Here is a 144,179-nt window from a genome sequence, read left to right as displayed (position 1 = left end):
ATGGAGAGCACATTGCGCTACATACAGATGTTCCCATGCTGGTTTTGGCTTGGACTTTCTGTGCGCGCAATGCGTTTGGCGCGTTGTGCATGCATAGTGGCATGTGCGTGCATATTTTCCCACCCATGTTATATGGGTTCTGCATCTTGTGGACAAATAAGAAAGGATAAGAAATTGAATCGATATGAAAGATGTGTTTAACCCTTTGAGTGCGAACGTTGCTGTGAGCGATACTCAAAATATCCATTAAAAATGCCAGCGCCACTCACAGCGACTGATCTTTTTTTGGGTGCAATATTTTACTAAACTTCAATTACTTGACTCGGCTGCATCTGTATTTATTTATACTAAAAGAACAGTCGCTGTGAGTGGTCGCTGTGAGTGGCGCAGTGAGTGGTCGCTGTGAGTGGCGCTATCTGGCATTTTTAACGGATATTTCGAGGATCTCTCACAGCAACGCTGGCACCCAAACAGTTAACCACGTCTTTCATATAGATACATTTTCTTATCCTTTCTTATTTCTCCACATGATGCGAGCTTCTCCAAATATGCAGGATATGTGCGCCCCTACAGTATGTCAGTTGAAAGCTACATATTTATACTATGTATTCTAATTCAATTTCTAAAAACATTGGCATTAATACTGTGGCATTTCAAACAGTGATCCTATCCCCCTAAGGTGTATAGGGCCAGATTCTCTAAGCTTCAAAAGTGATAAAATGGAGAGTGATAAACAGCCAGCCAATCAGCTCCTACCTGCCATGTAACAGACTGTGTTTGAAAAATGTCAGACAGGAGCTGATTGGCTGGCTGGTTATCACTCTCCATTTTATCACTTTTGAAGCTTAAAGAATCTGGCCCATAGTCCTGTGCTGACTGGTCCACATATATCACATTTTCAAAAAACCCCTCCAGGGATCCACACTGCTGCTAGGAGAACATTCCCCTCAGAGGGGTGGAGGGTCTTTGTTGGCTTTGCAGCTGATTTCCACATCGCTCCTTCATAAACATGGTATTACTCCTGTGTAAACATAACAGTTTGTATTTTTTCAATGATAGAAAATCAAGGTGACTTGAGATTCAGACTGTGTTTTGCCAGCGGGTTTCAGCTTAGCAAATTGTTTGAAATTCAGAACCGCCTACTGGATGCACAAATCCTTGCATTTTGGTAAACTTGTCCCCTAGTAAATGTCTCTAGTATCTCAGACAGACTACCTGGGGGAAATTTACTAAGATGGGAGTTCTATTACAGATGGGATGTTGCTCTGGGCAACCAGTCAGATCATGTCTATTATCTTCTAGAAGGTGCTAAATAAATACTGTACGAAGTAGATTCTGACCAGATCATTGTTGGTCCTTCTACTCACTATAGAATCCTTATATTAAAAATGGTAACTTTTATTTTATATTTCTAAATTCTACCATTATGTGTCTGTGTTAAGGATCTAGGTTTGATTTTCTATCATGGTTCCTATGCTGTGGAACTTTTTATTGTTGTTTGACCCTGTGGGACCACTTACCTCCTGTAGCCAGACTGGGTCATGCAGGACACACTGGGCGGGTGTGGCCATTCTCCAGATGGGGTTTGGCCAACCACCACCTAGGATTGGCTAACCATTAGACAGTGCATTGTCTGGGCCTTTTAATAGATATAGAGAATACTATTAGCCCATACACAATAATATAGTAGATTAATACACCATAATCCATATTATGTACCATATATAAAGTATAATTCCAGTGTATAGTTTAAAACCTGATCCCTAAAGGAGGGGGTGGGCCCTCAGAGAGTGGGGCCCACCGCAGGTTTCCCTAAAAGCACTGTGAAAGAGTATGACCCTTACAATGGGACATATCCTTCTCTAGAACCATATCTTTGGCAGCTGTGCATCTCCCTCCCACTATGAGAAAGCATACTGTGCAACCAGGGCCAGAGTAATACAGGAGTTACAGGCAGATATCCCAGGGCCCCCACACATTAGGGGCCCATATGCACTGCTGTTTCAACGGGGTAGATCTATGAAGCAGTGATAAGGGAAGAGAAGTGATAAAGTGCCTGGTACTTTATCACCGGCCAATCAGCTTCTGACTGTTACGTTACAGGCTGGGTTTAAAAAGGGACAGTCAGAAGCTGATTGGCTGGTGATAAAGTACCAGGAACTTTATCACTTATCCTCCCTTATCACTGCTGCATACATCTACCGCAATATCCTACAACAGCTTAGCTGCCACTGAGGAACAACTCTGTCCACATTTATTCACGGAGCAGCAAGCGACTGAGAGTCAGTGTCATGCAGGGTTTCACTTCACTAGACTGCGAGATACTGACCCTGCGCTGCCCACACCCAGAAAAGTGTGTGGCTCCCACGACATGGTTGCCCCTGGGCCCCCACCACCCTAATCCGGCAGTCATGTGTTTACTGGAAATAATGAACGTGTCATGTGGCAAATATAATCATGCTGAAAATTAACAGCAACATCTAGTTACTGCATTTTTCAATGTGTGCTATCAATAACTGTTAATGAGGGTAATTGATGTTACATAATATAATTTTATGGAATTAAGAAACAATACAGTGCAAGTTGCTACAGTGATTATCTTGGCTAATTAATGCAGAGTATTTTAATTTCAATATAAATTACTCATACATCTAATGGAGCTCATACTGAGTTGGAAGAATACATTATTGGTCCGATAAGTAAGCTTAAAAAGCTGTATGTAAAAATTGCATAAATGAAACATCAGTGTTTTCTAAGAAATGCCTTGCCACAGTTTTAACACTCCTTTATAGCAAAACTGTGGCAAGGCATGATGGGATTTGTAGTTTGACAACATCTGGAGAGCCAAAGGTTGGCCAGACCTGGTCTAGAGGATCATAGGTGCCGATTCTGTGGGTGCTTGAGGGCCCGAGCACCCACGGAAATTGATGAGCACCCACCCACTCAGCAGCGGCCCACCCGCCTGTATCCCACTGCACTCGCCCTCCCTCGTCGCTGGCACAGGTACTGTGTGGGCATTTATGTATTTGGCACTGAGGGGGCATTTATGTATTTGGCACTGTGGGGGGGGGGGGGGGATTTTTGTACCTGCACTGTGTGGGCATTTATGTATTTGGCACTGTTGCCATAATTTGAATATCGGAGACAACTGTGCGCCGTAATGTAAATCAGTATTATTTTGTGGCCACGCCCCTTTCCCATGAAGCCACTCCCCTATATTTTTGGCTTGAGCACCCACCACCAAAAACATAAATCGGCACCTATGTAGAGGATTGAGTTTGAGAACTACTTCTCTTACAAGACAAAATAGGCTGCTAGGGCTCTATACATGTTGCTTGCAGTGCTGAAAGTGTTCATAATCACTATATATTACATCAAATATACTGTCTTAAGGCCTGCCCGATGGATGGTTCTTGTTCCACCTACCCTACCCATCCACAGCAGGGCAGTAGCTGCTTCAGCAGCCAGAGCAAGTCTCCAACTATCCACCTACCCTTCCTTTCACAGCAGGGCAGCAGCTGCTTCAGCAGCCAGAGCAAGTCTCCAACTATCCACCTACTCTTCCCAACCACAGCAGGTTGGGAAGGGTAGGTGGACCCTTATAGGCCTTTAAGAGCCCCTGAAGTGGAGACGGGCAGGTAAGCACCCTGTCCCCACTCCCTGCCGCGCAGATGAGTGGGACGCGCAAGTGAGTGAGATGCTCAAGCGTCCCCACCGTCCGCCAGTTCAGCCAGAAACATTGCCATGGTGAGCTGGCGGGATGGCTGAGAGGGGCTCCATCTGTATGAATATGAATAAGGGTGCAGGGTTGGACTGGCTCACAGGGGTAACATCCGGTGGTCCCCACCGCTTTAGGCCCACCTCCTACTCTAGGGATCAGGTTCCCGACTCTCTAATGGGTAGACAAGCCTCTGGATACTGACCACACTACAAAATTGTGGGCCCATACCACTGCATTATTTCAGTGCATCCTTTATGCCCCAGTCCAACATTGTGAGGGTGAGATCTTGATATGGCTTTAAAACACCAGCTACTCGGCTCGGAGCCCAGCAAGCAGGTAGCCGCCGAATGGCTGATTACACCTCCCCCCCCCCTCCCCGCGTCCCAGCATATAGGGAAGCTATTGCAAAAGCATGTTGCACTTTGCACCATAAACCACAAGAGTAGTCAACTGAGGTTTGTTTTGAGCAAATGAGGGGGGGGGGGGGGGGGGCAGCAGGTCACTAGTGCTTTAAAAAAAAAAATGGAAGGAAGAGCGATTGCACTGTGAGAATATAGGTCAGCATGCCCTATTTCACCTGGGTACGGGTGTCCGTGTGAATACTAAAAATGTACATGATGACATACAGTAAGCTGTGCTTCCCAAACGTCAGCTGTAGTGGCAAGGGTATAGCTACCATAGGTGCAAGGGGTGCAGCTGCTATTGGGCCCAGAGCTGAAGGGGGCCCATCTTTACTGACTAAGTAATATGTTTGACATATATTTATCACCATCAGTTGTTAAATAGGGGGCCTTTACAAACTTTTGCTATGGGGCCTACGAATATATAGTTACGCCCCTGTGTAGTGGGGTGAAGGATCGCCATGTTAGAGGGGGTCCAAAATACCTGAAATCCTTGCGTCCTGGCCTTGATAATGAAATAAAGAGATTTCTATAAGTACAATGAGAACATTACGGGTGAGATTTAATAGAATGAGAGATTCAGAAAGTGAGAGATTTGGGAAGAAATCTCCAGTTTTTTTTAAAGCGGCAATCACTTATATTTCAAAATCAAACTGGTATTGCAGTGTAAATGATTGCCGCTTTAAAAAACTGGAGATTTCTTCCCAAATCTCTCTTTCTGAATCTCTCATCCTATTAAATCTCACCCTAATACTTTGATTCAAGGTCAGACCCATTTACACATCTCTCCCTTACAATTGGCAGGTGATGTGTATATACTGTATACAAATAAGACGTATAAATGATGGCGGGATTGCCTGTAATCCTCTTACACTCATCCCTGGTACCAGAGCTGTATTTATTGTTGATGATAACTTCAATAATAGGAAGCAATATGCAACAATCTCCAAGTCAGTAAAATGCAGCCCACGTACAGTACTTTGTAACCCTCAATTATTTCTATTGTGAAAGATCTGTGTTTGGGAAAGTAGTAAATAATAAGAGGAAAAAAATGTATAAATACATAAAAAAGAATGACATACTGTATACATAAATATATCACTAAAGAATAAAAGTACAAACAAATACAGGAAAGAAAGCTAATGAAATGTACGTATAATTTGCCTCTTTTACTTTGTGTCTGGCCTGTAAAACCAAAGCTCTGTGCATGTGCTTACTTCTCACGTACTGTAAATGCAGCACTGCATCTTGTCCCTAACGAGTAATGTGTCACCAATATTCGGTGTAAAATTTGCCTGGTACAATTCTCCAAGATCTGGAGGGATATATATTCCCAAATACCTCATTGCCCCTTTAACCAGGTGCAATTGTGGAAACATTGGTATAATTTGAAAATCAGAAGGAAAACCGTTATGGGCATATATTCTGATTTTGCCTCCATAATTCTCATCACTTCTGGTGCTGAGGACTCAGGTTTGGACATAAAGAGCAGCGTATCGTCTGCAAATAGTGCGACTTTTAGCTCTTTCTCTCCGACCCTGATTCCCTTAAATTCTTTTGATTGTCTTAGTGCAATTGCAAGTGGCTCCAGGGCTATTGCAAACAAAAGTGGGGATAACGGGCATCCCTGTCTAGTTCCTTTATATACTTGAAACGGTTCTAAGATATGTCCATTACAGACAATCTTTGATTGGGAATGAGAGTAAAGAGTAGTTAATAAGTTTATAAATTTCTATGAAAAACCGAAATACTTCAAAGTAGAAAATAAGTGATCCCATATAACTAAATCAAAACTTTTTCAGTATCAAATGAAAGAATCGTGTTTAAATCGTTTGGGGAGGTTTTCCTTACTGCTAGTAATGGCGCCAAAACTATACAGATATTTACCCCGGAGTGTCTTCCCCTTATAAACCCTGTTTGGTCTTCATGTATAACGGTTGGTAGAATCAATTTAACCCATTCTGCCAAGATTTTCACGCTCACATTTGTTATATAAATTCAAATAAAAATGTTGTGTAAAAAAAAAAATATTTCCTATATAAGGTAAACATTACAGGTCATTATGATGAATAGAAATGTTTGCTTGGCAATTTCCACACCTATTTTGAAAAATTCACTTGGCACTGATAGGTTAAAGAGTGAAAACATACCCACTAATTCCTGGTGGCCAGTAATTTAGGATCACAAACTTCATTAATTTTATTTTTAATATTTTTCGCTTGAAACTACACATTCTAGCATCATTTATAGAATGAATAAATCATGAGTAGGACAGTTATATAGCCATGATTTTAGCAGAATTATCCAGGTTTGTTGCCCATTATGTTCTTGGGAGAGTTATTTGTGGGGACTTGGGCAGGTCGGGTGAGACCATCAATTATTTGGAGATATTACATGTGTCACTATTTTGAAAATGAATGACTTATTACTTTAGGCAAAAATTTACCTGCCAATTAGATTTTTTACATAAAAATAAGTCTGCAAGGGGCAATAAAAGTGCCAATAAATATGGTATAATGAAGCTATTATGTAGTGAGATAATATTGCCACATTTTAATGTGCAGCATAAAGCAGCAGGCAGTAACTGCACTGTCATTTCAACCGTTAAGCTGCATTCGACCGTAGCTTTAATAAGGGCCGTAATCTATATACAGTATAAAATCATTATGTCATCATGTCTAGCATGGAGTCTATCAGTGTCAGGTATGGTGCAGGAGGGATGCAGCATCAGTCTTCCACAGGAAATCACTCAACTTATGTTTGCTGATGGTGGTGAAAAGTTCTATGTTTGGTACAGACTATGGTGCCTATGCACTACCCCTTGGAGAGAGATAAAGAATATGCAGATAAAGTCAAGCCAACCAGCTCATAACAGTACATTTTTAAATGTGTCGATGTAAGAACTGGCATTATGGGGAGCAGTGGGATCAGTGCCATTATATCATAGTTGCCTACTTTCTGGCTGGTGGGCAGCCAGTTCTGTGAAACGGGGAGGCGGGGCCGCCGCCGGAACAGGAAAGAGATGGGATGGGGGAGGAGCTACATAGGAACGTCCTGTTTGTGGGCATGGCCAACACAATCTCATCTTCGGGGTCATGCTCCCCACCATGCAATGCCCATATTTTAGGCATCTCACAGTGGGGATGGGGCTACAATGATGCAATTCATATAATTTGCTCCTCTGCAGGGGGGGGGGGGGGGGGGGCGGAAGACTGCCAGCATTCCAGGAGACTTGCCTTCCTTTCCAGAGGCTGTCAGTTCTGGACTGCACATGAGATCTCACAATAATAATAGGATCTTGCGCATGCCCAGTGGAGCTGGCTGGTACAGTGCATCAGCGCCCTCTAGCGGGGATCGCCAGAGGGGGTAGTTTCCCCCGCTTTGGCAGACAAGATGTTAATACATTTCCACATTCACTTACCTTAGATCAACTGTAAAGGATTTCAGCTGACACATATTTGCAAAGAAGTACTGGCGTGTAGCAGCCTCAAGAGAAACTTCTAGAACTGATGTGTTGGCCTATTATTTTTGCTATGTAAAGTCTGGAGCTTTCATGTGCAAAATAGCAATAAGTATTCAAAGTACAAAGGGGGCAAATAACTTGTGATCACAGAAGCTGCAGATGAGGCTTTGGTGCCTGTCTATGGCCCACCAGTGGCTACAGTATGTCAGCCTGGAGTGTCCTGTATAATCATTACGTCTCAGCAGTATTCCTAAAGCATGGTACGGAAACGCTATCAGCTAATACTAATTATTATTACATCCTTCTCTCAGCACCTAAAAAAAAAAAGCTGTCATTGTATTTCATCTACTAGATCTTAGACCCGTGATGTTTCTAATCTAACCTAGGAGATGACAGAATAACTAGAAGTAATTGTAAACTTTAAGCTCATTAGTTTTCTGTTCCTTTATTGATATCTGGGGGTTGTTTTAACAAGAGTTGGGTTGTAAAACCTGTCATTTCAGGCTGTGTTTCTTCCTGTCATTTCAGGCTGTGTTTCTTTCTACCTGACATTTAAAACAAGGTTGCTGACTTTCTGGCTGCCCTCTCCGGGAGACCAGCTCAGTATGGCAGGGGGGTGGGTCCAAAACCGGGAGCAAAAAGGTGCGGTGCTGGGGTGGAGCTACGGCTGGGCTGAAGTGTTTGGGGAGTGGCTAGTGTGATTGTGTCATTTTAGCCACTCCCCCCCGTTATTTTATGCATTGCGCTGTGGGGGTGGGGCTAAAATGACGCAATCACGTAATTTGACCCACGGAAGCCCCCCGCCAAGGAGTGGTCCGCTGGAGACGCAGGACAATGCTGGAGGGTTGCCCTCCTTTCCGGGGGCTGGGAGGGGGACCCGATTTCCGTGAGCCTCCCGTAGGAAACCCTGATTTAGAAGGGCAATGCCTCTGCCAGCCATGTCTGCCCTTTTAAATATTGTCTACAAACACTAACCGAAATGACATGTTTTACTTCCTGACATTTGAATAACCCCCCTCTTGTTATTAGGATTAATGGACTACGGGCCTAATTCAGTATGGGATGATAATCAGTGATTTTCTGCGCATGTGGTAAAGTACAATGGAATTTGCTAGGCTATATATGCTGGGCTATATATGCTGGGATATATAAGAAACTGTCAATAAATAAATGAGAAATACATCTATTAATTTGCTAATTTCTAAGAAATAAAGGGCCTGATTCTTGTTCACTCGCAACGGGGCGAATTGTATACTGGTTGATTTATGACATAGAATAAGAACATTACTTCATGATAGACCACTGTTAACCAGTCACCTGCACAATGATGGTGGTTTCGTATACTGTTAAAACAATCCTAAATTACTATTTATTCCTGGAACTCAACCAACATATCGGACAAAATCTCCCAATCCTGTGTTCTCTGGATACATTAACACAGGCTGTCTGCCTCCTCTGCATGGAAACAGTATGAATAAAAAAGCCACAAGCGGCATTAATCATGAGAGGAGATAGCAGAACAAATAACATGATGATTTGCTTTTATGCAGCGGAGGTACAAATCTAGACTATTCAGCTATGTACTGGGAATCGGCTGCGTTTTGTTACAGTACGCTCCTAAGCATGTTCATTGACATTTTACTGACCGCCTCAGATGTAATTAGCCAGAGATGGGCGAATTTACACTGGCCAAACACAGGATTAACTATTTCACTACTCAGGGTGATTATATCTGGCTATAAGTGTACAATGAGGGGATTATAAAAATGTAGTTTGGCAGATGTCAATTGCAGCCACAGAAAAATGAAAAACAATGAACAGTACATAAAGTATGCATGCTAAGAGGGTTAGTTCCCGCTTGGAATGGGTGCTGGATTACTGGCCGGCAGTCAATATAAAGACGTTGAAATCCCAACTGTTTGTCTGTTCCTGACCAACAGGCACTATTGTCTCTTGTGGTGGGTCCACGATCCTCATAGAGGGAGAATAGAATCAGTGTCAAGCACAGTAAGCCTGCAGCAGAGTGAGCGCAGCGAGCCCACAAGGGGCTTTGTTGCACCTGCTGCCCTTTTGGAGTAACGGCAGCCGGGATTCTGATGTCTGTATACCAGGGGCGTAGCGCCAATTTTTGCAAACCCCCACCGGATAATATCGGCACCCCCTCCCCTCCCTAAATTTAACGCTGCCTCCCTGCCCGATCTTACCTTGCCTCCCCCGCCGCGTCTGTATTTGGCTGGGAGTCGGGACCGCATATCTACTAATCTGGGACCCGGTGCCTGGCTCCTTATGAGTCAAATGTCCATCACAAAATGGCCACCTCCTTACAGCAGATCGTTTGTAAGGATGCTAGAGGAGGCCGCCGCTGCCTCCTCTAGCATCTTAAAAAACTGTCTGGTCTAACTAGGTGGCCATTTTGTGATGGATATTTGACTCATAAGGAGCCAGGCGCCGGGTCCCAGATTAGTAGATATGCGGTCCCGACTCCCGGCCGAATACAGACGCGGCGGGGGAGGCAGGGGCCGGGGCACAGCAAAGAGATGGGTGGAGGACAGTGGGCCGGTCCGGATGGTGTTGCGGGCCGCATCCGGCACGCGGGCAAGAGTTTGCCCACCCCTTGTGTAGTGTGACAGACTCAGAGATAATTGTCTGTCACACTCACTCAGTGTGCCGGCTGCCAGGCCAGTGCCGGAACTCGGTGCCCACGCAGCCCCCGCTCCCCCAAGCAGCAGCGGGGGCTGCCTGACACTATCTATGCCACTGCTGTATACTGACCATCAGAATCCCAACTGTCAGCCAATTATACCACACCCTTTGGAACAAATAGAGCCTATATTGTTTTATATATTGTGAATGGATTAGGAATAACCTGTCTGTACTGTACATTGGCAAACCCTGCATGCCATGTTGAATACAGCATGTTAGGCATTCGGTGGCAAGCAGTGGTCAGCCACTATGTTCAGTGGCATTTTACTTAATCTGGGTCTGATTCTGAGCCAGGCAAAAATGTCTGTTTAAATCAGGCCTGCTATGCATATAATAGATTTAATGCATTTGATGTTTGGATACAACAATTTAATTTCCCCAAAAAATGTTTAAACACTTTGGTGTAAATTCAATAAAGGGTCAAAAAAAAGAGAGATGATGTTGCCCATAGCAACCAATAAGTTTCTGTCCAGCATTTTCTGGGATGCATATAGATTATAGATTTCTACAGTATACTGTATACTGTATTTCTCAATAAAAAAATATAAGCCTTGGGGTGCTGTGAAAAATATTTGGACACTCTAGGGCACCATCATTTAAAAAAATGTTTGGCAACCACGGCATTAAGCACTGTCATTCATTTTTTTAAAAATGAGTGCTGTGTAGAACCAGCTTGATGCCAATCACTGCAACAATCTGAAAAACCCATTATTGCTATATAGTTAAAGAACTCCGGGGTAAAAAGAAACCTGTAAATGATAACAATGTAACACAGTCAGGCTGAGAAAATGTCCTGTCACATGTTGTATTGGTAATTATCTATAAAATTTGATTTGGCAAAGAATTAGTAAGACTCAAGGTACTTGCAAGTAGGAGACTGCAGTGAATTACCAAGTAATGGTAATCCACTGCAGATACAGTATGTTTAGTGTGTTCTTGTGTAACAATTCCAATTGGTGATGTTACAAGAATCCAATCGGAACATATTTATTACCACTTATTTATATAGCACACAAATATTTCGCAGCGCTCTTACAGAGAACATTTGAACATTCAGTCCGGCATTCGAACATCAGTCCGTGCCCCAGTGGCGCTTACAATCTATATTCCCTACCACATGTACACGCACACAGACATTCTAGGGTTAATTTTGTTGGGAGCCAAATAACCCACCAGTAAATTTTGGGATTGTGGGAGGAAACTGGAATAAACCCACGCAAGTACGGGGAGAATATACAAACTCCGCACAGTTAGAGCCATGGTGGGGATCAAACCCATGACCTCAGTGCTGTGAGGCAGTAATGCTAACCAATACACCATCCTTGCAGCCCCGTATAATCACAATAGTACAATATAAGATAAAGGCTAACTAGCTGAGTACTCAGACAAGCTGGTGCAACCACAAAAGCAGGAATATAGATAATCTTGAATAACTGTATTGCTATGGTCAGTATAAATCCACATATGTTACTACTTCAGATATACTGTACCTATGGAATCCTGTAGCTGATTGTTCTTCTTCTACAGTATATTATAGTAAATGTTGGCGGTCTCGAGCATTTCTTGTTGGTCAGCGGGACTGTAACAGGAAAGAATTTTCCTACTGGATTTACAGAATGGTAAATATGTATGTGTAAGTACTTTTTACAAGAAAAATGCAGTTTATACTGTAGATGTATTTCTCTATACTGTCATTGGGTAATGGCACATGTATTTGTATGCCTAATAAAAGCCTAACATGGGAATATTTCTGTGTCTTGTGTTGGACCTACCTTGATAAATTTGCAGAGCAATATACACATGTTCTTACAGTATCTACAGAATGTTTATTCTCTCCTTGGGGGAGAAAAATGAGTCAAACTGTAACTAAAACCCAGTGACACCATTAAAAAGTCAGCAGTCCGTTTATTCGGAAACAAATATACCTTAACGATACGCAGATGGAGCGTGGTATTGGAGGGGGGTACAGTACAAGCATGCTGGAGTTACTGTGAATTCGGCACTCATAGAATTATTTTCTGTTTTAGTTGGTAACAGATGTTTCTACATTCTGAAGGCCGAGGGTCTTAATGGGGGACATACTGGAACGTAATGGATTGGATAGCCGTGCAGCTGGTAAATATTATCACACATCTTGAAATATCCCTCCATGGGTAATGGGAACTATGCATGTGCCAGTGATTGATCCTGGTAATACTAACATTAATACTGAGAAATATATTCTAAGTTAAACCAGAAAACAGAGATGCTTCATTGATTTCTATCTGATAATTAGTTACCGTGACTTTTCCTTAGACTCCTTTATTCAAAGAATTTTATGCTCAGCTGAAGAAGTGGCAGTTTTTGCCTATGGGCTGCTGCCCCCTTAGAAACATAGAATTTGACGGCAGATAAGAACCACTTGGCCCATCTAGTCTGCCCCCTTTTTTAAACATGTTACCTCAAACCATATTTGATCCTTATTTTTTTGTAAGGATATCAATATGCCTATCCCAAGCATGTTTAAATTGTACTACTGTATTTGCCTCTACCACCTCTGATGGGAGGCTATTCCACTTATCTACTACTCTTTCTGTGAAGTAATTCTTCCTCAAATTTCCCCTGAATCTTCCTCCCTCTAGTTTCAGTGCATGTCCTCCAGGTAAAATCCGCCACTGTCTCTGCCTAAAGTGAAGCCAGATGCACTCTGTGAGACTGCTCTGCCTTCAATGTGACTGGCAGTGACTTCCGATTGGACGGAAGGCAGTCCCATTGGGACCTCCCTCCGAGATGCCTCTCTGTGCGCAAATGCCCGGAAGCCCCCAAAACAGGCGCATGCGCAGTATGTATAAAGTTACTGCGCATGCGCTGGCCCAGTGCATGGGAACGTGCGGGGAGAGTGGCGGAGGCAGCTGCAGCGGTAATGGAGGGGGCGCATTGCGGGAGCCACCCTCCTCCAAAAGGGTAAAAGCCACCACTGCAGTCAGACATAGTTTGTAGGTGCAAACTGTTTTCTAAGAATCAAGGGTCTTACTAGGAAATTACATTTAAGTGTATGATTTATATGTCCAGCTGTCCAGCATCCCTTTCAATAGACAATGAGAATGATATAAAATACATATGACTGATTTAAGTCAGAGATTGATGATCACAGGCAGTGCAATAGTGGACCAAGGGTGGTATAGAGGTAACTAAGACCTTAAATGTGAAAACAGCTTTGGGAAATCGGAAAAAATAAAAAAAATTGTGTACAGTATTTTCCAATAGAGCCGGATTAAGCCTTCGGGGGCCCGCACGACTTAAGACAGGTGACCTAGCATGCCCTTCTCTGGCCCTCTCCATCTTGTCAGCTTCATCCCTATTCAATGGTGGCACAGTGGATATTGGGGTCTCATTGGGCTTCCACACTTGCAACGCTAATCAGTTGCATGTCTGAATATCACAGATTATTGATCCTGCGCTAGAAAAAAGCAGCTCTTATTAATTTGGGCAATTTGGGGAATATAAAAAAGCACTAGGGGGATTTCAAGAGGTAATAAATGTTAAAATAGAGAGAGTGGTACCTGTAAAGAAAGTGGTGGTGAGAAATAACATTTACACTCTTTTGGGAGTTTTGGGGGAATTTTATAAGAATTGATTGAAGATGCCGATGCTCATTTCCCTAACACACCCTAAGTTTCTCCGTTTGCGGAAGGCTGGGATGATACAGATGTGAGTACAGCCTGGGTTAGGTCTGTTACTCTGGTGGTAACACACACTTATTCACAAACACGTTCACACTTACTTACACACACTACCACACACACTCACATACCCACCACTGCTGCAGGGGACCGCGACTCTAGCACTGGAGAAGACCCCTCGGGACTTTGCCTTTTTCTTCTAGTCTTGTTTTCATTATTTTGTCTTATGTACTTTGCGACACCTTATAAAGGATAATAACAATAACAAAGAGCTCTGGTGGTTATCTAGTCTTCCGGAATGTCTGCGTTCGGCTCTCTTGATCTTCATTTTTAATCATTAACAACTTGCAATAATAACAGTATTATCAGTAGAGATGTTGCACAAATGAAAGGTAATTACTTAGATTTGAGGTGCATAAGCTGTTCCCTTTACAACAAAGGTGTTATGTGCAAGATTTATAAATGTGGAGATATAAATCTAAATCCCACGACTCATCTTTACAGAAGACGGAGAAGAAACACAGCTTAGCAAGTTACATGGTGATAAAAGGGCAGTGACACAAATCTTATGATGAATGATCTGCCAGATCAATGAACCCAAGCGAGAACTTGCATCATGGCAATTAATTAACTTTGAGTTGATCAGATATATCTTCGGAAGTGTCATTATTATGTCACCATGTCCTTTATCATACAGTTCACGCAGGCGGCATAGGAACTGTACAATAACATTTTCATGAAGAGAACTTTTTGTGGCATGCTGGTTTTAAAACATGGTAGATGATTTTGAATAAAATCTCAACAAAATGTTTTGGACACAAAGTGGTTTTGGACACTAAGATGGGAGGTTATTGAAGAAGGGAATGTTGCCCATAGCAACCAATCAGATTCAATTATCTTCTAAAAGGTGCTAAATAGAGAAGAACTATCTCCAGGTCAGTTGGCAGTGAAGCATCTTCACCTAAGCATTATAAGCTCAGTACTATCGTTACACTAATGTTACAGTTCTATTCAGTTCTATTCACTACCATCATCGGCCGCATTAAAGATGGGAATGAATTGGTCTACAGACGAAGAGTGGACTGGTTGGCCCGGTGGTGCAACAACAACAACCTATAGCTCAACCCACTCAAAACTGTTGAGATGGTAGTGGACTTTAGGAAGAAGTCGGTTGCTGTTCATCCACTATTGATTGCTGACAGTGTGGTGTCATTAGTGGACTCCTTCACGTTCCTGGGGACCATAATAACCCAAGTCCGGGGGCCCAACCCTGATGCTGTTGACCATAAAGCGTAGCAGAGGCTATTCTTCCTTAGACAATTGCGGAAATTCAACATCCCATAGAAGCTTCTGCTCCTCTTCTACTCCGCGGCTGTGGAGTCTGTACTGTACTCATTGATTCTTGTGCAGGCTCCAAAAAGTGGTTAGAACTGCAGAGGTCCCCTCTGTCCAAGATCTGTACCTGTCCAGAGCTAAAAAGCATGCAACCAAAATAGTAAAGGACCTGCTACAGTACATCCAGATAAAAGGCATGTTAAATTTGCTTCTATCAGATACACACTACAAGGCTGTTCCCGTCAGGTCTACCAAAGACCTAAAAAGATTATTTCACCAGGCGGTCCACTGCTGACTCTTGAACTCCTGAAAATCTAACTGACTAGTCGTTCTGTGACCCACTGCATATATATATATATATATATATATAGAATCCAAATGAATCCGGCACTCCAATAAAGAGCAATAGTAATCCTTGCTGGGGTGCCTTCCTTCAGGATTGGGTAATCCAGTAGAATAGGGTATAGATGAGGCGGCACTCGACAGACTTTGTTTGCAGATAAAAGGATTTATTCCAACAGTTTCGGGGTTTCCCCCCTTCGGCAGGGACAGCAGTACACAAAATGGCAATAGTCGCCCTACAAACTTCACACGTCCATATAGACGCAGAGCCCCCAGGGCCAGATTTGGCGACACCGAAGCATCTAGTACCTCGGCTAGTGACGTGGAGTCCGGTAATAGACGGCCTCAGCTCCCTTTAGGAACCAAGACCCGTGCCATGTTGGCCAAACCCCTGCAAGGCGAACCAGGAGGGCCGGACAAAACTGCCGGCAAAAAAGCAAAGAAAGGCGGGAGGAACTAGAAGAGCTTGTCTTCAATTTATCCACCACTCCATTGACTTTACCAGAGGTGCAGGTCCTCTCCAAGGGCCTGTCCTATGTTCCCACAGCTGCAATGGATCCATTTAGGTGGAAAGTGGATACATATAAGTTTGGCAGGTCCATACGTTTAAAAGATCACTTTGGACATTTCTCACAGGGCCGGGATCCTACCAAAGGGTGTGATATTCCACCACAGTTAAAGAAAATTTCTGCTCGTTCTAACTTTGACCCCCCTTCTGCAAATCCTTCTATAAAGACCTTTATCCGTCTGATGGACCAACTTGGTGAATCCCCACAACCTGCTCCACGTATTCAGCATAACCTGACTAAAGAACAGCGATCGGCCCTTAAAGATCTATCGTCACGTAAGGACATAGTGATTAGGGGGCCGACAAAGGCGGGGCAGTGGTGGTACAGGACTTGGGGGATTATCAGAAGGAATGCTCTAGACAATTAAATGATGATTCTGTTTATAAATTACTACCAGCAGATCCTACAAAGGGGTTTGAGTTAGAACTAGACAAAATTTTAGACACCGCAGTATTAGATGGTGTTATGTCTGCAGATTTGTGTAAAGCATTAACTGTTACTTATCCTGTGGTACCTTTGTTCTACACACTACCCAAGATACACAAGGGGCTGGTGGACCCCCCGGGTAGACCTATTATTTCTGCCCGGGGGTCACTCTACCAGCCCATCTCGGTGTATCTTGACAGGATCCTGAATCCCTGTATACAGTTATTGCCTTCTTATTTAAAAGATACTTCATCCCTCTTGTTAACCCTCAGAGACTTGGGTGCACAGAGGGATTTGCTCTCCGTGAAATACCTTTGCACGGCGGATGTGACAAGCCTCTACACCTGCATCCCACATGATGCAGGTGCGGAGGCTGTCCGTTCTATTATCTCTAATAATCCAGCTTATGTGGGTCCACCTATTGAACTATTCCTTTTGTTATTACGTTTGGTATTAACTCGAAACTACTTTTTATACAATGGCAAATTTTTGCTACAAGTCTCTGGCTGTGCTATGGGATCTGCGGTGGCTCCGGCGTATGCCAACACATTCATGTACCATGCCGAGTGTCAACTATTCTATGATGAAGATAAAGTGAGGCTCAGATCTGAGATCTGCCTATATCGTCGTTATATCGACGATCTGTTGATACTCTGGATGGATACAAAGGAGGCACTGCAGACCCTACTAGATGTACATAATACCTCTGATAGTGCTATTAAATTCACTTATAATATCCATGAAAATTCTGTCCAATTTTTAGATGTGAATATTTCACTACATGAAGGCATGATCAGCACAGCCTTATTCACCAAAAGCACTGACCGCAATACCATCTTGCGTAACGACAGCTTCCACCCACTGGCTTTACGTAGGGGTCTGCCCTATTCCCAACTACTTAGGGCCAGAAGGATCACTTCTGATGTATCTGATACTGAAGCCACCCTGGACAAAGTAGTTCAGAAATTTACACATAGAGGGTACAAAAAGGCTGAGCTGGTTAAATCCAAACAGCTTGCATTGTCCATGTCTAGAGACTCCCTTTTGGTGACTCGCCCTGCTTCAGCTACGTTAGATCAAAAGCCAAAAATCCCATGGGTACACAAGTACTCAACATCCGACCGATATGTCACTAAACAAATCAAACAATGGTGGCCTATGCTATCAACTGATAAATATCTACCTTTGTTGACCAATACCGATGTTTTACCTAGTGTCACAAGGAATAAGAACATTAAGGATTCTGTAGTAAAGCTAGACATAACGGGATGGGATAGGAAACAACCAGCCCAACATTTCCTCTCCCATAAACTAGGATGTTATAGGTGTCTAGGTTGTGTGACCTGTCGCAGTCTTGCGCCTTGCGACAGGTTCAGACATCCACACACGGGGAAAATATTTTAAAATCAATTTTGCATTGACTTGTACCTCTACTTATGTAGTATATCTTCTGACATGTCCCTGTGGCTTGTCCTATGTTGGGAAGACACAAACCCAATTCAAGGTGCGAATGGCCCAACATAGGACAGCCATACATCAGGCCCTACTCAAGGGCTCAAGTGATCAACCGTTCGCCAGACACTGTGTGGCGTTCAACCACAGTGTGGCGAGTATTAGATCAATTACAATAGATCACATCCCACCTACAGCCAGGGGTGGTAACCGAAATAAAGCTTTATTACAGCGGGAAAGCCGCTGGATCTTTGTCTTAAATACCTTGGCCCCTAAAGGGTTAAATGAGACACTTGGGTTACAGTGCTTTCTTTGATAATTTTTTCTGTCAATTAATGCCATTTTTCTAGTGTAGTTGTACAATTTTTTCATGTGTGTTTTTCAGGACTCAGCCTAAGCACAGGACCGGGACCTATCCCTTTGATCCGTGGGCAGTTCTTTGACAGCATTATTGATGAGCTATTATAATGTATTAGATTCTACTACAATGTATTTCATGACAGTATTTACAGCCTTTAGCATTATGCATGTATTGTATCTATTTATTATTGTTGTTGTTGCCTAGGCAACTATTCACAGTGCTCTGACTCCGGGCACAGGACTCTGACGTGCTTGGTCTGCCTCTTGGACGGTGTCTGATTGGCCGGCCTAATGTGCGTCTCAGCCCGACTGCCGGAGTTCCGGGCATCAGCTGATGATGTCATGACGCTTCCCCCGTTGCCTTGGTAGCGAGGTGTGCGGAAGTGGCGCCTGACGCTGAATCCCGGCTGTTTGGTGTCTGCATCCATGACAGACGTGCAGTTGTGCGCGCTCTGTGGCGGGAATGCTAGTCCCGAACAGGTGAGCGCTGTGATTGTCTTGATTGTGGGGGTGGTGGGAACCAATGGGATTGTGCGGTATTTGGTATATATTGTGGTGTATACATTGCCATTTTGTGTACTGCTGTCCCTGACGAAGGGACAGCAGTACACAAAATGGCAATGTATACACCACAATATATACATGAACAAAAACAAAGTGATACATATATAAACATGAACAAGGTGATGATAAGCTGCATGATATACAACGATAAAAGGACAATGAAAAATTGTGCAAGTGCATTAGAGTTGAGCCGTGTCGACATCAGGGTTTAAGTCTGAGATAGAAGATGGTTCACCCTGGTTAAGTTATAGGATTATGCAATGGAACACGGCCATTGTCAGTGCCATATGTGGCTATTATACATCTATACATCAAGAAACAGACTACTGGGTATCTTATTTAGCAGCATTAAACTTATACAAAACAGGTTAACCCAAGATTTTCATTTAAGCCTCTGGGTGCCAGTGTATCTAACATATATATCCAGCGTCTCTCTTTTTGTAAGAGGCGTAGTGATCTGTTGCCACCTCTAGACATGGGTGGTACTTGGTCTATGATCTTGTAACGCAAGGTGGCAATAGCGTGTTTGGCCTCAAAAAAGTGTTGTGCTACGGGCTGTTCACTTTTGCCCGTAGCTATGGCTGCTTTAATGGATGATCTATGTCCAGCTGCTCTCTCTTTGAATGTTCTATCGGTCTTGCCGAAGTAATGTCGACCACAGGGGCAATAAATGAGATATATAACATATCTAGATGTACAGCTCAACCGATATCTGATGTTATATTTCTTCCCCGTGTGGGGGTGATAGAAACAACCGACTGGGATGAGATGGCTGCATGTGATACATCCGCAACAACGGTAACAACCAAGCTTGGGTGTACCTAAAAACGTAGTGGGGTGAGGGATGGGGTAACGAATATCGTTGCGTACAAGGTGATCTTTGAGGTTTTGACCTCTTTTGTATGCACTCATCAATGTTTTTGATTTTAGTGCTGGCACGTTTTGGTCTGACTGTACGATCGGCCAATATTGTTTGGATATCCGATCTATGTCAAAGCTATTAGAGTGAAATTTTTTAACCCAGATGATTCTATTAGATTGGTCTTTTTTGGGTTTGGCTTCTAGGGATTTGGCCCTGGGCATTTTAGATATTTTATTTTTTGTCTGCGATATGAGATTTTGTAGATAACCCCGTTTAATGAATTTATCAGCCATAGATTCCAATGCAGGTGTGACCTCGGCTTCAGTACTGGTTATGCGTCGGACACGCAGCATTTGGGAATGTGGCAATCCCCTGATGAGGGGAGCAGGATGGTAACTCGTGGAGTGTAATAAATTGTTCCTATCAGTGGGCTTGGTGTAGATAGAAGTGCTGATAACTCCTCCCCTGATGGATATGTTTACATCTAAATAATGCATGGGGTCAATGCTATAGGTAAATTTAATAGGCGAAGTAGTACAATTATGTTTATCAATGAGTGACCTCAGGGCTGTTTCGGGGCCTGACCATATGACCAGCAGGTCATCTATGTAGCGAGTATAAAAACTCAGCTGGTCTGTGGCTTGAGGGTTATGAGTGAACAAGGCTCTCTCTATTTTAAACATAAATGTATTGGCGAACAATGGGGCCACTGAGGACCCCATCGCACACCCCCGTTGTTGTAGGTAGAACCTGCCATTAAACGTAAAGAAATTCCGCTTCAAAGTGAGTTCTAGAAGCTGTAAAAAGAATTTAATGTCCGGTCCTGTATATGCAGGATTGTTGGTAAGTAATGCATGTACTGCCTCTAGTCCCTCTTCATGCAGGATACAAGTGTATAAGTTTGTAACATCGATGATACTTAGTAGGCAGGTATCAGGCAAGTTGTCCAATGTAGATAATTTGGATAATAGGTCATTTGTATCCTTAAGATATGATGGTTCAGCTTGTACGCAAGGTTGCATAAAGAAATCCAAATAAACCAATATAGGTTGGTAAACTGAACCCCGGGCAGATATGATGGGTCTGCCCGGGGGGTCTATTAAGGATTTGTGGATTTTGGGTGTCAGATATAGCAGGGGCGTGATGGTATACTCCGTGCTAAGAGCTTCTCTGGTCGCGGCATCGATGATATGATCAGTTACTGCCTTGCTGAGGATGTTATCCAATTCGTGTTTATAGACGTCTGTGGGGTCTTTAGGCAGTAATTTGTAAGTAGTGACATCAGATAGTTGCCTGTCGGCTTCAGCCACATAATCGGAGAGATTAAGGATAACGATCCCTCCCCCTTTATCAGCCGGACGTATGCAAATGGTGGGATCTTTCTTGAGGCTGTCTACAGCTTGCCATTCATCCTTGCTGAAATTGGTGTGAGTGGTGGATTGAATGCCCAAGGATGTGATTTCTTGTTCCATCATCCTTGTGAATGTCTTAATAGAGGGGTTAAATGACATAGGTTCAAATTTGGATTTCTTCTGTAATTTCGCTGGAACATTGATGTTAGAAGTGGCAGTGTCATCGCTGGGTTTGTCTTGGAAGAACTCTCGCAATTTAAGCTTTCTCTGTAATTTGAATAATTATATATATATATATATTACACTGTACCTTTTGATATATCTACCTGTATAACTGCTTATGTTCCCCCACCTGTTTACTTGTAACCTACCTGGATGCTGCACAGCAAACTGAAAACAAATTTCTAGTATACGCAAGTATACCTGGCCAATAAATTCTGATTGGGATTCTGATGTCCCTGTACATGCTTGCTGCAATGGGGTATAATATAAATTTGTTGTTTAAAATATTGCTCTTCGTGAAATATTACTTTATATCTAATGACAGTTGCTTGCAGGGATGGCCATGGGCGGGTCCACCTATGAGTGTCCATCGAGTACACACCAACTATGGGATGGGAGACCATCGATGGTCATCTCTGTTATTTCAGTGAGAGGTCCTTGGCTGCAAAATGCATTTATAATACATTTGATAAAGCCAACTCTTATTTTAGGAAATAAGCATACTGTAGGCACTGAAACGTGATCCTCATTAATGAAGTCTCAGATGTGGTCAGTGATGTACAGTACTGTATGTATGACTGATGTAACATAGCACATGGATTTAGAGATGTTTACATATACTTTCCAACCTTTCTGGCATATCCAAGTCCTATATTACCTTAACTAATAAAACTGAAATACAGTTGTTCTCTATAAACTAATGGAGCAGATAACTGTATGTTACTTTTAAATAATGAAACCCTCTTTAGCCCTTGGACATGATTATATTTGAACTATACTGACCAAAAGCCTGATCCTCTAAGCCAGTGGTTCCCAACCTAGGGTACTTGTACCCCTGGTGGTACACTGCAGACTGGTTGGGGGTACTTGAAAATAATATTGGTAATGGTGGAAGAAGAGGAAGAAGGCTCCAGTTGCCATGGAGATGAACCACGTCACGTCACTTCCAGTTCCGTCTGCAGCGTCTCCTTGTGCTTTTGCCGGACAAGTAATCCACTAAGAGCTACCCGCACTGCCCTCAGCCATGAGCACCCATTTGCCCTGCGACAAGGGTGGAGGAAGCAGTGGCAATAATCCTACAGGCATAAGCGGAAACCCCCAGAGACAGTACAAAGGCATCAGCCAGACACAGAGGGATCCTGACCGCCCACTATTCCTCCGCTACTCCTCAATATATGGCAACACATAAGGATACGCATACCGCTTACTTACACTTTACTCGTAACTACTGTGGATATTTCAAATTCATCAAGGCAAAGGAGTGAGAAAAAGGTTGGGAACCTCTGCTCTAAGCTGACAGGAAAATGGATGAAGCTTCCTTCAAATCAGCCACCACTAAAGCAAACATACACTATGTAGACAAAAGTGATTGAACACCTACATGCAAGCGAAATGGTGTACTCCTGCAGCAGGCACATGTTTGGGAAGGTGAAAATGGTTAGAGGAGCACTGATAACATAATTTGCTAACTAAATTGCTTGCCGGAAGGAGCTAACTGAGTTTGAGGGGATTATCGTAGGCTGTCTTATTTGAGGTATGAGTGTGAGAAGCATTGCAGGTGTTAGGAAGGTTCCTAAGTCCACTGTGTATTTTGGAAGAAGACAGGGTCATTACAGGAATACACAGCACCCTGATAGACCAATAACCCCCCACCTCCACAAACCAGGGACCAAAGAGTGTTCCTAATGGCCACTAATATGCCGGTTTTGACAAGAACACTTTGTAGGGAGTCCCATGTACTTGAATAAACCTCTAATCACAAAGAGGAATGTAGCCCAGAACTTGCAATCGTGTAAAAAGTGGACAGTGGAACAATGGTGGTATGGCCGACTCAATCTTCAGGGTCACAGTTGGTAGTTGGTACTTTATCTCTCTCCAAACTTTGATAACTCTCTCCTTATATTTGATCTAATATAATAAATTGGGAAAAAATTAGATGACTTGCCTTAGATGTTGAGAAGACATTTGAGTAGATTAGCTGCCTATTTATATTTGGAACCTTTTGGTACTACAGACATTTTGTAAATACAGTATTAGCTTTGTATTGTAATCTCTGATCCAAAGTGCCAGCCAATAGACATTGTCACTTTTTTAATAATGTTTAATGACACTAGCCAATGATGCCCCTTTCTTCCCTAAATTTGCATTTTGGGGCCTAATTCAGAGTCATTTCTGTGCAGGGTTAATACTGGCTACTTTATTTTTACACTGCAATGTAGATTTCAGTTTGAACACACCCCACCCAAATGTAACTCTCTGTGCATATGTTCCATCTGCCCCACCTGCAGTGCATATGGTTACGTCTAGTTGAGAAAAATTCTGCTTTGTGAATAAGTCTGAATTAGGCCCGTAGTTATTCAGCCAGTTGCCAAAGATTAAACTTAAACAGAGGCAGGCTAGCCAACCTAGGCACCTGCCTAGGGCCCAGCAGGTCCCAAGGAGCCCCTTAAAGATAACCCAGCCATCCATAATGTGCCCAGAGGAGCATTACGTGACTATTGCGTGACCTCACATGGACCTGCCCACACTTCTAAAGTCCCTTAGATGTTCTTTGATGGGGGGAAACATTTGTAAAGTAATGCGGCATTCATTTTACTTTAAATGTAACACAGGTATTAAGCCTACTTCCAAAAGAACTAGAAGATGTCCTAAGCCTTGCAAAGTCATAAAATGGAGAGTGATAAACCACCAACCACTCAGCTCCTACCTGTCATTTTGCAAACACAGCCGTTGACATGTTAGTTAGCAGCTGATTGGCTGGCCCTTAGAGCCTGATTCAGATTTGCACACAATGCCAATGTTCACGCAGCTGAGCATTCATCAGTAGACTGTGCATACGCCAAGGTACTCTATCGATGCTGCCTTACATCAGCAATAAAAATATAGTGCTATTGATTGTTGAAGGGGACCCCAAACCAGTATCTTGCCTTAGCCCCAATGTGGTCTATATCTTCCCCTGGGCTTAAACATTTTCTCCACTAAAACTATTTTGATAACATTTTATATGTAATCCATGAATAATAATGTCAGTCCAATGTTTAGAAGAAATTAAAAATGAGTTGTAAACTAATAATTTGTCATAAAGTGATGGTACAAATTTGACTCATCATGGGATATTCCAATGTAAATTTTTTCTGAAATTCTTTGTAACATATTTATTTTCTCAAAGAATTATACACATTTTTTTTAAATATTTAAACGGAATACATTAAATTGTACGTTCTTTTGTAATTGCGGAACGATTTAATTTTTTTTCTTTTTCTGTTACTGTACGAGGCTGTCTGCTTCATATTCTCATCTCTTTGTAATAACGCAGTGAAATGAAACAGGTGCTCAGACGGAGAGGGCTCATGTTTCTATTAAACAAGATGAGGGACAGAGCGAGAGATGACGGCCATGGTGCAAGGTAAAGATACATTTCTTCACTCGCCGCCTTTGTATCTGAACAAATTGGCCTATTGTACCTCATTTACTGGCAATGTTAAGAGTCTACAAATCCACTTACAAGATAACGTACATGAATGTAGCTCAAGCCTTACGCGTCTTTGATCCTGAAACGTCCTATATGGTAAAGGACAAGTACATTCTGTATTGACATTCCCTGTACATGTTCCCTGAGGATTTTGAAAGGTGTAAACTCATTATAACAATAGGTCATTTACCCTTTTTTGACATGATTGCTTGCAAAATGCTGTTTGCTTTGTTGATGACGTCACCTAAATCTCTAATGGGAAATTTAACATGTGACTTGCCTTATAGGAGAAGGGGCTCTAGACTCGCACCCTAGCTGCTTGTAATGGAAGGTGCTACCTTGCTCAGATTTATACTACTACATATAGAAAATAGAAGCAGGTGCAGCATGCAAACAGTGGGGCAGATGTATTAAGCCTTAACAGGAGATAAATGCAAGGGTGATAAAGAGAGATAAACACCCAGCCAATCACCTGCTAACTGCCATGTTACAGGCTGTGTTTGAAAAAAGTCAGTAAGGAGCTGATTGGCTGGACATTTATTTCTCCTTATCACCCTTGCTTTTATCTCTTGTTAAGGCTTAATACATCTGCCCCATTGCTACCCAAAACTGAAGTAAATGTTATAATTAAATATCATCAAAGAGGTTGTTAGCAAAATTTTATATATGTGTTTATTTTTTGCACATTTTTTGACTCTTGTAACACTACTAATCATGGCTATCTTTCATTTGTGTAATACCGTGTGTGGGGTTTTGGTTGGGCTGGTTTGGGGGTGCCCTGAGCCCCAGGTGTGTGTACCCCTACAATGATAAGGACTTGCCCGACACGATGACCTGGACGTGGTGGGCTGGGACATAACTTTGCCAAATTTGCTGAATATTTAACTATAATATTTATTTCAATTTTGAGAAGTAATATTTGCATAGTGAATGTGATTTACTTAAATCTTTAAAATAAGAATATTTAACATCCTTCATCTCTAACATTGATCGCCTAAAATAACACTAGATAAATGAAATTTACTTTTATTAAGAGGTTTATAAATAAATACAAAAATAAATTACTTCGCTGCCGTAGCAATGCTCCGCGCTCAGTTTTTCCTCCCACACAATAAAAGTTTGATTATTTTATGTCTATGGAAGATATTTTGTTGTCCTCTGCAGACAGTATATTGCAACTGTATGGTCCTTGTTCTCTGTGAGGTGAGGCCTAGCCTAACTGAAAAAAAAAAACAAAAAAACAATAAAGGCTGATAAAAAATGATTAATTAAGGAGGTCATTCTGGTTGCTTCTCACCGTGAGCAATGTTTATGGGCTGCGCATATACGCTTATGCGCATGTGCAGCCCATCTGTGTGAGTGGACTGTTCGCAAAGATCCGTGATGGCAGGCAACGTGTGGCCGCAGACTGCAGTCGCGCTCAAGGGAACGTCCATCGTTTCATGGGTATCCCTATGAAAACACTGGGTGTTCCCATGGTAATGTGCCGATGACTTAGTTGCCGGGGTGGGCAGCTGATGTCACCGGCTGTCAGCTGCCCACCCTCTTTCCATACAAGGTAGCTGCAAATCTGAGATACCAGAAAGTGTCCTAGATTTGCAAGCACCTTGGAAATCATTCCATGGTTGGCGGCAATCAAATGATTTCGTCCCCTCACGCAAGCTGTGAATGGATGTTTATGCAAAACATACATTCACATGCGTGCCGGGACATTTGCGGTGCGTGCAGCGGGCGGTGTTTGGTTGACTCGCAAAGCTGTGAATTTCACTCCCGGATGCTAAGCACCTGCAATTGACCTGGTTCACGAAAATCCCGGGTTCTAACTCAGGAGGGAGATCGAAGGTAGTATGTCTGAAAGGGTATTAGACACGTAATTTGCCGAAAAATCGATATTAGGTGATTTTTGGTAATCTGCGCATGTGTACATGTACTAGCACGTATGCATGAGCCTTTATGTCGTGGTTACATTTAGAAAAATGTGAATTACAGTAGGGCCAGTTTGGGTGGCGAGACAGCGTTGTGTGTGCATTGACCCGCTATTGCAGCGGCATGGTCCGGACCATTTCAGGGGCAAACTGTGGAAGCTGTGTAATGTCACACGCAGATGATGTGACCCTGAAGCTAGACTTGCCCTGGGTTGAGGCCTCCTACATGCCTGCTCCATTAATAGTAATTCAGCAATTATTTGCAATGCTACAATCCTTACTTAATTAGGCCCATATATATATATATATATATATATATATATATATATATATCGACTTTAAATAAAGGTCACTTTAAAAAAAAAAAAAAAAATTACAAGGAAAGGAGGAAAGTGTATGGTGGCCAGTATGACCAGCTAATAATAAACAATCAGCCATAAACATTCCATTCACTGGTAAATAACCTCCTAAAAGTAACATCATACTCCACCAAACTGAAAAAGTTGACAGCTAAATTAAGATTTTTATTTTAAACCAAACTCACCTTCAAACACAACTGTTCTTGCCGACAATAACCAATACACCAAAACCAATCATAATCAATTGAAGCATCCTAGAATTCGAGGTAGGAAAAGCCTTCAGAACAGAGGGCTCACAGAAACTAATACCACCTTTTAAACAAGGCAAAAATCCTCCCATGCTAACCAACCAACCAAAATCAATCTAACAGTAACAATCACAATTTCTCCCAGCAATACTGTAGTTAACCCTCACATTCCCACTATCTAGATAAAAACACAACCATGTCCTTTCATAAGCCTGGATATGGGGTTTTCATTCCCTCAAGTTTATGTCAAACTTTCAGTTGTTCAATTTTGAGTTTTTACCAATAATGGAGCTATTATAAAATATTGATATGGAGGATCCCACAGATGTCTTGTTAAGCTGCAATTTACCAGTACATAACACAAAAAGGGCATGATTGTAATTTGTGTCTATTGATGGAAACTCAGGGGTCATTTAATGAAAATAGTTTCAGCATTAACCTTGTATACAGTAGATATTTGCATTTGAATGTGCAAATACAGAATCACCCACTTACTGCATGCTATAACAACCATCACTGGTTCTAGATGCACCACCATTGGAGCACAATCGAATCCACCATTCACTCTTTTACTATCCCGTGGCACCTGCAGTGTCTGATACTAGCATCTGTGGAGGTGGCCGTGCACCTGGGAACACAGCTGTTTTAACTAGCATGACTGGGACACACCAGTAACATAAGTATACTTCAGCTCACCCCTCGGTCACCGCCTATCACTTTTCTGTCACCTATTTGATACAGCCTGAGTTAAATGCATGGGGCTGCGGGGGTGTGTTTTTTTGAACAGTAGCAAACAATCACTGAACTGCATGAACATCAGCATTGCGTGCTGAGCCATAAATAAGTGTGTGCCATGCATACCTTGCCCACAGTGCATCTGCACTTTGGGTGCACCATCAGGCTCTGAAAATGTCATAACTCTCTCCCACTACCCCCCTAACACTCCTTTGCAGCAACCTAACCCTCTATTTAGCCTGACCCTAACCCTCCCCTCTTGTGTCTAACCCTAACCCCTGCACACCTCCGTCTAAACCATCCCCTCACCCACGTCCCAAAGTGTAACCTTAACTCCCCGTCTAAGTGCCTAAACTCTACCGGGTGCAATCTGTATAAGTGCTCTACCTGGTGCAATGTGTGGTGTAATGTGAATAACGGACACTATTGTGTGGTGTAATGTATATTGGTACTATTATGTGACCACACCACTTCCCCATGAAGCCACTACCCTACATTTTAAATGCACACCTGTGGTACGCACTGTACCTATTTAATTTTTTGGGGGGGACACAGGGCACCAAAATGTCTAGTTAGGCCACTGATTGCGTGTGGCATGTGTGTATCTGATTCAGGCCCTTACTGTTTTAAGCTCTGTTAGTGAGTGCAAGAAGCAATTTCTTAGTTCATTTCAAAGATCTACAAAACCTTTTTTTTAAATATCCCTTGGCAGATACATATTGATGTTTTGCAGAACAGTTGTCATTTTCATGAACAAAGTATAGCACCAAATTTGGATCCATTCTGGCCACTTCTTGAATGTCTGCAGTTCTCATGGTAACTCCTTGTCACTGATCCTAACTTTACCTATCTCTTAATAAAAGTATTGAATCTATGCGCGTTATCTACAAGCGCTATTGTTTATTATCTCGCCACTCCAGCGGAACATAAAGCGTATTCAAAATGATACTATTGTAGTGGGTTTTAAATTATTGAAGACAGCTAGATACACTTAGCAAATCTCAACTGAAAAGTATCATTAAGTGTTGACGGGCAAATCAATCAGAATCTAAATATCTGATTGACTCATTTGTGCTCAGTCATGTCTAGGAAAATGAATGGTACTTGGCAAGACTTGGATACAGGCGAAGGCTAAAACTATGGATCTGATTAAATACCTGTAAAACATATTTTGTTGCTATTTCAGGGATCATAAAAAGATACAATTATGCCACCTTTATTAATATAGTAAACACATTAAAAACCCATCAACAAATAACCTATTACACGTAATGAACCATACTGCAGTATAATTGAATAAACTCCAACATACTGTACAGAGATTATTTTTGTTCAGTAGATTGTTACAGACAGCTAACTGTAATTTCATCCAAGGTCACAAAAGCTAATAAACCCATCATTAAATAAATAGGCAATAATAAATAAACATTCAAAAGGCATTACGGTATATTTATTAGCTATGTACACACAAGCAAAGAGACTAAGAAGGGAATTCCATTATGCAAGGGTTTGCCATGGGTTTCATGCCTGGCGATATTCAATGAAACGGTATACCATAGGTTAAAGCATGCTAATCCATAGATTCTGCGCAGTGACTCTGGGACTTAAGAGGTCATTCTGGTTGAGTCACAAAGCTGCAAATTTCACAGCTTTGCGAGCCAACTAAATGCCGGATGTCGCCTGCACGAACGCCCACCCCCTGCTCGCGTGCCAATTTTCCCAGCAGGAATGCACATGGATGTTTTGCATAAACATCTATGAGCAGTCTTGCATGCGGCGCCCAAATCATTCCATGATTGCTGACCATCAAATGATTTCTAAAGCGCGTACCAATCTAAGTTACTCTCTGATGATGCCCTGCTACATGAACAGGGCGGGCAGCTGACATCCGGTGACCTCAGCTGCCTGCCTCCAACACCATGTCATGCCCTAATTACCATGGGAATGCCTAGTGTTTTCATGGGGATGAAAAGCTGTCCGTTCCCATGGGTGTAACCCGTGCCCATCATTCCATGCCCACCATCCACACTGCTCCATATGAATGGGCCGCATCCATTCGCAAAGAGAGCCTGCACGTGCGCATAAACAAAATATCGCTCTCCTGCACGAATGCGCGGGGGAACGGAGCGAACAGAATGACCTCCTTAGTGTGCAGTGTAAACCCCTTACCTAATTGAATCTCCCTTTTAATCTGGGATATGGAAATAATTTACTCATCAATACTAATGAACAGAATGCAGATTTAGTTGCATGGCAAACCCAGCAAAGGAGCTCCAGCTGTCCCTCATTACACCCATATTGGTTTGCATAGAAGCATTTGAGTTCTCTGGACTTCTGTAAGAGTCCAGAGAATGTATATATGCACATCTACGGGCAAACAATATAGCTCTCAATATCGGAATGGGATCATTGGATAAACATATATTAGGGCTCCAAGCTGAAGGTCGACATGACTGAAGGTCATGGGTTAGATCGAAAGGTCATTATGTCGACACAAGCATTAGGTCGACATGGGGAAGGTCGACAGTCATAAGCTCGACATGGGGTTTTTCACTTTTTTTGTCCCAAATGTACCACACCCTCTCATATGGCTCGCTGCGCTCTCCATGCTTCAGGCGCACTATTCTCCCACCTCGCCCTAGTGGATGGTAGAGCATGAAATACCGCCTGTAGGCACATGTCGGCTTCAAAATTGAAAAACCCCATGTCGACCTTTTGACTGTCGACCTTCCCCATGTTGACCTCATGATTGTGTCGACCTAATGATATGTTGACCTAACCCACGTCGAACTTCAGTCATGTCGACTTGGGTTCATTTTTATTTAATTCAAATGGTTTTAATATTTTAGGTACTTGTTTCCTAGAACGGCCACAATCGTGAGTGATCGTGGCTCTTAATTAAGGGACACGATCCTCACGATGTGGCCGATTTTTTACAATTTTTTCCCTTTGATTGACAGAAATCGGGTCAATCGGTCGGTCGCGACCAATTAAAATCGGCCGCGATGCGACCGACCGATTGACCCGATTTTTCCATAGACTTCAATGTTAAAAAATCTTTTAACATTGAAATCGGGAGGATCTTGTCGGTCTTGTGCCATTATAATGGCACAAGATGAGATGGACTTGATTAAGTCCATCTCACATAGGGAAAAATGATAAAAAAGGTGAAATGGGCCAATATGACCCATTTCACATTTTTTATGTGCCCGCCATGACCCCACGATAGACGTCAACCCGAAGCGTGGCGAGCGCAGCGAGCCCGCGAGGGGCGGCGGTGCGCGTCCTCCGACCTTTTCATTCCCCTACTATCCACTAGGGCGTGGAGTGAGAATAGAATAGTGTGGCGAGCGCAGCGAGCCACCGAGCCCGAAGCGTGGCGAGCGCAGCGAGCCCCGCGAGGGGACGCGTATACCTGTGAAGTTATACGCGTCCCCTCGCGGGGCTCGCTGCGCTCGCCACGCTTCGGGCTCGGTGGCTCGCTGCGCTCGCCACACTATTCTATTCTCACTCCACGCCCTAGTGGATAGTAGGGGAATGAAAAGGTCGGAGGACGCGCACCGCCGCCCCTCGCGGGCTCGCTGCGCTCGCCACGCTTCGGGTTGACGTCTATCGTGGGGTCTAGCCCACTTAGTAACATTTGGGGGGGCAATTAAAAATAATCAGGTGAAAAAAAAAAAAAAATCGGGTGAAAAATCGGTCGGTCGGATCGGTCGCATCGCATGCGACCAAATCGCATGCGATGCGATCGATCCGATTTTTTATCTTACGACCACAACGATCTAAATCGTTGTGGCCGTGCTAGGAAACAAGTACCATATTTTATTATTTACTGTGCTTATGGATTCATACAGTATATATAATATTTATTTCATTAAAGATGGTTGCAAGAATTTTTTGATCTCATAAACTTTTCCTATATGTGTATCTTTGTTCGGTTGTATTGTTGACAGTTTTAATACAGTAATTCTATTGGATAATGCTTTATGGATATTTAGCATTCCATTATGAATTTTAAATGTGTGATTTCACATTTGTATTTCTGGAATAGAGTAAGAACCTTGAAGTGTTTGATTTATCTTTTGCCATCTTTTGCCATTTTCCTAGAAATGACTGGATACATTTATCTGAACGCATGATTAGTCTACAATGTCTCCATACTTCCCCATCCTGAAGCTGTCATACCCAACAGGAGACTGGATGATCTGCCCATGGGACAACAGCATGAAGCACTGAGAGAGGAACCTGGACTCCTGCAGAGCATCTTGCATGTTGTTCTCAGTTTGTGGTCTAAATTTGAACTAGTGTTAGGAATGATTTTGCAGGCTTGCTTAGACAGAAGGCAATGAGCAAGAGAACTGAGCGCCAACACGTCAGAACTGTCTCTAAAACATTTGTCTAATAATAATAGCAGGACATACTGCCAGTACTGCTAGGCCATTAGACTGTAAATAACAAAGACTGCTGGTGAGTGGTGACATATGAGATGTCCCATATACTGGTGAAAGACCGAAACTCACAACTTATGAACTGCATGGCATTGTCAGTATATAGCCAGTGTGGTACGTCATGTGCAGGAAACGGCCTTTTCATTATGGGCCTGCTGAGCATAAAACCTTGAAAAGCAGCAATGCAGGTCAGTATGAGACAACTGTTGGCAATGGTCATCCCTATGTATGGTATCACAGAGCACATATATATATACGCCTAGATTAGAGTACAGATAACCCCATGACATCCAGCTCATCATCAGCATTATTGACATCTTGGTGCTGGAGGTGAGGAAAGAATAAGGCAACAATGACATTTAGATCCTTTGTACACCACATCCAGATAGTACCTCTGGAGCTTGAGCATGAAACTCTGAATTAGTGCTGTGGCGGTACAGTATTTTGGGGTTTGCAGAGAATGGTAATCAGGCTTTGCTGTCTGTCTCAACCAACATTGGATGCCCATGCTGCAGATGAATGTAATGTGACATCTACTCAGTATGGGTCCTGAAAGCAATCTGATTGGTTTGTTATGCTGTAGGCAGCCAGCACCCTACGTAAAGACATTAGCAGAGATCATAATAGGAACATAAATATAAAAAATGGAACACCACAATAGAAGTGAGCATTGCCATAAATAGCAGCAACATGGCAGTCTAACAACATTCAACATTGTTGTGCTATTGTGGGAGGAGCAGGGCTATGACCTCACTGTAGTGTGACAGGGAGTTGGTCATACTCAAAAAAATACTTCAGACTCAACTTATCTTTGAGGGTAGGCCTATGTTAGATAGTCTGTGTCTTGGCACCATATGGCATAGCACCCTCTGAAAGCCTATGAATGTAGGAGATGGCCAATATACAGGGCCGGTGCAAGGCATCTAGGCGCCCTAGGCAAACCTAAAGTATACCGCCCCTGTTTCCCCGGCTCTGCACCCCCACCCCCCCCCCCATCCAGCTTCTCACATACACAATTGACTGTTAACATTTTTATTAGCTATATTTTTAAATTAACAACATTCGTTTGTATGGGCTTTTTTTGTATGATTTGTATGATTGCCATTCCTTGTATTGGTGCTGAATACATAGATATAGCTTGTCATTTTATGAAGTAGTTACACACACATTTAAAAATGAATATATATATATATATATATATATATATATATATATAATGGCATTGATCAAATAAAGAGAAGGGGGGAGGTTTTGCTGATTTAAATTACACTGATCAGCTGGGGGGGGCAGCGGGCACCACCCGCAGGTTAACGCGCTCCACGGGGGTGGGTGCAGGTGCTACCCGCAGCCGCAGATTGGCTCTCTGCGGCTGACCACAGCGACCAGCAAGGGGGGGCAGAAAGCGCTTGCCGCAGTTGGATTGCTGCTGCCCAGCACGGGGGGCAGCGGGCGCCTGCCGCGGATAAGGTATGATTGACTTTGCCACTGACTAGCTGGGGGTTGGGATGCTCGGCGGCCACCACGCTTGCTGATCATAATCCACAGGCCGGGCGGTCTCCAAGGGGGGGGGGGTTGCGGGGGCTTCCCCCGCCGAAGATTACTACCAGCGGGTGGGGGGGGGGGGTGTAGGATGTACGACTCACCTCCTGCAGTGCTGGATGAATAGCTGGAGTCTCAGCTTTCTCCTGCTCTCCTCGGCGGAAGCTTTCCTCCAGCTACTGCTGCTGCTGCTCCTCGCATGATGAGCAGCACTGGCTGCAGCTCACTACCGCCCTCCAGTGCCAATATACAGGGACTCTGTGACTCTGAAATGTCAGCGTTTAACTGAATGTTGATTACACAAATTATTTGGAAGTCTTTGTAGCGCTTCATGTCGTGTTCTTCCACAGTGAAACCCAAGGCTGTCATCCATGATGATCACCAATGGATCCCGCTTCGGGCACGGTGCCTCGCTATGCTTGGCACACTATTTTATTCTCCCAATACGCCCTAGTGGATGGTAGGGCATGAAATACCGCCTGTCGGCACATGTCGGCTCAAAAGACAGTGAAAAACCCCATGTCCACCATTTTGACTCTCGACCTTGCCCATGTCGACCTAATGCTTCTGTCGAACTAATGACCTGTTGACCTAGACCTATGTTAACCTAGACACATGTCAACCTTGACCCATGTCGACCTTAACCCATGTTGACCTTGTTGCCTGTCGACCCAATGCTTGTTGACCTAGTTGCTGTAGACCTTATGGCCGTATCCCGAAAAGACATGTTTAGGTAAAATGTTTGCCGAATACCTGAGTCTTTGGTGTACATAAAAATGAAAAAAGTGCACGTAAACATGTTCAAAAACAAGTGCCCATAATAGTGCAAGTTGTAGGGTTTAACCAAACTGTGTACACAAGGCAACTGAATGCAATAAGATGCATTCGGCATTCTTATTGCAATGATGCACAAAAAAACAAAAACAGGTATTTCTTAGGACAAACTACGATATATCGTAAATACAGGGGAGTCTAGGTTTGGCAGCAGTGTAGTAGACATGTTGTCACAGCTAGAGGTGTTTGCCTCAATATACTCTGGGTTTAGTGGGGCACTGGTAGCAGTGCTGGAGGCATAGCTAGTGAAAGTGTTGGGGGCGTAGCTAGCACCAGCAGGGGCAGATCCAGGATAAAATGACAGGGGGGGGGGCACCATGATAAAAGAGGGTTTAGGTGGGGGAGGGGCGGTGTTAGTGGTGCCAGTGTATATGCTAAGAGAGCGGCAGAGAGAGGGTGGGAATGGGATTAAAAATAGGCCCTGGCATTTAAAGTGCGCACGCCCACCATGGCGACAAAAGTGAAGGATGTAGTTGTGCGCGCACCGAAGGCGCGCTCCAGAAAAGGGTGTGTGGCCACTCAACAGGGGGTGTGTCCTTGAGTGTAGTGTACAACACCATATACAACTTCTACATATTATGCTACAAAATACTAGATCCCATTATACTTGCCCCTTACACATGATGCCAAATGGAATGAGCCAAAATTCACTTAATGCCACACGGATTGAGCCAAAATTTACATAATAACACACGGATTGAGCCAAATTCATAAAATGCCAAATGGATTGAGACAAAATTCACATAATGCCACATGGATTGAGACAAAATTCACATAATGCCACACGGATTGAGCCAGAATTCACATAATGCCACACGGATTGAGCCAGAATTCACATAATGTCACACAGATTAAGCCAAAATTCACAATACGCTTCATAAACAGGGACATTGTCCACCAAAGGCGCGCATTAAACATTTACACTATAATGTCCATTACATGTTAAATTACACGCCATTATGTCCATTATGTATTATGCCAAACACCATAATGCCTATTAAAAATTATGCTACATAAGTCCTGCTTATCTACATGCTCATTGCCAAGGGTTCCATGCTCATTGCCAAGGGGGAATACATGTTCGCGGTAAATGGGGGACAGCTGCCGCCAGGCAGAAGTGATAGCCACTGACAGTGGCAGAGCCTGGCTGTATTCAGAGCACTTTGTGTAGAGAGAAAAAGGGACTGTTCTATGGGACGCACACTAATGCAAATTTAATAAAACTTAACTTTTAATGAAATTATTATCAAATTCCCTTTTATTATGTCGAGGGAAATAAATGGGGCAACCGAATTGCCACTTAAATGGTGCATCCGAATATCTGTATTCAGAGCACTGCAGGTCCCGGCTATTTGAAATAATACCCCTTTCACACCAGAAAATGCATTTCCAGGTTGGCCCTTTTTACACCAGCCTAGTCCCTGCATTTTCTGGTGTGAGGGGGAGAGAAAACCACCCCTCCCCCCTTTAACCAGTTATCTCATTTAACCAGCTATATCTTTGGAACCAACTGACTCATTTACATGAGACAAGTATCATATTGAAGAACTTTTGAGTGGGCTTTGAATGATTTTGGTCCAGTGAAACTGGAACGTTTGGTTCCAGAGTAATCTGCCCTCAAAGAATATGAACAGCCATGAAATTACATTTCAAAAATAAAAAAATCGGTTTACACGCAATATCTCTGGAACCGATTGACCGATATGGACCAGCCTGGTATCATTTTGAAGGCCCAGTGATTTGGAATTGAATGAGATCAAAAAGCTTCTGTGATGCCAGGGGGGAACTGGCAGCCGTCGGAACTGGGTGGGGGTCGAAATTGACGGATCCCATATTATCCTATGGGGAAAACGTTACAGCTTTGCCAGGTGATATCTCCGGTTCCCGGGGGGCTAGAGACACGGGGCTGGGCTCATTGGAAAGCCCTGGTTCTCAGCTACAAAATTACAGGGGGGGGGCATGTGTCCAGGTGCCCCCCCCTGAATCCGCCACTGAGCACCAGTGGTGGGGTGGTAGCTAGTTGCTGTGCTGGGGGTGTGGCTACTGGGTCCTCTATATTGTGGAGGCTCTTGGTGTGGCTGGTGTTCAGATGAAGTGCTAGGGGCAGATGGAGCTGGTCCTCTACTGAATTGGCCATATGCATACTCGTTGCAAATATCCGTTCCAAGAAGGCCAATTGTCTGTCCTGTCATGTCCTTTGATACAAGAAAGAGAGATGCAGCTGCCTTTCATTCGCTAAGAACTTCTCCACCTGAGCATCCTCCTTGGCCTGCATGTTGGAGTCCATTTCCCGCAGCTGTTCTATTACTATGGACGAGAAAGCTCTCGCTGCCTGTTCGGGACAGGTTTGTTTTTTTCTTCTTTGGCGGCACATTGTAAACTGCAAGTGGGGCAAACAAAAAACACTATAAAAACAAAATAGCAGAGGTGTTTGCAGACCTGTGCTTGCGGCCCTATCTCACCTGCACATTTGCGGCACTCTGCAACATATACCGTTGATTACTGGGAAAAATGTTTGTAACATTTTTTTTTTACTTACTATTTGACCACAGTTTTGGTGTTTGTCTTCGAGTCGGCTGCTTTGTTGTTGTCTCGGACCCCCCTCCACCATGGACTGTGCAGTCTCGGACAAGACAGACCTATCAAGTCCACTGCACTCTTCATCACCATCTTCAGAAATCAGGAGCGGAGAAGTTGGGCAGCACGGCGACATTGCCATGGTGGAATGTGTGTCAGGTGGCTCCTGGCTACTCTCCATCTGGCTGGCCAACGAGGATGACAGTGCCACAGAATTACTCAGAGCTGTGTTGCCAAATGCACTGCAGCATAGATCGTAATGGACCCACTCGACATGTGCGGCACCGCTTTTTTTCCTGTTCTGGTCAGAGAACTTGGTGAACTGCCTCTTCAGTGATTTTAATTTGTTAGGCACTTGCTGGTGAGAGCGATGTATCCCCATAGACTCCAGCATCTGGGCGATATGGGGACCCCTACGCTTTTTTGTCCCCCATATTTTTGGAACCAGATCTGGCTTAATGAGACAGGGCTGGTTATGCTCAGGAAGGGGGACCCCATGACATTTCATTTTTAATTTCATTTTACACAAAAACGCATATTACCATGTCTCCCAAATCACAAATGTGCTTAAATTTGCACATTTTCATGACTAAAATTTGCACATTTTCATGACAAAAAATCACACATTTTCATGACTAAAATTTGCACATTTTCATGACAAAAAATTGCACCATATCGCATTTCTTTGCCTCTCATTAAATAGTTGTATTCTTCCAAAAAAAAATGCGATTTTGAAAAATGCAATAAGGTGCGATTTTGGAACCTTACTAAAAATCGCATCCCATTAAATCTCACCCTACGTCTCTTCTAATGAAATCTAAACACCATTTATTTGTCTTTTGCCTCCTGTCTGGTTATTAAACATTTATGCTATAATAAAATCATCAATTTTCTACACAGGGAATGCAGGCACTTAACTGAGGTATGAGGTTCTAGGAGCAGCACAACAAATAATAGATCTTTACTAAAATGACACTTCCCAAGGTAAGATGAAGAATAATGTTAATTAAATGATAGCAGGAATATAAATGGGGGCATTTCAACTATTTACAGTGAAACACAACGCAAACAAATATAAATCACCTTTTAAAGCGCTATGTAAAAGATTAATAGTTTATATATTTTGATTTTATGGCTAATATAATATGATTTATATTGTGATTCATATTTTTATTTATGCTGGTTTTTTTCCCCAGCTTTAGGTAGTGCTATGCTGTAGACTCTAAAAATATATAATATTGGCATACAGGTCTCATCACCCACCTCAACATAGGAATAGGTGCTGATTATCTGTTAGCACAAGGTGAGTCTCAGGTGAAGCCTTCCTGGTGTTAGTAATAGGGGTCACCAGTGTGTAGGGCAGGGGTGGGGAACCTCAGGCCCATGGGTCGTATGCGGCCCCTGTAGCCGGTCTGAGTGGCCCGCCCACCCTCCTGGCGGCTTTGCCGGGAGTCAAGTTCAGGGGAATTCTCGTGAGAGGTCAGTAGTTCTCGCAAGACTCCTCTTAATCAACAGCAGCCGGAGACTGTCAGTCCTATTAAGCGGCAGCCGCCGGAGGGTGGGACGGCTGCAGCAGGACAATTTGTATTGGAAAATGTTTACATATGGCCCCCAAAGGACTTTTTTACCCATACAAATGGCCCTTGGCACAAAAAGGTTCCCCACCCCTGGTGTAGGGTATAAGGTGCCCAGGGACTAAGGTACAGTGGGGGGTTATTCAGACCTGATCGATGTTGTGTGAAAGCGCCAGAGAGTAATCCCCGTGCAAGTGTGCGATTGGCTTGTGAAATTTTCGCCGCTTGCCACACAGCTGCAAATCCATGCACAACTCACTAGTCATCAAATGATGTTTCGAGTGTGTGCGTAACCCTTTCCGGCAATCAGTTCAGACTGACTTTATTTTCTCAAGGGTAAAAAAAATCATTTGATGATCGGCGACTATCAAATGATTTCGTTCCCCTTCAGCTGCATGCGAGGGGTGTGTTCTCATACAGATCCCCTTGCATTCTAGTGAGGGAATGCGGGCAGAGTGGGTGGTAGACGTTCGGTGGGGAGACGAGTGGCGCTAACCTGTTCGCTAGGCTGCGAGTATATGCAGCCTAGCGATCAGGTCTGAATCAGGCACTGTGTGAGTGGCCCCCCACTATAGAATCCTTCAAAAATAGGCTCAAGACTTTCCTGTTCTTTCAATCTTTCAACATTACACTAACATCCACTGATAAGCCTGTTTTATTTTTGTACAAATGTACAGCACTTTGACTCCTATTAAAAGAAAAGTGCTATATAAATAACATATTATTATTATTATTATTATTATTATTATTATTATTATAACTTTATTACTGTCATACTTCTGTTAACTTTGGGACAGCTTTGAGACATCACAAATTCTTTTTTATGAATCCATGGTGGACACTGAGCGCCAACTCTTACTCCCCTGGCTGCTTGGGTTATTTCTTGTTTTGATCTCTGGTATCCTATGCCATGGTTATGTGTATGCCTTTTTGTTTTGTGTATGCCTGTCTTCTCTAATTTTGTGCCTTAATCCTTGAGCTTGTTAAGTTAAACTGGCCTTGGGTTGCTAGGTGGGGTATGGGGAAGTAAAAGCCAGTGCTGCTCTGCTCTACTCTTTTAATAGTTAACTACTTGGTGCCCGGCTCCTCCTGCACTACACTATACCCAAGGGTCCCAGCATCCAACATGGATTTGGAAAAAAGTATTCTACCACTAAGTTTCAAAATCCATTGTTTTCCTTATTATCTTAGCATTTCTCTGAAGTTTCAAAACAGATTGAATCAGTTAACCTGTTTTCCTGCCTTACTAAGATTTTTTTGATAACAGCTTTAATTTTGTTTGCGTATTATTTTAGAACCGTCCTTGTTTTTTTACATTTTATATGTCTAAATGAAGTGCACTTTATGTGAATGATCAAAGTATATTTTTGTCCTCACCATATTAACATGAATATGAAAATGCATTATAAATGAGCATTTTAGCTGTGCTTTTCTGTTACAAAACGATATTATTTGAGTCATAGCCACTTCTTTTCTGGACATGAAGTATTGACAAGAGTCATTGTTGGTTGGAGCTGTTGTGCGAAGCAGATATGAATAGAAACCTGGCCCTGGTGACTATTGGCAGCCAGCACACTTTATAAACGTCCCCACTGTCACATCTAGCAAAAAATGTGTCCTCATACATGGCCAGATGCACTAAGCTTCAAAAGTGTTAAATGGAGAGTGATAAACAGCCAGCAAATCAGCTCCTGCCTGCCATGTCACAGACTGTGTTTGAAAAATGTCAGACAGGAGCTGATTGGTTGGTTGTTTATCACTCTATATTTTATCACTTTTTGAAGCTTAGTGTATTTGGCCCACATTGAGGTCTGCTACTATAAATATGAGTTGTAGAGGAAGTGTGAAGCCTTACAGTTGATTTATAATATACCATTACTTATGTTAAGTTAAACCTCAGACAGGGTTTATGATGTGTGCCTTTTCAGGCAGTTGACAGACACATGTTAATGGTAATAAAAGCATTTATTGATACATAAGACAGGAGGCTAATACCTCTTTTCAACTTATTATTTCTTGTCGGTTTTATTGCACCCCTTCCTGCATGTATTTCATAATGAATAGTCACTGTGGTTAACTACAGAACAGTCCTGTCGCTGGGATGAAGACCAAGTGGGGCCATTTAGGAAACCGCACAATGTAAATATTATTTTTTCCCGTGCTATCTAACGCCTGCATTACCTATGGAATGAGTACATCAAAATGTTGCTATGTAATGTTGGTGGTCTCCTAAGGAACTATGAAATGTTTATTTATATTCTGTAAACATATTGGGATTAAAACGCCCGTCGTCTCTGAAACATAAACTCGTGATAACATATCATGCAAGGCTCAGACATATATCGTAACATTACCATACACAGATGTGAGACTGTTGTTACAAGCTGTGGCAAATGCTCTGCTCATTGGCTAAAAAAACTTCACAGGAAGTAAAAGCAACAGTGACCTACAAGAAGGCAGAGTACTCCAGAACATGAGTTTCATCACAAATACAGTCATTTATAAATATAAAAGGTCATCTAGACAAGAATTTTATTTGCTTCTTTGAGCAACAACTGCCTTCCTGTACCCGCTAGTATCTTCTCTTCATTCAATCCCACAAATTACACTGAAAGCACTATTAAATGTGCTGTTTAGGCAGACCAATATCAACCCTTTTTTTTTCAATCATCGTGTTCGGTATTAGAAAACTGTCAATCCTGGGCTTCCCGGGCCCGGCTTCCTGATGACGCACCACGCTATGAACTAGGGATGGCCATTAACCACCGACCATCGTTAATTAGAAATCATTGATGGTTTGTGGCTGAACTGTGGAATAGTTTTGCCATTGATAGGGGAGAACCAGATAGTTTCCCACCATCGATGTCAAGCTTTAACGAATAGTTTAGTTTTTGCTATTTCTACAAGGTGCCCCCGACACCTGCAAAGCCTCTCCTCAATATTTTGATTGGCCAATGGACTAATCAATCAAAGAAAATGGATGACCATCGATATATAAAAACATTGATGGTCATGCATTTAATAGTACTACACTATTGATGGGCAGTTGCACTTTTGCGATTGATGTCAACCTTCGATGGCAAAGACATGATGGCCATCCCTACTGTGAACTGCTTAGAAACAGTCCTTCAGCGGATGGGCACGGCGGAGGGGGTGGGCCAGTGCCTGGCTGCGCAGCGTGACCTCTAACGTCACTCTGTGCATAGACGAGTCACTGAGCTGAGTTTGAAGAGTCATGGAGAAGATGAAGAGGAGACTGATAATGGGGAATAAGAACATGATGAAGATGGTGGGATCGGATTGGGGTGATTCAGAGGAGGTGGGAGCTGAGGTTATAAAGACACAAAGGAGATGGGAGAAGACACAGGACTATATCACTTTGGCCATAAGTAATATGATTTGGTCTTAGACTACAAACACTAGGCACCCCCGCAAGATCCTTGCGACCCCAATGATGCTAAGGTACACAGTTTGGGAACCACTGAAATGGGGGTTAATCGCTGATGCTGGTGTACAATGGAGAGAGTACATAGCTCAGGTGAGAGATAGCAGGGCAATAACAGCAATACATAAAAAAAAATCTCATGTATATATATATATATATATATATATATATTATGAAAGTGAATATTAAATGTAAATAAAATATAAATATCCATTGAAAACATTACTGCATGTAATCAACGTGGGCATATAAAATAATGAGATTTCATGTTCCCAGCTATAGGTAATACACATAGAATAGGGTTCTAAAACCTGTAACACGTTGGTTTAGAGATGAGCAGTGTTTTGAGGATGATGAATGCGCTTGTAAAGGTCAAGCTGGAAAGATCACTGGTATTTAGAATAAAATTGCCTCATAAAATGTCACTCAAACAAAATTGACTAAAGTAACTGCAGTATACAAATTATATAGACCTATAAAAATAATCTGAAATACATTTTCTTACAGAAAAATGAAACAGTTTTTTACCATTTTACCAATTATTTTCTCCTGGATGGTTCAGGAGACTCTGGAATATCATGGGGAAAAGAGGGTCTTTCCTTAAGACACATGACAATCATCCAGCCTCCATAGGGAAGTGGGTAGTCTGGGTAATTGATAAAAAATTTCTGGCAAATCAAATCTTCCTGGTAATGCTTTAAATTATGAAATGATAAACTGGTGGTGGGAGTCACATATACCTGACACCCTGGGCCACAGCTCACATATGCTTGTCCAGTAGTACAGTACAGTACATCTCCTGTCATTTTAAACATCATCATCTGCAGATATGGGCTTCTCAGTAACAGCAAAAATCTTCTACACCCAAAAAAATCCATCTTATTCAGATGGATATAGCAACTAGGAGTGACAGAGCTGCATTGTTCACATCACAGACCACTGAGGCTGGAGACATCTTTGTGCTTGTCCAGTGTCTCTAGTATATTGTCAGCGGCTTTTCCCTGCATCTCCTCTTGTAGCCTAAAAGTCATGCCAAGCGTCTCACTCTGTATGACATAAGTACACTCAGTGTATGTGGGAACAGCAGAGGGACTAATTCAAATCACAGTTGTCTACCCTCCTGCATTCTGCAGGAGACTCCCTGAAATAGAAGCAATCTCCTTCTCTCCCTCATTAGTCTAGAAATTTCCCTCATGTCACCTAGCCCACATTACACTGTTACATTTTTGGTAAAAAAAAAAGAAAAGAAAGAGAGACAGATACATTTACATTGAATCATCAGCACCATTTCCCAGCACTTTACCAAGTATAGTAGCTCTTACTAACTGCTTTGATGCTCATCTACATTTGGATACAAGTCATTTTAAATTACACACCCACGCTTCTAGGTGCCACATTCACAATATATTTTCACAATCTCTCCATATATGGAACTAGTCACACCCTTTAGGGCGGAGCTTCACACGCCCCTTCAATGCCCCATTTGCAAAATTCTATTACCAACCATAATCTCCCTGAAACTAGTTTTCAAAAGTAGGCAAGTATGATTCAAATGTGGTTGGAGCCAAGGAATCAGCAGTGATAACACTGTATGGTTATGTAGCAACAACAAAGTGGGGTGTAGTGGTCCACACCTCCCAACAGTCCCGATTTTAGCGGGACAGTCCCGATTATCAGGGCCTGTCCCGCTGTCCCACCCACGGGCGGCAGTGTCCCGTGGTGTGGGGGGGGCTGTTGGGAGTCCCCCCTGTCAGCTGCTAAGCAGCGGGGAATAAACGCTGTGCGCATGCGCACAGCGTCTATTCCCGCAGCCAGGGGGCTGGGGGCATGGCTAGAGGCTCACAGAGCCTCTGGGTCATGCCCCCATAGCGGCAAAATGGGGGCGTGGCCTCGCGGGAGAGCCGCGAGTATAGGTCACGCCCCCAAATTAGGCCACGCCCCTAGAACTGCTGAACTGGCAAAGTTGGGAGGTATGGTGGTCAGTGTCATGTAGAGTGCATTTCTGGGCCCTGCACTATAGGACATCATAGAACTGGAAAAAGTCTAAAGAAGAGCAACAAAGTTTAAAAATGGGATGGAGAAATTAAGCTATGAAGAAAGATTAGACAGATTGGGATTATTTACTCTAGAAAAGAGATGTTTAAGGGGAGACATGATAAACATATACAAATATATCAGGGGTCAATATAATGAACTTCCAGGCACCATTTTTGCTTTGTGGGGGGAACCTAGGAGACGGCGGCATGTGTTTACACTAGAGGAAAGAAGATTTTGTACCCTTAGAAGAAATTAATTTTTTTACGGTCAGCGCAGACAAATTGTGGAACTCTCTTCCTGGAGAGGTGGTGTCGGCAGACACAAAAAATACATTTGAAATAAGGTTGGACAAACTTGTTGGGTAAAAACATCCAGGGATACAAATAACAATTATAATCTGTCTATAATTAAATCAGATTACACAATGTATATAATTGATCGCCGCTGCCCGCCCGCTGCAGGAGGTCGGACGTGATCGTACATGCTGCACGTCCGACCTCCTGATCCGGTCCGATGCGCACAGGACCGCGCATCGGATCAGATCAAATGTCAAACACATGCGATTTTGGTCCGATTTCATGCGATTTATCGGCCCAAGTGCCGAAATCGCGTGGAATCGGTCCAAAATCGCATGGTGTATGGGGACCATTAGAACTCATAATCAGTACTTTTGGAATGACATCGTAGATCCTCTGGGATCTGAATAACCTCCCAGTATGTATTAAACTAAATCAATTAATGAGTGTGAAGTGATTAGCATAAAGATAACATATTGGCATGATACCACAAGTTTCTCCCCATATTGAACTGCGGGAGATTTGCTTTTCTCTTTGTATGATAATTGTCTTCAGCAACACAATACGAATGTAAGAGTGAGGACGCAATACTTGGTAACAGCATCCAGTTCCATTCAGAAAGTCTAGCTGTCCACAGAATATGCTAATACAGTCTATCATAATGTAATATAATACAGGTTGAGTATCCCGTATCCAAAATGCTCGGGACCAGGAGAATTTTGGATAACGGATTATTCCGTATTTCGGAATATTTTAATATTTCAATTATGTATTTTGAAGTATCTTGCATGTATGCATAAACACATAAAATACACACAAATATATTTTATTACCACATAAAATACACACAAATATATTTTATTTGTTAAAAAAACAAGGTTTCGAAACATGAAACAAAATTTGTGTCCTATCTCAGATATTGAATTTGAATGCCAAGCAATAATTTTCTTGCACATATATAGTGCCAGTTACATGTCATGTCCTCAGTAATGCTGTTACAGATGTCCCCAGTGAGTTTTTAGCAAAAAAAAAAATTTTATTCACTTTCTGGAATGTATGGTTTTCGGAATAATTCGGATAACGGATACTCGGATACGGGATACTCAACCTGTAATATATTCTATTTAAATAGTATTAGTTGAGAAGAAAATGATAGCATTTGTCCTTTCATCAGTACCCTGTTGAAACAGAATGATAATGTACTGATATTACATCTCCAACACCAAGGCTGACAAGAACCTGCTGATTCGAATCCTTTTAAAGGTATTGAAAAAGTTGTAAACAAAATAATGATGAAAGAAATCCCATTGTATTCCTGTTTCTGTTTCTATCCTTTCGTGGAAGCAATGAGCTGTGTCCGGAACATATGTACTTGTCTAAGAGGCCAATACATCCGGAGAAAGTCAAATGAATGCATCTAATTTTGCAAAGCGAGTTATGTATCCCAGATCGATTGGTATCCTCGGGCTGTAGGTTCTAGCAAACCTCTCTTGCATTAAGTTCTCTTGGAGGGCTTTGGATCTGTCATTGTCTGTAAATTAAGGCAGTACTGCTGAAATCCAGGTTTGTCATCATCTCAGTTTTTGGAAGATGCTTTCATTTCTTAATTTATTTTTCAGTAACACTGTCTTGTGTTACTAAAATCAATGCATACAGAAATGTGCTTATGAATTCAAAGTTCGGCGGACAATGGTGTTCTAACAATGTCGTTTTCTGGATCACATGCATGTTTGCCTAGTTTCAGCCAGTGCAGTGAGGCGGGGGGAGGGGCCATCACTGGGAGTGAAAAGGGGTGGAGTGAGATAGGAGCCACTGGAGGCGCAACTTGTTTGGGGTGTGGCCAGAGTGATCACATACTTTTGGACACGCCCCATGCAGTGCAATGCGGGGCCAAATGTCGCTTTATGGGACTCTCCCGGCCATTCCGGGAGGGTATGCAACCCTGATCATATGTAATCTTATGATGGACACCAACTAGCCAGTTTTCATTAAGGATATGAGCAATATCCTTAACAATATCATTAATGATATTGGCAAGTGTGTATGTACTAAATCATTCACAATGTGTACTCCTGGATAGTAAACAGTAGCAGATAGTAAACAATGTGTTCCATTTGTTAATGCCAGCATCTGCAAATGTGTATGCACTTGATGATGAGGACACCCAGATCTGGTGCAAACCCTGTCAGCGCCCTAGGAGAAAAAATCCCGGAAGGGGGGGGCTGTATGCGGGCACCGTTTACCGCAATCCACGGGGGGGGGGGCACTGGGCAGCTATTCTCGACACCCCCCTTCTCCCCGCAGCGCTGCAGTGGTAGCGGACATCCCTTCTCCCCCCCGGCGGCACTGGGCAGCTTCACCTGAGTCTTGACATCCCCCCCTCCTCCCTGCAGCACAAACATCTTATTTCATCCACAAACCCCCCGTGGTTAGGGAGTGGTCGTCTCTGACGCGATCTGGGGGGGGTGGGGTGGGGTGCTGGCAACGCTTACCTGGCTCCAGGGGGGTGCAGGCTACATCGGCTGCCGCTTCCAGGCTACAAAGTGCCGCTCCAGTGGCCGGCACCCCAGGCAAATGCCTAGAGCTGCCTAGTGGTGGCGCCGGCCCTGAGGACACCCCACACTGGGTCAGATAGTTAAAGACATCTGGGTACAAACATCCTGTAGTGTATACCCAGCTTTAGAGGTGAATAAAAGCTTATTATTGCATGTTTTCTTTTTTAACTTTGAAGGTTTGTACAAGGGCTTATTAAAAGTATAAATAAATCCTTGTGTGTTGTCCTCTGTGTGGGGCAGATTTAAAGGTACACAAAGTATCAATATAAGATGCAGTGGAGGGATATTTTGCAGTGAATTAACCATTCACTGCAAATAGCATACACACTTCAATTTTATTCACAAAGTGAGCGACAAGTAGTCGTGGTTTTTGGGGTAATGGGGGAAAGGCAATAATTCAGCTAGAATCCCATCATTGCCCTGCCCTTTTTTCCTCCATCAGAGGGCAGCGGTGGGGGAGAGGGGAGCGGGGGATTAGGCATGGATGCCGAAGACTTGACCACTTTTCCGGGTGGCCAAGAGTGCCACCTGATTTTCTGGAGCATCCTGGCCGGGAGAGTAGACAAGTGTGTTCTAGAGGCTGTTTTGCTTTTTTGTGTGCTTATGCAAAAGGTTTATGTGCACATTTTTGCTTATAAAAGAGAAAAAAGTGGGCTGCATTGAGTGGACGCAGACATAGGAATAATTATTTGGTTTATTGTAGTTTTACATACAGTAACACTTCACTTTTTATGATTTTCTTAAAAAGATCCCTTTGTCTCTTCCTTATATGGGACAATTGGTAAAAAGAGATATTTTCGCGGATGCCCTGCAGGATGACAGGTATAAATGTCTGTAAGTATTTTCATTCATTTGTATTCCTGACAAAAATTGCTTCATGTAATTTAAACGTTAAAAATCCCTACTTGACTCCAAGTGTCTTTGTTAAATCTGGGGAGTGCCACCATATTCATCTCTATTCATCGGTCGTATTTGTTATGCAGTCCCAGGAGGGCCCCCAGGTACCATGCACTTACAATTGTACAGTCGAGAGCCGGTCTCATTGCCTCTCTCTCTCTCTCTCTCTCTAAAACTATAACTCTATTTGTGTATGTATGTCGGTGCTTGCTGGTTCCAGCCATCGGATGACTATAAGTGTGCATGCCCTGGGGACACAGTGCGAGACACACAAACCGGCACAGTAGAACAAGGAAGGACACAGCCGCATACATTATGGGAGGGATAACACACTCCCATAACGAAGACTTAAACTTTAATACATGCAGGCGATGTGCGGAGCCGCTTCACCGCAATAAAGTGGTGAAGTGGTATGGGGCAATAAAAAAAAACGATACTGTAGATGAGGAATGATAAATCTACCCCAATGTTACAAGCCTCTGTTCTAAAATAGTGTAAAATAACATTTAATTAGAAACATACACAAGTACACACAGTTATACAATTTATGCTTTTGACTAATTGTCCCAGTATATTTCTTCACATAAGTATTGTATATATCATTTTTATTTCTCTACATAGCAGGCATGGTATTTAAAGATTAATTGCATTGTAGTTTTAATACTAGCAGTGTAATGTGGTATATTTTAATAAATTGTTGTTTTTACACAATTGTGGATGCTTCTGCTGATCATATTGCAACACTGTGTAAACAATTCTTACACAGATGCAAATACTAATCAGCAAACCTTCCTCTAAGCGACTTGGGTGTTTTCTTATTTCATTTTACAGTAATCTGTAATTAAAAATCATTAACCATGGATAGCTGAACCATCAATGAACAACCTGCTACTAATGTTTAATCAGCAGCACCGATAGACAGCCCAGGGGAGAGGAGAAGCATCCTCTGTATCCTAGGCAACCTGCAAACTCTGATGCAAATACTAGCTAAACTATCCCCTAGCTCAGTGATTTTCAAACTTTTTACCTCGCGGCACACTAAATAAGACTTTAAAATTGCCAAGGCACACCCTAAGATCCCCACAGGGAAAAACACATTGGCCACCACAGGAAAAAAAACAAACCTATTGGCCCCCACATTAAAAACAATCACACTGATCCCCACAGGTAACAAAAATAAAATACATTGGCCCTTAACATGAAAAGAAGAGACCAGTAAATAACATTTGAACTGGTGGTGGCTGTAAACTGGTTTGGGCATCTCTAGATGTGGGGGCACACTTGAGAACAGCTCAAGGCACACTAGTGTGCCACGGCACAGTGGTTGAAAAACACTGCCCTAGCTTAACACAAACAGTGTTGTGTCCACGTGATCTTCTTCATACTACAGCATGTGATTGCTTTGTGCTATGACATGCCTGGCTGTGTTTATTGCCTTTATTTCTTTCTGTTTTGTTTTACCCAATAACGCCCTCATGTTGTTTTAATACTCACAAATCTGGGGACACATGGACCTGCAGGAGATAGAGAATAATAGGATTACTCTGAACCTAGTCCAACACAAAAAGTATTCCTATGGCATTAACCCCTTCCCGACATTTGACGTACATTTACGTCATGGTCGGGATGTACTTCCCGACACATGGCATAAATGTACGTCATGCCATTAAACTGTCACCGCGTCTATAGACGCGGTGACAGAGGGACGATGTCTGCTGTCCCTGACAGCAGACATCTTCCCTCATTGCCCAGGAGGGGCAGCGATGCCCCCACCCATCGGCGATCGCTGTGATTGGCTGTTCAATGTGAACAGCCAATTACAGCGTTTTCTGTGCACCGGCGAATAACGTTCGCCGGTGACACAGGGATCGGTGGTGATTGGTGCTGTAAAGTACAGCACCAATCACCACCGGGCGTAAGGGTGTCACTGGTGGTCACCCCACCTCACCCCACCTGCCCCCAAAGGCTGTGATTGGTCCGTCGGACCGACGGACCAATCACAGCCATTTCACCTCAAATGAAATAACGGAGACAGCCCTGCAGCCGCCATTCCGGTCAGGAACAGCGTGCAGAGCGGTCTCCGTGCCCATCTGTGCCTATACTGACCTGATCAGCGTTGGTGGCATCCGTGCTGCCAGCTCCTGCTGTGACTTCCTGGTGCTTGTGCTGCTGGTGCTGCTGCTGCTGCTGCAGCAGCAGCGTCATTGTGTCAGAGATTTATAATTGTGTGATATAATTTTGTATCTGCTGCCCCCTGCTGCCCCCCTTTTGTGCTGATCAGTGTAAACTAACTGATCAGCATTTTTTTGGGGGGTGCAGGTTTTTTTTTTTTATATATACCCTGTCAGGTTGCACCCACAGCTGTGTGCCTGCTGCCCCTCACTGCTAATCAGTGTTGCATCACTGATCAGCATTTTTTTTTTTTTTGAGGGTGCTGTGGGGTTTTTTTAAAAAAAATTTTTTACACCCACGGTGATTTTGTGGGTGTCCTGTGGCCGTAGAGCGCTGATCAGTGACGTACATCACTGATCAGCATTTTTGATCTATTTTTTTTTTTTTGGATCAAATTCCTGTTGTCTTTGACTCATCAGTAGTTTTTTTTTTTTGTTTGTTTTTTTGGAGGGTGCTGTGGAGTCTTTTTTTTTAAAATTTTTTACACCCACGGTGCTTTTGCGGGTGTCCTGTGCCCGCTGAGCGCTGATCAGTGACGGACGTTACTGACCAACATCTGTGCTCAATTTTTGGCGCAGGAGCTTTTTTTTTTTCTTTTAACTTACACGTGTTAAAGCACTACATACACACTACATACCCCCCGTGTTGAAATAAAGTTTGTACCCCCCCCCCCCCTACACTATACACGCCTACACAAAAATAATAAAAATGTCCCAATCATCGCAAAGACTGTTTTCAGCGGAGGAGGCATATGCCCTTATTGCCTCTGACACTGACACAGCCAGTAATGCAAGCGATGAATTTGCATTCGCCTTAAGCTCCTCTTCCTCCTCTAGTGATGAGGGACCCCCTCAAAGACGCCCCCGTAGAGGAGCTGAGACCCCCCCCCCCCAATGATTGATCTCGTATGGACCCCACCACCAGACAATTTTAAGCCCCAGGTTCCTGAGTTTTTGGCCAACCCAGGAATCCAATTTGATACTACAGGCCTCAAAGAAATTGACTTTTTCAAAGTCTTTTTCTCTGATGATTTTATAAATTTAATGGTGGACCAAAGTAATTTATATGCCCAGCAGTTTATTGCCCAAAACCCACGTCATCATTTGCTAGGTGGACCCCTGTAGATGCAGTAGAGATGATGACGTTTTGGGGTCTGGTGTTACATATGGGCATAGTTAAAAAGCCAGAAATTAGGCAATATTGGAGTACAGATGTTCTGTACAGCACCCCACTTCATCGTATGGCCATGACCCGGACTCGTTTTGAGACGATCCTTAAATTTTTGCATTACAACGATAATGCACAGTGCCCACCCAGAGATGATCCCACCTTTGACCGGCTATTCAAAGTCAGGCCGGTCATTGATCATTTCAGCGCCAAATTTGCTGAGATGTACATCCCCCAAAAATTCATTTGTGTAGACGAGTCACTTATACATTTTAAAGGAAGGGTTAAATTCCGCCAGTACCTTCCCAATAAGAGGGAAAGGTATGGCATAAAAATGTATAAGCTGTGCGAAAGTACCTCAGGGTACACCCACAGGTTTAGGGTATATGAAGGGAAGGACACAAGAATTGAACCGCCAGAATGCCCCCCCTCCCGCGTAGGTGTTAGTGGAAAGATTGTCTGGGATTTAGTGCACCCCTTCCTGGATAAGGGTTATCACCTCTATGTGGATAACTTTTACACCAGCATCCCCCTGTTTAAGGCCCTTGGTTCAAGAGGTACAGCAGCTTGCGGTACTGTGCGCAAGAACCAAAGAGGCCTCCCAAAAACGCACATTGCCCAATTACTGAGAAAGGGTGAAAGCAGGGGAATATGCACCGAAAATATGTTGTTGGTCAAATATAAGGACAAGAGGGATGTCCTTATACTGACAACAATTCACGGAGACAGTACCACCTCCGTCCCTGTACGAGGTACCAGTACCCACACCTCAAAACCTATTTGTATCCTAGATTACAATAAGTACATGGGCGGAGTGGATCTTTCAGATCAGGTACTGAAGCCGTACAGTGCCCTGCGGAAAACAAAAATATGGTATAAGAAGCTGGCCGTGTATTTCATCCAGATGGCACTGTATAACGCTTACGTACTATTCCGTTCTACCAGCCAGACGGGGACATTTATGCACTTTCAAGAGGAAGTCATAAAGGGCCTAATATTTGGGAACCAGCAGGCAGAGGGCCCCAGTACTTCTAGTACTGGCCCCAGTACTTCTAGTACTGGCCCCCGTATTGTATCAGGGCAGCATTTTCCTAACGAAATCCCCTCCACTGGAAAAAAGGGCAGGACACAAAAAAGGTGCAAAGTTTGCTATAAAAAGGGAATACGAAAGCAAACTATTTTCCACTGTGAAACTTGCCCCGACAAACCCGGCCTATGTATGAAGGAGTGCTTTAAAATATACCACACATCTATGGATTATTAGGTTCATCATTTCAACGTGCTTCGGGGGTCTTGCTAATGCGACATAGCACCCACCATTCATTCCACCAGAATGTGTGCTGCAAAATCCAAATATCACTCCTTCCCTTCTGAGTCCTGCCATGCACCCAAATGGTATTTTTTGGTCACATATGAGGCATTGCTGTACTCGGGAGAAATTGGGGCACAGATTTTGGGGTGCTTTGTCTCCTTCATTCCTTGTGAAAATGAAAAATTTTGAGCCAGAACTGCATTTTTGTGTAAAAAATGTAATTTTTCATTTTCACAGCCCAGTTGTACCAAAATTGGTGAAACCCCTGGGGGTTTGAAATGTACACTATACCCCTAGATGAATTCCCTGAGGGGTGTAGTTTGCAAAATGGGGTCACTTGTGGGGGGGTTCCACTGTATTGGTGCTTCGGGGATCTTGCTAATGCGACATAGCACCCACCATTCATTCCACCAGAATCTGTGCTGCAAAATCCAAATATCACTCCTTCCCTTCTGAGTCCTGCCATTTCTTGGTCACATATGAGGCATTGCCGTACTCGGGAGAAATTGGGGCACAGATTTTGGGGTGCTTTGTCTCCTTCATTCCTTGTGAAAATGAAAAATTTTGAGCCAGAACTGCATTTTTGTGTAAAAAAATGTAATTTTTCATTTTCACAGCCCAGTTGTACCAAAATTGGTGAAACCCCTGGGGGTTTGAAATGTACACTATACCCCTAGATGAATGAGGGGTGTAGTTTGCAAAATGGGGTCACTTGTGGGGGGGTTCCACTGTATTGGTGCTTTGGGGGTCTTGCTAATGCGACATAGCACCCACCATTCATTCCACCAGAATGTGTGCTGCAAAATCCAAATATCACTCCTTCCCTTCTGAGTCCTGCCATGCACCCAAATGGTATTTTTTGGTCACATATGAGGCATTGCCGTACTCGGGAGAAATTGGAGCACAGATTTTGGGGTGCTTTGTCTCCTTCATTCCTTGTGAAAATGAAAAATTTTGAGCCAGAACTGCATTTTTGTGTAAAAAAATGTAATTTTTCATTTTCACAGCCCAGTTGTACCAAAATTGGTGAAACCCCTGGGGGTTTGAAATGTACACTATACCCCTAGATGAATTCCCTGAGGGGTTTAGTTTGCAAAATGGGGTCACTTGTGGGGGGGTTTCACTGTATTGGTGCTTCGGGGGTCTTGCTAATGCGACATAGCACCCACCATTCATTCCACCAGAATGTGTGCTGCAAAATCCAAATATCACTCCTTCCCTTCTGAGTCCTGCCATGCACCCAAATGGTATTTTTTGGTCACATATGAGGCATTGCCGTACTCGGGAGAAATTGGGGCACAGATTTTGGGGTGCTTTGTCTCCTTCATTCCTTGTGAAAATGAAAAATTTTGAGCTAGAACTGCATTTTTGTGTAAAAAATGTAATTTTTCATTTTCACAGCCCAGTTGTACCAAAATTGGTGAAACCCCTGGGGGTTAGAAATGTACACTATACCCCTAGATGAATTCCCTGAGGGGTGTAGTTTGCAAAATGGGGTCACTTGTGTATGCCCCTTATGTGTTAACTAGAGAAATGTTTAATTTCTTCCAAAATGTTCAGTTTTGATACTGTGACTGATGCAGGAATGAAGTAATGGCAAAAGTCTCCAGTTTCTACTATCTATAAAATACTGATCTCTCTTGTGTAACTGTAGTTAACTGAGTATTACATGCTGAATGTGTACAAATTTTCTACGCTTCAGAGATCTAGCGTCTAATAATATTTTTATTGATTCTGTTGAAGTTTAAAAATAAATTGCTTTTCCCTTGATAGGGATTTGTTCTGATCATCATTCCAGTAACATTTTTCTGAAAAAATAAAACCCTTCTTAAAGCATTTTGTGTTTCACGTTGTGTAAGCTCATTTTATTGTAACGCAGAAATATTTCCGGCATTAGGAAAATTATCACTGTAAGCAGCCCCCATTATTCTCTATAATACCTGGTACGGGCAATTTATCAAAAAACAAAAAAGTGTAACTTGACCCGGTTAGCGCACAGCATATTCAGATGGATTTAGAATTGTAATCCTATGGGGAGATCATTGCTTGAGAGGGATGAAAATTTTTTTCCCTAGCAGCCTCCATGCTTCTCTCCAGTCAGTGATCACAAAGTAATACTGTGTGTGCTTGTGCAGTGTCAGAAATAGCAGTAAAGTGATAGCAATACAGTAGCTATATCTTTATACCCATGTCCTTGGGTATAAAGGATCGGAGTCGCAGATCGTCAGGGCTACCATGAATATTTATCAGATCTCACAGCCATAAATGGCATCGCATACGATATATCGTATGCAAAATGACCACATCCAGTTGCCCGGGAGCTGCTAAGTGAGTTGGTGTGGTATATCGCATGCCATACCTCGCACTAGTGGATAAGGGCCTTTACATGCTCATTTCCAGGGGTTTCTTGCTCATTGCCAGGGGTTAAATGCTTGTTGCCATTGGATTAAATGCTTGTTGCCATGGGATTACATGCGCTTTGCCAGGGGGTTAAAAGGTAAATGTGTGCCAGTGCTACCTGAATCCAGCACTTACAGGTAGCCCTGTATACTCTGCGCTCTCCTGACAGATGTTGGAGGCCCAGTAGGAAATCTAGCATCTGTCTCTTCCAAGGCGATGGCCATTTTTGGTGGGCCCTTTTAGCAGATTCTATGCAGACAACCAGACCGCATGCAACCTGCAAAGACCAGGGCGTTTGTCTGCGGTGGCATTTTGACACCACTGACACACACAGACACTGATAGCAGTCACTGTCTAAATGAATTCAGCAATACAATCTATGAAGATCAGACTTTAATTAGAATATTATCACACTATTTGTTTTCACACACTTTGATGTGACCAGCATTGGAGAATAATACAGTATAATACATACACACAAACACACACACACCAAATTTGGTCAATCTATTTCTTGCAATATAAAGGGGTCGTGTCCTCTTTGGTCAATGTAGTATACCAAATATAGGCAACACAAAACAAAATGTCTCTTACTGCTCCTCCCACACTTTGGAACACTCTGCAAAGGAGTGAATGGTATGCATTGATTGGTCAGAACATTCTCATTTGCAATAGGGAACCGGGAGAAGCACTAGCAGTTTTTGGTTTTTTTATTGCCAACATTTGGGATACTGCATGGGCTTGTATTCCTTTGGGAACCGATTGTTACTACCGTATTTTTCAATGCCAGCCGCCTTAATCTCAGAGTCCAGTCCTGGGTAATGATTTTCTTAGTCTTCAATCCGCCATCAATGCCCATTGACAGAAAATATATACTCTCAATGTTATTCATTTTTTTATGCACCTAATTTATTTGTCATTTGTGTTATTACTTTCTTCTAGTGAATCTAGAACTTATTGTCATACAGAATAATACCGTGTTTGTTTTAGCTGGAGCTGAAAAATGAATTTGTATTCTGCACTAGAATCATGGGATTTCTTTGTAGAGTATTAATTGTTAAGCAAAGAAAAACCTGCTGCAAGTGAAAAAATGTGCATACTAAAAGATTATTCTACTGCGCTGGTTAAAATAATGCCAACGGATATTTCAAACTCACTACCCATTGTTGAAACAACTTTAATATCAATTATATTAAATTAAGGGTACTCTTTACCTAGCACGGCGCCCGCGATTGGCATCGCGGTCATCGGGGGTAAAAAATCGCGGGCATCGCGGCCATCGCATGCACTAAAAAAACGGGTGCGACGCGATGCCCGCGATTTCCCATAGGGATCAATGTTAAAAGTGTCAATGGATGCGATTTTTGTGTTCAATGCCTCAATGCCCGCGATTTGTCCATAGGAAACAATGTTAAATGGGCCACAGAGCCCTAATAGTCCCCCTGAAGTCTGAAATGTCCCCCACAATTGTTAACGCCACCCCACGATCAACGTGAACCCGAAGCGTGGCGAGCGCAGCGAGCCCGCGAGGGGCGGCGGTACGCGTCCTCCGACCTTTTCATACCCCCACTGTCCACGTCGGCGTGGAGTTGAGAATAGAATAGTGTGGCTGCGCTCGCAACACTATTCTATTCTCAACTCCACGCCGACGTGGATAGTGGGGGTATGAAAAGGTCGGAGGACGCGTACCGCCGCCCCTCGCGGGCTCGCTGCGCTCGCCACGCTTCGGGTTCACGTTGATCGTGGGGTGGCGTTAACAATTGTGGGGGCCATTTCAGACTTCAGGGGGACTATTTGGGCTCTGTGGCCCATTTAACATTGTTTCCTATGGAAAAATTGCGGGCATTGAGGCATTGAACACTAAAATCGTGTCCATTGACACTTTTAACATTGTTCACTATGGGAAATCGCGGGCATCGCGGCCATCGCGTCGCACCCGTTTTTTAGTGCATGCGATGGCCGCGATGCCCGCGATGGGCGCCGTGCTACGTAAAGAGTACCAAATTAAGGAATCAAGGTACTTGTTTCCTAGCATGGCGCCCAATATTTTCATCTTATGGCATCTTATGCGATCGCATTGCATGCCATATAGCCGCATACGATGCGATGGTATACAATTTGTTATTGTATAACAACCCTGATGGGTCCTTACAATGTTAAATGGCCCCCCATAGTCAACGCCACCCCCACGATCAACACCAACCCGAAGCGTGGCGAGCGCAGTGAGCCCGCGAGGGGCAGTGGTACGCGACCTCCGGCCTTTTCATACCCCCACTATCCACATCGGCGTGGAGTTGATCTTAGATAGTGTGTCGAGCGCAGCGAGCCACCGAGCCCGAAGCGTAGCGAGCGCAGCGAGCCCCACGAGGGGACACGGATTACTTTACTTGTATTGCGCATCCCCGCACGGGGCTCTCTTCACTCGCCACGCTTCGGGCTCGTATTCTGTGTCACCATGCTTCGGGCTCGGTGGCTTGCTGCGCTCGCCACACTATCTAAAATCAACTCCACGCCTACGTGGATAGTGGGGGTATGAAAAGGTCGGATGGACGCGTACCGCCGCCCCTCGCGGGCTTTCTGCGCTCGCTATGCTTCAGGTTGGTGTTGATCGTGGGGGTGGCTTTGACTATGGGTGGGGGGCTATTTAACATTGTAAGGACCCACCAGGGTGGTTGTACAATAAAAAAATCGTATACGATCGCCCAGTTTTCTTACGTACGCGAACATAGTAAAATCGCATCGCATTACGTTATAGTAGCATGCGATGCGATACGATTTTCCCGTGGTTTCCTGGGTGCTGCTTGTCCTTTGTTACCATGCTGCGATTCATCTTTTCCTGGGCCCAGGAGCTCACCTCTATTGAGTATTGCAGCCAGCAGCTGGACATTTCGAAAAAACGGCGGTCCTCTATAACCACTGGATGTGGGAGGCGTGCGCAATGGACATTATGACAGAGGAGGATCGGTGGACCTGGCCACATTGTGGAGGTAGACGAGACAATGTTTGTGAAGCGGAAAAATAACACAGGCCACATTTTACCACAGCAGTGGATTTTCGGTGGGATGTCGGGACACTGGACATTGCTTCCTTAAAATGGTGACCAGGCATGACGCCACCACATTAATGAACTGTATCCTGGATAATATAGAGCCGGGCACCATTATCTATACGGACTGCTGGAGGGCATACAGCACCGCACAACTGGAATTGGCTGGTTATCAGCACTTTACTGTGAACCATCGCTTCAATTTTATTGACCTGGCCACAGGGGTCCATACACAAAATGTGGAGCGACTGTGGGGTGCATGTAAGTGGCGCAATAAGCGCCAAAGAGGCACTACGCGTCACGATCTCCAGTCGTATCTCACTGAATTTATGTGGAGAAAGACATTGGGAGCTGATAACCCATTCCACCGCATAGTTCTAGCACTGAAGCTCCTCCCTAAGGATGATTAACTCTGATTTTATTTCTTCTTCTTTAATCATTAACCCCTTCCTGACGCAGCATGTTTTTGCCTTCCTGACAGAGCCCTTTTTTTCAAATCTGACATGTATCACTTAAGTGGGGATAACTTTTTTTTGCTTTTACTTATCCCAGTGATTTTGAGATTGTTTTCTCGTGACACATTGTACTTCAAGTTAGTGGTAAATTTGGGTCGATGCAGTCTGTGTTTTTTTGTGAAAAATGCCAGAATGTCGTAAAAAAATGGAAAATTTAGCAATTTTCAAAATGTTAAATTTTCTGCTTGTGAGACAAATAATCATACCACTCAAAATAGTTAATAACTAACATAGACCATATGTCTACTTTATGTTTCCATCATTATTTCAACATCCTTTTAATTTTTTTGGACACTAGGAGGCTTAAAATATGAATAGCAAATTCTCAAATTTTCAAGAAAATTTCAAACACTGATTTTTTTAGGGACCAGTTCAGTTCTGATGTGACTTTGAGGGACTTGTATGTGAGACACCCCCATAAATGATGCCATTTCAAAAACTGCACCCCTCACAGTATTCAAAACAGCATTTTGGAAGTTTGTTAACCCTTTAGGTGTTTCACAGGAATTAAAACAAAGTGTAGGTGAAATTTCAAAATTTCATTTTTTTTGCAGATTTTCAATTTTAATACATTTTTCTAAGGAACACAGTAGATTTTACTAGAGAAATGTGACTAAAAATTGATTCCCCCAATTCTTTTGTTTTCATAAATATCCTATATGTGGCCCTAGTGTGCACGTTGACCAAACCACAGGCTTCATAATAGAAGGAGCACCTACTTGATTTTGGAGCCTCCTTTTTATGAGATTATTTTTTTAGGCACCATGTAGGTTTCTAGGCACCATAAGATGCTAAAAGTTAGGAACCCCCCCACAAGTGACCCCATTTTGCAAACTACACCCCTCAGGGAATTCATCTAGGGGTATAGTGTACATTTCAAACCCCCAGGGGTTTCACCAATTTTGATACAACTGGGCTGTGCAAATGAAAAATTACATTTTTTACACAAAAATGCAGTTCTGGCTCAAAATTTTTCATTTTCACAAGGAATGAAGGAGACAAAGCACCCCAAAATCTGTGCCCCAATTTCTCCCGAGTACGGCAATGCCTCACATGTGACCAAAAAATACCATTTGGGTGCATGGAAGGACTCAGAAGGGAAGGAGTGATTTTTGGATTTTGCAGCACAGATTCTGGTGGAATGTTGGTGGGTGCTATGTCGCATTAGCAAGACCCCCGAAGCACCAATACAGTGGAACCCCCCCACAAGTGACCCCATTTTGCAAACTACACCCCTCAGGGAATTCAACTAGGGGTATAGTGTACATTTCAAACCCCCAGGGGGTTCACCAATTGTGGTACAACTGGGCAGTGAAAATGAAAAATTAAATTTTTTACACAAAAATGCAGTTCTGGCTCAAAATTTTTCATTTTCACAAGGAATGAAGGAGACAAAGCACCCCAAAATCTGTGCCCCAATTTCTCCCGAGTACGGCAATGCCTCATGTGTGACCAAAAAATGTCAGGACTCAGAAGGGAAGGAGTGATATTTGGATTTTGCAGCACAGATTCTGGTGGAATGTTGGTGGGTGCTATGTCGCATTAGCAAGACCCCCGAAGCACCAATACAGTGGAACCCCCCCACAAGTGACCCCATTTTGCAAACTACACCCCTCAGGGAATTCAACTAGGGGTATAGTGTACATTTCAAACCCCCAGGGGTTTCACCAATTGTGGTACAACTGGGCAGTGAAAATGAAAAATAAAATTTTTTACACAAAAATGCAGTTCTGGCTCAAAATTTTTCATTTTCATAAGGTATGAAGGAGAAAAAGCACCCCAAAATCTGTGCCCCAATTTCTCCCGAGTATGGCAATGCCTCATATGTGACCAAAAAATACCAGTTAGGTGCATGGCAGGACTCAGAAGGGAAGGAGTGATTTTTGGATTTTGCAGCTCAGATTCTGGTGGAATGAATGGTGGGTGCTATGTGGCATTAGCAAGACCCCAGGGTATATATAAAAAAAAAAAACCTGCACCCCCAAAAAGTTGCTGATCAGTTAATTTATACTGATCAGCACAAAAGGGGGGGCAGCAGGGGGGCAGCAGTCAGTTGCACAGGCAGCACAACCTTTGGTGCAACTGACAGGTATATATATAATAAAAAAAAAAAAGTTGCTGATCAGCACAGATATACTGATCAGCACAAAAGGGGTGCAGCAGACACAAAATATAGCACTCTCTATCACTCTCTGTCACTATCTGTGACTCTATGACACTGCAGCAGCAGGACACAGGAAGTCACAAGATCCAGGAAGCATCCAGCTGCTGGCAGCACGCTACCAGCGGTGATCAGCGGTGATCAGGTAAGTATCAGGCAAGGTTCAGGTATGTATAGCACGACAGAGTGGCCGGTGACCGCTCTGCACGCAATTCCAGACCGGAATGGCGTCTGCAGCGCAGTCACCGTTAGTTTAAATCACGCGCCATGGCTGTGATTGGTCCGTCGGTCCGACGGACCAATCACAGCCTTGGGGGCAGGTGGGGTGAGGTGTGGTCATCACCGGTGACCCCCTCACACCCGGCGGTGATTGATCCCTGTGTTACCGAGCGTCTGATTCGCCGGTAACACAGGAAAACGCTGCGATTGGTTGTTCACATTGAACAGCCAATCGCAGCGATCGCCGACGGGGGGGAGGCATCGCCGCTCCCCCTGGGCATGCTGGGACATGTCTGCTGTCAGGGACAGCAGACATCGTCCCTCTGTCACCGCGTCCCTAGACGCGGTGACAGTTTAAAGTCATGACGTATATATACGTCATGTGTCGGGAAGTACATCCCGGCCATGACGTATATATACGTCAAATGTCGGGAAGGGGTTAATGTTTTTGATTTTAAAGTTCTTATATTGTAATTATTCTCATTAATTATTGTAATCAATGTTCTTAATTATTTATGCTTCATTAATGGATTTAAGTAAATTACAGTTATTAGTTAATACATGTCGTCATTACTGTGTCAGCTGTATGATTTTGCAGGTGTGAATGTGTTCCTAAAACACCAGCACTATCCACGCCACCCGAAGCATGGCGAGAACAGTGAGCCCTGCGAGGGGCGGCGGAACTCGTCCTCCTGACCTTTTCATACCCCCACTATCCACATCGGCGTGGAGTTTATTTTATATAGTGTGGAGAGCACTTTGGGGTAGCGTTGATACTGGAGGTGACGCTAAACAATGGCATAGGTGCTTTCAATTGTAAGCACCCATCACATGTCATACTAAGCACACATCATCTCATCCCATCAAATCTCATAGTAAGCATCCATCACATCTCATCGCATGGGTGCTTCTACTATGAAATATCGCATCGCACCTGGTGCCCTGCGATTCCATGCGATATTTCTTTGTATAAGCACTCCTGTGCACTTCATATGGACATCGCATTGCATCGCACAGCACTATACACACTGCGCGATGCGATGCGTTTTCACTACGGAGAATAGCTCAGTATGCTAAATGCGTACTGGGCGTCCTGCCAGGAAACAAGTACCAAATTATCTAAAATAGAGTTCCAAGTGTATCCCAGATCCTTGGCCATACTATTAAATGTTCCATGATAACTCCACTTCGACCACTGCTTGCAGATAAGTTGCAGAGCTAGCCAACGAAAGGAGAGACTTCTGGGTTACATTTACTAAAGCGTCTAAAAAAAATTGTAAAAGTTGTGTCAGACACTCGACATCTAGGCGGTTCACTTGCCCTGGTGCCTTCCAGAGTGCAGAAATACCAAGTAACTAGAGGATGAGGATGGCGGCATTCCCAGGACTGGAGAGAAGAAATCGCTACCACTATGTGTTCTTGATAAAAGTCTAAATGACTGAAACGTCGAACAAGAATCCACTGAGTGGCCGCGATTTCTACTCTCCAGTGCTGTGAGTGCCGCCATCCTAATCCTCTATATATATAGATTCATTCTGTTTTAGCTGGGGCTGGTGGACATTGGCAGATGTGCAGGTATAGAATTACTTAATGGTTCACTTCACAGAATGAAACTGATGGATGGGTTAATTCTCTGTAATTACTCCTGTATAGCTCAATCACTGCTTGGCATCTTACAGTCAGTTATCACTTTCTCTCGTTCAGTCTTATATTAGTAAACTTCTTGTGATACAGTATAACCTCCAGTGGGCTCCACTGCCATCTCCTCCTCTAGAGATCAGGTTTCAGACTGTGCACTGGAATTATACATACATTGGGGGAGATTCTCTAAGAATCTCCGCCCCCCTTCGCCGCCCATCGCATATTTAATTATCGCATATGTTCTAACATATGCTATAATTAAGGCAAAGGACAGCTCTTGCGTTAAGAGCTGTCCTTTGCGGTGAGAGTCGCCGGGTCCCAGCAGGTCCCGGCGGCTCCCCCTCCCTCACACACCCGGCGCTGCTGCTGCTGCGCCGGGCTCTCCTCCTCCCTGCACCCGGAAGAGGATCAGTGCAGGGAGGAGGTCACAGGTCCGGGCAGCACTGCGCTGTGCTGCCCGGACACAGGTGAGGGGGCGATGCGGGCGGCGGGGTCCGTGCGGGGCGGCGGCGGGTAGTTGCGGGGCGGCGGCGGGTCGTTGCGGGGCGGCGGTGGGATGTGGTAGAAGCCCATAGGCTTCTATGGGGCATCGCCAGATTTTTCTGGCGATGCTCCCCGCCGTGGTAACCCGGCGTTGGATGCTTAGTGCATCCCAAAATGCGGTAAAAACCCAGATAACGGGGTTTTTACCGCATTTCTAGTATAGAGAATCTCCCCCATTACCTTATACCAGGGATTTTCTACCCAGTGTGTGATTATTCTACTGTGGACATTGCTGCTGTTGCTTCCCCTATTGGTTGGATTCCTGAGCCGGCATTCGGAGCTGACCTACCTTCCCTGATGACATTGTGGGTGAGAGGAAGCCTGTCTAACAGCCCAGCAGTGATTGCCATGTTGGGTTGATCTAGGCCTGTGATCTATTCATTGTTTGTGAGTGCATTTTAAGGAATAAATATTCTGTTTTTATTCAGAAGTAATGCACCAATTCTTTTCTTTATATTGGTCTCCATTCATCCCATATAAAACATCTAATTTGGGGGTGTTTGGAGGATTTTTCTCTGTTTCAGGTCTATCAAGTTTCTATGGACTCTTGATCCACTGGATACCCTTGTACTAGGTCGTGTATGTTTTTATTTCCCACCTTTATTGTGTGGTGTGTTGTGTATGAGATCTGAGATAGCGCTGTAGGTTACTTAATACTATATTTCCACAGGTTCTTCTTATGTTGGTGATTGACAGAACTCCAATATTACTGTAACCTCAGCAACACATCTCTCATCTTGCGCTAGAATTTGAAAATCATTTTTTTCTCTGTAAAGTTCAAATAGCTACCATCGGTCATAATGCTATAGAGGAGAAGTGGCAGCCCCAATCCCCAGGTGGATGAGAAGGGAGTGATAAAAAAACCTGCCCGGGCTTTCGCTGTGGGGGGGATGGGGATTACGCCAGTTCTAGATAGCATAACCCCATGGAAGCCTATGGGCTTCCCTTCGCTTCCCCCGCAGCCCCGCGCTCCCCCCCAGATCCGCACCCTCCCCCAGGGGCGGATTGACCTGGCGGGAAACCGGGGTATTTCCCGGTGGGCCGGCCGATAATAGTGATAAAGTGGCCGCTTACCTGCCTGGCTGGGCCGCGGACCGCGCAGCCGCCATCTCTGCTAGCGGCCGCAGCACTTTGCCCCATAGAAATATGGCTGCGGCCGGCACTGACTCTTACAGAAGTAAAAATGGCCGCGGGAGTGCTGGTGCGCATGTGCGGCCGCACGCAGCTGCTCCCGCGGTTCCAACTTCTGTCTGTGCACTGCCACGCCACCTCTGTGTGAGCCTGATGATGGTTGCTTGCAGGGAGGCGCTGGCAATGAGATGCGCTCTCCCTGCTATAAATCCCCGCTGCTGTCCTCACTCTGGCTGCCGGCTGCCTGCCAGTACGTACACTCACTGTCACACTAACTGCAGCAGCCCCGGCAGCACAGAGCTGCAGTCCCTCCCTCTTAGCTCCCATCCCCCTTTGATGTCATCAGTAATCATGACATTAGGTGCTGGAAAGGGGGCGGGGCTACACGAAGTGGAGGGGCGGAGCTACATGCGTGGATGGGGGCGGAGCTACACCGGAGCTGCACAGATAATGGAAGAAAGCAGTAGATGATCCACTGCCAGCCAGCCAGCTTTTAAGGTAAATAAAGTTGTGGTGCTGGCATCATGCAGCACTATTACTGTAGGAAACTGGTGAGGGCATTATGCAGTGTCACTGCTGTCGGCAACCTGTGCAGGTGCTAAGCAGTGCTACTACTGTCAGCATCTGGTATCGGCATTACGCAGCGCTACTACTGTCGGCAACTGGCGCGGGTGCTACACAGCACTACTACTGTCAGCAACTGGTGTGGGCATTACACAGCGCTACTACTGTTGGTAACTGGGGCGGGCGTTAGGCAGTGTCACTTCTGTCGGCAACTGGTGCGGGCATTATGCAGCACTACTGTCGGCAACTGGCGCGGGCGCTACACAGCACTACTACTGTCGGCAACTGGTGCGTGCATTGCGCAGCCCTACTACTGTCGGCAACTGGTGCGTGCATTACGCAGCACTACTACTGTTGGTAACTGGTGAGGGTATTAAGCAGTGCTACTACTGTCGGCAACTGGTGAGGGCAGGGGCGGATTTAAGTGTCTGTCCGCCCCTAGGCACCACTTTTTTTGCCGCCCCCCCACAGAGGGGCAGAGAGAAAGAAGCTGTTATAGCTACCAGCATTACTGCCAGTCATTGCCTGCCCTTGAGCCATCGCCCCCCTCCCCCGTGGAATGTGTATGGGAAGCTGTGCGCGGCGGCAGCAGCGGCGGCGGCAGCAGCACTGTCAGCGGGGCCGGGGAGTACCTGCCAGTGTTCCACCTGCGTCAGGTCACTGCGCCGTGACTAGCCACTGAGCAAGAGAGGTCCAGACTCCAGGAGGGGTGAGTAGAAGGCTGAATGCCATTGGGGGTGCCAGGCCCTGCCTTTCCCTCCCTTCTGTTATTTGGGACCCCTTCCCCCTTCTGGCTATTCTCCACCAGTGAGGGGGGATGTCATGCCGCCCCCAGCAGGTGCCGCCCATAGGCCAGTGCCTCATGGGCCTAATGGAAAATTCGGCCCTGGTTGAGGGTATTAAGCAGCGATACTACTGTCGACAACTGATGAGTGTGTTTTGCAGTGCAACTACTGCCAGCAAATGGTGCATGCATTACGCAGCACTACTACTGTCGGCAACTGGTGCAGGTGTTACCCAGCACTACTACTGTTGGCAACTGGTGTGTACATTATGCAGCGCTACTACTGTTGGCAACTGGTGCGGACTTTACCCAGCACTACTACTGTCGGCAACTGGTGAGGGTATTAAGCAGCGCTACTACTGTCGGCAACTGGTGAGAACATTACGCAGTGTCACTACTGTCGGCCACTGGTGAGGGCATTACGCAGTGTCACTACTGTCGGCAACTGCTGCAGGTGTTACACAGTGCTACTACTGTCAGCATCTGGTGTGGGCATTATGCAGCGCTACTGCTGTTGGCAAATGGTGCAGGTTTTATGCACGCTACTACTATCAGCAGCTGGTGTGGGCGTTACGCAGTGCCACTACTGTCGGCAACTGGTGTGGGTGTTACCCAGGGCTAGTACTGTCAGCAACGGGTGTGGTCATTACGCAGTGCTACTACTGTTGGCAACTGGTGCAGGCATTATCCAGCACTACTACTGCCAGCAACTGGTGAGGGTATTAAGCAGCGCTACTACTGTCGGCAACTGGTGAGTGTGTTACGCAGCGCCACTACTTTCGACAACTGGTGTGGGTGTTACCCAGTGCTAGTAATGTCGCTAGTAATGTCAGCAACTGGTGTGGGCATTACGCAGCGCAACTACTGTTGGCAACTGGTGCAAGCGTTACCCAGCACTACTACTGTCGGCAACTGGTGAGGGTATTACATATAGGCAATGCTACAACTGTCAGCAAGTGGTGCGGGCGTTACACGGCGCTGTTACTCTCTACTACTGTGGCCAACAGTGGTCATTATGTATAAGCAATGCTGCTACTGTGGCCAACAGTAGGTATTATGTGTAAACCGTGCCACTACTGTGGACATTATGTGTGTGTAAGGTTTCTACTACTGTGGGCATTATATGTATAGGCAGCGCTACTACTGTGGATATTATGTGTGTGGAAGGGTTCTACTGTGGGCATTATATGTATAAGCAGCACTACTACTGTGGATATTTTGTGTAAGGGGCACTACTGTGAAGCGTAATGTGAACATGGGGCACTAGGTGATGTGCAGGACCGTAACTAGGTGTGTGCCTGTGGTGCCTTGCCCATTTGCACTGTGGGTGCACAACCTACATCACCACTCACTGCTAATTGCCAGCAGCCACTGCTCTCAGAGCTTGTGGCCCAGCAGCTGCAGTTATTGATTGGCTGTCGGACCACGAGCTTCAATTGGCTCACGAGCCGGCACCATATTTAAAATCAATTCAGCGCCTCTGCAGGCTGTGCTCTTCTCTCTGTTTTCAGTAGCAGCAGCTGCGGCGGTGGCGGGATGCCAGATGCTCGGCTCTGGGCTGGACTAGACTAGATTACACAGTTTGCAGTAATGGGGGCATACTGCAATGGGCACTACTCCAGGCATTGTGTAAGGGTCACTACTGTTGGCATTATGTGTAATAGGCACTACTGGGTGTAATTTGTAAGGGGCACTAATGGGGCATTGTGTAAGGGGCACTACTGTTGGCATTATGTGTATAAAAAGTACTTGGGGCATTACACATAGCATAATGTGTGGCATAACGTCATATGGGCATTAAAGTGTGCAGCTTATTGTGCAATGGGCATTACGTTGTGGCTTAATGTGTAATGGGCATTACGGTGTTCTGCATATTGGCCCTCATTCTTGTTGACTCGGTAAACTGCAAAGCTTTCAGCTTTATCGGTGTCTTTCAAATGGAATACATGTTTTTGAAAAAGCGTTATTGCACTAAGGAGCACCTGTTCTTGTTATATGTGTGTGTGTGTGTGTGTGTGTGTGTATATATATATATATATATATATATCCCCAGGGATGGATGCCAGGTTGCATGTCTGACAGTTGCTGTTTGTAAGCTGCATGGAATCCTGATGATGGTCTGTCACAAGACCGAAACGTCACGTCACGTCGATGGTACGTCAGCTTTTTTCATTGTGATGGAATAAAGTACTAAAATTACTTTTAACAAATGGTGAGTGCCCTTTTTCACCTCCAATATACCTTGATGTTCAGTCATCTGTAGGAGCACATCTTGCTTGTGATGCAATATATGAGTGCGGACTTTTCCGAAAACTATATATATATATATATATATATATATATATATATATATGTATATATATATATATACCCACGGCACATGCTTGGGATAGGCATATGAATATCCTTACAAAGAAATAAGGATCAAAAAGGGTTGAGATTACCTGAAGGATAAGAAAGGGGCAGACTAGATGGGCCAAATGGTTCTTATCTGCCGTCAAATTCTATGTTTCTATTTTTCTATGCCTTCTCCCCAAGTATGAAAAAGGCACTCCCTTAATGAGTGGAGGAGCGGCATGCGGTGAGAGCTGCAGTGCTGCCCGCTGTGTAATGTAATGGTGGTGCCGGACACACTGCTCGCTTTTAATACAAAGTACAGCGGGAAGCACTGAAGCTGCCTGCCCCAAATGGTCCACCCACACCTCTCCTCCCTGTGGGGGCCTGTTTTCTGTTTGGGCCAATGTTTGTTTTTTGGGGGGTCAGTGTGTTTTTTCGTGTGGGGGGAATGTTTTTGTTTTCTTTGGGGTTTTTCCCCCCTATTGGGGATCAGTATGTTTGTTACCTGTTGGGGGTCAGGTTTTTTTTCCTGTGGGTTTAATGCTTTTTATTTATTTATTTATTTGGGGGCCAATGTAATGGTGTTCGTACAGAGTTGCTGATGTGCAAGCACCACCAAATCTGTTATAAATGTGTAATGCTTTCCTTGGGGATACAGGGGGTCAGCTATTCACAGTATGGGCGTGTTATGGGAGTAATATGGGCGAGTTGCTGATAGTGGTTGCATACAGAGAAGCGTATTTGCTCGCTTTGGAGGCCATACTGAGACAGATGGACTGCACCTATTATAGGGCTGGTGAAAGTTTCAATAATGTAGCTAATGGTGGAACAGCATTAGCATAAAGTTGCACATGCAACTGTATCAAAAAATAAAAGGAAGGCTGCAACTGCATGCAACTCTGAATCAGATTCTATTAGTAGGGATCCGCCCCCTCTTGACAGACTCCACCCCCTCAGCAGACCCCGCCCCCAGGGCTGCTTCCATAAATTTCCCGGGCTGGTTTTACATCCCAATCCGCCCCTGCCCTCCCCCCATACCTGTGCTGCCCGAACCAGTGAGTGACCTCCTCCTCCCTGCACTGTTTCCAGGGAGGAGGAAGAGGAGCCCTCACAGCCAGGTAAGGGTTCAGGGAGAGAGGGGGGACCCGCTGCACATCGCCGGCCATCGCCTTTGCGTTAATAATCGTATATTTTACTGCATATGGGATTATTAACAATGCGAGTGCCGGCGATGTGCCGCCGGGGTTATTAGAGAATCCTGCCCTCACTGAGATGATGGCTTAGTCTAGTCTAATAAGGGTCCCTCCAGCTGTTGATGATACACATCCCAACATGCCTTGCATCAGTTTCAGCATGGCCAAATAGCAAAACTAAGGCAAGGCATGCTGGATGTGCAGTTCATCAACAGCTGGAGGGCCGCTTGTTGCCCACTCCTGGCTTAGTCCCTACATGCTGCTACCCAGGGCCGGCACCACCACTAGGCAGCTTTAGGCATTTGCCTAGGGCGCCGGCCATTGGAGGGTGGTACTGAGCCGCCAAGGAGAGCAGGTGTCGTAGAAAGCTGCAGAAGCTGCCAACCAGGAACTCATCCCAGCAGGGTGCAGGGTCAGGGAGCGGTGAGCAGGTGAGCAGTGGCGCCGGAACGGGGGGGGCGAGGGGGCAGCTTGCCCCCCCCCCCAAAATTACTGAGGCGCTAAACCTGCTCCCGGCCGGCGCACTATGTACGGGCAGTATTTTTTTTTTAAACTTACATTCCGCAGGCGAGTCGGCCGTGGGCAGCACGGGAGCAGCCATGACAGACTGGCTGCTGTCAGTCAGTCACATTGCGGGGCGGGCGGCTGTCCAATGAGGGATGGTTGCGCCGTGCGCGGCTGGGGAATTGGCTGGGGAATGAGAGGGCGGGCGGGGGAGTGGCCTGGGAGTCTGAGTGACAGGGTAAGCAGCAGTGACTGCTGGTTACTCTGCCTCAGCTTCTTCTATGCGTGTGACGACGCCGGAGAGGCCACGCCGCGGCCAGACAGAGGAGCCCGGGAAGCTGAGCAGGGAGGGAGGCAGGTTGCCTTGCAGTTGCAGTGTCCCAGACAGTCGACCCAGAAATTCAGGCAGCAGCATTGTAAAAGCAGAGGTGTGTTTTGACTTGCAATGATATAAATACATTTTAAAGAAGTATATGTGTAATATATATGTATGTATTAACTATCAGGGGGTAACATATAGCAATTTAGGGGGCGCCAAAATGAGATTATATCTTGCCCCCCCCCAACCTAAAAACGTTCCAGTGCCCCTGCAGGTGAGTGAGTGATATGTACTTCACCTAAAAAAGGTGAGAGTTTAGCATTTTATAGAAAGTAATCCACATGCAATAATATAACTTTGAAAACCCCTACAATGCATGCATACCCTGACTGTATGCACAAAGGTGCTGTTATGTAGGAAAGCATGATTTCATAGGCAAAGAAATGGACATTCTTGGACAGCGACTGGGAAGTGGCATGAAGGGAACACCATAGAGCTTGTGGACGTGCAATTTACAGATGGCGCCGGGCTTGTCTTTGCTGGGGATGGCGGAGGACTCGCCACCCGCCATCCCCCGCCCCGCGCCATCTGTATGTCGGAAGGGGACGCGCGTGCACGAGGTGCACGCGCGTCCCGTTCCGACGGTGCTTTTCCCCGGGTCCCCGCCGGCTTCCCCGGGTCCCCGCCGGTCCACACCGCCCCCCCGCAGCCCCCCGCAGCCCTGCCCGTCTCCCTGAAGCTGGATACGGGCAGGACTGCACCCGCCGCGCCGCCTCGCCGCCCGGCTATTGAGACGCTCGTGCGTGGGAAACGCACGAGCGTCTCATTCAGCCAGAGCGCCAGATTGCTGGCGGATCGCCAGGGACACGGTCCTGGCGCTCCGCCAGCAATAATAAGGCTGGCGCCATCTGTAAGTGTAGCAAGTTTAACATTCAAGTAACCTACACTCTCAGGGGCACAGATGCTTCCACAGAGGCCATGTTCAGATGTGTCGGAAGATTCTTTACAAAGAAATAAAAAAATAAAAAAAACACTTTAGGTAACAACTTAAAAAAAAGAGCACAGACTAGATTGGCCAAATGGTTCTTATCTGTAATCAAATTCTATGTTTACTTTTCCTGCCATAGGAAAGTTGAACTGTCTTTACTTCACAGAGACAAATAACATTACTTACGCCTCTCTCTCTTTCTCTCTCTCTCTCTCTCTCTCTCTCTCTCTCTCTCTCTCTCTCTCACTCACTCACTCTCTGCTGTGAGATGTTAGCATGATCTATAAATTGGATGACTACTGTACAGTTTTTGTGTGAACTTTGCAGTTATTCCCAAGGCATTTTGGGAAATCCCCTCAATGTGCAAATATGTATAAAATGTGAAAGTTGTAAAAAAAACTGAAGTGAATCAAAAGTTCACCAAGAAAATCATGTTTCATTACTCTGTAGAGATTCACAATTAATTGTATTAATCAGTTTTTGCGAAGGCCATCCCAGCTTTAGACAGTTGCATTCGTGTGATGTCTCCGCTGACTTAGTAATGAGATTTTTTTTATCTATTTCTGTCTTCTAGCTGACCTGTGACCCTATCCATAATTTTTATGCATTACACCAGGTGAAGGAAACCTTTCACTATAGCTTCACAGGTGCTACATGATTGTGGGGAGGTCGAAGGGTCGCGGACCTGCGCCATCCCATTCTCTGTTTCACACTTGTGTTTTAGTGGAAAATAGCTTAATTTGCTAAATGTCTTAAGAAATCAGCAAAAATGACAATCTGTGATAAAGAATTGATTGCAGGGTCACGTACAGCAAGATTTAAAATAACAACATAGATGAAAGTAGAATTATAGCCTGTACGGTAAAGTGTTAACTTTGGAATGAAATATTTAAACCCCATTGCCTTTAACCTGACTCTTAGAGGGGATAGAACATATCGCTCTAAGGACATAATATCCAGGAGATAAAAGAGCTGACGTCACTGAATTGGTACACTATGGGCCTTATTCTAGTTCACTCTTTCAGACAAATTCCTTCTTAGAAGGACAAAACCATGTGCACTGCAGGGGGGCATGTGCAGAGAGATTTAGCTTTGGGTGAGTTATTTTGTTTCTGTGCAGGATAACTACTGGCTACTTTATTTTTCACTGCAATATAGATCTCACTGAAGTAAAACCTCACCCAAATCTAATTCTCTCTGCACATGTTATATCTGCCCCACCTGCAGTGCACATGGTTTTGTCCATCTAAGAAGGATTTTGTCAGAAAGAGTGAACTAGAATAAGGCCCAAAGAGAATGCTGGGCTCTGATTGGTTGATAGCTCCAGCCATCTACAAATCAGAAGGCTTACCGCCAATTCACTGTTTGGCTGCAGGCTAGAAAGCAGGAAGAGAATGTATGTAATTCACAATCAGAGCCTGGCAGCATTCTCTACTGCCTCTCATGAAGAGCAGGAGGTAGATGACCACAATCCAATCCACCCCAGCTCGAAGGATTCCAGAATTGGGGGGCCCTTGGGGAGCTGCACATTGAGCTCCCTGGCCACACTGCAGCCCAAGCACATAGCAATGTGTGTTGGGTTGAGAAGAGCTGCTAATGCCACATAATGGGGAAGAACCAGGACCCCCACTGGGCTCCTCCATAAGACCTAGGACCATGTAATTAGTACCCCCCCCACCCACCCCCACCCCCCCCCTTGGCACCCCTGACTATGTATTGGAGTAGACATGTGAAGATTTGCACTGTGGACAATGATCAAGGAGTGGATCTATAAAAGCATTCAAACTGAAGTACGACTCAAACTTATACTCAATGTGGTAAATTACTTAAGCTTCTAAAACTGAAGAGAGTTGATGATCAGATATTTTGTCTATCATTTTCTAGGATTAATTTTTAGAAGCTTTAATACATTTCCCCCAATATGTCCTGGCAGCACCCAAAAGATGAAAGCTCCAGTATATCTAAAGAAGAAAAAGCTATAAGAGACGTTTTGAAATTTCATAATAGGTCCAATGAGTTTCAAATTGGAACAAATTCATGAACAAAATTCTTGAATTCCTCCTGCTGACAAACTTTAATAGAGCGGTGGAAGTTTTACCAAATAAATTTTACCAAATAGGGTTGAGATTGCCTAAATCAGGCATGTCCAAACTTCCGCAACCCGGAAGTGACAATACCGCTCAGGCACTGTGGAGCCGGGTTTGCCACACAGCCGCAGCGCTGAACGAGCTCCGGCAAGAAGGGCTTCACAAGCGGACAGAAGAACCGGGACCCAGAGGAACATTGCAGCGGTGAACACAGGTGAGAGGTGCACTGCGGAGGGGACGGGACACCAGCCCCTCTGCACCACCACCCCTGTGCACTCACCCACCCCCATTGTGACTGTGACATTTCTCTCTCCCCTCACGTCTGGACTGTAAACTCACCCCCATCCCGCTGCCCAGCAGCCCACCATAACCACCCCGCTGCTCAGCAGCCCACCATACCCCATCCCCACTTGCATACCTTTGGCAGTATTGTTGTGCATTATCACAATAAATCCATCTACTGCTTGCCTATACAGCCTATTTCCTTCATTACCACCCGTGTAGCATATATTGTGCATCTCATGGTTTGTACATCTCATGTTTTCTGGTTATTCATATTCCCCTCGTGCACATCACCACACTGCATTTCTGTCACCACTGTTACTTCCGTGCAGTTCAGCATTATATTTGTACCAATACCACTATTTATAGCAACGTGCACATCAGAATTACTATACACCAGCCACTAATAGTCCTGAGCGCAGGTTACAACCACTCTTTGTATGTCCAAACTATGGCCCTCCAGCTGTTGTGAAACTATAAGTCCCATCATGCCGTGCCACAGGTATGCTAAAACTATGTCAAGGCATGGTGGGATGTGTAGTTTCACAACAGCTGGAGGGCCATGGTTTGGACATGTCTAGTCTAAATGTTTAAAAAGGGGCAGATAAAAAATAGGGCTGGGGGTTATTAGTGGTTATTATCTGCCATCAAAATCTATGTTTCTATGGATGTGCATCTCTTTTTTTAATTATTATTATTATTATTATTTTAACATTTTAAATAAACAACTATATATAAAAAAAAAACAAGCATAGCAGGAGAATGGAGATGAAAGCAACGGTAGTTGATACAAAAATGGGATGTTCTACTGTTGAATGTGCCTGGCAGAACATAATAAAGGTTCTTTGAAAATTAAAAACAAAGGAATTAAACATTAGATGTTTCTATGCATGCGTAAGAACAAACACAAAGAAAATTATTTCACCATTCAAAGATATGCGCCAATGCAATCTATCTTAAACTGTCACATAAATTAATTACAGCATAGTACAAATACAATTGGGCTGGATCTTGTGAATAGATGACAATTACATGTTTTTTCTTCTTTTCAGATGACTTACACAAGCAAAACATCCGTCACTAAGAGTAAAGGTAAGTAACTATCAACATCTTCCCTTCCTCCACATTCTTGTGTAACTACTGCTGGTCAAGGGCGGATTTAGGGATGAGGGCGCCCGTAGGCACAACAATATAGCCCCCCCCCCCCCTGCCTAATTGTATTATTGTTATTGATGAGTTATAAGCCCTCATTTAATGATTGCCAATTTAATATAATAAAAAACCCACCAACTGTAACTTTTTTTATTATGTATACATATTTACTAAGTAGGACTTACAGGGGCAATATCTGCATGTCCTATTCATTTACACTCTATTCAAGATAGAATATGGTACAGTACAGTGGGTATTTTGCAGTTATTGGTACATTTTGGGCTGACAGTACTATCATATACATCCAGGTGCCGCCCCCAAACATGTGTCGCCCCTAGGCACATGCCTCACGTGCCTAATGGGAAATTCGGCACTGCTGCTGGTATGATCACTTTTGAACCACTTGTCTATATAATAGTAATATTCATTCATTTATATAGCACCATCAATTTGCACAATGCTGTACAGAAAATATAGCATTCATATTAGTCCCTGCCACATTGGTGCTTACTATGGTACTTATGTATTAGCAGGGCGCCCATTACAGAGTTTGCGCAGTGGTGTATTGAGAATACCAATACACCACTATGCTGGCTATGTAAACTACGTAACTTATGCAAATTACGTAACTTACGTACATGCAAAAAAGTTTGTGCTCTCAATTAGCGCCACCAGATGTTAACATCCACCAGAAATGTAAATTAACTTGTCTTTCTTCTTCTAGTAAAAAGCTTTCAAAGTGTGATTCTCGAAATTCATATACTGGATCTGTAAACAACTTCAAAAGATAATGATAGTGCAATATTGTCTATACACCATAATCATAATTACTGGTCTAATTTTACACTCAGGGCCGCAGCTACCACTAGGCAGGATTAGGCAGCTGCCTAGGGCGCTGGCCGCTAGAGGGCGCCCCTTGTTCAGTCCAACATTTAATTGGTGTACCACCAAAACAGCAGCCGGTCCCTTGACCACTGGTTTTATATTTTTATAAATTTTTGCGGGTTTTCTGTGGGACGGCAAGAAGCCCATGCCTCACCTGGAGCAGCACTATACAGCTGACGGCAGCTACATGGAGCGGTACCTGAGTCCTTGCCAGCAGAAGTCTCTCAGCGGCAGGACCACGCAAGGCGGCTGGGGAACAGTAACCAGAAGACATAAATAGATGGTAGCAGCAGGGAGCAGTAACCCCCCCCCCCCCCCCCACTACATCCTGGTCATCGGTAAAATGCTATTTGTTTTGCTTGTGGTGTGGTGGGCTGGGCAGCAGCAGCAGCGCGGGGACAAGGTCCTGTATGCTGATCCTGACAGCCGGGTAAGCTCCTCTGCTGACTCCACGGCTGTCAGGCAAAATGCTGTGGCCATTGACTAAGCTTTAGAAACTTTCAGGGTAAAGAGGACACAGGGCACCCCCTCTTCATTTTAGTGCTGATCCTCCTATTATTCACTATAGAAATACATACTGTATGTTCAGCATGCCCCAGTATTAGGCAGGCAGGAACAGGAGTCATCAGCGTGTCTCCCTTCCCCTCATGCTGCAGTCGGTCAGACAGGTTACATTCAGATCTCACGCTGGGAGCCAGGGAAGGTATGTAAACTATATATCCCTTTCCAAGCAGTGGTCGAAGTGGGGCGGTATACGGGGGTATGGCATACCCCCACTTTAATCTGAAGATAAAAAAAAAAAGTTTTTTTTCCCCCTCAGGATGCTCTCTGATCACTCAGCAGCGCATATTGTGCTTTTGTAATACCCCTGTACAACGGGGCAGTCTGGCAGGGGACGTTGATGGACAGGGGGGTGTCCGAAGGTGCGCACTATATTCACTCTTTACTTTTCCATACCCCCACTTCAAAATTTCCATACCCCCACTTCAAAATTTCCACTTCGACCACTGTTTCCAAGTGTATCCAAATAGTGTTGAATACACCTGAATAGTGGCATGTAGTTTGCAGACTACCCCTTACTCCCAGATTTCGTGAGACATCTCAGACTGGGAGAAAGCAGAAGAGCTGCCCAGTGCCCAGTACTAGTAGCAAGACAGCAAAATAAGAATGATGAATGTGCTCAGCTGTATGGGGAGTTGTGGATTTAGGTGGGTTCCTCTATCATCCTGTGTGAGTGTGTCCCTTTAGCCTATGCTAAATCCAGATGATTTGTGTCTCCACTACTACTCCTATCCAGTACCTTCTACTACTCCCACCCTTATCTCACCAGCTCCCCCAGCTACCATGTGCCACTATAACTACCCCCACCCAGTCCTTACTACTACCCTCACCAGCTCCCCCAGCTACCATGTGCCACTATAACTACCCCCACCCAGTCCCTACTACTCCCACCCTTACCTCACCAGCTCCCCCAGCTACCATGTGCCACTATAACTACCCCCCACCCAGTCCCTACTACTCTCACCCTTACCTCACCAGCTCCCCCAGCTACCATGTGCCACTATAACTACCCCCCACCCAGTCCCTACTACTCACACCCTTACCTCACCAGCTCCCTCAAATACCCTGTGCCACTATAACTACCCTCCACCCAGTCCCTACTACTCTCACCATTACCTCACCAGCTCCCCCAGCTACCATGTGCCACTATAACTACCCCCCACCCACTCCCTTCTACTCCCACCCTTACCTCACCAGCTACCCTGTACCACTATAACTACCCCCACCCAGTCCCTACTACTACCCTCACCAGCTCCCCCAGCTACCATGTGCCACTATAACTACCCCCACCCAGTCCCTACTACTCCCACCCTTACCTCACCAGCTCCCCCAGATACCCTGTGCCACTATAACTACCCTCCACCCAGTCATTACTACTACCCTCACCCAGCTACCATGTGCCACTACAGTCCTTACTACCTCCCTCACCTCTGCCAAGTGCCATGTGCCACAATGTCTTTACTACTACCACCCTCACCCACCATCTCCCACAGATGCCATGTGCCAATATAACTACCCCTACCCAGTTGCTACTACTATCACCCCACCACCTCCCCCTGCTGCCATGTGTCACTACAACTTTCCCACACAGTCCCTACTAATAACTCCCGCACCCACAACATCCTTCTGTGTCACTCAAACGGGGTAGGAAAATGTATGAGACAACACTTTCACCTGACTAACTGGGAAATTGTGTGTGTGTGTGTCTGTGTGTGTGTGTGGGGGGGGGGGGGCGTTAAGCAAAAGTTTTGCCTAGGGTGCCAAGAAACCTTGCACCGGCCCTGTTTACACTCACATATTCAGATTTTTTTTAAATCAACTTGATCCCCATCTAAGGAATGGAGGTGCTGTCTGGGACTACAAGTAAGGAGTCGCATCTTGGACTATCAGTTACCGGGACTGTAACCAGGCTGTTTCCTTATACCAACACTTGGATATCCTGACAGTGGACTCTGCAGATGGGCACTAACCATATATATGGTGATATGCGATTTTTTTATGTCTTAAATGTGAGTGTAATTGTATAATAAAGTATTCTTTTAAATTATACAACAGTATCGCACTATGGATGTTTGTTTTTGAGATTCCACAGTGTCTATACGGAAGGAAGTCACACTCTGCAATATCCACACATGGTGGACCTACAGTATATGCGATTTTATAAAATCTGAATATGTGAGTGTAAAATCAGACCAGTAATTATGATTATGGTGTATAGAAAATATTGCACTATCATTATCTTTTGAAGTTGTTTACAGATCCAGTATATGAATTTCGAGAATCACACTTTGAAAGCTTTTTACTAGAAGAAGAAAGGAAAGTTAATTTACATTTCTGGTGGATGTTAATGTGACACGCCGCCGGCGGGGGTAGGTAAATACCTTGAGTCGCTGGATACTCTTGGTTCCACACCGATTCTTCACCGTGTCGGCCGCAGAGAACACACCATCCTAGAAACTCAAGCAAGGCGTTCAGCAGGTACAACCGCTTATGTTTTATTTACTGCAAACTGACGATAGGTCATTGGTACACACCCAGATGACCGTAAGTACTTCAAACAATTTACCTGGTTAGTAACAATTTATACCGCCTAGCGGATTAGCATAACATTCTATAGTATAGGCATACCAAACATACTGAATGCAATAACCGACATGTAATATAGCTTAAAGTGGTAGACACTTAACTCGGTCACGGGGTAAGTCCCTTCTGATGCACACCCAGGAAGACTGTCCCTGAATGTAAAAGTTGAGCAATATGACTTTAAATCCGGATAAGAACTGCTCCTGGCAATCCTAAGCTTGGGCCACGAAGTGGTGGTTTTCCTCTTCGGATGGGGAATACTGCAGTGTCTCTTGACAGGTAATAAAACAATATAGGACCCCCCTTGGACAGGTGGGAGATATGGGGTCAGCCCCTATCAGTTGGGTAGGGCAGTGTGGAGCTACTGAATTTAGCAGTCTCTAATTTGTCGGCTGTAACTGCCCCAATTATGCAGGCACTTAATGCCCTGCTGCTGGCCTTCGAGGGGGGGGGGGGGGGAGAAGGTGTTACTTCCTTGTGGTGCTACTAGGCTTAGTAGCCTTTCACCTGCCGGCTGAATGGTCTGGTGATAGGGCTCTTGATGCCCTTAAGGTAAAGGTGGCCTAAATGGTGTAGGCATGGGCCGGGTGATATCTGACACTGGGGGGTGTCTGGTACTGCTAGGGTCTGGTAGCATGAGGCGGGGTTTGCAGGGTGATACCTGTGCGCTGGATCCCGTTGCAGGCTCCTGCCTGTACCGACACCCGGCCTCTGGACCCTCGGCTGTGGATGCTGTGTCTGTCCTCTTTTTCCTGGGGAGCGCACTAGTGCGGGCGCCGCCAAGGCAGCGTTGCCGCACTCAGTCGCGCTGCTGTCTCCGTCTGCTGAAACCGCGGTAGCTGGCTGTCACTCCCCGCCGCCTGCATCTCAGCTGGGCGTCTTCCTCTTCTTTCCCTTCAGCGTTCCGTCTGTAGTCAGCTGCGCCCACGATCTCTTCCTCCACGCCGCTCAGGTCTCTGGTCTTCCTCTCCACTCACGCGCTCTAGACCTCCGCTCCTCGTGCTGCGACCCCCCTTGACCTCTCTCTCTTCCCCGCACGCACTTCCTCCTCCTCTCATACGTCCCCCAGTGCAGTCAATCAGCCTGGGGACGTTTTTCTCGCGCCCTCCTTGCTCTGGGGGTTAACCCCTAAGGTCCCGCTGCTGGGACTAGGGAAAAATAGGCTGGGGTGCCACATTAACATCTGGTGGCGCTAATTGAGAGCACAAACTTTATTGCATGTATATTTGAATTTGTTTGGAGTGTTTGGTGGAGGCTCCAGGTATCTTCTCACAGCTGCCTACAGAACTTTGATTGTTGCACATAGGAAAAAACAGACTTTTGGTCCATATACGTAACTTACGTAAACCAGGGCCGTAACTAGGGGGGGGGGCTAGGGGGTCACGCGACGGAGCTCCAGACGGTGTTGGAGAACAGCCGACCAGTGACTGTGTGGGAAGAGACGTGACGGGCAGGAGCCTGCGACGTGATCCTGCCATCAGGTATTGACTGCACCAGCCACCCCACACACTGCCAGGCTGCACCCCATACCACAGTAAAGTGCCCTAAAGCTTCCTCCAAGGAACCCATCCCACCCGGAGTGTCTCCCGCTTGGGCCGCATGCCAGCTAATACCCCACCTATGGGACCAGAGGGGAACAGGCCCAGGACCTGGAGGACCATTAGAGTACCTGCCGCCACTGTGGAGCCCCATTCCACCTTGCCTAACTAGGGGGAACTATTCAGGCCTGTATTCTGCCCCTATTGGGAGATTGCTCCCTTCCCCCATGTGTGACACCTTGTCCCCTGTTACCCCCTTCCTCTGTGTCTGTGACCCTATTCAATTTCCCTGGTGTCTGATCCCCTCTTCCCCTTATGTGTGTGACAGCGTTTACCCAAATAAAAATGTGTAATGGGCATTATGGTGTGTGGTATAAATTGTAATGGGCATTACGGCATGTGATATTATGTGTAGTGAGCATTATGGTCAGTGGCATTATGTGTAATGGGCATTACAGCATGTAATATTATGTGTAAGGGGCATTGCAGTGTGTAAAATGATGCGTAAAGGGCATTAGCGTGTGTGGCATATGTAATGAGCATTACGGTGTGTGTCATCATGTATAATGGGCATCACAGTGTTTGGTATAATGTGTACTGGGCATTATGGTGTGTGCTATAATCTGTACTGGGCATAACGGTGTGTGCTATAATGTGTACTGGGCATTATGGTGTGTGCTATAATGTGTACTGGGCATTACGGTTTGTGGTGTAATTTGCTCTGGGCATTACGGTTTGTGGTGTAGTGTGCTCTGGGCATTACGGTGTGTGCTGGAATGTGTACTGGGCATTACGGTGTGTTCTATAATGTGAATTGATACTACTAGGTGACCACACTACTTCCCCCTCCCCCCCCAAAAAAATGCCATAAATTTTTAGCGCGCACCTTCGGCGCGCACTGTCCCTGTTTAGTGTCACCCTTCTGCTGTCTGTAAGCACATAAATGGCTTCTGATTAATGTTTTTCTTTCTGTGCAAAACCAAATGCCAAATTTGTGCCTGCTTCTGAACAAAAAAAAAAAGTAATATATATATATAATTATTTTTTTTGGGGGGGGGAGGGGGGGCACTAAATGTATGTCTTGCCCCGGGCACCAGAAACCCTAGTTCCGGCCCTGTGTAAACTAAGTAATTTACGTAGTTGGAGCTGTGCTAATACATAATGGTATCTGTGTCCCCTCGCCGTGCTCGCTGCGCTCGCCATGCTTCGGGCTCAGTGGCTCGCTGAGCTCGCCACACTTTATAAAATTAACTCCACACCCATGTGGACAATGGGGGTATGACGTGGATAGTGGGGATATGATTGTGTTAGTGGGTGTTGTGTGTGTGTGTGTGTAGTGTGTGTGTGTACTGCATTATACTTACCCTCAACGATGTCCCCGGCGCCTCCGGCACTCGGCTCCCAGCACTCGCATCCTCCATGACAGTCCCTGGTGGCAGCAATGTACGCAATTAGCGTAGTGCTGCTGGGGGAGCAGGGAAACCATGTGATGCTCCCCCAGCAGCAGTACGCTGAATTACGTACATTGCTGCCACCCAGCCAGGACGTGTCTCCCCCCGCCAGCTGTTGGTGTACACTGGCTGCTGACGGTATCTCCCCCCACCGCCCAGCCGCCACTCAAGCCCCGCCACCCGCCCTTCAGCCCACCGAGCCCGCCGGTCAAGCCCTGCCGCCCGCCCTGAGTAAGTGTATGACAAAACAAACAATAGCCAATTTAGTGTATAAGCTACCAGCTTCCATGTTCTTAAAATGAGGGAAGAGACCTGCACAAACATGAGGAGAACATACAGAACTGTAACGTGGCTGTATGGGGGGGGGGGGGGGGGGGCACTAAATGTATGTCTTGCCCTGGGCACCAGAAACCCTAGTTCCGGCCCTGTGTAAACTAAGTAATTTACATAGTTGGAGCTGTGCTAATACATAATGGTATCTGTGTCCCCTTGTGGTGCTCGCTGCGCTCGCCACGCTTCGGGCTCAGTGGCTCGCTGAGCTCGCCACACTTTATAAAATTAACTCCACACCCATGTGGACAATGGGGGTATGACGTGGATAGTGGGGATATGATTGTGTTAGTGGGTGTTGTGTGTGTGTGTGTAGTGTGTGTGTGTAGTGCATTATACTTACCCTCAACGATGTCCCCGGCGCCTCCGGCACTCGGCTCCCAGCACTCGCATCCTCCATGACAGTCCCTGGTGGCAGCAATGTACGCAATTAGTGTAGTGCTGCTGGGGGAGCAGGGAAACCATGTGATGCTCCCCCAGCAGCAGTACGCTGAATTACGTACATTGCTGCCGCCCAGCCAGGACGTGTCTCCCCCCGCCAGCTGTTGGTGTACACTGGCTGCTGACGGTATCTCCCCCCTCCGCCCGGCCACCGCTCAAGCCCCGCCACCCGCCCTTCAGCCCACCGAGCCCGCCGGTCAAGCTCCGCCGCCCGCCCTGAGTAAGTGTATGACAAAACAAACAATAGCCAATTTAGTGTATAAGCTACCAGCTTCCATGTTCTTAGAATGAGGGAAGAGACCTGCACAAACATGAGGAGAACATACAGAACTGTAACGTGGCTGTTTTTCTAAGCTGCTTTATATGTGTCTGTAGTTGCAGCAGCCACAGAACCAGTGGTGCACCGAGAGAGGCGGATGCCCATGTGCAGACTCCGGAGGACAAGCTTGGACAAAATGGGTGCAGGTTGTGCATTATGGCCCCCCCTGGACTCTATGGACACATATCTACCAAACACAATGCACCCATTATAGATATGCCAGTACACAGAACCCAGATATAGGGGTCTATGTGCTTAGCCTTGGGGCCATATATAATAACTCAGACACTATTACATCTGGTCCTTGGACAGAGATAAACTACCAATCAGCTACTAACTGACATGTTACAGGCTGTGTTTAAAAAAAAAGGCAGGAAATAATGAATGGTTACTTTATCTCTCTCAAATGTGTCTATCTCCAAGGCACAGTATATACTGTAGAACCCATTCTACCTTATGCTAATGCAGGAATCCATAAATTTAATGCACAAGACTATGGCCCTTATTCTGGTTGGTGCGTATATTTCCGCTCACTTTCGGAGAGGTCCGCACGACACGCTGTGCGTACATCATCCGTAAAAACGCCCACCGGTCCTCCGCATTCGGACGGACTCACTCTTTAAGAAGAGGGCGTGTTTACGGACGACATCCAAACCATGCGTGTGCGGTGGACACACTCAGATTCGGCACGGTCTTACAGCGTATGCACGGTCTTACCGCGTCAGAACGGACGGGAACCTGCCCGTACGCACCGATGCAGTGTATTTACGCACAAATCACCACCACTCTTATCTGAATCCCGAAATCGATCACATGACACACTTAGGCAATTAGCCAACCTCATTGAAAAGGGATTGTTTTTCCGGGTCATCTATTATTTATCTAATTGATAATTAAACACTTAAAAACCACTTTACATTAACCCTCACATCATGCTAAGTTCACCACATTCTTTCTCGCCCCTTGAAGCCCATGTGCTATGTATGCATATTACATCATCTATTCTTCTTCACATTCAAACTCACACATACACATTAACACACTTATGTACATGTTTACCTTACCCTTCACTTTCAATCACTGCTATGCAATAAAAACATCTACAGTATCTACTGTATATACCTTTTGCACCTTACATAAATAAACATCACTATTTATACTTATTTCTTTATAGTTATACTTATGCTGTAAAAAAATAAAATAACACACAGACCACTTCTAACGTTAACTGAAAAATGTATTTACATAAAAAAAAATAAAAAAATGAAAACTTGTTACAGCAGGAGGTCACACAGGTCCTGCACATGTGCCGCCATTCTGAGGAGGTCCTGCCGCAGCCTCAGGAGGGCCCCTCTGACACCCTCGGCTTCTTCCGGGTCATCTGTGGGCATGTTAAAGGGGGTTCAACATTAATTATGCTACTCAGGTACACCTTGTACAGTCAATCCTAAGTACCTACAGCATGAGAAATCATACATACAAACAATTACATAGCCAATACTGTTTCTAAAGGCAGAAAATATATGATGCTGCCACACACACACACACACACACACACACTGGCTTACACAACAGAATATGTGACTCATAAACTTGACAATGTATCTATCAAAATCACAACAACACTTGAGCCTCACTCACACTTCTCCTGCCAAAACACTCACCAATCTACTAGAAAGCTACACCCACTACAACATGCCACATTTAGCCATACATATATACCTGCATGTCACTGCTTAATAGCTAAACTGCATGATAGATAGATACATGGATAGATAGATAGATAGATAGATAGATAGATAGATAGAATAGATACCACATTAAAATGCTAGCCTAGTCCCTCTACCCATTACTTCATGATTCCTTGTCACATTGCCAGATAGGTGAAAGTGCAGCACTAATCCGCTTCCATACACCAAACAATTTCTAAGGTCAATCCATCCTACATAATACCTTTCAAAAATACATGGCAACAACACGGGCCCACTGGCTAGAGGGGGGCCCAGGGGAACTGCCCACTTGGGACTTCATTATAAATCAGGCCTGCCCCATTATAAATCAGGTGCTCATCACCTACATGAGCCTCCAGATTCCACATTTGCAGCATGGCCCTATAAGGCCAAAGTGTGTCTGTTGTTATCCATTTGTTTGGACTACTCTTTACTATATTATAGCAAAATGTAATCAGCTGTGCGACATAACAAACTGTACCTAAGTCAGTAATGAGACATTACGTCTACTTACCCCTGCCAGGCAGCTCCACCATCTCTTCTTCCTCCACATTGGGAGGTGGTGGGAAATCAGGGAGGGGTAGGGCGAGCTCCTCCATCTCTTGGTACACGGGGGGGGGGGGGAGGTAGACAGAGGAGGTTGGTGAGTGGCTGGGGGGGAGGGGTGTGTGTAGGGATAGTGGAGGTGAGGTATTCCACCTTATGGCGGCCCTCAACCTCCTCCTCCATCTCCACCTGTCCCGCCTCCTCCACCTCCACCTGGCCCTCCACTTTTACCTCCTGGGCCACCTCCTGGCCCACCTCCTGGGCCTCCTCTTGGGCCTCCTCCTGGGCCTCCTCATGGCCCTCCTCATGGCCCTCCTCATGGCCCTCCTCCTGGGCCTCCTCACGGGCCTGTCTGGCTCTCTCCCGCGCTGTGGGTTAAACAAACAAAATGGTTGAGTGTCATTTGACATTATAATCACTATAACAAGTACATATCATAACCACATTATATATGTGTTATATATCACACATATAGTATATGGCATTTCTATGTCATCAACACCCAATTGACCTCATGTAATATTAATATTAAATAATGTGAAAATGATAACATTCACTGGGCCAGATGCACTAAGCTTCAAAAGTGATAAAATGGAGAGTGATAAACAGGCAGCCAATCAGCTCATACCTGCCATGTCACAGACTGTATTTGAAAAATGTCAGGTAGGAGCTGATTGGCTGGCTGTTTATTACTCTCCATTTTATCACTTTTGAAGCTTAGTTCATCTGGCCCACTGTCAATTATGTGTATTTTGCGTAAATACTTACAGCGTTGAAGTCGCCGCCTAAATGCCTGCAGCCGCTCCGGCTGGCGCCTCCGCAGGTCGGACCATCGCCTCTCCAACTGGGCGATGGTCCTTCGCACATTTGTGCGGGCGTATATGCGGCGCCGGGCTGCAACATATGCCCGGCGCTTGTCCCGGTTGGAGACATAGGGGCCTGCCTGCCCCAGCCTCCTCTCCATCACTGCCACTAGCGTAAGCAGCTCCGCAGTGGAGAAGGGTGGTGCACGCTGGTATGCCGCCAGTTTAGCAATGGCACATGAAAATACTTCCTGTCGTGTGATTGGTTGTTAACTTTACTATTTGGTATTAACTTTATTATCCATATTGACATGGACATTGTATATGCGCCCAACAATCAGCGAAAACATCGCACCGCCAAGCAACGCGTGCTATAGCTTGGCATCGCATAGCTGTACTTCGCATTAATTACTGTATGCATTTATGTGTATGCGTACATTTATGAGAAAAAACACATACACATACTAGCAGTTCTCCTGACTACACCATTATATTGGACACCTGGCTGCCTGCCTGCCTGCCTAGCTCCTACTTCAAATATATTTACAAAGAAACACCCATCAATATATATATATATATATATATATATATATATATATATATATATATATATATAAATCTGTCGGTACCTGCACTCGCACACACCAGGAGACAATTTGTAGGGGTGCCCCAAGGACACACCGTAGTGTGCCAAACACAATCCAAATTCCCCTTTTAGGGGGAAACAGGAGCACTCGCCAAATAGGTAAATAATTTTCAAATTTATTCAAAAAAAGACAAAAATAGCAAAAGTCCAAAGTTTTACCTCCTCCGACGTTTCGATCCTGGATAGGATCTTTTTCAAGGAGAGAATGAAGCAAATCACTGTCAGCAAAAATAGACAAATGGGGTCACCAGTAAAGAGGTTAATCAGCTGCCGCTGTCAGACACCTACTGACCAGCCGCCCCGTCCCGGGTTTATATACCCATTAGTGGCGCCAAAAAAACAAATTGAGAGAGCCTCCCCGCAAGCGCAGCGTCTAGCAATCACCGCCGTCGCGTGCAACAGAAAGGGGCTTCCGGTCCGTGGAACGCAAGCGGCCTGCCGGCTTCCGCCAGGTGAACCGCAAGCTGTTACCACGGGCACAGAGCTTCCCGTCTGTGTTGCGTCCAGCAGTTCAGCCGACGGCAGCGGGTAATATGGCTCGTAAGTCTCATATACAGCCACTTCCTATACCCTATGAATCATGGCGTCTAGATAACTGTAATTAAATGCGTACCCATGGTATCTATGAGTCTATACGTGGGGGAAAAAATATCCGTGCGCTCCATCTATGTGTTAATGCTGCTACTGTATACACCGTGAGTTTGAAGTAGAATACATATATGTACAGGCAGACAATATAGAGGAGAGCTGGGTGAACGGAGGGTATAGGAAGGGATATGAGTTCGGAAAAAGGTTATGAAATAAATGTGGCGTGGGTAAGACCGGGACCAAGGTTATACACAATCTATCAATACACTGCTATATAAACAAAAAATAATACATAAAGAAGGGGAAGTGGAAATGAAAAAAAGGGGTGAACCTGTAAAAATGTACCGTGGACATCATTGATAATCTATCTTAATGCATAAGTAATTATACATAGAAAAAACAACAAAAAAACATGTATATCAACGTCCAAAAGACGGCTAAGCCCGCAGGGTTGATGAAAAAAAACCGCTGCAGAGTCTTACATAAGGATCAAGGTACAAAGTCAGGAGAAAAAATAAGGAAAAAAATAAATAAATAAAGTCACGAGAAAAAAGATGAGAAAAACTTATGAGAAAAAAGAGTTTATGCGTCCTTATCCAATCAGAGTCGTCCAGGTGGTTCAATTAGTATCTGGTAGAGGTCATCTTAAGAATACAGAGAGTGGATTGTTCTCATTCATCCCTCTGGGGGAGATTGTGTCCAATGTGTGGATCCACTTGCTCTCACATTTGCGTAGTTGAAGCCCCCTGTCTCCACCACGTGGGGATGGGGGGACCCAGTCTATGAGTCGACATCTTAGTGTTGAAGTCTGGTGCCCAGCCTGCAGGAAGTGGCGTGGGACAGGTTGTTCTGCCTTCTTTGTCTCGATTGCCGTCCTAAGGGAGTGGCGATGGTTCGCCATCCTTTCTGTGAATTTCCTCGAAGTCATGCCGACATACGTGAGGCCACATGGGCATTGTAGAGTATAAATGACGTGATCGAGTTTGCAATGTAGTCTGTATTTTATTTTTATGGGTTTTCCTGTATGTGGGTGTGGAAAGGTGGGACCCGTCATCATGCTGTTACAGGTCGTACAGCCAGTACATTTGTAGCATCCGGGTTTTCTGCTATGTAGCCAGGTGACACCTGGGTCCTCAGTGGGGTTAGCCAGTGGTCTCATAAGGATGTTCTTCAGGTTTGGGCCCCTGCGGTATGCCATCATGGGTGGGCCGAACTGCTGTAACTTGAGTGCGCTGTCGGAGGCTATGATGGGCCAGTGGTGTCTTATGCTCTTTTGGATCTGGTGGGACGTATGATCATAAGTGTTGACGAAGATCATCCGATCTTTCTTCAGTTTGGCAAGACTTGTTGGATTAGCGTCCCCTTGGTTACCCCTCCTCATGTTGGTTCTTGCCTTATGGAGGCAGCGATTGATTGTATCCGTAGCATATCCTCTTTGGCGGAATTTATCGGCCATATTGTCAAGCTGAATTTCCAATTTGGTAGGGTCAGTGTTGTTCCGGATAACTCTCATGAATTGGGAGACGGGGAGGTTTTCCTTGAGTGTGGGTGGATGTTGACTAGGTCCCGGTCTTACCCACGCCACATTTATTTCATAACCTTTTTCCGAACTCATATCCCTTCCTATACCCTCCGTTCACCCAGCTCTCCTCTATATTGTCTGCCTGTACATATATGTATTCTACTTCAAACTCACGGTGTATACAGTAGCAGCATTAACACATAGATGGAGCGCACGGATATTTTTTCCCCCACGTATAGACTCATAGATACCATGGGTACGCATTTAATTACAGTTATCTAGACGCCATGATTCATAGGGTATAGGAAGTGGCTGTATATGAGACTTACGAGCCATATTACCCGCTGCCGTCGGCTGAACTGCTGGACGCAACACAGACGGGAAGCTCTGTGCCCGTGGTAACAGCTTGCGGTTCACCTGGCGGAAGCCGGCAGGCCGCTTGCGTTCCACGGACCGGAAGCCCCTTTCTGTTGCACGCGACGGCGGTGATTGCTAGACGCTGCGCTTGCGGGGAGGCTCTCTCAATTTGTTTTTTTGGCGCCACTAATGGGTATATAAACCCGGGACGGGGCGGCTGGTCAGTAGGTGTCTGACAGCGGCAGCTGATTAACCTCTTTACTGGTGACCCCATTTGTCTATTTTTGCTGACAGTGATTTGCTTCATTCTCTCCTTGAAAAAGATCCTATCCAGGATCGAAACGTCGGAGGAGGTAAAACTTTGGACTTTTGCTATTTTTGTCTTTTTTTGAATAAATTTGAAAATTATTTACCTATTTGGCGAGTGCTCCTGTTTCCCCCTAAAAGGGGAATTTGGATTATATATATATATATATATATATATATATATATATATATATATATATATATATATATATATATATATATATATATATATGTGATAATCAATATTACATCTACAAATAAAATAATCACCCACACATCCCACACATACATGGTGAAAAAAGTATGAAATTCAATGTACTCACCAGACATGGATGATAAGGTCAGCTAAAATAATGGAAACATAAAATACATTTTCAAATCTATGTACAAGGTATAAGTGTGACCTGCAATATTGGTCTTAAACCAATACACCTCAAACATAATACGTAGTGCTATTGCTATTGGCATTAAGAGGCCATGCTGCCTAATGTTTAATTAGGAGGACAAAAAAATTCAAATCTTTTTCAACCTTGATTGGGGTAATTGATCTTAAATTGGGTTGGTCTGTGCAACATTCAAAAATGTACCTGAAGAATCTCTGGGCCACCGAGTCCCGCAGCTGGTATCCACGTCGGCTTTCTGGGGAGCGGGATGGGCGCAGGGGCAGATCTTGCGGCTCAGATGGAACCTCCCACTCATCAAAGGGTATCTCACGCCGCACAGCTATGTTATGAAAGCATACACACAAGCCCACAATCCTCTACACCATTTCAGGCGCATACATACTTCAAGCTCTTGTAGTCTCTGCCAAATCCCGGTTTGTCGGATAACATGAGAGTCATGGGCACTTCCGGGAAACTTCGAGTTGAAGGAGAGAATTTCCATGGATGGGCCACATACCACCATCACGTTGAGTGAGTGGAACAATTTTCGGTTCCTATAGATCTTCTCACTTCGTGATGGAGGCACAAATGGTACATGGGTGCCATCCACAGCCCCTATCACATTAGGGAAGCCAGCAATTTGATGGAATGCCTGCTGGCTTCGGTGAAGGGTCTCTTGGGCAAAAGACATGGCCATGAAGTGCCCCTTGCGCCTAAATATGGCTGACGTCACACGCCTCAGGATTCTGCTGAAAGCCGGCTGAGATATTCCAGCAAGTACTGCCACTACTTGTTGGAATGATCCTGAGGCGCAGAAATGCAAGACCGCCAGCAGCTGAGTGTGAGGCGGAATTGCTGTCGTGAGCCCATGAAGAGTTTCTAGATCACTCTCAATTAAAGAGAGTATATCTAGAATTACATGTGGGGGTAACCTGTACCTAGTAAGTACCTCATCATCGGGCATCCCAAAGAGTGTCGCCCGTGTGCGAAATATTCTTGCACGTCCTGGCCTCCTTGGGCGACGAGTGGGGTGAGCCGCAAGTGCCCTTAGGCTATCAGCCATGAAATCCATCATTGCTTCAGCAACCTACAACGAAATGATCATAAATAATGAAGCACCTATGCAAAGATTGGTCATGGCAAAAAATTAGTCTCATTAGATGAATCAATACGTACAATAGACGGGCGCCCAATGAAGTCCCGAATATCCATAATAATCTATAATGATGTAACAATAATATTACCTCACCACACACCTTCTTAAACACAAATATCTTGAAAACATGTAACAACTAAACACTAATGAAGTATTATAGGTGTGATCAACTGATCAATAAATCAAATGACACATTCCAAGTATTGCTGGGACATGTAGTTCACCAATATATGGTGACACACAGGTTTAACACCTGTGAGTTAAATGGTGGCCAGGTAACATGATTCATTAATGCTAACAAGCCTTTGCTGTCCCAACAATCTGTACTCAGTGAACCAATGGTGCATACATTAAAACCCTTACATTGTTAATGTATATCATCTCTACAATGACCATTGGAGAGCTTACCTTAGACCCTGGCACAATACAGATCTGAAGACAAATGAATCTAGCAGCAAACCACTATTTATAGGCCTAGCACATGTGTTGTGCATGACATCAGTGATGACTATTGCATGACTTGTGGCCTGGATTTCCAAATGGATTGGGTTACTTACATTTTTGGGACAATCTCAACAATAGCACAGTACTAATGAACATTCACAGATAGCATTTATCATTTCATAACGTTGGAGGTGTCCATTATAGCAAATCTTACAACAGTTCACCTAAATTAGACTTTGAAGGTACGCCAGGTTTTGCACAATCGAATTGCCGCTACTATGGGCGTGGCCTATGCGCCGCACAAACAGCACGGCGTACGCTGCCGTACGTGACGCTGCCGCATGGAACGCTGCTGCACGGAACGCAGGGTGTCGCTGATGTACGCCAATTACAGAAATAGTATTTAAAGTTCTGCTAAAAAGGCAAAAAGTTGTGGCAAACATGGCTGGATCTCAATCTGAGGAAGACCAGGAGTGCCAGGACCTGTTTGCCCGCATGGACTCCAGCACCTCCTATGTCCCCCTCAACACAGACCAGCCAGTGGGAGAAGAGCAGCCAGATGGGCCATCCACATCAGGCCAATCGGCAGCTGGCCCATCTTCAGCCTCAGCAGAATCATTGGGAACACAACAGGTGGCTTCCCAACAGAGTAGCCTGGCCAGCACTTCAAGTACAGCGACAGGTGGCCGTGGCCGTGGGCGTGGCCGAAAGAGGCCAACAGAGGAACCAAGCAGCAGAAACATGGCATACGAACCGCAGGAGCTTACCATCCTGGTACCCCGCGCACGGGATTGGATTGAGTGTCCACAGGACAGGTTGACACACACAAGGAGATGGAAGATTTGGGAGGACATAACTGCGGAAATTAATGCGGTAGCTCCACAAGTTAGTGAGGCGGAGCACGTTAAGAAGAGGCAAGTTCATGTGTGTTACATTTGAGCAATACAAGACCAGTAATGTTTACATTACATGTTAGATGGAGTTGGTCAATGGCCGGTCACGTTGCCTGGAGCCACAGACATGATTGCCATGTCATTTAATCGATAGTTATTGTAGGGTGAGTGTGAGTGTATCTTCTAAGGGTTGGTTTTCGAATTAAATATTATGTAAGTTTGGTGTAATGAAGCACATGTTGTAATCAGATGCAGATTGCAATGGGTGCTACAGCAAACATGAGGAGTGACATGTAGTAATATGTAAACTTTGATTGCAGGTGGCGCGACTTCAAAACCAACCTCAAGAAGAAATTGACCAAGCGGTGGGAACACAGCCACACCTCTGGGGCTGGCCCCATGCCAGGCCGGCTGAAGCTCACCCCCCTGGAGGAGATGGCAGAGTGCTGCATTGCAGTAGAGGAGGTCCGGGGGTGAGCACCATGGATAGTGAGGCCCCAGTGGAAGTCTTTGCTGCTTTTGTTGAAGGTAATTATTTGCCATGGCATAAGTAGTTGGTACTAATTTTCTTGGAATGTGTTGTAATTGAAATTTTCTCTTTCACCAGCATCCCCACCGCTTGGTGAAGAATCTCTTGAGGAGGCGGCGGAGTCTGTGCCACCTGCCCCCAGTGCCAGGCACGTGCAGCAGCCACCGGCCAACCCCGAATACGACAGGTGGGTGCATGGGCAGATTCACCAGCAGGGAGACTTAGCATCAGAGCGGATGCGTAGGACCGAGGAGGTCATGCAGGGTTTGGTCAGCACCCAGCAGATTATAGCTGGGAGCCTGCAGGCTATGGCTGAGGCCCAGCAGGGCATGGCTGCCACCCAGCAATCAATTGCTGCAAGCCTGCAGGTGCTGGCAGATCAAGCCCTGCGCCAAAATGACCTCCTCCTCCACCATAATGAGCTTATGGTGGAGCTATTTTCCAGCAATAGGGTCCTATTGTCATCCGTTTCTGGTGCATTACCACCAGCAGCACTCCCTGCTGGCAGAGGGGGAACACCATCCCCCCCCCCCCCACCAGCATCTGCTCCACCTGGGCCACCATCAGAACGTGGCCGTGGCCGAAGAGCTGCTGCACATGGCAAGGAGCCTACCAGGGCCAAACGTGCCCGCAAATGAACTTGTGTCCGCATTAATCTCCACCCTTATGTCTTCCCAAATCTTTCATTGAGCTGTGTGTGTCAGCTTCCTGTGTCCAATCCCGTGCAGAGGGTACCCACATTTGCCCTTGTTTCGAATGTCTTGTTTGGTTCCCCTGTTGGCCTTTTTCGGCTACCATTACTGTCTGCTGTACTTTAAGTATTGGTGCTATACTTTTGTTGTGAAGCCACCTGATGTTTTCCTAATGATTCTGCTGTGGTTATGTATGTCACAAATTCATTTATTTATTATATATTATTTTTGTACATTCCTGGCATGGTACCTTTTAATTTGTTATGGTTTCCATTTTATTTATGAAGTTCTTGTAATAAATGTATATTTTTATCCCGAAATGTGTGGTTTAATTGATACATGTAGAAGTGACATGTCTATTTCTATTAGTGATAGTAAGTTCTGTCCATTGGTTGCAGTGTAAAAGTGTGTGAAAACTGCAGCATATATGTGTGTGTTTAGTAATGGTCCATTTAAGCTGCAATGGTTCCAATTGAAGCACTGACAAGCGTGTAATTAATGAGTAATGAGTAAAGGAGTGGATTGTATTGTGTTCAGCTGACATTGGTTGTACTGATTGGGCGTTCCGATTGCCTAGCGCATGAACGAGTGGTGTCCGCAAAGCAATACTTGCTTATGAACACCGCATATTTCTAGCCTTTTTGTTCGCGTGCATTCAGTGTGCTGTCCGAATGCACACCTACCAGAATGAGTGCACTCCCTCGTGTCCGCCCATGTTTACGCCCAGTTTAACCCACTTTGAAACTACGCCCCTGTGTATTTCCGAATGACGCCCATAATACGCCCATATTTCACGAATGATTGCGGTGCACATTTCTGTACGGTATTAGTGAGAACAAGTACGGAGACCATGCGTGGCACATGCGCATAGCGTTCCCCACGCATGCGCAGACGGCTAAAAAACGCAATCCGTAAGAATTCGGGAAAGTACGCACAGACCAGAATAAGGCCCTATGTGCTTGCAAGCAGGTAGATCTGTTGCTCATTGATTTTAGATCAGTCGTCACAACCGACATTGTTATTATGAACACGTGCACCAACCATGGCTATCTTAACGTATGAGCTCAATGTGCAACTCCCCAAGGGCCCCCCAATTCTGGAATCCTTCGAGCTGGGGTGGATTGGATTGTGGTCATCTACCTCCTGCGCTTCTTGAGAGGGATTCAGTACTGAATCCCGGCGGTCGGGATCCCGGCGTTCAGAATCCCGATGCCGGAATCCCGACAGCCGAAATGCCGACAAGGGGGGGACGTGGATCGCCCCCCCTTGCAGGTTCGCTGCGCTCACCACGCAGCGGGCCCGGTGCCTTGCTACGCTCAGCACACTAATTTATTCTCCCTCCAGGGGTGTCGTGGACACCCACGGAGGGAGAATGTGTCGGGATTTTGGCGGTCGGGATTCTGGCGTCGGGATACTGAACGCCGGGATCCCGACTGCCGGGATTTTAACTGCATCCCCTTGAGAGGCAGAAGAGAATGCTGCCAGGCTCTGATTGTGAATTACATGCATTCTCTTCCTGCTTTCTAGCCTGCAGCCAAACAGTGAATTGGCGGTAAGCCTGCTGATTTGTAGATGGCTGGAGCTATCAACCAATCAGAGCCCAGCATTCTCTTTGGGCCTTATTCTAGTTCACTCTTTCTGACAAAATCCTTCTTAGATGGACAAAACCATGTGCACTGCAGGTGGGGCAGATATAACATGTGCAGAGAGAGTTACATTTGGGTGAGTTATTTTGTTTCTGTGCATGGGTAAATACTGGCTGCTTTATTTTTACACTGCAATATAGATCTCACTTTGAAGTAAAACCCCACCTAAATCTAATCTGCACAAGTAACATCTGCCCCACCTGCAGAGCACATGGTTTTGTCCATCTAAGAATGATTTTGTCAGAAAGAGTGAACTAGAATAAGGCCCTATGTGCCTCCCAGCCTGCAGCCAGACAGTGAATGGCTTTCAGCATGCTGATTGGTGGTAGCATTCTCTACCTGCCTCCCAGACTGCAGCCAGATGGTAAATAGCTGTCAGCATCCTGACCCGGATGGATGCAGCTATCCACCAATCAGCATTCATGCAAAGATCCACTGGAGGTTTTTGTCTCCCCTGAAAAAAAAGAAAATAAAGAAATGATTAGAACTATGCAGACAACTTGAGTTCAGCTCTGCTTTGGCCTGTATGGTCTGACAGCAAAAGTACATTTCACGGCAAATACACTTGAACTATAGCAGTTCCTAAGAACTTTCTGCACCACTGAATCATTCCAACAATGTAACCTGATATTCCATAGTACACAGACATAGTAGTGAACATATCAGATGACCTATAGATGTTTGTTTACATTAGCTCTCCAATCAGATCTATTATTTTTAAAACTTCAAGTTCTGTACCTTTTGGATTTACCTAATGTAAAGTATATCAGTAGCTCAGTATGTGCTACAAGCTTTCTTTTTAAAATATCATACAGTAGGTAGAGAAAACCCATTGATTAACGATAATAGCTGGAGAAGATGGAGAATAGAATGGCTTGAGGTTAATTATATAGAGGATTATGTTTTAAATGCCAAAATTAAGGAATCGGCATCAGAGGTGGCTCCTTCCTGATTGTAGGAGGGGGGCTGCTGCTGGCCGTGATGCCGCCTCCACCCCTTCTTGCCACTGCTCACCCGCCACGGTTCTGGTGCCTATATAATGCAGTTGGCAGGCAACGGGACCAGCGCATGTGTAGTATCCTCAGCTTTTATGGGCTGCTTCAGCTGCCAAAGAGGCACACCTCCCAGTGGAACTACCTTGGGTGACTGGCAGGTCTGCATTCCAATAGGAAGTCACTGACAGTCACAGTGAAGCCAGTGCAGTCTCCCATTCTGCACCTGGCTTCACTACAGTGAGGGATTTTACCTGGTGGGGCTGGCTACAGTCCTGCAACCCAGAGGTAATAATCACCACTGCTCAGCGTGATTTTGGTGAGTTTACTGTTAAATTTAAAGCAGATATCAGTTATTAGGTAATGCCAGTCATATACTGTAACTGATATCCGCTTTAAATGTAGCGATGTTGATTCCTTCTTCTTGAAACCTGTTACATAACTTCTCTTTTGTGTTTTCACTGGTGTAGTATTATTGTGTGTGAAAATAGGAAACTGAATTGGAACAAAATAATTAGTTTAGACTATGTGATTATCAAATAGAATCTTGTTGCTTGAACGTGCAGTGAACAATAAACAAGTATTATGTCTTTCATTTGCTGGGAATTTAATAAAAGCGTTTTACAACCGAGTACCAGAAATAAAAAAAAAATGAAAACATGGTGGCAGCGGTGGGAGCTTCCTAGAGTTACAGCAGTAGACTTAAATCACTCACAAAGAACGTGGAGGCTGAGCTAATGACAAACAATATGGCATCTAGGGGGAATAGCCACAGCCATTGTAAGATCCAATTCTGTGTTAACATTAATAAACTATGGAGAGTGGTCTAACCTAGAACATATGTTATAGTGCATTAGAGAGAAACTCAGCCTTTATTAGTTCTCACACCAGCAGTCACGAGAGCCACAACATAAGAGGGTTATTGCAGCATGGAGAAAAGTATAGAGACATTCCTCAGAATGTGACAGCTGCTGGCAGTCTCACTGTGCTAGACAATGTTCAAGTATGACCCACAACACTATTTAAACTGTAAAGGTTAAACATTTCCTTTATTTAGGAACCCAGAACCTATAGAAAATGGGATCTGGATGACAGGAGGACAGTGGATAGGTCGACAGTCAATAGGTTGACGCTAAAAGGTCAACCTGCACAAGGTCAACATTGACCTTGTCAAAAGGTCAACATGCACAAGGTCAACATACTCTGCTGTAGGTCAACATTGACAAAATGTCGACGCACGCAAAGGGCCGGCTTGGTGATGGTTGAAATGTGAAAAGGTTGACATGAACATTTTATGTTTTTTGGGCGTCAATGTCACCAGTAGCCGGTGCTTCTATTGAGTGAGTCTAGGCATAGAACTCCAGTAGATTACACAGAGGGTGTCTCAGGTGGGGGGACATGGTAATATAAATCATGTTACAGTAGCTCAAACCCTCACCCCACAGACATACGCGCGCACACACACACACACACACACATTGCTATGCAGTGGGATAGGGAGCTACAACGTTGGGATTCCACTCAAATTACTTAAATTGATCCATCTCCTACTAGCAGAGATAAGAAAAAGAGAGAATGACACATTCCCCAGGATTTTGTATCATCATTTATTAATTATTAGAGATGTTCGGAATCAGTTTTCTGAACCTATTTTTTTAACCTACTTTAACCTACTGCCACAGGGCCTTATTCTAGTTCACTCTCTGACAAAATCCTTCTTAGATGGAAAAAACCATGTGTACTGCAGGGGGCAGATGTAACATGTGCAGAGAGATTTAGATTTGGGTAAATTATTTTGTTTCTGTGCAGGGTAAATACTGGCTGCTTTATTTTTACACTGCAATATAGATCTCACTTTGAAGTAAAACCCCACCCAAATCTAATTCTCTCTGCACAAGTGACATCTGCCCCACCTGCTGTGCACATGGTTTTGTCCATCTAAGAAGGATTTTGTCAGAAAGAGTGAACTAGAATAAGGCCCACAGTGAGTTGCAGCCATTGCATTGCAACCGAAACACCCCGCTGGCTGTTACCAGAGGTGTGGGAGGTCCTCTGTTACCATGTAACCTGGATGCCGTGTCGCTTCATGACCCTAGTTGCTTGGCTACCTGGTCTCCCCGGCCGCTGTGGGCAGCAGGTCACCTGCTGCTATTTTCAATGTATCACCAGTCTATTAATGGATCTTCTGTGATAGGATGGGCTGTATTTCTGACCAGCACTTCCCCACAGGTTATAGTTTCTTGCTGGTCTGGGTCCACATTTAGATTATTGGATTTTTTATGGATTCTCTATCCATCAGTTGCTTTCCTTAGAATCATTTGTCTTGTTTGTCTAACATCTGAATAGCTGGTCTGCAATCTACCAGCTCATGCACAACTGAATAGCTGGCCTGCAATCTCCCAGCTCCTGCACATCTGAATAGATGGAATGCAATCTCCAAGCTCCTGCGCACCTAAATAGCTGGCCTGCAATCTTTCACCTACTGTACATCTGAACAGTTGGCCTGCAATCTCCCAGCTCCTGCATATCTAAATAACTGGCCTGCACTCCCCCAGCTTCCGCATGCTATACATCTGGTCTGCATCCTCCTAGCTCCAGGTACATCCACAAGGCAGTCCAGTTCCCTGATTATTAACTTTGGTAATTATTAACCTATGTAGCCCCTGCCAATCTCAGTTGTCAGGTGACCCAGGCAGAGGGCCACGACCTGCACATAGGGGTCTGCAAATTCCATATCCCATGCGGGGTTCCTGGTTGAATACTCCCTGGCATTTTAGACTCTGTGGCTCTGTCCTAGGGAAGTCATCTACCTGATACCTGTCTTTGGTAATCCTGTACAGACACAGCCTAAAGCTCACCAAAACTTGCCGTTTCCAGGTAAATCCAAGCACCAACTCGGGTTTCCATGCCAGGCCCAGCTTTCAAAATGAGGCAAAACATCTTCTTTCTAGTATCTCACCTATCTTGAATTCCATAAAAGTCCCTCCCTCTGTGATTCAAGTGCCATTTCACACAGGACACCGAAGGCTGGGGCAGACATGCCCAACCTTGGATCTCAAGGCACACAAACAGTCCAGATTTTTGTGATTTCCATATTTGAGCACAGATGAATTAATAAGTACCTCAGTTATTTTGATTTAAATACCTGTGCTGAAATATGGATATCACTAAGAACGGCACTGTTAGTGTGCTTTGAGAACCGAGATTGGGAATACGACTGTGGGCAGCACTGTCTATGAAGCTTATGGCAGCAAAAAACAGGAGGAGGGCATAGCCACATATAAAGTATTAACTATACCTAACTTTAGGTTGGACTGGGGAAGAAGCACTTAGGCAAAGCCAGTAAATGTGCACTTTGTTTATAAAGTTGCACTGTCAATCTATTTTTTGTTTAAATTTACAAAAAAAGCCAGTAGGAGCCCTGTAATAAATGAGTACTGTGTCATTGTTTATGATTTTAATATGGATATGAATCAATTGATAGAAGAGCAGGAGCAGCAACCTCGTACTAGTGCTGCAGCTACTGCCAGTCTTGACACTACTTCAACGTCTACTAAAGTTGGTCTAGCGGATACAAAGTTTAAAAAAGGGCACCTGAAATCGAAATATTTTATACTGTAAAGGAAAAAATTACTTCTTATAGTAAAGGATATGTTTACTTTAAAAAAAAATTGACAACATGTTACAAGGAAATGCTCAGACCACAGCTTTTCTTTCAGAGTCGTGGACCTACTATTGCACAAGCCATAGGCATTCTAAGAAATTTGTTTATGCGACAAAAAACAGCCATTGATTAATTCAAAATAGATTAATGCAACTTTCTTACAAGTTGAATGTCTGCAATGTGATTTTGCTCTGCATACCAAGTTGTAGTTATAAAGCCAACAGACCAATTAATTATAATAGACAACAAAAGAAGTTTAGAACTTATGACCAGATGCAGACTCAAAAGTACAAAATACTCTTAGCATAAAAAGCTGCAGAGATCTCTGCATACTAATAAGGGGGGTGGGTAATAATACTAATAATAATGCTGCGTTTACAATATAACTGTGCCCCAAATAACACTGGATCTATAAATAGAAACTATCATGTCAACATCTTCCATCTTTGGATTAGAAACTAGCATACCTCACAGTAGTGGCATTTGCGGAAGCAAGACAAATGTTCGTGCCAAAGGCGTGCACCCACATTTTTGGGGGTGTGGGGCATGACCTAGGAACGCCAATCTTTTGTTCTTTTGTGAGGCCATGCTCTCATTTTCCCCGTTGTGGTGGTCATGGCCCGCACTTTGTGAGCTGCTGGCCATGCCCCCAGTCCCTCGGTGTCACTGAATAAATGCTGTGTGCATGGGCACAGCATCTATTAACCTGACTGGCAGGGTTCCTCCCAACTGCCCCCCCCCCCCCCCCACCAGGGGACACTGCCAGGTGGGACATGGAACAGTCCCCAAAAAGCAGGACTGTCCCGTGAAAATTGGGACAGTTGGGAGGTATATACTAGCGATAGTGGCCCATTCATTCTTATGCTACATCATAGGGTACTGTAGCATATAACGCCGGTATCTCCAATATCTGCAGTCCTCTCCTTAATTCGTGTAAAAGCAGTTTCAACGCTGTCTATAGGGGCTGCAAAAAGCCCTATTGACCAAGCTTGGCCCAGTAAGCCTATGCGCTACATTTGTGCTTTTTCTTCAGAAAAGTGTTCTAAACGGGCCCTTTTATGTTTAGAAAGCCTGAGGCATGGTATAAAGATTACAGTGTACGATTTTGTTGTAATGTAATAGAGCAAAAAGGTTGGGCGTGGGACAGTGCCAGTGCGACACCACAGTTAGGTGCACATTGCCAATGCCATCGATGCCATAATACTGAAACTGCAGTAGAGAGAGAGACTCATTAGCAGCACAGACTATGAGCACACAGCCCGCAGCAGCACAGGATGTCCATCGAGAGTGGAAGCAGATAGTAAGGTCACAGCCCTAGAGAGTTTTGGAACTTCAGCTATAAAAGTGGGAATAGAACAATTTATACTAATTATTTATATCGCCTTAGGAGACAGAATCCTTTTTTTTACTGGAGACTGACCATTCACATCCTGCAGCAGAAGCTGTTCATTCAAAACAGCAGCAGAACATAAAGATCATAGCACCAGAATGACTTTATTAGAACAAATGTAGTTACAAATGCAGTAATGATAATGATATATATTATTAGGAATACAATAAAAGTCACATTGCCTCTGCTAAAACTACGGCACAGGTCAGTACACTAAGCAGGTAATAAACATCCGTAGACATAATACTTGTGTGTCTGAAGAACTGAAAAGCTGCAGTATGTAAACGACTACAGTGTGAATAACTAGACAGAAATAAAAAAGACAAGAGTATGAATGAACACAAATGTTTTATGTTACCTGTCTACTTTTCTTTACTCCTCTGTGGGAGAAGCCTGTAGAGGAGTGGAAACCCCTTCCACTTCTCTTTGGGCTTCTCCCACAGGACAAGGCTATGTGTTAAAGGGCTGGACGAGGCTGATGTCACCAAGCCCTGCCCTGTGACAGTCAGCCTCTGCAATTCGTAGTTGCGTGGATTGGGGAGGGGCTAAAATGACATGAAATGACGCGATTAGCCCACCTTCCCAGGGGGCTGGGAGGGGGACTTCATTTGCGGGAGCCTCCTGGCCATCCCAAGAGGGTAGGCAAGTATGGGTATAAAAGCATTTCACTCATGCTAAAAAATGAGTAGAAATATGTTAAGCTGTGTACACATGGTACAATTGTGGCTATCGATTTTGACTATAAAGTAAAAATCGCATAGCAAGTTAATAAAAATCGTGTTCAGTTGCATGCAATCCCAATGCCAATCTCAATGCCATCCCAATGCACTGCCCATGCGGCATTGGTATCGTATGGCTAAATAAACTGTTCAGGCAAGTCTATTTTGACTATGTCATCTGTAGAATGTGTTTGGCCTAGGACCAAATAGAAAGATAGTGTGAATCTAAAGTATATGTCACTGCAGTTAGCCTGAATCGCACCTTGTGTACACCCCATAAGAGTGAATGGAAACAATAAATAATTCTCTTTGACCACTTAACTGGCTAATATTTAAAAAAATGGTACTTGTGCATTAGCACGGCGCCCACGATTTCCATCTTATACAATTTAAAATTGTATACCATTGTATATGGCATACAATGGCATACAATGAGATGAGATGAGATTTTAAATTGTATAAGCACACTAATGGGAGCTTTCAATGTTAATTGGCCCCCCTATAAGATTTTTAATTGTATAAGCACCCTAATGGGTGCTTACAATGTTAAATGCACCCCCACGCCACCACCACTATCAACGCCAACCCGAAGCGTGGCGAGCGGCGGCGGTTTGCGTCCTCCGACCTTTTCATACCCCCACTATCCACGTCGGCGTGGAGCTGATTTTATATAGTGTGTCGAGCGCAGTGAGCAACCGAGCCCGAAGCGTGGCAAGCACAGTGAGCCCCGCGAGGGGCCACATTTTACTTTACATGTATTACGCGTCCCCTCGCGGGGCACGCTGCGCTCGCCACGCTTCGTGCTCGGTGGCTCGCTGCGCTCGCCACACTATATAAAGTCTACTCCACGCCGACATGGATAGTGGGGGTATGAAAAGGTCGGAGGACGCAAACCGCCGCCCCTTGCGGGCTCGCTGCGCTCGCCATGCTTCGGGTTGGCGTGGATAGTGGGGGTGGCGTGGGGGTGCATTTAACAATTTAAGCACCCATTAGTGTGCTTATACAATTTAAAATCTCATCTCATTGTATGCCATATACAATGGTATACAATTTTGAAATTGTATAACATCGGGTCCCATCGCAGCACATCTCATCTCATTGCATACCATATTAAGCCTTATGGTATGCAATGCGATGGGCGCCGTGATTATACACAAGTACCAAAAAAATTAATAAACAGAAATGTTGTCTTTTTAATGATTAAATTAGGTTAAAAACATACATTTAGAAGGTCCTACATGATTTTATTACAATTTTTTTTTTTTAAATTAAACATTTTCATGAATATCAGTTTAAGCATCATAGACCATTGATTAGACCATCACAGCAATTGCGGCTTTACACTGGGAATCCTGAGTGTGCCGCTGGGTTGCACTATCAGCAGTGATAGGCTGTGCAATAGGCACTGGAGGAAGGCAGTAGGAATCAGAAGGGACGGGAGGTCCATCTGAAATTGGCAGTTGCTGAAAGATTAACTTCCAGCAGCAGTCTAGTGGACATTTCTGTATAGTCACATCAGATGCGACCATGTCAGTGAAAGCCCAGCTTGGCATCTGAGGCAACCATGCCAGGAAAGTGTTTATAACTATAACATGTAGTACCCCGGCGGAGGGGCATTAGTGCATATGAAAATGCTGTAAAAACACTGAAAACTGGATATTTACCACAGTTTCACTTTAGTGCATCCCGCCCTATAGCTGTAAGCTGAAGAAATGCTTAAACCAAAAATATGGGGGGACATTATAGAATAGAATCAAGTTTATTGGCCATGTATGCTTGCGCACGCTAGGAATTTTTTGTGGATTACAGTGCAGCATCAAGCAGGGATGAAGGGGGGGGACATTACATATATTACATAAAGACGTTACATGCATTCCATTTCTAGCTACGACTATGGTGGTCAGGTCGCCAAGTAGGGACACGTTGTTTGGCTGTTGATATTGGGATAGCATTCGCTTTGATTAGATTGTTCAGGTGATGGACGGCTAACGGAAAGAAGCTTCTTGCGGATCTGGACGTTTTGGCGGGGACGGACCTGAACCGTCTTCCTGATGGTAGGATGTCGAACAGGTTGTGACCGGGATGCAGCTTGTCCTTCGCGATCTTCTCAGCACATTTCCTTACCCTGGTTGAGAACAGATCCCTTATCGGGGGGAGGTCAGTCCCTATGATCCTTTCCGCAGTCTTCACTACCATCTGCAGTTTTTGTTTGTCGTTCTCGCTTGCACCACCATACCAGATTGTGATCGAGGAACATAAGACAGACTCCACGATGGCGGTGTAGAATACGCACAGCAGCTCCTGTGGGATGTTGAATTTCCTGAGTTGCCTCAGGAAGAACAGGCGCTGTTTTGCCTTTTTGATGTTTGTGGTTACGTTTAATCCCCATCTTAGGTCGCTGGACATGGTTGTCCCTAGGAATTTGAAGGATTCAACCCGCGACACCACTGCGTTGGCTATTGTTAGCAGGACTAGTGCATTTGTTTTTTTCCTGTAGTCGACCACCATCTCAACTGTTTTGGTGGGGTTTAGATCGAGGTTGTTCCTGCTGCACCACTGTGTCAGCTTCTCCACTGCATGCCTGTATGCGGTCTCGTCACCATCCTTGATGAGGCTGATGATAGTGGTGTCAAGTGGTGGAAGTTTTATGCAAGTCCCATCTTTACATGGTGCAAGTGGACTCAAATCCAACTCTAGATAAAGTCCATGAGGAATTATATCAATTATTAAATGATTTAGGAGAATGGGAAACAAAATAACAGAGTGGAGAAAATGATTGACATGAGCTGGAAATAGGTGTATTGATGTCCTAGTATATCGAAAGTTGAAAGAGGAAAATGTAAGAGAAGCTGGAGGCAGTTTTATTTGAAGGCAGAAGGCAGACGTCACATCACAGGTGGGAAGACAAGTACTGGTAATGATCATGAACAACTGGGTTCTATCAGTACAATGCTATCAAATTATTGCAAATGGGTTACAAATTACTTCACAGTCTATCAGCATCATATTGATTGATCCATTTGTACATTACTTGAGAAAAACAAGAGATGGATCAGGGATCTAAATGCACTTACAGAATGTACAGCTTGTAGACGAGAGTGTGGAATACTTCTACAACTATTTGCTATTCAATATATATTAATATACTGGTCATTGCAAGTATTCTAGTCTCAGCAATTTGTACATCTGGCAGATTACAGGAATTAAGACCGCTTTTCTATGATGCTATACTTTTTCACTGATATTTTGTTAAAAATGTTTAAGGCGCATACACACTGGGTGATATTGCCCAGCGTGTGTGCACAGCGATGATACCAAAAATTGCCCGTCAAAGCAATTTTCGCAGAGGTGAATGGCTTTCCATAACAGGACGTTATGGAAAGCCGTCCACTCCGCCGCTCTTCTTCTGGTAATAAGGTAGCCGGTGATGATGCGGTTGCCTGCCAGTTCCTCCATTGATTACCTGTGTTTTACCGTATTCAATATAAAACCCTGCTAGCATATAAAGCTATTAACTATTCTGCACCAGCATATATCTACTTACTTATCTCAAATATCTCCCATCTCGACCACTCTGCTCTGCACAAGATCTGCCTCTCTCTTCTGCACCAGCTCCCATTCACCATTACAGGACTTTCATCGGGCTGCTATGGAATGCCCTTCCATGCACAATGAAACTCTCCAATAGCCTCCAAACTTTCAAGCGTTCCCTGAAAACTCACCCCTTCAGGCAAGCCTATCATATTTAAGTTCCATATGCATAACCCTCGGAGGCACTTATGTATCATATAGCTTCCCTTCTGGTCCTACAAGCTATGCTATTACTGGTGCCTGTCCTTGTATTTCCCTCCTATATCCATATAGATTGTAAGCTTGCAGCAGGGCCCTCCTACCTCCAAGTCTGTCTGTTGTTACCCAGTTTTTTTTATCTCTGTCTACTATTGTAAAGCGCAATGGAATCTGCTGTGCTATATAAGAAACTGTAAATAAATAAATCAGCGCTCATCGCTGGGACATACACACTGGACGCCTTTCGAGTTGAAAGCAGTGTGGGGGTCCTGAGGACCGAGGTTGAGAACCACTGCTGTAGTGGATAACCTATGCTTTATAATCCACTGGTATGATCTTCATATGTCTGAGTCCTGTAGCCATATTTACAGGTCTTTGTAAAGTATCTGATTCGGTTATAGCTCTCCAGAGCAGATTAGAGCCAGAGGCAGACCTGGCGCATGGAGGTTTCTGATTGGCTGGAAGCCAGATCCTCCACAGCTGTGACAGGAGGAGTGCAGTTTACAGAGAGAAAGTGACATCATTCAGGCGAATCTGGGCCTCTGAAGGCAGCCGTAGGTAGTGGAAAGGATTCTAGCTGTGCGGACAAATGGTGCATTGTATTTGTTACAGACTCAGGAGGTAACCTTGTGGGCAATAATCACTCATATTATACAACTGCTGCACACATGTAACATAAAGTAAAGGAGGAGGAGACCCTTACCAGGGACTTCATTGCTTTATAACCTTAAGTAGTTGAAAGAGGGGGGGACTGAACAGCACATCATACTGTATATTTAAACATAATGGGGGAGATTCTCTAAACTAAAAATGCGTTATCTGGGTTTTTACCGCATTTTGGGATGCTGTAATCATCCCCCGCCAGGTTATGGTGACGGGGGGCATCGCCAGAAAAATCTGGCGATGCCCCATAGAAGCCAATGGGCTTTTACCACTATCCACCCCCCCCCCATACTGCCCCGCATCGACCCCCCCTCACCTGTGACCTCCTCATCCCTGCACTGTGATCCTCTTCCGGGTGCAGGGAGGAGGAGAGCCCAGCGCAGCAGCGCCGGGTAAGGGAGGGAGGGGGGAGCCGCAGGGAGCTGCCGGGTCCCGATGAGACCCGCTGTCTCTCACCGCAAAGGACAGCTCTTAACGCAAGAGCTGTCCTTTGCCATAATTATTGCATATGTTAGAGCATATGTGATAATTATGTAGGCGATCTGCGGCGATGTGAAGCAGTAAGGGGGCGCGGATGTTAGAGCACCCCCCCCCCCCCCCAATGAGAGTTGCTAACAAGTTAAGGCTTCTAGTACCATACACGAAAAAAAAAAATACTGATGCACACTCTAGGTCAGTGTTTTTCAACTACTGTGCCGTGGCACATTAATGTGCCTTGAGCTGTTCTCAAGTGTGCCCCCAGATCTAGAGATGCCCAAACCAGTTTACAGTCACCACCAGCTCATCTGTTATTTACTGGTCTCTTCATGTAAAGGGCCAATGAATTTTATTTTTGTTACCTGAGGGGACCAGCATGATTGTTTTCTATATGAGGGCCAATAGTTTAGTTTTTTTCCTGTGGGGGCAATGTGTTTTTCCCTGTGGCAATCTCATGGTGTGCCTTGGTAATTTTAAAGTCTTATTTAGTGTGCCGCAAGGTAAAAAGTTTAAAAACCTCTGCTCTAGGTGCTAAAAACACTGATAGTAAAAATAATTTTGATAAACCTTAAGCAGTTATCAGCCAGGCCAGATAAAGACTTCTGCCCACTAGACTGAAGCACAGTTAAATTGTGATTGTAGCCTACGTGCTACCATTAAATTAGAGTCAGTTTAGCTGTACCAGCTATTATAATGAAGATAAGTGAAATATATTGCTGCAAGCAGTTGAGGAAAAGTCTCTTGCTATAGCCAAATAATAGACAGTACCTATAGTATGTTATGGAAGCAGGTGTTAGTAGTCTTATTCACCTAGCCACAGACTTTGTGGAATAAACCCATATATTTGGACACTTATAGACTGATTTGTTCAGTGAATAATCAAAGCAACAAAACAGTAACATCAAACAAGTAACTTCAGTTGGAACTGTCAGTCAGCCACAGCTGGCAGCTAATTAACATGACCACAAATTGTTAATGCCGCAACATAGTAAAAACTCTTGTAACATTTGAGATTTGGGAGATTATGCTGCAGTTTAAGATATTGTGTAGCCAGCATTCATATTGTTTAAGAGTATATTTTTATACTCCGCTTGCTCCTGAGGAAGCCGGAGTCCATATTATCCGGGGAAACGCGTTGAACTTTTTTATTCACCCACTGTGACTCCAAATACCTACCTGTGACCCTTCCACATGCCTCCTGAGTCCATAGAGCACCACAAGAAACTGGTAAAGTGACTGAATATCCACTTGGGATACTTAGCCCAATCCCTAAACACACCAGATATCAGAGTGGTCGCCATCAGGAAATATTGAGCTGTTGAAAATATAGAGCAACTCATTGGGAACACTGCGACTTACCTACAATCATTGGGACTGCATTACATCCAATATTTGCCAGTATCCATCAGTGTACCACCACAGGAATGGTAAAATAACATCATCATTTATATCAGGGGTGTCCAAACTTTTTGCAACGAGGGCCAGATTTGGTGAAGTGTAAATGTGTGGGGGCCGACCATTCAGCCTGACATTCTTTGAATCATTAACCACATCAGAATGGTCCCTCACTCTGCCCCATTCACTCTGTCCCCCAGCCTGCCAGTTCACTGTATGTTCCCCACTCTGCACCCATTCACTCTGTCCCCCAACCTGCCCCCTTCTCTTAATGTCCATCAGTGCCTCCATTCATTGTATGTCCCCAAGCCTGACCCTCATTCACTGTATGACCCCCATTCACTATGTGCCCCCGCCGTTCTCTGTATGTTTCCCAGCCCCTTGTGTGAGCCAGAGGACGGAGAGTCAAAGCAGGCACTGCAAGGATAGTAGATGCTTGGGCTCCCGCTGTTGCCCTCCTCCGCTCTGCATGTTACGGGAGCAAGCTTCCCCCTTGCTGCCCCCCTCCCCAAACACTGCTGTCACTGTGATTGTGGAGTAGGGTCATATACGATTGCAGCAGCAGGGGTAGGACGCCAAACCCATCTGACTGTGGCGACCGGCACCTCCTCACTGCAGCAGATGGCAAGGTAAAAGCGCACTCGCCGGGGTCCCACCATTAGTGTCCTGTGCTGTGCTTCCCACATCTGATGCTCGGCCCGCTTCCAGCTGGAGGCTGCGGGCCGCTTGAAATTACAGCATGGGCCGCATTTGGCCCCCGGGCCTGACTTTGGACATGCCTGATTTGGTACTTATGTAATATCTGGGCTCCCGTTTTTCTTATGAGACTGCGTACCCTCGCGGGGCTCGCTGCGCTCGCCACGCTTCGGGCGCGGTGGCTCGCTGCGCTCGCCACACTATATAAAATCAACTCCATGAGTAGTTGGATAGTAGGGGTATGAAAAAATGGAGTGCATTTAACATGGTAGCCCAGATAATACATAAGTACCCCTGATTTATATTATTATTGATTTTTACATTTATCTTAATTCTAGTTAATTAATATAATATTCATTGTGAACGGTCTTGTGTATATAATTCAGCCAGCGCTGGCATACTTCTTGTTTTTGTATGCACTTTAGGGGAGTGACTACCCCTTGCCAGCTGCTGTTAACACCGCACCACACACTATTACCTTTCTTATATTTTTAGTTGCAACTTGTAAGTTTATGTCAGCTATTATGGAAGAATTTATGTTTCTTAGAACCTCAGTGGTGCTTTAACATATCTTTACCTAAATACTTGTCATTTGTAAAGTTGCTATTGTTTAAGTTTGTCTAACTATTCTATAATCCAGGGGTTCCCAAACTTTTTGAATCACGGCACCCCAAAGCACCAGGAAAAATTTTCCCGGCACCTCTAGGCTAAAGGTTTTTCATTGAGAAAGTCAGAAACAAATATTACGTTAAATAAATTGTGTCTATATCTCATCCTTAGGATCAGTTATGTGGTAATGGACAGGGCTCACTACTGTCTCTCCCCAATTTGACTATTATATTGGATAAAAATAACTTGAATTGGTCCTGGACCATCAACCCAAGGCACCCCTGCAAGTCCTCCAAGGCACCCCAGGGTGCAACGGCACACAGTTTGGGAACCACTTCTATAATCTAAAGTTAGAGTCGTACCCTTTACTTCAACCGCAGCCTTTTAAATAAAAAGATTAATTAAAACCTATGTGATTAATGAGTCTGGGGTCAGGGGACCTTTACCTCTCTGCCATTGAAGAAAGAGGAAGAACACCTTTTTGCAATTGATTTAACCTCCCCAAACCATTGTGTGCAAAAGGTGGGTGTTACAATTGGCTGATTGAATCTGGGCATTTCCCACTGACAGAATACAGCATAATACATATGAAGTCTCGTTTACTTGTAATACCCTTATAGCTGATGTAATGGTGAATTACAGTGATTTCTTCAGGGCCGGTGCAAGGCACCGGAGCGCCCCAGGCGAGTCGGGGTGGGGGCGCCCCGGTGCCGGGGGGAGGGAGGGGTGGTACCTGTGTAAAAAAAATGCTGCCCCGGCGTCCCTGCAGTGCTGGGGCGGTCAGGGGTGTCCGTGCCGTAGGGGTACCTGCGGCGCCGTCATGTGTATAAAGCTGGCTGCGGCCGGCGGGGTCCCTGTAGTGAATAGCAAATAACTAGCGCTTCCGGCGCCGCCGCGCGCATAGCACTAGTTATTTGCTATTCACTACAGGGACCCCGCCGGCCACAGCCAGCTTTATACACATGACGGCGCCGCAGGTACCCCTATGGCACGGACACCCCTGACCGCCCCAGCACTGCAGGGACGCCGGGGCAGCAATTTTTTTACACAGTTCGCTGGGGGTGAGGGGCGAACTGCCGCCCTCCAAATGCCTAGAGCTGCCTAGTGGTGGCGCCGGCCCTGGATTTCTTACCTAACCAGGTTTGGATCGATCCTTCCACACAGAGGGGAAAGGAAGTTTAGTGTAGACACTAATAATTGTACATATTCTCTATGTACAGTAGACTTCTTTTACTCAAGGGAGTTATTTATTTATAGTTTTGACTATTAAAAGTCAGAGAAGCAGTTTGTTAACAATGCAGAAATGCAAGCCATCAATGTTTACAGACTATAATTCACACCCATGTAAGATATATCAATTTATTAATTCACACCCATGTAAGATATATAAATTTATTTTACGAGAACTCAAGAGTTTGGGCTGCTAGGGTAGAAATGGTTAGCATTACACAGCTCTTTATACAAACATTGTGTTATTCGGAGTGCAGTACTTGGCAACAAAGTGAAGATCTTGGCAACGGTAAAGACACGTATTGAAATGTTTTAATATCCACAAAGTACTCCTCACTAGAGGGGTTTTAACTTTTTTTTGTCCTATATAAATAATATACTGCATGTATACAAACCTCCCAACTTATATGGAGTGGAGATCTGGACAAAGGTGTGTTTCCAAATTTAGAGCATGTGGTTTAGCAGTAAGGGTGCTGTCCATGCAGGGAATGCTTAATCCACAAGCAATTACCCATTTTTATTTGCTTAGTGCTCTGGGAACTGCTGGACAGCTCCCAACCTCTCCCAAAGTGTGGATGAAGGACACATGCTCCCCTTCTGCAGCAGTGTCTAATACCGCTTTCACACTGCCTAAATGTTTTAAAAAACGGTATTTTGAAACTGTATTTAAAACGGGTCTGAGCCTTGTCATTGCATTAGATTACCGTTTTAAATACATTTTAATACCATTCACATCAGTCAACCCGTTTAATCCCCTGAACACGTTTCAAGGCAGAATGCAGGGGACAGCCTATCACAGGTCTGTAGTCTGTTGTTTTTACTAAATACCGTTTCAGAGCCGTTCTCACTGCATTAAAAAAGGGCTCTGAAACGTGTAGGACTCTGCTTTTTAAACATTTTGAAATACCGGTTATCTTTAACCAGTAAATTAACTCTGGTGCTTTCCCACTGCAGCCTTAATGTTTTAAAATGGAAAAAAAAGGCAATATACCATTTAACAAGTGCGGTGTGAAAGGGGTATTAGTGTGCTCCCAACCTGCCTGTGGGACACTATTGCCCACAGGTGGGACAGCAGGACAATCTCAGAAAAAAGGGACTGAAAATAGAACAGTTGGGGGGGTATGTGTGTAGTTTGTTTTTTTACTCGGGTATATTAATGAGGGAAAAGATTAGAAGTACCAATTACTTAACAGGAAGGAAAAATCGCTGAGCCGGTGATGTTAATTCCTTACAAGTCAGTGAACTGGAATACACATAAATTCTCAACATATGGATCCAAAAGTTTATAGAGTTTTATTTAGAACTTAACTATATTTATTTCCTGTAAAGGGATTGTGTGAGAACAACTTGGCATGCTAGTGACACACTGTATATTGAAACAGAGTTGCCCCCTGTTGCTCTGAGTATACCATTTCCTAGGGCCAGTATGCTGCACCTGTCAGTTTTGACATATCTGATGAGGAGCATGCTAACACAAAGAGATGCACGCGCCTGAGATGAAAGGCCAAATATATATAAATATATATAAAATCCTATGAGAACGATCTATAATTTAACTTGTCAACCTAAGTTGAAAACTAAATAAAATTCACAAAACACAAAACTACATATTTCATGTATGGGATATTTTCATATGTCATGTATGGGATATTTTTACTCAGTTTCATGGAACGTACAAGGTCCATTTGTTTAACGGTATTATATGGGGTAAGCATTTGGTAATGTGACTTTAGCATTCACTACTGCAACTCCTACAGCCTGCTCTGGAACCCAGCGGCAGTTGAATGGGTTAGCTCTATTTCATGGCAACAATGTAGCAGAGTAGGTGCGGGGTAACAGGGGTTTGAAATAGTAAAATGAAGCCCTGTAACATGGTGGCAGTAAACCCAGTGCAACCACTTCACACACCCCTAGACATTTGGGGTATGGGTAAAAACCGGACCAGGACAAGACCCCCGGATCACCGGACACCAAAATCTGCAGTCCGGAGCTTATAGCATCCGGTCCGGGGGGTGTCCTGTCTGGGGGTGTCCTGTCCGGGGGGCTGCCTGTGACACCTGTCACCAGGGGGAGGAGGAGGGGGAGAATAAAGCCTCCCTGTATGGTCCGGGCATGTAGCTGAAACTGGACGGTCCGGACCACACGGGGAGGCTGTAATATCCACTTCCCCATGTCCCTGATGATAGCTATCACAGGGGACCCCCCCCCCCCCCCCGACCCCGGACAAGACACCCCCCAGACAGGACACCCCCGGGTTCAAGTCCGGTTTTTATAGTCCCAGACATTTGCGGTCATAAAGAAGGCAAAATCACCATCACATGGACACTACTGTACCGCTCATAGCATTCTAAGGATGCTTCAAGAAGCTGTACAGTCTGCACATGGACATTCCAACTGATACTGCAGCAGTGCCCAATACTACTCCAGGCACCTTGCTAGATAGATGCAGGGGGGTGAGCCAGTGATGTTACAAGCCCAGGGCATTCCGCCATGTGCAACGGCACCATCAGTGTTGTTCTACTCATGCCCCAGTTAACAAGTAAAGGAGCTGCACAAGTAGGAAAAGGAGTGTGATGACAAAGTTTTATAAAGTTGCCATGGGTATGAGAAAAAACCGGACCCGTACAAAACCCTTGAAAAGGAGTGTCCTGTCCGGGGGGGGGGGGGGGGGGGGGGGGGGGGGGGGCTGCCTGTGACAGCTGTCACCAAGGAGAGTAGGAGGGAGAGAATAAAGCCTCCCTGTACGTTCCTGGCAGGTAAAAAATACCGGAACAATCATGACCAGACAAGGATTTTGTAATCTCCCCTTCCCCATGTCCCTGGTGAAAGCTATCACAGGCATCCCCCCAGACAAGACACCCCCAGATGGGACACCCCCATAAAAACCGGACCAGGACAAGACCCCGGACTGGACATGAAACGCTGCATTCTGGAGCTTGTAGTGTCCGTCTGGTGTTCCGGGGTCTTGTCCTGGTCCATTTTTTACTTTTACTTAGTCCCTGTTACCATAGTGTAGGAGATGTTGAAGCCAATACTGGGGATTGAGAGCCGGCTTTGGCTGCCCGCATCCAGTCTGCTGATCCCACCTTCTCCTTTGACTGATGCCAAAGGGGAAGGATTATGAGTGGCTGTAAAAAGTATTTTAATAATCGAGAACCGGCAAAGGCAGGAATTGTGGTGAGATTCCAGTCATAGTAGAAGAGAGTCAAGCCATCCATGAGTGCTGAGAGCCAATAACACTGCCATTACTCCCGCAGAGGATCAATATGCTAACAAGGCCAACATCATGGATAATTTGATTATTTGGAAACCAAGTAATTGTGTTCAGGATACACACCAGAATTCAGACATTGACATTAGTAACACAGGGGGTTATTCTAGTTCACTCTTTCTGACAAAATCCTTCTTAGATGGACAAAACCATGTGCACTGCAGGGGGGCAGATGTAAAATGTGCAGAGAAAATTAGATTTGGGTGAGTTATTTTGTTTCTGTGCAGGGTAAATACTGGCTGCTTTATTTTTACACTGCAATATAGATCTCACTTTGAAGTAAAACCCCACCCAAATCTAATTCTCTCTGCACAAGTTACATCTGCCCCACCTGCAGTGCACATGGTTTTGTCCATCTAAGAAGGATTTTGTCAGAAAGAGTGAACTAGAATAACCCCCACAGTTTTAATAAAAATGCATAAATATATGTAAGTTATTATAGTAATTTGGCCAGTATTGAAGCATAGTGCACCTGATAATTATTGCTTGTAGTAAAAAGACAGGTAATTGTGTATTTTGGCGGCGCCCATCGCATCGCATACCATAACGCATACGATGGTATGCGATGCGACGCGATATCGTACGACAGTGCACGATGGCATACAATTTTGAAATTGTATGCCATTGTACATGGCATACAATGCCATACGATGCGATGCGTATAAACATTGTATAAGCACCCTAATGGGTGCTTATACAATGTTAAGCACCCTAATGGGTGCTTACAATGTTAAATGCACCCCCACGCCACCCCCCCCCACTATTAACGTGAACCCGAAGCGTGGCGAGCGCAGCGAGCCCGCGAGGGGCGGCGGTACGCATCTTACGACCTTTTCATACCCCCACTATCCACGTTGGCGTGGAGTTGAGAATAGAATAGTGTGGCGAGCGCAGCGAGCCACCGAGCCCGAAGCGTGGCGAGCGCAGCGAGCCCCGCGAGGGGACGCGGATACCTGTGAAAACCGCGAAGGGACGCGTTTACCTGTGAAGGTATCCGCGTCCCCTCGCGGGGCTCGCTGCGCTCCCCATGCTTCGGGCTCGGTGGCTCGCTGCGTTCGCCACACTATTCTATTCTCAACTCCACGCCGACGTGGATAGAGGGGGTATGAAAAGGTCGTAGGACGCGTACCGCCGCCCCTCGCGGGCTCGCTGCGCTCGCCACGCTTCGGGTTCACGTTTATAGTGGGCGCGGGGGTTAAACAGCAAGGATTGCAGAAAACCAGCGATCCTCGCTGTTTAACCCCGGCGCCGGCCGCTCGCTCTATTCAATGTTCTGGGAAAATCCTCGCCATCACAGGACGGCGAGAATTCCCCAAAACAGCGAGACCCGCGGCTAATACAGAAAACTCGCTGTATTTAACCGCGAGTCTCGCTGCTTCTGGAGCCGCATATGCCAATTCCCCCTCGCTCAAAAAAATGGAGCGAGGGGAAATTGCCGTATGAGGGGGCTGTGCTGAATACTGATAGGGTGAGTGGTGATAGCAAGCAGGAAGCTCTGCTCGCTGTTGCCGCTTGCCCACAGCATTGAATACCTGCCAATGTGTAGCGTGTATATAAACCAATGCCAGTAGTAAACCAGTGCCATATAAGACTCTTTGAAGGAAGTAGGATAATACAGCAGGGACTTAAATCTAGTAGTGTACATTCAGTAACTTCTGTGAATGATATATAATACTGGGATTATGAGTCAGTATTTGGAATTGAAAAATGCTCAATCCTGGAATTCCCGGGATCCTGGGATCGTCATCCTTCATTTAAACACCCCCCCCCCCCCCCCCCAAGCAGCCATTCCGCACATTTACTTAGAAGTGCAGCAGCATCCAGGACTGGAGTGGAAGGCTGCGTGTGTGGCGATGCTGGAGTGTCTCTGAGAGTGGGCGGCCAGGTGCAGTGGTGCTGGAGTGTCTTGAAAGTCGGCGACCAGTGTGTGGCGGTGCTGGAGTGTCTCTGAAAGTGGGCAGCTGGGTGCACATGGGGATGGTGGAAGTGAGTGGACGGAAGTGGGTGGACGGCAGTGGTGCATAGCGTGACCTCTGACCATCATGCTGCACAGAACCGCACGCTGGGGATCGGGAACAGCCGAGCAGCGTCTGAGCTGGTGCCCTCCGAGAGATTACGGTAACCCCACAGAAAGAGGTACGAGGCGACACTCCGGGACTTGCTTGGGCAAAAAGTCGTGCTTTATTGCCGACGGCCGTTAATTATCATACTTTTTAATAAAAATGTTTTGTTTTGTAATTGCTGTTTTGGGCTAGCGATAAAAGGACAAGTATGTGTCCAGTTATTGCTCTCTTCCTTTCTTTTAATAAATTAGCCTACATTTTTTAACCTTTCATAAAGCTACCTAGGGGGGTAAGTGACCAGCTAATGATTTTTCACCCGTGCCGCCGAATGCAAGGGCATGTGTTAGGATACACATACCCTTGCATATTAGAGAGGGGATTCGATCGGCGCGTGGGGGGGAACATGGTCTGAATCAGACCCACAGTACAGTATTAGCCAAAAAGCAGGACGCCTAAACTTAAAAAACTATAATTCTACAGCAAAATATTTGACTTGTTCAGAAACAAAACATCCACAATAATGATAAGCCCAGGCACTGCTGCTCCTGATTGTCTTGAATTTACAAGGTACTCATAAATCCTGTTATTTAGCGCTGATTATTAGTCATGCTGATTATTACACCTGCCTGTATTGTGTACGGTTCATCAGATTCTGTAATGAGTGATGCCCCATCTACCACCTACTGCTCAGTTACTCTGAATGAGTTTACCAGTGGCACAGAAATAATGAAAATGCATTAAAGGGCATCCATTCACGTGCATGCTTCACTAGAGCCTGGCACAGAGCAGCCTGGTCCTAGAGGTACAAAAACAGAACACTCCAGTGATCCCTGACAGAGATGCAAGGAGGAAAGCAGGTGAAATTTGGCAAGAGGCTTAATTACTGATGTATGTCCCAGTGCGTAAATAACATCCGTGGGGCGACATTGTAATCCAGTAGCAAAGAGAATTAGGCTTGTGTTAAGTATTGCAAGCAAACAACGATTAAACATATATAGGAGTAATTGCCAATTATTATTTTCCCTGAAAAGTGATTCATTGAAGTGTAGTTTTATGGAAATAAAATTAGTGACGTGTGATGGCAAAGTTTGTGGGTGGAAGAACGGTCCGGGATTATCCGTCCTTAGGGGGGTTTAAGGTTAACCTTTCTGCAGCCAGGATAAACAGCAGTGCAGTGCTGCAGGGTGTAAACAACTGAACCACATGGAAATAAAAACACATTACTGAAACAAAATGCATTTTGTTAGAGGGCAAGTAGCTGATGTTTATATATGCTAACTTGCTTTGTGCATTGGACCGTGTTCCTCAGCTATTTACCGTCATTTTCAGCAGCCTCTGTGCTCTTGTGCTTGTGGGGCCACACATGGCAGGATCATTGGCTGAACTTGTAGGTGGCTGTGTTGGACTGGGGCATGAAGGGCCCACCGCAGAATGTTGTGTTAGGGGCCCGTGTTTGTCGGTGTTGCTAACCATTATAGAGTGCATAGTGTGGGCCCCTTCATAAATAGAGTAAATGTAGACACCTGAAGAGGGTTACCTTGTGGGGTGCCGGCTTGGTCGTGCCTCCCCGATCGCACGGGTTCTAGTCTGGAGTCTTCTCTTGATGCAGGATGGTGACACAGAGCAAGCGACAACAGTATTTGTTTGACCTTTTATTATAAAATGGCCACTGTAAACGTCAACGGGAATTTCACAACATCACAATGCGGTAAATACAATATACCATACGCTGTGTATAAACAACATTAATACACTAGGTAATACTTAAACAATAACCATGTATCCTCAACCGACTATGGGATCACTCAGTACCCGGGTACACTATCTGTTACCTAAGACCGGTCAGTCCTGACAAGGGCCTATGCATAGGACTTTAAGTAGCGGGTTGCGGTTCTGGTGCACTCTATAGGAGGTTCTTAAACCGCTAGATAGCAGTATTGTTCCAAAAGGGGGTCCTTCTTATTCACTGATAGGGTTAGTTGGTAAGATGGCAAGGAGGCCCGAAAGCCCTTATAGTCGCTCATGTTTCCTTGCCCAGTCAAATGGAACAGGTGAGGCCTTATCAAGGTCTCTTTCCTAATAACAGTGTGCAGATTAGGCCAGTTAAAGTTGCACTACAGGTTTCCGGCAAATGGAGTTAAATGGCTGAACAGTATAACGGGCTACACAGTTAGTATTGCAGGGGCCAGATCCCTCTGTATTTGTTCCCCTCTTCTGTGTGCCAAGGTGTCAGCATTACTTGCCCAGGGGCAGACTTACGGTTTGAAAGGTCACACTGGGGCCGGCAGGCGGTCTGCTGCTTCTCTGCTGTGCAGTGGCTGACACCCCAGGAGTGGGTTGAAGTGCTGATGTACTGCTGTGGACGGCTGAATCTCTCTCCCTCTCTCCACTTCACACAGGGGGTCCCTGGCACGCTGATGCTCTCTCCCTCTGTCAGCTCAGTGAGGTAGGCAATTGGCGCCAGCCTCCCCTCACTCTAGATGTGGCTGGCGGACAGGCTGTGGGGTCAGCAGGGGTCACCACATGTGACTACTGCCGCTGGTGCTTGGTGTTGATGAATGGGGGAGGGCAGCGGGGGTCACGGCTCTTGCCGCGTTGCACGTGCAGCTGATCAAAGGGGGGAGGTCAACGGGGGTTACAATGATGGCCGTGCTGCGTATGCGGCTGCCTGGGGTACTCTTTTTATTACTGTGCCTCTGGTAGCATGGCCGGCGCGGCTATCAGGCAGGGAGGTCAGCGGGGGTCACAAACCCCTCCGCGCTCCCTCTCTCACCTGGATGCGGCAGTCTCCGGGAGCAGCATCACTTCTCCGCGCTGCTAGGGGTCGGCGGGGGTCACGCTGACGTCAGCGGCTTCTCCGTCTTCTCCTCAGCTCGCGGTGAACACTTTCTCCCGCGCCGCTGGTCCCACGCTCCTCCAGGCTTGTTTTTCCTCTAACCATACAGCCTCTTCCTCCCGTGCGTTTCCTGGAATTTCTCCTTTTTCCCTCAGCCCCCTCCTTCCTCTTCCTCTCATCCAATGGGGTTCGGCTTCCTCCTGTTGGTCACTGGCCGCCGGACCAGGGTACATTAACCCCACATGTGCTGCAGTGTGCCGGCTGTGTCTCCCATTAACCCCTTCCTTTTCTGGGGTTCACATCAATACTTCTAGTGCATCCATGATAATGTACCAGATTAATAAGCGCTGTAGAAAATACACCATAGTCCTGTACATTATCTATATAATAAGTTGAAGAGTGTGTGTGCGTGTCCGTTGCATTGCGGACACACCATGGCGCTCAGAGGGCAACAAGATACCTCTGGACCCGGTGGTGTGCACCTCGAAGCCGTTTTTGGGAAATTTCACTTAGAAATTTAAAAACAACACCAAGTTTTAATTTGCCTTCATTGATGATCTGGGAAAAAGATCGACGATCTGGGAAACCGTTGAGAAGGAACAATTCCACACCTGATTTCATTGCTGTCATTGAGTATGAATGACACATTCTAACATTATGGTGATGACTTTAAACAATTAGGAATAAATGAGGATATACATAGACCACACATCACATACAAACATACACATTGTACACGCACACACACACAGTACACCACATACGCACACATAGTACACAACACACACATATATACGTAGCGAACCTCACACACTTACACATTGGACAGATACACACAACAAAACACACACATAACACACCACATGCAGTACATCACAAACCCATATACACTACAACACACACCCAAAAACAGTACAACAAACACACAGAACACACACACCTAAACATTGTGCAGATACAGAAACACACAGAACACACACAAACATTGCCAGGATAGGCACAGCACACTACACACACATGTATACGTAGCGCACCTCACAAACTTACACAACACAACACACACACATAACACACCACTCACAGTACAACACACCCACATTCACTACAACACACACCCAAAAACAGTACAATACACAGTCATACCTCCAAACATGACCCCCTCCAGGAGGGACACAATGCTCTGCTCCTGCAATTCCCTCTTAATGCATGATTACCTTCATCTATGTTGAACAGGTTAATTTATAAGAAAGGTGCTACAACACAGGTGATGGCAATCATACATTACCAGGGAAGTGCAGGAGCAGAGCAATGTGTCCCTCCTGGAGAGGGTCATGTTGGGAGGTATGCACAGATCACATACACTTAAACATTGCACAGATACACACAGGGCCGGCAACTGAAATCTTGGGGCCTGGTACACGGATATCTCTGGGGCCCCCCTAACCCTTGAGCAGAATATTTTTAGTATACTGCATATTGAGGGGTGTCTGGGTAAGTACCCTTACAGGAATCCAGACGGGTGCCTTTATAAACCATTTATAGACACTGTACTGCCGCAGCTATGCTTACAGCCATTAGAACTTAGGGGCCCCTCACAGGCTTGGGGCCCGGTACAGGTGTCCCCTTTGACCCCCCCTGTCGCCTGCCCTGGATACACACAGCACACTACACACACACACACACATACGTAGCACACCTTACGCACATAGGGCAGATACACACAGCACACACACACATAACATACCTCTAACAGCACAACACACACCTACATTCACCATACACACCCAAAAAACAGTACAACATACACAAAACACACACTTAAACATTGCACAGATACACAAAGACACAACACACACATATACATAGCACACCTCACACACTTACGCATTGGGCAGATACATGCAACACACACAACCACATACACTACAACACACACACAAAAACAGTACAACACACACAAACATACAGGGGGTCCCCAGTTGATGAGAAATTTTCACTACAATGTCACCGTAGGGGGATATCCAATTGGGGTTCAGGTGGTCTTTTAGGGACCCCTTTACAATCCCGTTGGTCTCTTCTCCTGGAGCCTATGGTCTCCCTCAGTGATTGACTATCATTAAGGGAGACCGTAGGCTCAAGGAGAAGAGACCTAGGGGATTGTAAAGGGTTCCTAAAAGACCACCTGGACCCCAATTGGGAATCCCCTTATGGTGACACTGTGACCATGACACTGTAGTGAAAATCCCATCAATTGAGGACCCCCTGTAGGTGTACCAAACACCAATTATGCCCACAATATCCATACCCCCCTCCACCTATAGATTTGTTTCGCAACCCACCCCCATCCAAACAATTATCAGTTTGAATCAGAACTTATTTTTTAATCCTACTTTAATTTCTTAATTATACTTCTATGTACACTTATATTTTTTTCACGATTTATTGTACACTTTAACATGGAAAATCTTTATCTCAGTCTTATTCTTCAACTTCTTACACTCCAAACCTTATCAATGCACCCATTGATGATTGCGATGGCTGGATCGGTGGATTGGCCCGGCGGGTGTAGGGAAGAATTTGGCCCATTGCACCCGTTCCCAGTGGTGCATTGCAGTGGTGCGGGTAGCCTGCGTCGCATTATGACGTCATGTGGCCAGGCCCGCGGACCTGCTCCCACACTCAGGGGCTGCCCCACTGGTAGAGATGCCCGGTGCATGTGCTTTACAGATCTCCAGACCTCAGAGACTGCTGCAGGCAGGATTGTTGAGTGGAGCGGGAGTGGCAGGGAGCGTTGAATTTTTAATTAATTATGGTGCGGTAAGTAACGCCCACCCCGGTCTCCACGCACTTAGCGCCTGTATTTACACATCCTAGAAACTGTACCATTGAAAGTATAGAAATGGAGGTGTGGCCATGCCCCTTTCTGATTTTGTACCGATTTCTGACCCTCAGATGTTGGAGGGTATTTCATAGGTGGTAAATCTCAGGAGTGGATGTGGAATTCATCAACACATACAAGTTATCAACTCAGGAGCGTTTGTGTTTCAAACAACAACACCACACCTGAATTCATTGCCGCAATTGAGTATCAATGCAAACACATTCTAACATTATGGTGGAATCTACAACAAATTACAATCTTAGGTCTTTGGCACAGCATACTGTAAGATTACATTTTTCAGCAATTTTGGAAATAAAAAAACCCCAAGGTTTTACCGGGCAACGCCGGGCGGGTCAACTAGTAAGGTAATATATGTAACATGTAAAATTGTATTTATTTATTTACAGATACATATATATAGCGCAGCATATTTCATTGTGCTTTACTTATGCTATAATTCACTTTGGAATCTGATCCCTAGAGCTGGGGCCCACCAGGGGTTTACCCTCTCCCCCTGTGGGACAGTCCAGCCCTGGTAGGTAGTGAGCCCAGGTGCAAAAATATAATTAGGGCCCCCTCCTCCACCGCAACCCAAGTTCACTCTATAGTAGTGGGTGACAAGGAGAAGCAAAGGGTGACAGGGAGAGACAAGGGGAGGCTGAGTGTTAAAGGAAATAACATGGGTAACAGGGGCAACAGTGGGCCCCTTAGTCCCCAGGGGCCCCAGTGTACTGTACCTTTTGCACCAATGGTGGTTCCACATCTGGTAAGGATCAATCTCCTGACGAACAATTAGGGATGACCAAATTTGCCATGGCTGCCATCAATGGCAATAGTGCAACTAGCCATTGATGACTGTTATTATTGACTAAATATTTTTATAAAGAAAGACTGCGCTTATAAGAACACTCTTTGAAAAAGCTCCAATAGAGCGAAACGTGTTAGAGGGAACTTGCCCGGCAACTTTGATCCAAGGAGGGACCTTCTGCCAGTTACCTATCACCGCCAATTGTCATTTTCAATTGAACCTGCACACCAAGTATTACGGGGACACAGACCCAGTGCTATCGTGTTGCTGCTGCAAGAGGGCGGGTGAGAGACGCCACTCTGCGGTACTACAGGTCAGGCAGACGCTTGACGGAGGAGACCCCAGCCGCGTGTGAGAGACGCGGCATCTGGACTGACTAGAACTGCCGGCATTGGGTCAGCGTCACAGCGTCTGCTATTGCGGGTGTAGAACAGAGAGCTACTGACAGCCAATTCACACAAGCTCTCCTGCCTCCCTGCTAATTCAAACAACTGCCCAGTATTTACATCAAACGTGGAGTCTGTGAGTATAAAACTTCATTAAAGTGCAGTAGTCATTTACCGTATACAGCTCACAAGCGGAGATTGGATACTATCCTATTGGCTGATATTATTGTCCCTCTTGGAAAAAGCCAATTTCATTTTGATATTTAGAGCCATACAAGCCCAAAGAAAGCTTCTCTGATTGAGTAGCAATATTGTTTTATTGATTTACACGATACAGGTGGCCACCGAGTATTGATTGTATGTATATATTTTATTGTAAAAATAAATTTATCTGAATTTAATACTTTTTAATAAAAATATTTGTTTACAAGCAAGTGGTGAGTGTTAATTCAGACCTACATGCACCTGGTTCTTATAAGCGCAGTCTTTCTTTATAAAAATATTTGGGAAATATAGGTGTAGTTGCACACAAGTGCATCCAATGCCTTGATTAGGTGTGAGTTCACAGTCACACCATTTAGCCTGCTGCTATATAGATTGAATTTTGGTAGAATAAAATCATATGGGAATTTTGGAATAAAATATTTTTTAGTAGCGCCTATCACAAGGGGATTTTTTTCCCCAAAAAGTGTTATTATTGACTGTGTGATGGCAGCAGTAGGAGCCGATCCGAGGTGGATTCTTGCACTGTCCAACACATCGTTCAGACCACCGGTCTGATGTCTTGCTGTTCCACTAAGCATATATTATCTATAATATATACGTCTAGTGTGCGTGTGTCTAGAAAACACTGCCATCTGTTGGCAGCGAGTGAGACTACATCTCTTTCTCTCTCACACATGCACAAACACAGAGGCAATCACAATGTAGCAGACTAGCTTTCAAAGCATTTGCTTCGAGCGGGCTTACTAGTAATAAAATACTTTTATTTGCAGTCATTTTATTTAATAGCCGAGGCTTTACTGTAGAATAAAAGCTTGGGAAGGATTTTACTAGACCAATGCATAACAAAAAAGGAACACAGACCTTCTAGTTATTGAATTTACTAATGAAATATTGTCCTTCTCAGTTTTGTTTATCACTTAGAATCTATGGAGGAACAGCAAGAAAATTGAATACCTAGTGATTTATTATATCTAGAGGCAAATAACAAATAAGGGGCATCACATTAAAAAAAAAGTAATTGCTTTATTTTAAACAAAATTAAAAGCCGAGCTGTGTTTATTGTTTACACCTCCTTGGAACTTGCTGCTTAATACACAAACAATAATTCAAACTGTTTACAGGTGACTCACATTGTCAAGAAGAGAACATTAAATTGCATGCAACACTTGACACTATGAGAACGTCCAAACCTTTCTCTGTGTGAACCGTCAGCATAATGGGAAAATAAATTGCGGTTTCCTATGAAATAAAATTTATTAGAATACAAAATGTATTAGATTCAGTTTTACATTTGACAATGACAGAATAAGGGCTGACATAATACTTATCTTGATTTAGGTACTTGGCTATCTAGTCTGACTAATAAAATATATTTTTTTAAATACATGTAATCAGAAATGAGTTACCAGATATGCAAGATTAGACTGCACCCACTGACAGTGTAGGCTGCAGCGCAGGCTCCTACTTAGTGACAGGAGCCAAGTGTTGCATGTATTTTTACAGTGCAGCACCCAGCTTCTGTCACTGAGGAGGAGCCAGCATTTTGGTGTCACCTATAAGTGTGTGACTGAGTGCCGCCCTCAACACCTTGTGATGCCAGTGATGTGAAATATGCACTAAATAACCCTTTTGCCCTTTATTTAACTTCATTTCAAAGTATTTACTTTATTAAGAGTATATATATATATATCAGAATTTTCCTCTATAGTATTCTTATAATTACCAACAAACCTCATGTGATCTGGACCCTAACTCAACCAAGCATTATTAGGGTTAGGGACATTACTATTTATAAAATTAGTTCAATTGTCTTTGCAGAGAGGGATTTTCCCTGAACCACTAAAAGAAGCAATTGCTAGACCACTGCTTAGAATAACTACGGTCATTTAGATCATGACTGCATGACAAACTGCAGGCGGTATAAAGCCTTTTTTTGCCAATGAAAGGTTATTGAGAAAGTTGCTCCACCCCAACTGGGATCCCATCTGTCAACCCATGATATTTATGATCGATTCCATGCTGGATTCAGAAACAGACAAAGCACTGACACAGCCCTGGTATGTGTGCTTAGTGATCCTCTGGTGGTAATTCAGATTAGTAATGTTTGAATAGTGCACCTGCATTTTCTCTTTGTGTGTGGCACTATAAGGTTCAGCAAGGTAGCAGTTTTCATTACATAGAGTGTGCAGTCCAGTGTCCCTTCATGTACTCTTTATCAGATCATTTCTCACCCACAGGTTACAGAGTTTCATCTGGAGTATACTCATGGTCATCAGTGCCACTGCAATATGGCATTCTTGAAGGTTCCGTACTGTCCCTCATGCTTTTTGCAGTGTACATGCTACCACTGGGGAAAATATACAGGCATCATGGCCTGGCCTACCACTGCAATGAAGATGATACAAAACTGTACCTATCCTTTGCTATGGGGTCTGAGAACCTAATAACAACTGTAAATGTATAGCCGATTTATGTTTTTGCTGGTGGGTGCTCAAGCCAAAAATATAGGGGAGTGGCTTCACAGGGAAGGGGCGTGGCCACACAATAATACCAATTTTTTTATTTAAGAATTCAGTATCAGTCATATAAAATAAATATATATGGGCTGTGAACCAATGCAGGACACCGGGTGTGGAGCTTTATAGCTATATTATTAATATTAAAGTCCTTTAATATTAATTTTGAAGCTTAGTGCGACCTTCCCTATGACCTAATTTTATGAAATTCTCTGTAGATGCATTCAGGTAACAAACACTTGGTCACTTAGAAATCTCTGGTGCCCCCCAGACATTACTGACACCCCCCCCAGAAAACAATACTGACCCCCCCCCCAGCAAACAGGGGCAAATTTAGGGGTCAGGCCACCCCTAGGCACAACATTTGTGCCCCCCCAGATGCGTGCAATGTCGCCCCCCTCCACCCCAAGTGTGCATATGGGGTTAAATTAAAGGGAAACAACAATAAATAATAGGGGCATTATCAAACCAGGGCTATATATCGTAGGGGCAGAGCCAGAGGCACACATGTGGATGAGGAGGTGGCAGAGTTACTACAAGTCTGTTCCCTGGGAGGGGGCACAAAAACAACCATGCCACCTTTTTCAACCTCAAATACTGACAGAGGGACCCACTGGTGCTGAATATCCCAGCTTGGAACTGCTTCTTCCACTCACACTTGTACAGGCAGACATCTGTGTGAGTGAGAAGCAGGCTGCCGCCATGATTACCGGCAGCTTCAGCGGGCCCCTCTGTCAGTGACTCACTCTTCCCATCTTACCAGAGTCTGCCCTGCAGGTTAGTCCTCTCCTCACCAGTCACCTCTCCTCGATGCCCGCCTCCTCAGTCAGTCCAGCCAGGGCTGCCATCAGAAACTGTAGGGCCCGGGACTGACACAATAGAAAGCCCCTCCCCCCCCCATTGTTAAAAGAAAATAAATTTAGTCAAATATTTTGGGCAAATATGCCACACGGTATGAGCCAAAACTCACATTATGACACATAGTATGAGCCAAAATTCCTGTTATGCCACACGGTATGAGCCAAAACTCACATTATGATACACGGTATGAGCCAAAAATCACATTATGACTAATGGTATGAGCCAAAAATCACATTATGCCACACGGTATGAACCAAAAATCACATTACGACATGGTATGAGCCAAAAATCACATTATGCCACACGGTATGAACCAAAAATCACATTACGACATGGTATGAGCCAAAAATCACACTATGACACACGTATGAGCCAAAACTCACACTATGACACACGGTATGAGCCAAAACTCACACTATGACACACGGTATGAGCCAAAACTCACATTATGACACACGGTATGAGCCAAAAATCAAATTATGAACAACGGTATGAGCCAAAAATCACATTATGACACACGGTATGAGCCAAAATTCACATTATGCCACAGGGAATGAGCCACAAATCAGGAACAGAGAGAGGGAAAGCAAGGAAATAGGGACAGAGAGTATCAGTGATGACAGAAAGAATGACAGCTGGGACAGAGAAAGTGGTGACAGGGACAGCAGGAAAAGGTAGAGGGACACACATGTAACAGCATATAAAAAATATATCTTTTATATACAATTCCATCACAGGCAGCAACTGGGATGAACTTACACTTGTGAAGAGAGTGTAATATAAAATGTGTTTATTTGCCCACCAATATAAAATAAAAAAATATGAAAATATATATATTTTTAGATGCCCACTGCCCAGCAATGTATATATTTTTATATGCCCACTGATGTATATATTTTTATATGCCCACTGCTCACCAATATTTATATGCCCACTGCCAACAATGCATATTTATTTAAACATCACTGCCCACCAATGTTAATTATTATGCGGTAACATATACAGAACATTGCTGGCCTATTATTAATAAAAATTGGTGGGCAGTGGTGTTTAAATATACATTGGTAGCAGTAGGCATACTGCTATATAAATAACAGATAATAAATAAATAAATCTTTAAATGTTTAAAATATCTATCCCAGCGATAGCAACACGGGTCACACACACACAGCGATATTTGCTTTATTTCTAAGCAATCTAGTCAGATCGCATGTGTCTGCGAAAGAACCAGGCTGATCAAGGCTGGAGCTGACATCGCAGACTCTCCCTTCAAATGCTTTGGCACGTCTGCTTCTTTCTGGACACTCCTGAAAAATGGGTGGTTACCACACCCAAAAGCAGGCTTCGCTGTCAACCAATAGAATAATCGCTGATGATGTTTGCATGCACGCTACGATCCCTATTCATGTGCAGTCATTCGATAACACAGCCAAAGAGGATCCTACGTAAAAACGACCAATTCTTTTTTTTTTTAGCTTTTAATCTTTTATTTATTTTCCTCATATACATATAAAAAAAAAAAAAAAAAGAAAGACAGAAAAGAACATACAACATATAACAATTCTGAGCAATATTTTACAATATCTTATTCAGGGTTAGAGCCGTATCGCGCTCAAATATACATACAAACAGCAGTATACAATTTACACATAATATCTATCATATTCTTACTTAGCTATGGCCGTGGCGGGGCTATACTATACAGTATATTAGTTAAAATAGCAAATATAAGCACGGGGAAAGTTAGGGCAGGCATGGATCCTGACCTGATTATATTTTAGAATTTCACTGGTGTGAGGAGGCAAACCTCTCTTGGTAGCACGATGACTGCCGTATCATTCTGTAGTTCAATTATTATTATGTGTCTAATGTATTTACCTGACCTGTTCTGTATCTAGTGCTCTGTGCTTCTTTTCAACTAAGCAGATTACTGCCATTTTTCGTGCATTACTTTTTATAATTTTTTTAAATCTGTTTTTGTGCCTTGTGCTGTATTCTGAAAGTGTGTTTTCTTCATTTAGGTGCACCAATTCAGTACATATTCTACAGTTACTCAGAGTAGAGAATTTTCATCTCTACATTTAATTTATCTCCAATCGTGATTTACTTGTGTTACTCAACTCTACCTCTATTTTTGACTACTATATGAAAAAAAAAATCTATTTATTTATTCATTTATCTTTTTTTTCTTTTTATATATATTTTTTCTTTTTTTTTCCCCCCTTTCCCCCTTCCACCAATCTAATCTAATTTATTATTTTTCCCTCCCTCAGGAGTCATCGTGCTTCCAATACACTGACATAGTCCACCTATGCCATACTTTTATATAAGTACTCAGCGTCTTTCTACTGATACAGTATGTACATGTTTCTCCTGTCTAGCCGTATAGTTTACAAGAGCCTTCCATGCCTGTATATCAGGACCTTGATCAGACATCCAAGTTCTAGCAATAATTACCTTTGCTAAAGCACACAAATTGATAATATATGACTTATCCCCCACTTGTAGTCTGGTTCCCTCTATCAGGCCCAATAGGCAGCTTTTTGCAGTCATTATTTCTTTAGCTATACCAGTATCTACCAGAACTTGCACGAATTTACCCCAAAACTTTGCAACTTCTGAGCACTCCCACAGCAAATGATAGAAGGTGCCCGTGTCCCGTTTGCACTTTGGGCATGTGCTCAAGGTCCGCCACGCGAATTTCATCATCCTCAGCATTGATAGATATGCTCTATGGAATGTATATAATTGTACTTGTTGGACCCGGAGGGCATTAGTTGCTTTCGATATTACTGACTTTGCGTTGTTCCGCTCCTCCTCCCCTATGGGTCCCACGTCTCCTTCCCACTTCTCTTTCAATTCACTCAAACCGTCCCCCCATTTATGCAGATTAATACATTTATATATTCTAGATACCAATTTTGTTTTAATGCTTGACTTTAGTATTTCTTTTATTGGTGATTCTTTAAAGATTGGGGGAGTATTGGGGAACTGGACCTCGAGGGCATGCCTCAACTGCAAGAAGCGGAAAAAATATGACTGCGGTAGCATATATTCATCTTTTAGTTGTGAGAAGGACTTGATCCCATCCACACTATACTGTATACTTGACTGAGATTAACAATTAAATACGGCTTCCAGACCTCTCTTATTTGTAATTCACATAGTTCGCTTAACCTCATAGTGTCTTCAATTGGGTGGTCTTGGTCTATATATTTAAATTGTATACACCAATTAGCCTCTTTCCAGATTTTTATAGCCTGAGTCACTAAAGGGGGATCTGAGTTCACTGGCTGACCAAAAAAACGACCAATTCTTACTGATTTCAATGCACTGAACACGAGTATGATGTTTTAAGTTGTTTATTAGTTCAAGTTTTCAAGATCCTTAGCGAAGAACTAAGTCAGAGATCAATGCTGTGGTCACGCATCGCAGACATTTTCCCATTTTTAAAATGTTATTTTTATTGACATTTCACTTGTTGACATGCATAAAATATGAGAAACATCAATGGCAGGTCTGTGGGGACTTCAAAGCTGTTGCTCTTTTACGTGGATTGCAGCTAGGATATACAGAGTTCTGCTGTTTTCTATGTGACTGGGACAGCCGGGTAAGGACACACCATTACATTCAGAAGGGGTGGCCTATTGGAAAGTCCATGAATCCAGGAGTAAAGATTGTACAACATGTGCCATTGGTTGATTCAAAGAACATATTGCTGCCACCACTTCACATTAAACGGTTTAAGGAAGAACTTTATGAAGGCAATGGATAGGGATGGGCAAGCTTTTCTGCACCTTAGGCAAAAGTTCCCAAGGCTCAGTGAAGTGTAAATCAAGGACCACAAATACGAAATCTCTTCCAGGACAAAGATTTTGATAGTATCTTAACAAGTAATGAGAAGACTGCTTGGAACAATTTTCGTCTGGGAAATAAGAAGGCAGCAAACTACGTTGAACTGGATGAAAATATGATTTCCTCATATCAGAGGGTGTGGTATAACACATTGACAGTCCGGATTCTGACAGTAATTAGCCAGACGTCAGAATCCCAACTGCCCGGACTCAGACAGCAGGGCGAGCGCAACAAAGCCCCTTGTGGGCACAGTGGCTCACTACGTTCACCACCTACTTTATTCTCCCTCTATAGGGGCCGTGGACCCCCACGAAGGAGAATTGCTGCTGCCCATCTGTCGAGGTTTAAGCAGTTGGGATTCCGACGTCGGGGTAATAACTGTCGGAATCCCGTTTGCCGGTCAGTCATCCGGCACCCATATCAGACACTTGGGTGCAATATGTCTTTGAAGATGCATTTTCTTCATTCTCACTTTTTACCCAGCTAACTGCAGCGCCGTTAGGGAAGAACACGGTGAACATTTTCACCAGGATATTTCTGAGATGGAGAAGAGATACTAGGGGAAATGTAATGCTTCAATGCTAGCAGACTATTGTTGGACACATGTCAGAGATGCCCCAGAAATAGTATACAAGCGACTTGCAAAACGAAAGTGCTATTAAAAGCAATGATTTGTATTATTGTTGATGTTGTGTATGTATATTGAGTTATTTGTTTTGGAAAACAACAAATGTGAAAAACTATAAAACTGCAACAAATCTTTCAATGTCATTGTTATTTTCGTTTTCAGCACCCTAAATTCTACTAATAATCATATGTTAATTTTCAGGATCGCAAAATTTTGAAAAAAAATTGTTGTCCACTGTAATCGGATGCGATCACCGCTGGACGAATTTGCAAGGCAATATGATTTTCGAACGCTTTCAAAGTGTTCGCACCTGAATATCCCCCTCTATATTGAGCATTCCACACCTAAGGGCCTATGTACAAAGAAGTTATTTGGACCTGACTTACCGCGGGTCGCCACAAAGTGGGAGCGAAAGATTGCATTGACATACTGTATGCAAAAGTAAATGACCTTCAAAACTTCTTTTGCTACATTACTACAGAGGCCGCCTCTGATTTGCTCCAGGGATTCCTCTTCTTTTTCATTACTGTATATGTTGTTTTGTGTTTGCTTTGCTGTCACAGTTTGTATTGCCATCACGTAACTCATGTTGTAGGTTTATCTATACAACTAAACAGATAAAAGAACTGGAAACCACATTGAATTAATAATCCCCAATTGCTCGTGTTGCAGTGTTTATTTTGTGGTGGAGGATGTGGTAATGGTTTTCTTTGATGATTGCAGTTGCAAAGTGTTAGGCTTACTGCAAAATGAAGCCTTTTGGGAACAACTACTGTCTGTGATTAGCATAGTTGAGGTAACTGAAATAGGCCGATTAACCACGTTTGTCAGAGCTCTGCTCGTACATCATTGTGTATACAGAAACGCTGCAATTTGGGGAAAATGAAATGTTAGTTTTGTGAACATCATTTCAGCTACAGACCAAAAAAAAAAAAACCTCCTTTGAGCAATAAAAATATTTTCAAAGAATTCCTAATAACTAACTTATAATATATAATTTAGACAAATACCCACCCTTTGCTTTGCGTGCATTCTTCCTCTTCCTTTGTGGAGATATGCCCACAATTGCAAAACTTATCTACAACAATAGTCTATTTTCAGTCTGTCTGGAACATATTTTTGGCATAGTGACCATCTTTAGAGTCTGAAACCTGAAAGATTAGTGATGGTTATTATTTATCTGATTTTAGCCTTAGATGTATGCTTTATACCTGTTCGATACATCTAAAAAAAATATGCATTCATGGCTGGCTAAAGGGCCGTTTGACTGGCACCGACTGAATAAGTGGTTCTTGCAGCTCAGACATGGCCCAAGCCTGTAATCCCATATAAAATCATCTAAAATGTTGCAGAGAACGGTGCCGGGGAAACTACTGTCATTGCAGCCACTCCTTTCTGTAACCACCACACGCCCGCTCTGTGCGCCGCCTGCTCTGCAACAGGGGCGGATCCAGGAGGGAGAGATAAGTGTGATCACCTCCTCCCAGTGACGCTTCTTATCTGCCTGCTACCACTGAATGCATATAGTAGCTTAGCTATAGTGGCACATCATGTATGGGGAAAGAGGAGGCTGATGCTGGTTTAGTGCACTTCACAAAGGTCAACATGTGAAAAGGTTGATAAGCTTTAAGCCAACATTGCTAAAAGGTCGACAAAAGAAAACTCTTTACACCATTAAAGGGTCAACACCGCAAAAGGTCCATGTCCATGTTGGCAGATTTCAACATAGACACCAAAAATAAGTGAAAAACACATGTCAATCTTTTTCTGTGTCACCTATTTTCATGTTGAACCCTTTGATTGTGTTGACTGCCTGTCAATGTCAACCTAAAGCCTTCCGGGTGTTGACCTATTGATTGTCGATGAAAATTCATCGACCTATTGACTGTGGACCTAATGATCTAATCATCCACACCCCATTCAAGCTTTGCTACATTTTGCTGGGTAAGGAGGAATCTAGTGTACAAGTCCTGCATGTTATTCCTATCTCCTCCTGAGTAAGCCCCTGAGGATTGTGTATTATGCGCACTACAAAAGAGCACCATAACAAGGAAGCAACCCACCATACGCAGGCCCAACCGCCTATACCCTTAACCTCATGAAAATCAAAACACATATGCAACTAGTTCAGGTTATTGTCCATGTATTTATAGGGTTACAAGTCCCAGGACATTTACAGATACAATTATATTGAAACTTACTTTAAATACCAGCAGGTTAAAGGCATAATAAATCCCAGGATAATTCTGAATGGGTGTGGCATAGCACACTGACAGTCGGGATTCCGACAGTCATTAGCCCGACGTTGGAATCCCGACTGCCCGGACTCAGACAGAGGGGGGAGCGCAACAAAGCCCCTTGCGGGCTCAGTGGCTTGCTACGCTCGCCACCTATTCTATTCTCTATCTATGGGGGTCGTGGGCCCCCATGATGGAGAATAGCCGGTGTCCGTCAGGATCCCGAGTGTCAGGGTTTTAACTGTAATGACTCTCGGAATCCCGACTATCTGTCAATCATCCGGTACCCATTCTAAATATGAAATATGTGTTAATTGGGACAAATGATTACATTTTTTTGTAATAGTGTGCTATGCTATTTAATAACACATTAAACCATGTGCACTGCAGGTGGGGCTGATGTAACATGTGCAGAGAGAGATAGATTTTGGTGTTATTTTGTTTCTGTGCAGGGTAAATACTGGATATCAGTTTGAAGAAAACCATCGCCTAAATCTAACTCTCTCTGTACATGTTACATCTGCTCCTCTGCAGTGCACATGGTTTTGTCCAGTAAAGAGAGAATTTGCTTTTGCGAGTGAACCAGAATCAGGCTCTTACAGTGGCCCTACAGTATGTACAGTAGGCCTTCGAATAATAAAGAATGGGAGAGAAAAGAGGACAAAGGAGGAATTCTCTGGATGAAGAATCAAAAGAATAGAAAGTAAAATCTCTGTGTGGGGGCACACTTGGATTATTAGTACATTAATATTTATCTTTCAATATATTCTCCAAAAGTATGCGGTTCACTTTGTATATCACAGGGGAGATAGGAAATCCCTGTAACTGGCAAAAGCATCAATAAAACGCACCATTTATAGTAATTTAGTATTTAATATTTTCATAAATGTTGACGTGTCAATTAATGCCAGTCGGTGAAATATATATACTGTCAGAGGCGTACCTAGATATTCGTAGGCTCCAAGCAAAAGTTTGTAAGGGCCCCCTATTTAGCAACCGATGGTGATACATTAGACAACAAAAAGTGATGAAAAACTGGCGCTAATAGGTAGCAGCTGAGCTTGTCCCACGGAGACCATCAATTCTCCAGATTTGAAACAGTTAATAGACACAACAGGGAAGGGATGACCAGCGCATAAATTGAAACTTGCTTGTGAGCAGGAGATCAGGAGGCAGGTGATGTAGTCAGTGGGCTAATGAAACCTCACTTACTTTTAAGCTCTGTCTCGTGTTCGCATAACAGTTTCTTTAACAGGTAGCTATGATATTCTCCCCACATGGACCAATACTTACTTCAGGTTTCTAACTCGAATACACTGAAAGGTATCTTTAATTTTCTACCACCTCTATGGCTTCCAACAGAGTATGGATGCAACTTACTTTCAATTTCTAACACGCGTTCCTGTAGCAGTTTCTTTAAATCAGGATCCGACATCAAAGTTAAAAACACGGAATTTATTCAAAAGGTCACATACACACAGGAACCATAGACAAGCGGAGCACGACGTCCCGTCTGGTGAATAGATGTAAGATTCACGTCCACGGCGCTGCAGATGCTGGGATCGGTGAACTCACAAGCTGGTACTGGCATCCGTATGAAAAACGCTGGTATGAAGTGCACCAGCAGTCACAGCACTGACGTCAATGCGTTTCGGATGGCTCCTTTGTCAAGACGTGCTGCTCTCACTTCGAGTCCAGGATTTAAGCCTGGAGGTCTTGTCACGTGATCGGGTTGACATGAAAACCTAAAAACCCGGCTCTCATATACTAATAAAATTATATTACCGGCTCCGAATATTTGGCCAATAATATATAATATATTTTTATAATGTATAAAACATTAAAAAAGCAGAGGAATGCAATAATATTATACAGCACATACTACAATATAACGCATATATGTCGGCAGCAATTTTTAACAGTACATCAAAAATTATATAACATTTAAAAAAATACTTTTTTTAAAAACATACATCAATTTATCCTCTGGAGCCGGGTATCAAAAACAGACAAACAGACTAAATAAAACACAATGTTAGTGACAGGTAGATCAAATCAATACCTAATATAAACATATCTGAAAATAGATGAACCACTTATACTCAAAAGCTACATTCATTTGTCCTTTGGGAATACTACACTTCCAATTTTTATGGTGGCTACTGTCGCACCCTATATGTGAGTTGCAATCTGTAGGTTTAATAAAGTTTTTTGTTTTAATAAGACCATTCTCAATATAGATCGTTAAATCTAAGAAATTTATTTCAGAACTACTAACTGTGAATGAGAGTTCAATATTATAAACATTATTATTCAAATGGGTACAAAAATCCTGTAGTGATTCAGTATCTCCATTTCACACAAACAGGATATTGTCTATGTAGCGGGTCCATAGGGCCAAGCTGGCAATCCAGGGGTGTCCTGCCCATACCTGTTCATCCTCCCCGTGGGCCATGAACAAATTTGAGTACCCTGGTGCTAGCTTGGCACCCATAGCTGTACCCACTACCTGAAGAAAGAACTCTACTTCATACCAAAAAATGTGACAGGCGGATAAGGCAGAGGGGGCAGCGGCGGCAGGGAAGCTCTGGCGTACAAATGCTAGAGCGGAGATGAGGGGGGCAGGGGGGCTTCCAACGTCCTGTGGTGGGGTTTGCTGGGGCAGGACAAACCTGCCCTGGTAGGTTTGTCCTGCCCCAGCAAAATCCACCACTCAAGGAGTTAATGCAGGAGCCGCACTTTAACAGGGGGAGAGCCGCATGCGACTCAAGAGCCGCGGGTTGGCCACCCCTGGTGTACAATCTCAGACAGTGAATTTGAATGCTAAGCAATCATTGTCTTGCACATATTTAGTGCCAGTTACATATCATGTTCCCAGTAGTGACAGTTACATATCATGTCCTCAGTAGTGCCAGTCACAGATGTCCCCAGTAGTGGTTTTTAGCAAGAATTTTATCACTTTGTGGAATGTATGATTTTCAGAATAATTTGGATAACGGATAGTTGGATAAAGCATACTCAACCTGTACAACTTCTAAGATGTAGGTGTAGAAAAATGAGAAGATATTAATGTTGGTAAACGAGATGTAACAGCTTGAGAGCAGTGGCCACTGCTTCTGTGTCATATGTGTGGGAGTGAATGACACCAGTGAGTGAGCCGCTGATCAGACTGTCTAGCAGAGAGACAGCCTACAGCCAGGAAACCACTGTGGCGGCTGGCTGAGGTTGGTATCTTCCATATATGAGAGGAAGCCAGAAGGGAGTGTGGACTTGCATAAGTATTGAAGCTGAGGCCAGTTGACATTGCCCATTTAATGGATGTCCGCTTGTGCTGCTGGACAGAGGTAGCGAGTGAGCGATGCTCAATGTCAGTCCAGATGACCGGAACTGCCGTAATGGCCGTTTCTCCCGTGGGAGGGCTTGATCACACATGTGATCAAGCTTGGGTCTAACATCACATCTTACATGAGAGTATGGGACTGCAGAGTAACTCAACTAAAAGGACTGCATCCACTTAGGGCCGATGTAAGTCTTCTTGGTGCCCTAGGCAAAATAATTTCAACCTGTTGCCGCCAACCACCCCACACTGCCTCCAATACCCCTTTTCAGCACCACAAATGAAAGCATGGAGGTGACATCTTAATGTCCCACAGCCACCACCTATATTAAGTACAACAAGGATGTCTTCCTAATAGACATCCTAAATTATTGTGATAGGCAGACTTAGTGGCAATGCCCCAGATCCTGGCACCCTAGACAGCTGCATAAAGCTGCCAATGCAGTTCGATCTGTAAGGTTTGCCAGCCCCTTTCAACTTCACCTGCTGCCCACCCCATCAGTTAGTCTGGTATCTCAGCCATGCTAGCTGACTGACTTAGTGACTATTGTCCAGCCCCCTCAGCCACACCCACCACCTGACTGTCTAAGCCAACACTATATGCCCCCTCATCTCTGCCCATCTCTGCCCACAACAGACTAATAAAATATCTGCTTGGCCCCACACTTCACATTTCCGTAAAAAAAACAATCCACCATAACTTATGATAACTCAGTTATATGGATCATACTAATGTTTATGAATTCAATATTTATGTTTTTATATATGTAATTTAGAACTTTCTAAACCTTTTCTTATTGATTACATTGGTACTTATGTAGTATCTGGGCTGCCGATTTTTTGATTGTATGCCTTAAGTTAAGGCATACAATCAGATGCGATGCAATATCGCATCGCATACGATGCGATGCGATGCGATGACCCGATTTTTCCATAGGATTCAATGTTAAAATGGACTGAGTCCATTTTAACATGGAATTCAATGGGAAAAAGGGGTCCTTTTCATACCCCTACTATCCAAGTGGGCATGGAGTTGGATATAAACCTGTGGCGAGCGTAGCGAGCCACCGAGCCCGAAGCGTGGCGAGCGAAGCGAGCCCCGCGAGGGGCCGGTATTCTGTGTCCCCTCGCGGGGCTCGCTACGCTCGCCACGCTTCGGGCTCGGTGGCTCGCTACGCTCGCCACAGGTTTATATCCAACTCCATGCCCACTTGGATAGTAGGGGTATGAAAAGGACCCCTTTTTCCCATTGAATTCCATGTTAAAATGGACTCAGTCCATTTTAACATTGAATCCTATGGAAAAATCGGGTCCATCGCATCGCTTCGCATCGCATCGCATCGCATGCGATTTGGTCGGGTGCGATGCGATGCGATGGACCCGATTTCAAAATCGGCAGCCCAGTTACTACATAAGTACCATTACATTGACTTCATTTGGATCCCAATTAGGGCCAAGGGCAGAAACCAGTACACCAAACATTATTTTTTTGGAGTGTATGAGGAAAGCTGAAATTAAATTAATGAACTCAGCACTTTTAGTCAACACTGCTAACCACAGTGCCAGTGTGTTACTACTTTTTTGTCTCATTTTTGGCCAGATGTACTAAGCTTTGAAAAGTGATAAAATGAATCGTAATATATGACCTGCCAATTATCTCCTATCTGTCATTTGCAAACCCAGCCTGTCCAGTGCCAGCCAGGAGTTGATTGGCTGGTCATTTACCACTCTCCACTTTTCAAGGCTTAGTACATCTCACCCTCGGGGAGAGATGTAACAAACCTAGAACAAGAGAGATAAATAAGCTATGTTTAAAACTTGATCTTTCCCCAGGATTTGATACATCTCTGGTGCGATTGGCCACTCTTCACCCACTTCTGATGGATCGGGACAAGAAATCATGTGAAACGCGGACAAATCTCTTGTGTTTGACCTCCAATCCGATGCATGGTCCCCTGCGCTTCGGATTGGAGTCAGCGATCCTACGTGTAGCACATGGGATAAATCGGACCTTGGGAATCAGAGGCATCAGGTGTTTTTTTTAGCACCTGCGATATATCGCATCCGATCCTCCTTGAACTCCCCCGCCGCTCCCGGGAGTCCTTTTACATGTGATAAATCGCATGAGATTTATCGCATGTAAATAAGGCACATCCAGTGCCAAGTTGGATGAAGGACTTCTGGGAAGCTGACAGGGAAGTTCAAGGGCAAACTGCCTTAGACAATGGCTGTCTTCTGATTTCCGTACTGCACCAGCTGTACTCACAAAGTAATATATGCCCTTATATATATATATAATTGTGAAAGCATTAGAATGCTCTGACAGCTACACAGGAGCAGACCTACATATAAATATATTTCTCCACAAACTCATCTCTGTTAACAAACCACATTCAGTGTTCCAAAGCTCATTAAACTCTAAAGATTTCTATACAGAATATTTCGTTAAGTGCAAGGCAAACTCTTTGTGAAATAAATTGCTCCTTATTTACCCATTCTTTCTTACATAAAATTAGCTTTTATTAAAATCCGAGCTCTGTAATGTGTTTCATGAATATTATTTGGATTTATAGTGTGCACCATAACCAGGAGACCCTGCTGGGCACTACTTTAGGGTATATAAATGCATATGGAGCCTCATGTGATTATTCTTGTAACAAGGTCACAGGATGTTACTCCACACCTGCCAGTTCCGAATTCCAACTACCTATTATATTCTCAGTAATTGGTTGTGTTATGCACACAGATGCATTACAGAAAGTATCCCAGGCTGAAAAATTCATTTCGAAAGGTAATGATATATGAGAAGTAGAGAACCTCAGGTTCAGAAAACTATTATAAAAAAATATTTTTCTTTTTCAACACTCATTAATACAGTACTGTATGTACTGGTTTGGGGAAATACATAAAATACACTTTTTGTAATGCGTTTTTCTATTCAATGGATAATTCTGTGGCAAATTTGACCAGAACAGGTAAAATGTCATAGGAAACAAATTTACAGTAGTGTACACTGTCAAAATGTCTTAAAGAGTGCCACCTAATGTTCATCAAGTGCAGTCACCTAAGTAACACTTTGGGGTTTATTTACTAAGATGAGAGTTGATGAGCTACACCTCCTAGCTTTCCTTGCCTTAGTTTTGCTATTTGAACATGCTGAATCTGATGCAAGGCATGCTGGGATGTGTAGTTCATCAATTGCTGGAGGGCTGCTTATTGCCCTCCCCTGTTCTAGAAGATAATAGATCGGATTGGTTGGTTAAAGCTGATTGGTTAAAGCTGAGCTGATTGGTTAAAACTTAATATCTCTCCACTTTCTCTCTCTCTCTCTCTCCAAACTTTGATAAATCTAGCCTACTAAATGTTCCTTTCTCTATGATGTTCCTCTCCAGTTTGGACTATAAATGGACTACATTTCTTCTCTTGCTGCCTCTATTGGTCTCAACCCTTGAAATTCCATACACTAATTACATTTACTTTGTATGCAAGGCATATAGATGGTTTACCGTTGTAGAAGGCCTAACACTATATTCTATTCTTAACTGTATATTTCTATCTGTGGTGCTCTTTTGTACCTAGATTATTTCTCCCTGCCTAATACCTAAGGCATTCCCTCCTCATTGACTTATCACTTCAGGCTTGGGGTCCGACAACAGGATATCTTTCATGCTGCTCAATTCTGTGACAAACCAGCCCCAGCCTACGCTCAGATATGTCTTTCCTAATAATTCTACAGCTTCCTGCGATCCATGGTGCTGTTCTCCTCTTCCCTTCTGCAATGTAAATTCTTGCAAGTAGGGCACCTATATAATTAACATATCTGCTAACTATAGTTATAATTGGTATATTTGTTCATCAGCATCATTTTGTCATTGCCTATTATTGTCCTGTATAATCTCCCATGTATGCAACTTTGCTGTACTGTATGTTGCTTACCACTATGTACTGTGCTAATTAATCTTGTTGGGTCTGGAGAAGGATATGGATATGGATTTGGAGAAGGATATGGAGAAGTATTTGGAGAAGGAGAGAGATAATGATTTGGAGAAGAAGAAGGATTTGGAGAAGGAGAAGACGAAGAAGGATTTGGAGAAGAAGAGGATGAAGAAGAAGGAGGTCTGTCATTTTATCATCTCTTATGGAGCCCATACACGGTCCGTTGTGTACGGCTCCGTTCTGTACTATGCGATGCGCGCTCCAGCGCATCACATAGTACGGTACAAAAAGTATGTGCTGCGCATACTTTTTGTACTAGGTACACATCGGTTCGGATCGCAGTGCATGCACTAGGGATCCGATCCGATCCGATGTGTACTATTTAAGTCCCAAACGGATCCGTTAAACGGACCATGTATGGGCTGCTTTAGGTCTTCAAAGCAAAGTTGCAGCATTGCTGAATATGCTTTATCGGCCCCTGGATTTATTTATGCACAGTTTCTTATATAGCGCAGCACATTCCGTTGTGTTTTACAATTGGCTACAACAGTGATTAAAAAACTGGGTAGATACAAACCGACATGGAGGTAGTAGGGCCCTGCTCGCAAATTTAAAATCTGTAGGGATACATGAGGATAGAATTCCAGAACATGGCAATCCCACCAGATTAAAAGGCGGTCCTGATGGGATGCAATTAGATATGAATGCTACTGGAGGTTGTGTGGGGGGGGGGTGTTTTGAATATGAAACAGATCGACCATACGCAAAGCCCTCACAACTGGGTCAGGTGAACAACTGGTCACTCAACGTTTTGCAGAGTTGAAACACCCGATTAATTCCATTCTCTATGGGATCTGGACACCATGCCTGCATCCATCAGATGAGGCGATCAGGCCGCACAATTTCTTAAATGCAAAACCAGGTGGATTGTCAAACTAGGTGTCCTTGCAGCAAAAGCTTTAAATGAGAGTTTATCTTTTGCCAGTTTTCGCTGATGTACCATCGTTAGAATACTGACATCATGGACACCGAGCTGCCCATTTGAACATACCTCCGATTAGGTCCTCTCGAGCATACACATTACCATCATTCACACAGATGACAAATTGGCTATATCAATTGGTCAATGCCATCATGTCCCAGTGTACACATCATTGTTATAGAAATGTTATAGAGGCGTTTGCATTGCTCCCGTAATTTGTTTGCTGTATTTTATGTATTACATCAAGGGCTGTAATTAATAGATTGTATACGCATATATAACCTCCGGTATAACCGCATTACGCATTGAGTTTATTTTGTGCATTGTTACTGCATACCCTGTCACATGTTTTTTGCCAATCCGTGTCAACACTTTTCCTTTTTTTAAACGATTCTTTTTATGTTTAAAAAACTTTTTTGTTGTTTATGTGGTAAAGGGTACACATTAGTTGCTATGGTAACTTATGATGTCATCATCTAGCGCCACTTAAAGCGACGCTTGCTAGTGGACGCCTCCAATTTCACAGCAGCTCTTTCACTTGGGCGATTTGTCTTATGTCATTGTCGGATGTTTCTGTATGTGACTTGAAAACAGTTGAAATAAAAACTGAAACGTCTTCAGCCGCTGTTTGCTGAACATTATTTTCACCATCATCAAGCCCGAGTGATGCACCTCCATCGTGTGTGTATATATATATATATATATATATATATATATATATATATATATACTTGGCTGGTCGGCCTGGCACTCTCCCAGACTATTAGTGCCCCGGTGCCCTCCGGAAAATATTTGTATGGATTGCAAGAAAACAAGCTGCGGCACTCAAGGGTCTTGTAAAAAAGTCAAATGGCATTTATTTCATAAATGCAAAGAAATCCGACGTTTCGGGGATCAAGTCCCCGTTTTCAAGGTGTAGGTGAGACAGGCTGTCTCACCTACACCTTGAAAACGGGGACTTGATCCCCGAAACGTCGGATTTCTTTGCATTTATGAAATAAATGCCATTTGACTTTTTTACAAGACCCTTGAGTGCCGCAGCTTGTTTTCTTGCAATCCATATATATATATATATATATATATATATATATATATATATATATATATATATAGCAGCGTTGGATGGTATAGCACTCCTGGCGTCTGGTTTTCAAAGTAATAATTCAGGCCACAAACGTGGGTTATTACAACGTTTCAATGCCTTTATTGTAGCGGCATTTTCATCAGGTATAAAAACATAGAATAAACAGTCTTACCTTAAATAGAGAAAACACACCAAGTGAGCACACCTAGCCTGGGGGTGGAGACCAACCTCCAGCTAACAGCGCAGAATGATGATCTCACAGAAAGAGATCAATGTGCACCCATCACCATGGAAACAGAACATAAACACTGGAAGAAGGAGACAGCAGCATTAGGATAACGATCAATAATACATCAATCTACAAGTAAATAGATATGTACATTGTTCAAGATACATAGTAAATGGAGCAATCATAATGTAAGTGCAGACAGGAGTTATCATGCATTTAGGGCAAAGGGCAGATTACTATGTAACCAGATCAAATAAACGAGCCCAGTCCCAGGTGCTCATTTAACCCCCTAGGTGCTAAGGTGCCTAGGCGAAATATCCACCTAGACTCTAGTTGGAGCAATTTCTTTGATCTATCACCTCCCCTAATAGAAGGGGGAAGGTGATCAATCATACGATATCTCAGCGATGTCAGTGGGTGGGCATGATTACAAAAGTGCCGGGCTACCGGCTGTTCGCTATGCCCCTTTGCAATGGCAATCCTGATTGCTGACCTATATATATATATATGAAAACTGGAAGTCCAGACTGTGCACAGTCACTTTAAGATAATCGTGCTTCCTGAGTGGTGTGTACTTGCAGCTTTCTCCAATAAGCCTGACCACGGCTCAGTTGTCCCGCAATGTATACAAGAAAATGGAGAGGAAGCGCACACGTGAGCACAGTATTAAAATGTATTTTACTAAAAAATATAAGCTCACATACATCAAGGTAAACAGCAAACAGCTTGTCAAGCACTTTATCCACCACCGTGTTCCGCTCTCGGGAAGGACCGGGACCAGTCTTTATCACCATCGGTAACCTCTGTGGACAGGATCTTCAAAGCACTGTTGTGCCCAACATGTTTCGTCATCAGGACACTTCAGAAGTCTCCTGATGATGAAACATGTTGGGCGTGGCCTAACTCACAACACAGTGCTTTGAAGATCCTGTCCATAAAGCTACTGTAAAATTCAAGTATTTTTGTGGAGAGATCTTGATCAGCAGCACAACAAGGTGCACTAATAGCCCTTGTTAGGGCCTTCACTTTTCTCTATGCCTCCATTCTGTATGTTGGGTAAATAAGTTAGACAGGCAAAATGAAGACTTAGCAGGCATATGTAGTCCCCCTGTAAAGTAAGCATTAAAATACAGACAAATACAACATTACAATACAGACAAAACATGACCACAGTGATCG

At 44.4% G+C, this 144,179-nt stretch overlaps 1 long non-coding RNA gene across 1 annotated transcript; it reads left to right on the top strand.

Moving 5' to 3' along the window:
* The first annotated feature begins 65,116 nt into the window (after positions 1–65,116).
* LOC146072586 (uncharacterized) lies at positions 65,117–131,771 on the top strand. The gene is made up of 3 exons (XR_014473204.1): positions 65,117–65,180; positions 74,793–74,832; positions 131,397–131,771. It is a non-coding gene; the product is annotated as an uncharacterized LOC146072586 (long non-coding RNA).
* Positions 131,772–144,179: the final 12,408 nt, after the last annotated feature.

This window comes from Crinia signifera, chromosome 4 (genome assembly GCF_055691185.1).
Source record: "Crinia signifera chromosome 4, ASM5569118v1, whole genome shotgun sequence".
Lineage (NCBI taxonomy): Eukaryota > Metazoa > Chordata > Amphibia > Anura > Myobatrachidae > Crinia > Crinia signifera.
The sequence above is the reverse complement of the archived record's forward strand: the minus strand, read 5'-3'. Positions and strand labels throughout refer to the sequence as shown.